Below are 122290 nucleotides of genomic sequence, written 5' to 3'. Positions count from 1 at the left end.
TAAATTTTCTTGATGTTATGATTTTTAGAAATGTATTAATATTGCTAGATTTTTATTTCATTTAGTATTATAAAATAATGCTTACCGCTTTCCTTTGGGTTAAATTTGCATACCATTTACGAATATTATGTTTAACAAAAAGAATGCACTTTCAATTCACATCAAATTCATTTATTCTTAAAAAGGACCGTAATATGACAAAGTTCAGTAATATAAAGGACAAATTTTATTTTTTTGACTTCTAGATATCAATTGTAGTGTGAATCCGCAATCTTCGACGAAGCGAGTAACAACTCAACTCCGGATTGAAACAACAACAACTTGGAAAAACTTGAAAAACGGAATAGCGTTGTGATCAGTAGCTGAAAAGATACTGAACTGTTTACTTTCGGAAATGCAGTCATTTAAACTTAATATGTATATAGAATAGCTTGTCTTGTCGTAGAAATAAATATTATAGTTATTTTTTCAAGGAGAGTAGTTTTTTTCAATCACAGTAAAAGAACCCGTGTACCATAGGCGAGTACACGACATCAATAGTGGCTAAGAAAATGTAAATGGTATCAGGAGAATGATATAACTTTTTCATCTCATCATCATATTTGACCATATAAAATTACAAGAACGCGATAACTTTTTGTCTCCATAGCATTTTTTGACTGACATTGGGAGGTTTTAAACTACTTGCCCTTGATTTCAATACCATTGAAGGGAGAGATGCAACTAGATAATCCATTAAATTTAAATAGTTACTTGATTTAATCGTTTCTTTTCAATTAACAATAAATGTTATTAAATTCATTTAATATTTTTGCCTTAAAGTTTTTTTTTTTTTTTTTTTTTTGCTCCTTTTTTGGATATTGTAGGAATATTTTCAGATTATTGTGCGATATTAATATTCAAAATCATCTTTTGTTGATAGAATATTATTTATTTACTTCAATCTTGTATAAATTATGCAAAAAATGTGTAGCTTCTATTCCAATCTCTTTTTTTAAATCAAAAATAGCATAAACTGAAGAGTTTCATACGGAATTCGTTAATAGAAAATCCACTATTGTATACAGTTTTCTATTTTACTCACTTTTCCTTTAGAAATTTTTAGAAATAAGCTGATTCTAGAGTACTTTTTAAATACACATGTGCTGTAATAGATCAGAAGCTAGAGTAAATTTTGTATAAATACTACTTTGTATTTTTCCTTCATTTTTTATGTTTCGTCATTTAAATGGAAGTATGAATTTTCAAGAGATTAAAAATATATTTAATTATTCAGTAGTTTTTTATTGCTGAGAAGAAATTATTTTGAATAGCTAGGAATAAATATTTCTGAACATTTAGAAAGTTTTAAAACGCAACTAAAAAATTCCCTCATATAAAATAATGATTATTTATGTTCTTTTTCAATTCTTATCAAATGGCCATTCACTAAAAAACACAATTTTTATTTTTATTTTTACTTGGCCTGATACTTTTTTCTGTAAATTTTTTTAAACTTTTTTTTTTTTTGTAGTTCATGAATTTAATTTCTTTTTTCTTTTCGCCAAAGCCTCTTAGTTTAAAGGGAATTGTTCCTTTTAGATTTGTTTATTTCTTTATTTCTCTTTTATTAAGCTTTTTATATCTCATTCTAATAAAACATTAAAAAAATTAATGCTATTTCAAAAATAGCTGAAGAAGTTGTGAAATATCCTCATTGAATCAGCGGAATACCAGAAATTATAATACCCAAAATACAAAATTAATTAGTAAATGTGATTTTTTTTATGTTTATAATTTTAAAAAGAAATAAATGAATGTAAAGAAAATTCCATCTCCTATCGAAATAATGAAAGAGTAACGATTCATTGGAACTGCAAGCGTCATCCAAGGAAGGATTATTAAATGGGCAATAGAGGCAAATGCCTAGAAGCTTCGAACCTTGAAAATATTTTTTTGCATCCTTTTGAAAGTTTTTAATCTTGTGTCTGTATATAATAACACAGAACATGCAATTGAATGTCATCGAATTTAAATTCGGTATTGTTTAAATTAATTTTGGAATAATATTCTAACAATATTCCTAATTAATTACCATATTTACAAGTTGCTTATTATGTTATTTTATATTTCTAAAAAAATGTGATACTTTATGATTTTAAAAGATACCTGATCCTATAATTAAACATTACTTAGATTGTGTTAGGAAAAGTTTAATGGTTTTTTTATTTTGTTTAAAATTACTTTTAAATTTATGTATTTTTATATAACATACACAAATGACCAAAAATTGAATGTTTTGCCATTTCATTTTGTCAAAATTTGCTTTTTAAAATTATTTATTATATATGTATTACATTAAATCCACGAAGAGAAAATATTTTATTCTAAAAGTTTTGAAAAGAAAAGGGGATCCGAAATTTGCATTGCCTAATCCGGATCTAGCGTAAATCTGATATACAGGATTTAGCAGCTGTACTGAAAACATATCTATTAGTTCAATACCGAATACAGATTTAAGTGAAGATTCTTTGAGGTTACAGAAACTTTTTTTTCTTTAATTGTCGTTCATAAATAGGTCAGATTTTTAAGATGCATATAATATTCATTTCGAGGACAGGCAGAAAACGAAGATGAAAGAAGGGATATGACGGTTAGAAGAGATATTTCTAAAGAATTAAACTCGCCAATCTTCTATTTTCGCATATCACCTAATATATATGTTGGAATTTTATCTTTTGAAGGCATTTTAATTAATTTGAAATTCTACTAAGAAATATCATATTATGATACTATTTTTAACTTGGTTCGTCTGCCTTTATTTTATTCTTAAAATTTGCTCTTGATTATATTGTGACGTGCATACAGAAATATATTTGATATCTGAGACGTATGCATATGCATTAAAGCAATTATTAAAACAGTGTTATTACACAACAAAATATTGATGTAAATCATGCTGAAAAATATTTGGAAATATTTATTAGAATGAAAGAAACATAAAATTAATATCCATGAGAAGCTTTTTATTGTATTTTAAAGCAGTGTAAAAATTATTTTATGTGAAATAATATTAACAACTTTGAAGAATAAAACAACTATTAAGAAATTTTTTTAAAGAAATATTATATTAAGAAAAATATTTCGATTCATCCTTAGTTAAAAACTTTAAAAACCATTTTGTAGAATACACAATATTGACATCAAAGACTGTATTTTAAATTTGAAACTCTAGTTTTAATAGTTTGCTTTGTAGAGCGTTTGAACGTTGTTTTCACCATGCACATAGCATGACGTAGTTTGCATATAGTACGTCAACTTATAAATTTTATCTTGATAATTTTCATTGCAAACAAACAGTGAAGTGCTCTGTTTTAATACAGGTATACACAGAGCCTGATTAAGCCAGGGGCATACGGGGCAGTTGCCCTGGGTCCCCACATCAGAGAGGGCCCCAAAATCGAATCGAAAGTTTATTTTATGTTTTCTTCTTCTTCAGTAATGAATCGGTTCTTCACTACTGCAGTAGTGAAGCAGAGGGGAGCCCCAAAGAAGTTTTTGCCCTTGGTCCCAATTAGGCTAAGTCGGGCCCTGTGTATACAATTATGCTATACATATTGTATACTAGTTGCCTTTGTCAGTGAGCTGTCCGTGGGTATATCGGTTGCATTTCATTTGAATCAAATCGTTTAGATATATTTTCTTGTCCATAGTTCTACCAAATTGCTAGGAATTAAACCCGTACTGTTTTAAATGTCTTACATATGTTCATTCTGCACGTGAATCGAATGGAGATCAGTCCCATAACATCAGAGCACTGTTAAAAGCTTAAATGGGCTATTTATCTATCTTTTAGCTATCGTGATATAGTAATATCATTTTTATATGCCTCTTAAAATACAGATATTAAAAAGAAATTTTGTTGTTTAACTTTCAATAGTGGAAAAATAGCAAGCAGTCAGATAGTTGATAAAACAAAGAAAACGGTCGAACGCACCAGCCTAAGACCCTCCATGTGTGGTGGTGGCTTTGCGCACGTATAAATCTGTCATGGTCACAAAGTCCTCCATGTCGATCACGCAACTTTTTAGAAGTTCAAGTCCAGTTTTTCTCCTACCATCGCCTCATCAGGAACTATTACAGTTCATGCCATAATACCCAAAAGTTATGTCCAATCAGACATTTTTCGTCATTAAGGGGATAGTCCTGTTCCAAGGACGGGTGCCTCGATAAGCTTATCGTGAAGCTGAAGCTGAAATCCTCCATGTCGAGAATAATACCACTGGGGATACTGGATCAGAGGTGATCGTTCTCTGTTTCAAGTCTAAATTACGGCCTGTGGTTGAATGAATGAAGTTCGCCCCGTAAAAAGAGTTGTGATGCGTGTGACTAAATCGTTCTCTTGGTCCTAGATGGCGCTACTGAAAAACAAGAGACGCAAAAATTTCGGCTTAATTCGCTAACTTAGTCAGCGGGCTTGTCTTTGACAAGTGCCATCAGAAACAACAGCAACAATGAAAACGATTTGAACGTCAGGATAACATTGTAATCTATTACTGAATATCATGTAAAAAAAAATTCGCAATAAATTATTAAATAGCAAAATTTAATAGTCGTGTCAAAAAGTAAAATAGTAAAATTTAAAATTCAGATTAATTTTAATTAATTAACATTTCAAAAAAAAACTCGCTTCGAGGTGCGCATTCTCACTTTCCAAGTTATGCATGTGCCAAATTTGGTAGCCGTAGATCAAACGGTCTGGTTTGTAGAGCACCAGATATATACATACACGCTGGCATACACAAACACACATTCTCTTTATTAGTAGTAGAGAAGATAAAAAATAATGTTGAGTCAGAAAATACGAAGTATCAAAAGTTATCTGAAATTTATTATAATTGTATTAGATACAAGTCTTTTTTTTTTTTTTTTCTACCTCTAATCCCTCCCTGCATTTAAAATGTATTGTGATAAGTGTAGATTGTTAGAATCCATTTTTCTCTTCGAGTGGCATGAACAAAAGAAAAGAAAAGAAAGAAAAACGCGATATTTTTTGCAGACTAAAGTAAAAAAAAAAAAAAAAAAAGACCGAGAAAGTTACTTGATTTGCAAGTCCTACCACCTACACGAAGGTCGCAACTGATTCTCATGAATTTGAACAACTGGAAATACTGTAGAGTGAAAAGTATTGTTTTTTTCCAGACTTGGTATTTCTTGTCTAGCCTTTCTTTAGTTTTAGGACTTTCTATTTATTGGTGTTCGCTTGTACTGAATCATTTGGGAACTATTTTTTAAGAAAAATGCACAGTATATGATAAAAGTAAATAAGATATAAAAATTCTGAATGTTTGATTTAAAAAAAATCAAACAATCAAAGCTTACAAATATATAAAATTTTATGTACAACTTTTTCAAATTTATATATTTGAATTAAGCCAGACACTTAACACTTAAAACTGAATCAGTTCCAAACTTCCCACCTCTTTACTTTACTTCTAATTTTCTTTTCTCACTCTTATTATTAAATAAAAAAAGAACGAAAAAGAAACAAGGGAAGTATTCTTCCCTCAATTCTTTCAAACGAAATGGGGCGTTCTGTTCTTTTTTCTTAGAAAAGTTTATTTTCCTCCTCCTTCTAATGAACAGTGAGGAAGAAACAAAGCCCGCAAGTTTCTACAATATGATGATATAATAGGTGCGTAACTCATGCTAACAGTATATGATTGGTTTTACATTCCGAAAGAAAACTTTCTTTAAATATATTTCATAAAAGTCTACAAATTAGGTATTAATACCAAATTTCATTCGTTGAGATCAAAGCGTTTTTGAATATTTGCATACAGACTGACAGAACGACAGATAGCCAGACATAATTCTATAAGTGTGTTTCAAATTCAGGAGGGTCTGAAACACAAAGATTAATAGAGCAGGCATTCTTCAGGTGGTAAACTCTTCGAATAGCTTGCTATTGATTATTTCTTAACAGCAGAAATCTAAATTAAAAAAATTTACAACGTTTTTTCCAAACAACTGAAGTTCTTAAAACAAACATCTGTTTTTTTTTTTTTTTTTTTTTTTTTTTTTTTGTCGCGTGACTATTTTAAGCCAAATTTTGCGCAGTTGTTTCTGGGGGTAAAGACCCCTGAGCACCCGAGGGTAGAAGTCTGACTTCTAGCTCAAACACACACACACTCGCTTGCACAACCCCTTTTTATAGGGGGGGGGGTCATTCGCGCACCTCACAGAGAGAACAACCATGCCCGAACTAGGACTCGAAGCCGGAGCGCCTAAGTCGCTGGGAAGACGCGATAGCCCTAGGCCAGGACGCCGACGTAAACGTCTGGTCAGTGTAGTATTAGTAAATGGAATGTCCATATCTAGTTTAGTTTAATTAGATTAACACCCCTTTTGAAGCTGCTCGAGAACTTTTGGGAACGAACCTCATGTTCTGATGACGGGAGGATGATATGTAAGCTTGCACTCTACTCCTCATAATTCGAAAGCAAGTCAAAATGGAAGCTATTCACCCATTATAACATATTTAGTGTGCATCAAGTACGAATAAATGATAGATATCTAGTTTAATCGTGTCTCAATACTATAATCCTTTGATATCGTACCACCAAGTACTCTGTAGCGGATTGTTATGAACGAGGATAGAACCTGGGACCTTGTGGTTCGCAGTCCAGTAACATGACCACAATACAGAAGCAATTGCTCGGGTAGAGTGGTTGTTAACTGGCTTATATGCTCTTCACTACAACTCGTGATGTTCGACCTCCGTGGAAAATCTAATGTCTTCTAGTATGAGAGTGTCGCTTTTGACTTCATCCATTAATGGGCGCTGGTATTCAAAAACATTTTTTTTTTTCACTATTTCGAGATAATTTGCATTTATTTTCCCAAGGTTTAATAGAATACTGTTTAAATAGAATAAATTATAATAATTCTGCATAAATAAAATAAGGTTGGGTGAATGTATTGTTTTCAGATTGTATCACAAACATTTACCTAAATTGGAATATTATTTTAAATCAAAAGAATCGTCTTTAGCAATCCTCATAAACTGAAAATAGAATAAACCAAACCGAAGCAACAGCAACAACAAAAAAGACATTAAAGGTATACAATATTTATATGTTATGTGTTGGAATAGATTTCAGAATTTAAAAAGTTTTTTTTTTTTTTTTTTTTTTGCTCAAAATGTGCTTAACAAATTGATAGTCCAATCCGGGAAAATAATTTCCTTTATTATACAGATGACTCAATGTTTTATGCTTTTTTTCTAATTTAAAGCATATTTCTGTAAAAATTAGTTTCATTAATTTAAAAATAAATAATACAAAAAAATTCTACAACATTTCATTTTATTAAAATCACTTCTCATTGTATATTTAAAAATAATGTTCAAACTGACTAAATTCAGCAACCCTTCTCAACGAAATAAAATATTAACTTTAAATGAAATCTTCATGCCCTTCAAAAATGTGAAGCTACAAAGTTATAGAGAAGTGAACCACGCCGGCTGTCTGATAGTTACACGTTTCTTGGTCAATACCGTTTCTATTTTTATTAGTCTCTTAAAATATTTTTGTATAATAGAAAAAATGTAAACAATCTCATTTTAGAATTCCATTTTTAATATTTTTCCGTCAGATCTCTCCATATGATGCAGGTGCTCAAACAAATATTAACCAAAATAATTTTCGAGTAATAAATCATACGTCTTGTTCCTCTTCCAGGTCTATACAAATAAGGGATGCTAAGAGCTATCCGATACACAACATACATCGTGCTATCTTCAGATGTTTGAATACTTAAAAGAAAAACGAAACATTGATGCCCTTTTCGGGCAATAATGCAATATGATTAACCAAAACAACATATAATATTTATTGAACCAGTTGCTGGTAAGGTGATCTACTCTGGAGATTAAAATGATATGTTTGATCAGGAGACATTAAATAATATTTATTGGGGTTTAGGATAGTTTTATTGGAGTATTTTCGAGTTTGTTCAAAAGCGCGTTTCACTATTTAGAAACGATTCGAAAAGACATTCTTCGAATTTGGATCTTTTATGATAAAAAGAGATGGAAATTTTTTCCATAATAAATGGATTTATTGTATATAAACTTCAAGATGTTTCTTGTTTCAATCTATTTTATACACTTTTATTTAATTCGACTTGTTTCGTATTTGCGAAGAACAAATTTTGAAAAAGAACTTTTCAGTTACTTTCTAAAGTGGTAGAGTCTTAAAATTCTGTGCGTTCTCGATGGCAATTTTATGTTCGATGTTGCTTATCTACCTATTTTGACTCATTTATCAAAAAACAGATTACACGAAATTAAATAAATTAATGTATCAAGGAAAATATTTATTGAAAATTTATATGAAAACATTTGAGAGGTTATTTTAATTCATATGAAAACATTTTTTATTTATAAAATCCATTTTTGAAATAATTTATGTTTTTTTCCCTTCTTTTTTTTTTTTTGTATTTTGTACAACTGCTTCAATATCGTTTTTTAAAACAAACTTCTAGTGTCATTCAGTTATATCAACGAAATGATAAATTTCATATGCACTGAATTAAATAAATTGGCAATAGTCAACATAAAAACTTACACATAGGTTTTTTTTTTTTTTTTTTTAAATTACAAGAAATTTTTTCATGTAAGCCCGAAGCATGTGTACAAGTACAATGCAAACACAATGCGCATAAATAAAATGTTATCTCTACTGATAATAAAGATGAAAGTGTGTGTATGTGTGAGTGTTGACTCTCTACAGACCAGACCGCTTGACCTATATCTACCAAACTTGGTATATACATATTATGAAGGACGTGAATGTGCATACAGGTGTGATTTATTTAAAATTATGATTAGAATTTTAATTAACTGAAAATTAAGCGAAATTTTGGCATTTTTTCCTATATCTTTCAAAAATTGCATATAAAAGGAATTTTACACCATATCTTTTAAAAGTTACTTATTTAACTACTTGAACTGCAATTTATTTTCGGCCAGCACTGCTCGGGCAGACAATTTAATTTTATTAAAGTTTAGTTTTAAAACTTTGATGTTTCTATGAAAGCAAACTTCAATATTGCAGAAATAAAAGTATGTTACATTACATCTTGAGATTGAAGATTTTGTCTTTGCAATTTTTATCTGTACTTACTTCACATGTGAAAATATTATTGCGAAGTCGATCATGAATTCTGGATAATGTTCGTTTCCGTATGCTGAGACGACCACTTTTCGACGATTCTATCTCACTGAGGGGTGAAACGCGGAAAGATGAGCGCATTTCAGGTATTCTTTGACCTTGATTTTCGCCCTATTAGATACTTTTTCGTTCAATTTTTTTTTCACGTGTATGCGAGTATCTTAGTGTTTCTAATCGTATTATTTTTATTTTAATTCAGTCCACGAATAATACGAGTTTATTTTATTGTTCAATGTAAACATCGCCTCTTTTCCTCTTTCATCTCACCCCTAATTTGACGAATTAAACCCATCCCAACACATGCGCAAAACCGTGGAGGGTTTTCGAATCAGTTGGCAAACAATAGTTTTAAGCACTTTCTAATTCAAGAATGAAATGAGTCATTCCTGAATGAAATTTTCTTATAAAAATATTTATAATTGAACAATCGATTGTTTACTTGGAAAGCTAGAAATTTCGAATCTCTTAAATTTTAGTAATTTTAATTATCTAAAAATGAAATTTCTTTCTCTTGAAGATTAAATTTCTTTTATCCTTTCATTCAACACTGATATGTTTTTTTAATCAAATATTATTATGAGCTGGGTTTTTTCCCGCGTCTAATTATGCATAAGTAAATATAATTAACTTTTAACGCAATCGAATTTTCCTCTTGGTAAAAATAACAAAAAGTGATCATTTTTTAAAAATAATTTGCAATAATTACTCAATAATTGTATGTGTTTTTTTTAGTTGAATATTAAATTCATGTGGTCAATTTTTTTTCTGAGTCGCAAAAAATATCGAAACTGTTATATAAGACTTATTATGAAACATTACCTTAAGAAAAGAAAGGCTACGGATGAAGATAATTATATGTTTGAACTTTTTAAAAATATCTATGAAGGCATATGTCGACCTTTGACATTTTTGACAAGAAAATTCCTTTAAGAAGTGGTTGTTACAAACAGTCACACATTGTATTTAAAAGATAAAAATTATTTTATATTAATTTACAATGAAATATTTTATGATTTATTAAAAAATTGCTATGAATTATTTATCTGTCTATCTATACTTATAATAAAGCTCAATGTGTGTGTATGTGTGTGTGTGTTGGCGCTCTACAGGCCAGATCGTTCGACCTACAGCTACCAAATTTGGCACATGCATACCTTGGAGGTCTAAAATGTGCACCTGGGGTCCCTTTTTTTTGAATTTTTAATAAAAATTTTAATTATTAATTAAAAACTAACTTTCCCGCCAAAAAATCTTTTCATTTTCCTCACCGCCAAAAGAGTAAGGCTTCAATTTTTTTTCCCACGTTAACGAGGATAGGCTTAACATATTTTCGGCCGATAATTTCAAACAATTCTGTTTATTTTCTTAATGTTTGATGTATTTAAAATTAAACATTGTTAATTAATAGATCTTTCAGATTCATTCTGAAGTACTTTTGAATTAAAATAAAACAGAATAAAGGAAATTAAAAATTTCTAATCTGTATAGCGTTACCCCAACTGGCGTAAAAAAATTCATGCATTTGCGTTACCATAACCGACGTTGAAAATTTCCGCATGCGTATCGTGTTCTGATTGTTGACAACTATTTTCAACGGATGCGGACTTGATTTTTAGGTTAATTGTGTGCTTTTGAAATTAAATTGTATTTATGTTAGTTATATATTTTTGTATATGCTTATGCTTTTGTATATGCTTTGTATACCTTTAAATACATTAAAAATAATACAGTGAAATACTGACTGTACTTTTTTTCATAACAAGAATTATACATTTAAAATTATAAGTGCGTAGGGAAACCAAAAAATTAGCTGCATTCTTTTGGAAAAATTTTCAGTGAAAGGCTATTTTGATGAAATTTCGTGTCAACACTTAATCTGTATCGTGTAGCTTTGCGGTTTTCACGAGATTATTCTCATTACTCGTAAATATGTCTTGGCAGCTACAAATGGCATCCAAATTGGAAACGAGAGCAGCTATTTCTTTTTTTAGTGAGCGAAAAGATGTAACTGCAGTGAAATGTTTCGGCAATTGTATGAAATGTATGGCGAGAAAGTGACTCAAATTTTTGCGAAATGGTGCAACATGTGTGAGAATGGATATACAAAATTGAGACTCTGAGCATGAGGGAACATCCACTGCGACAAATTCTGCGATCGCTGTTCGCATGAGTGACGTTAGGCAGAATTTCTTTACATAAAAAATTGTGCCAGCCTTTGATTAATGTTTAAATAACGATAGAATCGGAATAAATTTTTCGTGGAACTTTCTTTAGAATACAAATAAAGTTATTTTAAAATTTCGATCCAGTTTTGTTTTTTAAACAATGCAATTTTTTTGACTCACCCTCGTATGTATGTAATCTTAAACTATATTGCATTGTGAAAAATTTTCTTTTTGGAAGCGGAATAACCTCACCACAGAGCATTAATTGCACTATGTCTTACTTTCGTTTAGCATAAAAATGAATTAAACATTTTGTGTGTGGTAGACTTCACATAATTCTTTACACATTTTAGGACAGAAAACGATATTTTCTGCCCTAAAGAGTAACTATTCTATCATATAATCTGATCCTTACATAAATAGTATCATGAATTTGTTTTCAGCATCCTGAGACGACCACTTTTCAACGATTCTGTCTCACTAAGGGGTGAGACGCGGAAGAATGTGCGCATTTCCGGAATTAACTTTATTGCTAAATGTAAAAACCTCCTCATTTCATCCTTTCTCTTACCATTCACTATTTTGTCGAAATAAACCTATCCTAACGTATGCGCAAAAGTGCGGAGGGTTTTAGAATTCGTTTGCAAACAAGAGATGTCCACAAAGCCTTTTCTAAAAAGCTATATCTTCATTGATGCCGATATAAAATTTGTAAATGTACTGAAAGTTAGGTCAAATATTCTGCAAAACAGAAGAATGAAGACAAAATAAAAACAACGCACACAAAACCGAATCATCAAATTGGTAACCAAAGGGAATAGTCTCCCCAGTCGTGAGTGCTCAGATTTTTATTTCAAATCCTGCACATGAGAATTGTGTGCTTCATAGGCTAACAGGGAAACACCGCAGCTTGTGCATTAACCATATGCCATTGACTGACAATAGTAACCATATACAGATAATTGTGTGAATCTAGCTGCGATGTTTGCAGATTAATTGCTGGCATGCGATTGATATACAAATATCGAGGAATCAAATATGTATTTTGGAAGCCTTTATTTTTAACGAGTGAAATCAAAATTTGGCCTAGAGATACAAATGTTGTTATAAGATTACATAATAATTTTAATTTATTTAAGCCAATGTGTTTTTGAATTAGTGCGTTTACATGTATGCGATCGATATTCAATCAACATCTTAACATATTTGGTTGCAAATTTGATATGTATCTATACTTTAGATGCTAAACTTATGTACCAAATTTTATTTATCTAGTTCTTTATGTTTTATAATTATGTTCATTTGCAGTCGGGCAGCCGAACAGACTGACTTCTTCTGAATGCATTTCGTTCAAATTTAATAGAAATTTACAAATTTACTGCAAAGCCCAATATTTCAAATTTCACCCGTTTAACTCTAAGCGTTTTAGAGCTATTGTGTTCAAAGATCGAAAGACTTATTCCAAAAAGGTGTTTTTCGGTCTTATATAGGTCCGAAGCATGGAGATTCTTCAAATTTCGAGTTACAATCACAGTTTTTTCTTTTTGTATACTCTGTATTGGAGAAAATAAAAACATACTAGACTTAATCATTTCATTTGGAAAAAATGGGTAAAATTTTCTTTCCCCAGCTGTTCTGTGTTTCCAACGTGTTTTATTTCGTCACCTAATCGGTCGAGGTCCACTTCGAGTTATGGACTCTAGATAGCTACGTAGATTAAAATTCTTCATTGGATTAGATGTGATGTTGAACTATCTAGATAAATGATAATAGATAATGATACAGAATAGATAAATGATAATAAAATCGGAATTTTTAAAGAAAATTTTCGGTTTTGAAATCGTAAAAATCTAAGTTATGTAGGATTTTCCTTTTAAGGTTAACTATATTTTGACAATTATTTTATCTATTATTGGTTATTAATCTGCTTTACCCAACCATTACTCATTAAAAAATATAGATTTTTTTTAACTTCATTTTAAATAAAATAGTTCTTTTTTGCAGATACTCTTTTCTTATACTTAATTCACTGAGAGCTCCTGTAGCGTGCCTCCCCCCCTTTTCTTTTTAACTCCTTGTTTTGATTAAAAAATGAACTGTTTCTGAGTGCTAGATCCAGCCTTGAAATTTGTTAATTACAACCTTTCGTGACTCTCTGTATGTAGTTTGAGCTAGCATTCTCACAGCAGAAGTAGAATTTCAGACGAATTAGCGCTTTTAAAGGCGTTGTCATCTAAATAAGTTGTAACAGATTTACAATTCATCATCATGAATTTCTTCTGTGACGTCTCTTTGAAGTGCAAATTTTCTCACCGTGTATTTCTCAACAAACAATTTTTATTTTCCTGTTTAAGAATACCATCAAATATTGAAACAATATCAATGTTTAAGAAAATATCGTTAAATACTACGACTGTTTCAAATCAAATCCATATAAATATTTCGTTGAAAAAATAATAAACAATCAATCTTCGGTTCACCAATTTAAATTCTTATTATGTAGAGAACCTTTAAAAGGATTAGTTAAATCAAAGCTCATGTAAATTGTTGATTTTTGAAATTAAGATTAAAGCAACAATAAGTATATTCTAGTTTAATATTTAATTTAGATTAACATATCTGCACAGATGAGCGGCGTTTGCTATTCTAAGGATAGAGATTTTATTCTTTTTATTATCGCTATTCCACTTCCGCACGAATTTCACGGATGAAAGAAGTACTGATGTTTTTTGTATATGTTTCGTTTCTTTCCCTTTTCTTTCTTTCTTTATTTTTTTACTTTTTAAATACAAAGTATAACAAAGAGAAAATGTTGTAATGGTCAAAAAATTAAAACCGAAATTTTAAAAAATCGTTACGCTACTACGCTTGAAAAAAAAACACTTTTGAATTGAATCTGTGGACACAATAATTTAAAAATGGAATAAGATAGAGAGATAAGATTTTGTATCTGATCTTATAACAAAATTTCATATCTGTACCAAATTATGAAAAAAAAATGTCCATGTATATAACAACATGATACCTTGTAAACAGTTAGTTATATACTGTATAAAATTGGTTTAAAGATTAATCTCTAAATTTAACATCTGTTTTCGGATTTTGAAGCAAACTCACAGAAGGGCTAAATAACTATTTATCATTACTAATAATAAAGAGAAATGTGTGTGTGTGTGTGTGTGTGTGTTGATATTCTACTTGCCAGGCCGTTCACCTATAATTATCTAATGTGGTGTGGAATTTCGGAAAGTAAGAATATACACCAGGGAGCGATTTTTTTTGAAATTCTAATTAGAATTTTAATTAATTAAAAATTATGCGAAATTGTAATGTTTTTTACATTACAACTACCGAAAATATTACAGCCCAAAAGTAATTTTTACACCGTTTTAAAATTATCTTTTTAATGATACCAATTTAATAGTTGTAGAAATTTTTTCTTAATATTAGCAAATTTAAAAAAAATATTTTTTGCCTAATTTTCAGCAAATTATATTATTGCTCTAAAATCAAAACTATTTTGATTGTTTCATCAAATATTGAATCATGTAATTTTCCTCCATTGTTAAAAACTAAAGAAGAATCCTGTTTAATATTTGCATATGTTTACAAAACTAATGAAAAATTGACGATACAATATCACGAAAGTTAAAAGATAAATGAACAGTACATTTTCATTTTTAATAACATTACGATGCTATCAGACTGATCGCTATAAAAAAGGTTCATTTATATAATAAATAGAATTTAAGTAAGATAATTATAATAATATTGTTTTACATTTGACAATTTGGCGGAATTATAGATATAAAATTATATCTAAGTGATTTATTTGAAATTGAATATAACCAATATTCCCTATGAACCATCTGATCGCTAGAGGCGACTGGTGTGTAATTTGTGAATGTGCAAGAATGCAGCAAGTTATAAAATTATGAATTTCTGAATGTGATTTTTATTTTGAATCGGTAATGGTTAAACAGTCTAATCAAATTCCATATCAAATCTAATCAAATTCCATACTATAGAAATATGAGAAAAAAAAAAGGTCATTCAATTGATTTTAGTAAATAAAATACTTTAAGAATATTGATCAGTTGAATTTTAATAATTAAATAAATATTTTTCCAGGAATGAAATTAAAATTTCGAATAACAAAATGGAAGAATTTTTTCTTAAATCTCTTTTTCATTTTTTATGTTTTTGGAAAAAAGCAATTATTAATATTACATTTAATCTATCATTTCCTCAGAAAAGATGAGTTTTCTGGAAATTATGATAAAATAATTTCGAAATGCTTCTGATTCTTCTTATTTATTTATCTGAAGCCATTTATTTATTCAACCTACTGTGATAGATTTTATTTACTTATGACTACGAAGTGAGACACTTGAAAGAGAAAACTGAATTTTCCTTTAAAAACAACAGTGTAAGCTGATTAAAATAATCTTGGGAAGAATTAACATTTTCCCCTCTACTTTAAAAAGAAAGTTATTTATTGAATTTTGACCTCCATCTTTGTTGTAAATACAGTCTTTTTTTTATAATTTTCAATAACTCCAGAGAATTTATAACAATTTTTATAATTTTTTAACTAGACTAAATTTTTAAATTATTCCAATTATATTATATACCAAACATGGACAAATTAAAAACTGATTAAAAAGCACAGAAACAAAAGCATTTAAAAGAAACATTGCATCTGTAATTACGATTTCAGAACTGGTTCATGATCGCTGTATTTTTGATTATATTTTATTAAAAATAGAATCATTTACGCATTGCCTTATTTAAGATAAACATTTTCGGATATTTTTATCTTTTCGCCGATAGAGGGCGTTGTTATACATTATTTGACGTCGGCATTTAACCCTTATTCGGAATTTCTGAAGCGGTAAAAAAATGATTTTCAATTCAATTCTTGTTTCTTTTCGTTGGTATTCTCGCTGTTAATAATGGATTCTGTTTTAACGTGGTTTAATTTGGGTAAGTAACCTTTTGCTTTTTAGGATAATTTCAACTGCAATTAAAAAACAATAATTTCTAAGAAAATAATTATTTCTTGAAAACTATTGAACTATTTTATTTAAAATTTTAGTTTGCAATTTTTATTTTTAATTATTATTATTATTTGTCGTTACAAGCAATGAAAATATTAATAATTCAGCTTTTAATTAAGCATTTTTGTGTTCTATCTCATAAAGAAATTAATTAATTTAAAATAATTAATCATCTTTAAATGCAAGGATAAATCGCTACATATGGAATTAATACTAAATTAATTTTAAAAGTAGTTAAAGAAAAAAAAATGTGGATATAAATTTTTGCTTAACACTCCTCAATATATTTTCGGCAGTTGTGCAAAAAATTTCAGGTCTCCAAAAGAGAGAAAAAATTTTTTAATTAAAGAAAAAAAAAATTGCAATCGTTTTTTGAGAATTCTTTTAAAGTCAAATCTATTTTCAATGAAAAAAAATGGAAGAATTTTAATTAGTTTTATTGTTATAAGGTTCTATATATTTATGCAAGTCTTATTTTTTAATATAAATAAAAAATTAATTAGTTCAATTTTATTTAGTTCTTGTAATTCAACCATCAGTTTTTAGTTAATTTCGTTTAAGTGTAGGATTATAGCAGGAAACGTATGGTGTTAAAAAGTATTTCTTTTAAAATTAAATCGTATAATTAAGAAGAAAAAAAAAGTCGGGGGGGGGGGGAGAATTCTAAAATTTGAAAAACAATATTTTTTTTTAATTGATTGGTCATTCTAGTTAAGAAATATATACAAGAAGAAAGGCTTGACCTGTTATAATTCTTTATAATTAAGGTCAAGCAAATTGCAGTTACAATTTTAAAACCTAAATTTTTGAAAGTTAAAATCTGTCCTTGAAAATATTTCTGTATGGACTTTTAGAGAAATACAGAGAAACTATATTGTTCTCTTTCATCATAATCATAAGCTAAATTATTTTCCATATGTCACTGACTTCTATTACATGGTAAGGAAAATAAAGCCATAATTTCGTTTATTTGTTTATACGCGCATATTGTTATCACTTGAAAGACTTACGCCGAAACGTTTGAAATATTTTGAATTGTATGGAAAATTTTGTTATGAAATTATACGACTTTCAAAGGTTTAACGTGATTCAAATCCTTTGTTTGTTCGGCTAGATACAGATGGTTTTGAAAGGACATTTTATTTCTTCTTTTCCAAACTTCGCAAAAGTAAACATGCCGAATATAAACGCAGTTAATTATTTGTTTTCTCTATTGAAAATCTCATTTCATGGAAGAAACGTGTTCAAAATTGCAAAATGAATTCTGAAATGATTTCTGAGAATAATAACTTATAATGGATTTATTTCTATTCCTCTTGCAATGGAATATCATAATATAAATCCGTAAGAATGTTTGCTATTTACATACTTTTATCCCGAATGCCAAACGATATTTTATTTTCATCATTCATTATTTCGAATATGGAGAGATATATACTTTATTGAAGAAAGAGAACGGATTATTTTATGGATCAACTATTTCAGGAATATAAGATGTGCTTCTTGAATCCCGAAAAAATTCAATTTTCCTGCCTTATATGTTAAAATTCTGATGAAAAAATGTAATTTTCAGGAATTTAATTAATTTTTAAGGAAAAAGCATCAAGTCGAATTGAAACACTTTTTTTTTTTTTTTTACTGTTATAGAATTATTGCTCTACCATGCTCAATGTAAATTCTTCATTTCTTTAAGATTGTGATTTACATTGAATTAATAATGATGAGAAAATAGGTGGCCGGCAATTAATAAAATAAGTCGTAACCTCATATTTACAAATATTTTTATTAATCAGTTTATCATTTGATAATGAAATAAATAAATCCTTTTTAAAAATAAGATAAATGATAAATATTAAGGCATTGAAATAATTATAATTTTTTAAAAATGTATCTTAAAATATTTTTTCATTTTAAATTTATTCAGATAACGTTTTATATTTTAATATTTTAACAATTTTTTCTAGCAAAAAAATTATAGTCAATTTATTTGTCGTTATTAGAATGAATCTAAGGTTATGTTGAAACCATTATAATTTTAAACGATAAATTAAGCATTTTGTTAAGTTTACTTGAATGACTGTGGCTTCACTATCAGTAAAAAATAAATAAATAAAAAAAATTCGAAAGAAAGGCAAAAAAAAAAAAAAAAATAGATTCGACGTATAATGTTCTATAAGTGATATTTCAATTTTTTTGGATGACATGAAAGAATGATATTCTTTCTTGATATGTTTTATGGAACATTTTTTTTGTTTTTTCATAATTAAAATATCTATAAACTAACAACATTTAAATAAATAATTTTCACTTAAAGCACTTCCTTAAAATTGTTTGTATAATTGAAATTTAATTATTATTTTGAATTTAATAAATTAATTAATTTTTATGATTTTCTTCTTTATTTTCCACTTTTCAGATAGTTGCCAAATTTCTCCAACGAAATTTTTGTAATTAAGTAAGGTGATATGTTTTCAGTTTCAAACTGTACTATTCTTTCACCGGCCAATAAATTTTTCATGTATAAAATACGAAAAAAAATTAATAAAAAAAACATAAAGTAAAATTAAGTTTTTTTTTATTATTATTATTATTTGATGTGACTTAAAAAAGGCTGCAAGTGCACTAGAGCCTTATTTTTGTTTATTTGATATTATTTATTGGTTACTAGTCTTATCTAATCTTTTCTTTGAAAAATCATGATGAATTACTTCCAAAATAATCAATCATTCTTGGCTATCGTGGAATCTTACGCTTCAATTTTTAACTTTGTCCTTTAATCTGTGGCTGAACTGGTTTTTCTATCTTATTCTGAAAAGATAAATTCATTGCAAGTGTTAATGCCATTAACAGCAACTGGCTTGTTTTTTTAAACACTGAATAAAGCTTAGAAACTGCTGACAAACAATGTCAGAAAGCTAAAAAGCAGAGATTTTTATCAATAATTTCTGACATTGTAATGGATTATTCCTTTCAATTAAAAATATTTATAAACCTTTTGGTTGAATTTTTTAAAAAGAATTTCTGAGAAAAAATGCTTTTATTAATAGATTCAGACTATGTGACGTCACATCATATGACAAAAATAACTGCAATGTAATTAATTTGAACATAATATAATGTAAGAAAAAATATTGTAATAGAATGTGCATTGATTTAAATTTAAAGACTTTATAAAAATTAGAGAACAATTTTATAGAAATGAAAGTTACTTTTGTGAGGATATATTTTCAGGAAAATTTGAGTGAAAATCAACACAAATTTGTATTGTTTTTATTTAATTAATTATTAAATAATTATAACTTTTGGACTGAAAAGTTGATAATGATCTTTATGTTTCCTTTGAGAGTACGTTTGCTGCATTTCATAGAACAAAATTTGTACATATCTATAAAAGACATTTAAACAAATTTTCGTCTTTATATATGGATAGACATTTCTTTATCAATAACAAAGCCTTAAAAACTTTGCCTTAAAAATTCGCAAAAATAAGTCGGGAAATCTCTTCTGCGACACGTGTAAGTATCTTATAAGCACAAAACAGAATAAACATTATTGCGATTGCGATGAAAATCAGTGAAGTAATCGAAAACGTGCTCATCGTTATATGATATTCTATTTTTATTTCATTTTAAACGATAAAAGTATTTTCCCTATATCAGAAATAAAATCGTTTTCAATGAATACGAATTTGCTGATGTTAGTAACTTAAAAATTTACTTTTTAACCAAAATTATTCATATAAAATACACACTTAGACATATTAAACTTGGACTTAATTTTTCTTTTAAAAAACTTTGCATTTACATTAAAGAGCAAAAGCAGATTTTTAAAAGAACTGTTTTAAAATAATTACAAAATTTCAGTTTATATTATTTTATCCGTATACTGCTAAGTTAACTAAAACTGACAGATAAAAAAACATATTTGCATTTTCGATTTTTGTAGAAAAAAGGGCGAAATTAGCAATAGAACTGTGTTGCCCATTTATTAAAATTACCGAGTATTTTTTCCTATATTAATATCAAAAAAAATTATTTTGCTGTTCAAATGGCCTCTTGCAAACATCTATTTAAATATACTATCAGAGATGAGGAAATAATTTTCTTTCTTTTTCTATTTTTTTCTCTTTATTAATTGCGTTGAATAAAGCAGCTTATTTATTTTCCAGAGTTTGGCAAACACACAATACCAGAAAGTTACACCTGTCTTTCGCATGAATTTAAAGTTTATTCGTGAGCCATAAACATTATTATCCAAATAAAGAAATTTTTAGTAATATAATCCTAGACAATAATATCAACTATATTCAATAAAATACCCTTTATGCAATTCTCATTTAGATGCCATCATAGTCCAATATATTCGTAATCTTTGCAATTACCAATTATTTCGTTTATACGATGCAAAATCGGTTATACATCTCTTTCACCTATCGTTTCGAAATCACTCTCAAGGAATAACCACAAAAGGCTGCTCTGAATTGAAACGGCATTTGAAATAATCTGAATAACCGGAACACCACTACATCATTAGCAGGAATTATGATTGAGTCCTAAGGACCATCACTGGCCACGGTACAACCTATCCTGTAGGAGACACATCCCATCATCGGTAGAGGGGGTAGCCATCCCCGTACCGTTTCTGTATTCACCAGGGAGGCGAGAGTCAACCACCATGCCGGATGATTCTCATTTTTGAAGTGCCCTCCGGAGGGATTACTTTCGAGGAGTAAGTAAACTTTACTACCAAAACTGAGAATTCAGAATTATTCACCGTTGATAAATTAGTAAAAGGCTTTAAAACCTTAAAATTAAAACTTAATAAATTATTTGGTCCTAATTTAAATAATAATGAAAGAAATGTTAATCTATCTTACCTTACTTTACAGATTCAATCGGCTCCGTTGAGAAACTTTGAACATAGTTTGTTCGCCAAATTAATAATGAAAAAAAAAATATTCAATGAATTTAATTTGATGTAAAATGCTGTAATCAATATTCACAGACAGTTAGTATATCAAAAGACGATTAACATTTTTTTTTTTTTTTTTGTTAAATGTCAACCTGCATGCACATAAATTCATTGTATAAAATGAGAAATATGTAATAGGTAAGAAAGACTTTTCTTCCACTTTTTGTTAAATATCTAATTTAATTTTTTTTTATTGTTTTCAATACTATATGATATTATAGTAGTATACTTTAACAAGTAATTTTAAAAACTTTACTTCCAAATAAATTTTTAATAGTATCACAAAATTCGTAGTAATCAAAGTTGTTTATAAAAATTTCAATTCATCGCCTTTTCATGCATATGTCATTTTAGTTTAATCTTTTGAATGTATTAAAGGATTAAGGAATTATTTACGGATGCGTAAACGGATTATTAAATAAGAAAAGCCACCCCCCCCCAAAAAAAAATCATATTACTGTTAAATAGTGTGAGAGATCGATTCGTATTTTCTGAAAATGTAACTTTAAGTCTAATTTCTAATTTGCAATTTTTGTGTAATTTTTGCTGTAATTGCCTACCGTAATAGCAGCATCAGATATAATTTGTTCTTATATTTTCCCACATTTTTTTCTAATATTATCTGGCAGAGTACAATCCAAATTTTTCCTTGGAACTATTGAGCAAATATCACCACAGTTTCAAATAATTAAAAACATTAATAAAAAAAGCATGGATTAACATTTTTATTTTCTCTTATACGCAGTATAACAAAAAGTTAGATGTTGTAATTGTCAAAAAATTCGACCTCAAACTTTTGATGAATTTCCATGTTTTATTCATCCTGGATCTGAAAAATACGTTTTTATAATTATGCTTGTTTATAGGCGCGATAACTCAAAAATAATTTGAGCTATACGGATGAAAGTTGATACATAATTACATTAAATTTATAGATTTCTATAAAATTTTGAACATAAACCATTCACAGGAAATTTATCTGTCCGAGTACAATTTAAGAGCGATAGCTTCAAAACTGAAAATAAAACTAGATGTATAAAATATTGGATAAATAGTTTTAGCTTCTAAGGTGTAGATACGTGAGGTGCAGCTTTATAAGCCTGATAACAGCTACTGGACAGGAGTGATCACTTTTGTCTAGTGGTCAGGTTACTCGGCTTCGAATCCAAACGTTGCGAGTTGGGCCTTCGCTATTACGAAATCGCTATATACGTATCAGAATTCATATCAAATCCGTCTATGATGGACCGTGTGTCGATTTGTACATTTGCACCCATAGAAATGCAATGACTTAGACAAATACAATTTGATTCACATTTCCGAATTTTTCAAAGCCGTGGGGGGATTAATGAGAGGGGGAATATAACAGTCTCTGTCCTGCAAGATTTCCTGACAACAGTTTTTAAATGTATTTTTCTCTTTTTTGGGAAAAAAAAAAATACAGCGATTGTCAAATGACACCAAGTGAAAAGGCGAAAAATAAATGTTATGTCCCAAGCTCCCTTTATCCAAGTTAAGCTACTGTTCTTAAAATCTTTTTTAAAAAATGGAATTTCATTTGTTTGCTTACTTGTAGTGCTTTTACAAATTTTGGTTGAAATTCCTGATCTGTCTCTTCTAGCCGGTTTATATAAATACAGTAACTTAAGCAGTTAGCTATACTGATGAAATGGGGCTTTTTAGTTTGTAAATAAAAATGAAATATCGGATTAAATCCTTACGCTGATTAACTGTTCTGTCAGTTTGCCTATTTCATGTGTATGGGAATGTGATAATTCAGAAATGAATGGAGCTAGATAAATGAAATTTGATAAGTGATTTTAACAAAAGAAATCGATACTCTGCGTCGCTCTAAATTATTTCGACACTACTATGAAGCTAATCATAAAATATTTCATATTGTGGAAGAATAAAAGTAAATCAATCATCGAACATTCCTTTAATTCCTCCTGCCAGTCACGTAAAGGATTTAAAAAATAAAATGGCACGGTGCGCTGGTCTTGTGTCACTTGATCAAGAGTTGACTCAGTAACTATTACATGTTGTATACACATGCACAATGAGTATGTAACATCATTTACTTTTATTGATTTAATAAAATATAAAAGTGCTGATTTGAGGGAGGGTTAACTTAGTTATTAAACTCGAAGTTCTTCTCCGGACGTTCAGTTGGATGGAATAATAGCATGTCGATAAAAATTTTCAGCAACTGAACCTTTCAACTGGCTACGCGTAAAAATTTTCGTGTGTTTAGTTAATTATGAAATTTACTTTGGTGAAAGAGGGGGGGAGGCGAGAGAAAGAAGGAGAGAATGAGGTTCTATAAGTTTTATCGAGAAAATTCGAATCAGAGAAAAATTGGTATGGTAAAACTGTTGAAGATACTTTATAAAAGAAAACTCTGGAAAGAAAAGAAAATTCTGGAGTTCTTCGGAAGCTTAGGGTGTTTAAATTCTATCAACTTGGTAATGGTGCTTTTTGTCTAATTTTTCAAAGAAGAACCTGGCTAACTATTTGTTTGAAAGTTATTAAATTTTCAAAGATCAAAGTGGGTTTTTTTTTCCGTATGTTATTGTTTCGGACAAATAACGGCATGTTATTGATTTGCCGAACCGTCACGTTTTGTAATCTTTCCAATGCTCTAATGAAACATCTCTTTATACAATAAAAATGATGAATCACATTTTTTTCAGCAAATAGTAGAATTATTTAAAATTGAAATTTTAACTTATTTAAGTTGCTTATACATTTATTAATTATGCATTATTTATTAAGTTCTTAAATATTACAAATAAATCTTTGCTTTCATTTTTGGGTTAAAAATAATCATTCACTTTAGTTTTTAAAACTGAACAATAAAACTTTAAAAAGTCAGGGAGAGAATAATTTCTGTATATCACATTAAACTAGACTCTTTATTTCATCACAAATATGATAATTCATTCACAAAGATAATTTAATTTAAAATAAAATTTAAGTTTAAAAATTGTAATTACACCTCAAATATATGCTACTCAAATTAATATTTTACAGCCCGTAATTATTGAAATCCGTAGCAACAAACGCTTTTTAAATTAATTTCAATGTGCGCCAGTTTTAAATTCTTATTTTATACTAGCCGCCTTTGGCGACCAGCCAGTTCGCCAATCTTAATGTTCGTTAAAATTTTAATAATTAAATATTTTATGCAATTCCAACTTTAATAGATTCTTCAGCAAAATATTTTAAAACTTCAAATTTTGATAGTCATATAATTCGCTCATAATATTATAAAGGCCTTCAGTCATAACGTGATATGTATCTCTCTCATTTTCTGTTACCCCTCGTAGAATTTATGCTTTAAATTAAAGTGTAAAGGATTAATCTGCAATTAATATAATAATATTTTTTACTGAAACAAAGCATTTTTTTAATAATCTGATTACTGATAATAGAGTCACTGAGCGTTTAAACTTCATGGGCACTAAAGAATATCTTTCTTAATTTATATAATATCTCAAGAATTTGCCAACAAAATTTTCTCAGATTCATCATAAACGGATCGATTCATTAACAATGTTTCATTTTAAATGCATCAAACTCTAAGAAAATAAAATGAATCGTTTAAAATAATCGGTCGAAAACAGGTTTAAAAAAACTACTTAAAAAACGATGTACTTAAAACTATAAGCATATATCAAAAAATATATAACTAACATAAATACAATTTAATTACAAAAGCATGCAATTAGCCTAAAAATAATTTAAATCATTGAAAACAGGTTTAAAAAAAACTATTTAAAAAACGATGTACTTAAAACTATAAGCATATACAAAAAAATATATAACTAACATAAATACAATTTACTTACAAAAGCATACAACTAACCTAAAAGTAATTTAAATCGTCCGTTGTTCATGGTTGCCATGCCAACAATCAGAACACAGTGCGCATGCGTGAATTTTCTTCGTCTTTTACGGTAACGCAAATGCGTGAATTTTTCTACGCCAGTTGGGGTAACGCTATGCAGATTATACATTTTTAATTTCCTTTATTCTGTGTTATTTTAATTCAAAAGTACTTCAGAATGAATCTGAAACATGGATTAATTAACAATGTTTCATTTTAAATGCATAAAACATTAAGAAAATAAACAGAATCGTTTGAAATAATCCGTCGAAAAATCTTAACCCTAGCCTCATTACTGTTGGGAGAAAAAAAGAACTAAAGCCTAAATCATTTGGCGTTGGGTAAAATGGAAGATTATTTTGGCGGAAAAGTTGGCGGTGGGGAAAATGGAATATTTTTTTGGCGGGAAAGTTAGTTTTTAATTAATAATTAAAATTCTAATTAAAATTTCAAAAAAAGGGACCCCAGGTGCACATTCCCGACCTCTAAGGTATACATGTACCAAATTTGGTAGCTGTATGTCAAATGACCTGGCCTGTAGAGCGCCAACACACACACACACACACATTGAGCTTTATTATAAGTATAGATTATAAAAATTAGCAGTATACCAAAAATGCATAAAATTAATAGTTTCATTTTTTTTCTTTATTTTTCTTTTCTTTCTCTTTTTCTTTGAATCGAGAGTATTTACTATGATTCGAAATCTTGGTTTTATAATTTTATCCTTATTTTTATATTTTATTAAGAATATTTTTAGAAAACCATAGAAAATACTTCAAAAATGGCAGAAATTATTTTATGCTCAAGGTCATTTATATTTCGCAAAGCGCTGTCTTATTTGTGCAAAAGTAAATAGAATGCTGTATAATATACATCCAATTATCTGATTCTCAGGAATCTCCATTTAATTGCTATTTGAATCGAAGCTGTCGGTATCAGAATAGAAATTTTATTTATATAAAAATGTGAATTAAGGAAAACCAGTTTTAAAATGAATGATTATTTTTAACTTAAAAATGATAGCAAAGATTATTTTTTTAATATTTAAGTGCTTAATAAATAATTCACAATTAATAAATTTATAATCAATTTAAATAATTTAAATATTAATGATTATCATTCAAAAATTTAGGATTTCAAAAGTTATAATTTCAATAATTACTTAAATAGTTTCAATAAACAAACAATAAGAAACCTTTTAAAATACAATGCTACAACGAAACAAACTGCACTTAATCTAACATATTCAAAGGGGGGAAAAAGAAAAATTCGATTAAATGACTTTTTTACTTCGAATTTATCAATGCACTTTTGAAAAGCAAACGATATTTTAACATTATGCTAATAGGAAATTCAACTGACCGGAAATAAACATTCCCCAATAAAATTCATTAAAATATTCGAATTAGCTAAGTTCAACTGCATCATATATAGTGAAATTTCTTTACCGCGTCGTTCTAGGACTACAGGACCATTTCAAAATGACGTACTAAATAGAACTGCATATTATTGATTTTTAATGCAAAATGCAATTAACTACTAAACTCCAGTCTTGCAATATAGCTATATATAAGGCTGTAAAATCTTTTTAGAATATTATTATACTTAGAACTTCAGACAACATATGTATAATTTAAAATACTTCCAAATTTTTTTTAATTATTTAAAATTTTTCTTTGGAATAACTTAATTAAATGAGATGATTATTAGAGCATTCACTTTGATTGTAATAATCTTTTTGATGAATTTTCATCACATAACATACAATAACAACAATAATGCAAATATTCCTACAATTTTGATTCAATATATTTCGATATTTTAAATCATTTTCTTTCAATAAATCGAAATTAAAACGATTTTTTTTATTGCTATTCTTTTTTTTTTTGGAAGGTTTTTTTTTTTTTGAAAAAAAAACTTTTTTAAATTTAAAATTTTAATTTTTTTTTTCAAAAATAAAAACAAACGATTATTTTCGACTATGATAACTGTTACATTTTTTTATGGATTTTATAGTTAAATCACAGTAAATTAAGCATATACTCGGCAAATTTTTTTCTCCTATGTCGGTAAACACCGCATTATCGAATACCTGGGATTTTGTAAAGATTGCCATTTTTTTTTTAAACACTGAGAAAATGAATACACAACGATTTACTAAAAAAAGACATACAAAAATAGTCTTATTTGCATTGTAAGATTATGTCGATTCTTCGAAAATATTAGGAAAAATTTAATTGTGAATTTCTTTAATAAAAGTTCTTGAAGTTTATTTAATTCAAAAATAGCTCTTAAATAACATTTAGCAAGATTTTCTTTTTACCTTTTGCTTTTATTTAATTGTCTACATGATATTTTATTTATCAACACGCATGAGTCAGCCTTGTTGAACATCTTTGTTGGCTGTTAAAACACTTTAACTCGAATTTATCAATAATTCAAATTTCCTTTTCGTTCTTTGAATTTCCTAAAAGTATAATATTAAAATATTGTCTGCGATTCGAATCTATTTTGGTTAATTCGATGACAAAATTAAAAGCAGACAATTTTTTTTTAATTTCTGACTTTTCTAACTAATTAAGTAATTCTTTCCTTGTACCTTCGGAGATAAAATGTAAATAAATTTTTATGCTTTTAATTCTTTGAATTTCATAATTAATATCTAAAAAATATGGTTATTTTATTTGTCTAGTTTAATATTCCTTCTTTTTTTTAAAGAGAGATTAAATTTCTCACTTTTTACAAAACTTTCACGCGTTAATTAATTATTATATAGTAGTCGTATTCAAAATACTCGTGTTTTTAAGAATTTCAACTGGGACAAGTTACGCAATCAGTATTGAAGTCAAAACATATTTTTAGATATAGTTGGTTTCGCAAAATATCACTAAAAAGTATCTCTAATATTGCGTTTTCAAAAAAAAAAAAAAAAAAAAAAACATCGGAACGTTTTATGTCGACAATTTTGCATCCATATTAGAGTTGGTTTAATTATTAGTCTTGAGTTAGTCCATTTCGGTTTGCTTTTATGGAGTTTGTAAATGTGGTAGAATTTGGCCGTTTAAACATTTTTAATTCGAATTTATCAATAATTCGAATTTTCTTCTGGTTCTTTGAATTTCCTAAACACATGCTAATAAAATGTTGTCTATTTTAGTTAATTCGTTATTTATTTTAGTTAATTTTTTTTATTTAATTCGACAACGAAATTAAAAACAGGCGATTTTTTAAAATTTCTTACTTTTCTAGTTAATTGAATATATTTTTACCTTGTATCATAAGAGATAGTATGTAAATAAATGTTTTAGGCCTTTAATTCTTTGAATTTCATTATTAATATCTAAAAAAATATTACTATTTTATTCGGCAAATCTAATATTCACTTTCTTTTTTTTTCTAAAAGGAAATATTAAATTTCACACTTTTTACAAAACATTTATCCGTAAATTTTCAATGGTATTTTTATTTTTTAATTTTTGTTGTATACTCGTTGTATCTATTTTTTTTATTGTTGTTTGTTTATCATTTATTTATTTATTTATTGAAATTGTTAGCTTTAAAATTATAATTACCGCCACATTTTTTGAAATTAATTATATCTTTAAATATTAATTAAAGTAATTATTACTAATTACTTTATTTTTAATATTAGCAGAATTTTTCATTAACTGTACAAAATAATACAACATTAAACTCATTTAAAAACATATTTACTGAACAATATTAATTTAAGATAATTGCTTTTTTCTTTTCATATTCTCATTTTGTTTATACATTCCGAATTTTTGAGTTAATGAAATTCTTATTGTGCTTTTTATAGCTTCAAAGCTTTTAAGCTTTTTTTAGCTTTTCTTAGCGTTTAATCCAGTTTCGCTGAAGTGAATATATAACAGAATTCAAATAACATTATATTATTAGCAATTTCATATTTCCAGATGTCTTGTAAATTAACAAGGTAGCTTAAATTCAATCTAACAAATCGAATTACTCAGTCCCTCATTAAACGCAGATTTGATTCTGAAAATTTGCATTATTATAATTATTGTTTTTGTTCATTCAGAAATTTGCCATAAGCTTGTGTAAGTTAAGTTTGTAAAATCTTTTTGGGGAAAAAAGCACGTTCTACGAGGTCACGTGTTATAATTGTTTTCAAACTCTTCATATGCATAAAAAGAAATGTGCAGATTAGCTTTATCGGAGGGATTTGAAAGAGTGAAAATGAATGTATCTTTTTAACACTAAAACTGATAACATTTTTAACCATCCTCTTTACGTTACTTGAGGCAAACAAGGTTAGATAATATCTTCTATCAACTGTTCTTCAATATAATGAACAAAAACTCGTAGTACCCGTTAAATTTATCAGATGAAGAACAATCCGTAGTAAAATCACGCTGCTCAGCTTGATTGATCGAAACCAATTTTGATAAAAAGTGATTGATGATGCGGCAGTTCTAAATTCCAGCTGATCCGAGTGTCACCACTGCAGTTGGACTCCGACTTTTGCTTCTTGTTCGCAGCATTTTGATGAATAGATCACTTAAACCAACGTTAGATTTTTTAAAAAATTAATAGTGTGAATGGATGAACGTTTTTATCACTTTTATGGAAAACAACTTTTTTCACGCGTGACAGGCATACACGTGGCACATTAGGCCACGTGACGTGTCGTCTATTTTAGTGCGCTTTTTAATGGAATCATTTAGCCTAATTAACAGTACAGTATCATACAATAGATTATAATTATCTGATATTGATTCTGAATTATTCAAAAAGCATTAATTGGGAAATGCACTTTGTATTGTTACATAAGTGTTTATCTTGCTGTTTGTTGCTCAAAAGGACGCAGAGGCGGATTTCCGACATTTGCCTAGGGCCGTTGGTTGAGAATGTAATTTTAAATTTTTTCTTTCTGATCAAATAATCAAATTTGAAAGAAATACAAATTCAATTAATTATAAAATAATAGGATAATACGAATACTTTATCAAATCTAATGGATTATGCTCTTATATATTTCATTCTATTTATTTTATTACTAGAATATTTATAAATAACAAACGTTTACTTCAGTTGTATTCTGTACAAACATGAACTCCAAACAATTTGGAATCATAACATACAAATAAAAAAAAAATCTTCGCAAAATTGATAAAATAAAAAAAGATTTATCTAAAGCAAAGCATCAACATGTTAAAAATATGTTGAAATAAGAAACTAAAATGCCTACTTTATTAAAAAAATAGTAATATCCAGGCAGCCATTAATATTAATGGAAAATTTAAGCCGATTAGTTCTTTGATTAGTCCCTATCTATATTTTGAGCTAGCAAAGTTTCATTTCTTAAAGTCCAAATACTAATAAAAATATCAGTTATTAAAAAATTTAGTAATTTTGACGAATTTTTTGTAAAAATTCCGAAAATATTATCTAAAAAAGGACTTAAAATACCATCTTGAAGTTTTAAAATTTGTTTTACAATTACAGCAATTTTATTTCCATGTAATCTTTTCCCTAATTAAAAATTTTTTACATCGTAATTTATACACAATTTGTCACGATATTTTTATTCTTCTGATAATTCAAACGATTTTTGAATTTCATCTAAAAATTCAATTGCATGCTTTTCTCATTGTTTATGTTATAACAGAAGGAAAAATTGCTTCCTTTGGATTCTCAGAATTTTTACTTCCTTTGTTATTTTGCAATTTGTGCCACTTTTCAATATCCAAAAGCAGTAGTTTACTTTTTTAATCCTACGTTTTAAAAATAATTTATTTTGTTATTTGTTTAAACAATTTACTTCATATTTCGGTGTTTTTAAATTCGATTGTTTGTATTTGGTGTATCATAAATCTTCGTATATTTTAGCTCGAACTCACTGAATAAAACTTCATTATATTTGATAAAATAAATTTCTTAACTGCATTTTTCTCAAAATCATTCTATTTAAAACGAATACTTGTTTTTAGTTTTGTATTCCAATTACGAATTCTAGTCTGGTTTTATTTCAAAATAGCTAATATTCAGAGGGGTTTTTTTTCTTATGGATAATTACAAGGAGATATTGTGATATCATTTTTATACTTCTGTAATGTATTTAATAACATTTTTTCGACTGTTTTTAAAAGCTTGGGATTAATATTTTGCATATTTTCATCTTTGATGAGGTTATAATCTTGAACTTCCACCAAATCAATGCTGAATATTATTACTCCCGCATGTTTTTGAATAAGTAAAAATTAAATTCGATTCACTGACTAATTCATCACAACTCTGAGGTCAAGGAATTTCCAAATGGTAAGTAGTTAATGCTTGGATATATCAATCTTATGTATATATATTTCGCAACTTTTTTTGTCAGTTAATTTTTTTATGTTAAATTTAATCATTTAGTTTTCATGTATTGTTAAAATGTCTTATTTTGAAAACAAACTTAGAAAAAGTTAAATCTTTTTCCCACAAATCTTTAATTTTTCAGTCTTATGAAACAAGAAAAGTGAAATTTTATATAAATTCATTCTATATCAATAGATTAACAACCAGGAAAACCCATATTCTTGGCGAACAAATTGATCGCCAAAGACTACTTCTAAATAAATATGCATTATTTTACTATTCTTTTAGGTAATTTTTTTTAAAAAGTTAATTTGGTTGAGCTCTAATGGCAGGCGTTTTGGTTCGAAATCCAATATCATCAAAGAATAACTGTAAATGTAGTCTTGGAGAACAGAAAACACTTTCCGAAACAGGCTTCATATTCATAACATTTATTTATAGAGATGCAAATTATTTTATAAAAACATACAAATTATTGTATGTTTACAAATTATTAAATACAAATTATTTTATAAAAACGATAAATATTTACAAATAAGTTGTTGATGAATTCCTTCCAAAAAATGAGCGCAATAAACCCCAAATATGTGAAGATTTCTCATTGTTTGAAATCATATTTATTCCTGATTTTTCTACAAAGGAAATTCTTGCATTTTTTGCTAAAATCGGCTTAACGAAATCGAAAGCTGTTCATTTAGTAAAAAATACTTTCTTAAAATAGATTGTGCTTATCTTTTAAAAGAAATTGCTTTTAAAATTGAAATAAGTTTTTTTTTTATGTCTGTTGCACTTTCTGTCTGAAATACCAGATTATGTAGCAAAAATAATCAAGATTTGTTGAAAGTCTTTTCATCGCAAACCTAAATCCCTTAATCACGATATAGTTTCCATAAAAGTTTGATTATGTAAGAATTGCGAAATACGTGTATATTCTTTTCTGTATACTTGCGAAAGTTATGGAAAATAATTCTGCTTTCATGGATGATCACAAAAATACAATGCATATTTTTAAATACATTTATAGATTTATTCTTGTATTCTTTCTTATTTTTTTTAATAATCAGAAAGTACGATTTGTATAAATCTTCTATTCAAGCTTAAAACGATATTTATTGGACATTAAAACTCAATATTTGAAACTTATCACAAGTTTACATTTTTACGTTTTTGACTGAAAACCGAAATCTCAGACTTTTCACTAATTCAAGAACGTAAACATTGTAAATTTGTGAGATGCTGCCAAACGACAATTGACAAATTTGACAAGATTTTACTTGTACATAAGAGTTTTTATTCATTTTTATTGGCAACGGCCAAATCGTTCATGGAAAAGAAGCTTTCTTCCTTCATTGTTTGGATCACTGAAAAAAAAATATTTCAACTCATTTGGAAAATAATTAATTAAAAATCAATTGAGAAAGGTATTTTGATCATTCTTATATTGAATTAGAAATAAATGCTCACATAAACAACCTTGAGAAATTTGGAAAAGATAATAGAATTGCAAAGTTAAATACAGAAATTTTAATTTCAAATGTTAAGAGTTTTCGGAAAAAAAATGCTAATTTTTAAAAATTTCTTAAAATTCAGTACATTAAATCAAGCCCCCCCCCTCAAAATTTTTTTTTTAATTACGGTTGTTTTCCTTTTTTGATGGTTTAAAGATTTTTTCTTCTAAAATCTATAGAAACCTTATTACTGGTGAATAAGTGTGAAAAATCATTCAAGGAACACAAATCATTAAATATTTTTTTCATATCAAATTTTTGAATTTTGTGTTTCTAAGTGAATTGAATCATATTACGACTATCTGTATGCCATATTTCATGCCTGTAACTTCGATGGATTTGTTTCGCATCGCAGACACACAAACAGACAGATACAAATACAAAACATACTTTTTTTTTTTATCTGTATAGATAATTCGACCTCATTTTTCATTTTTTTAAAGTAAACATTTTTGTTAAATTATTAAATTAACACGATAATTAAATATTTTAAAGTTACATAGTTTCTTCAATTCTGTTTAGTAAAAGTTAATAAGCAAAGTAAAGTTCAAATTTTTTAAATATAATTTCCTTTTTTCTTTCCAACTCTTATTAACTTATTAATGCCTTGTTACCATGTAACAACACAATTTAATGGTTTTGCATCTTAACCTTTAGTGTAGAAATTAGTTTGTAACATATTTTTTACTATTTTTAAAATTTTATTTTAAAACGACACATGAAGGGAGGCTGAGAATAAAGATATCGCATTTAAACTAAGCAATTCTTAGAATTCAGTAATTACCAATAAGAATTTTTTCAAAGTTCTAAAATATAACCATGCTAAAATAAACTTTTTCTTCGAAACAGAAACTTATAAACTGATATCAGTAATTGATAGAATTCATACTTTGCATGAGTATCAGGTTGTTGTTGTTTTTTTAAAATATACTGAACACACAAACAAACATGTATGTTCAGTACTTATAATGCTGAATAGTTTTTGTTCCATAGTTTTGTAATAAACAATATTCTCATATATACTTGTAGAGTTTGCAAGATCCGCACGCGTATCTTGACTTTCTGGTAATATCTTTAAATTGCCCACAGCCATTTTATTAAAAAAAAAAAAACTGTTGACAGCTACAGTCATTAAAGTGTCTAGACAGTAATTTTAAGTGCATTGACAGCCACAATCATAAAAGCACCAAGGACAGAAAAGGATTAAACTAAGACAGCACTTTTATGGTTGCAGCTGTCGGCGTTCAAAAATTAAGGAGAAAGAATTTATCTGGCATCTTATACATAAATTGGGATTCATTCTGTTAAGCAAATGCATGGTAGTAAATTTTAATTATTTCGTTAATCATTCTAGCATCAAATAAATAATATCTTAGCAACCATTGTTATGCAAACAAATATGACATAAAAAGATTAGGAACTTTCCTGATAGATAGAAAAAAAAGAAGAGGGCTGTAAATTGAAATCAAAAGAAAATCAATTACATAAAAGCTCTTGCGGCATTTTCGAGTGACGACACATTATTGCTTCAAAGCTCTCTCTGTCCACACAATTACCAGCTGGAAGGTAAAATAATAAACCAAGAATGCGATAAAATTTTATATCAAATACGGATGTGTATTATCATCGTTTGGCAATCCATCGTCAACTTTTTCCCAAATCACACCCTTTTTATCTATACTTCTTTATTGATTTCATCGTCTTCGTGGCAAAGAATGACGTAAGATTCGTGCTTAAGATCAAGCCGTTAAAAAGATATTATTTTCATAAAATGAATGATCCTTTCATTAAAAATAGACTATAGTTAATGTATTCAAGAAATAGAATTACATCATTATTCCAATTTTTTAAAAAAAATATTCTTTTACAATTTTATTTCTTTATTTTGTAAGCGAAGATATTTTTTTTGTTGTTGCTGCTGAAGAATCTTCTATGGATATCGGTAAAATATAAAGTATTTTCACTTATTTTCTTCACAAAATTATTCTAAGTGTAATAAATTAGTGAATAAAAAAAGTATGTCTTATTGAAAACTTTAGAAGAGTGATTTCCTGCTAATTAAAATAGCTGGTGTACTATTGCATTAAAAAAAGTTTCAAAACTCATTTTATTGAGGAAGAATAAGAACAGGACCTGTTTACTGGGTGTTTCTTTCGATGTAAAAATTCATCATATTTCTATATTATTGCTATTGTTTATAAAAGAGGTTAATGCGAATTAGAAACTTCCTTTTTGCCATTATCTTCATTGCCATCATCACTGCACTTTTTCGGAACTTGAGAATCGTTACCCCTTAAACAAATCTTTTAATAGAGGTAAAAGTCCCATGAGACGATATCAAGGTAATAAATTAGTTACGGGAGCCTCAGAATGTGATGTATTGTCAGATATTTGACACTAAAAGAGATTTATAAGCCAGCGCCTAGTTGTGATGGAGTTTGTCCATGGCCTATACTACAATGGTATATTTTGATTGCCTCTAGCGACTTACGCGCATGTGTTGTATATATATTTGATATAGATGAAACCAGATCTAACTCGATAGATACATGATATTCATCGCCTATTTTCTGTGGCACTAAATAATTAATCAATTTATATTTGAATCATATTTAAGAAGATCAGGAACTTTTTGAAAGCAATAATATGAAAATTGCCTGGTATCAAGGGTCTAGTTCCATCTTATGTCTTTCGTTTGCATTCGAAATCAAGTTTACTAGTTAAAAACAGGAGTATAAAATAGCGTTCAAACTAGGCTAACTATTGCACACAATAAAAGAGCACGCCTATCTCACATAGATCACATGACCTCAATAGGACAATGGAAAATAATTTTCTTACCGGGGCAACTATTTGACGTTGCCCCATTTTAGTCACGTGATCTTCCTGAGGTAGGCGTGGCTTTCTACTACGTGTAGTAGCTGGCCGTGTGTGAATACTACTTTAGGTCAATTAACTGCCAAATTTTGGTAAGTTAAAGTTATTAGAAAAAAACTTATATTAATTTTCTATTTAATTATAATAAATATAAAAAATTTAATACTAATAAGAAAAGGGCTAAGAGTTTAAAAGATTTAATTTAATTAGTGAAAAGAAAACGGATTCCGAAATTGCAATAGATGCCTAAGAGTTTCAAAAGGATAATAAAAATTTCAAGCACGTGCAATTCTTTGTTCCAATGCAGTTTATATCGTTTCCAAATAGAATACATTGCGTTGTTCTAAATATTATCTTTGGTCGTTTTTCTCTATCAATACTCATTTTTTAAATAAAGATTCCATTCTATTTTTATTACAATTAGCATTGAAACGATCGTTATCAGTTTCTCGAAAAGCGTTTCATTCAATTAAAAAAATAAAGAAATTCTTTCTTTTTTATTAGTGATTAAAAATTATATATAATCGTTTTCTTCTTCAGAAATAAGCACGACATTGTATTATAGACCGGCATTTTATCCCTAAATTGCGACAAGTGTGATGCGATTCCCTGCTGAAAAAATCCTTTAAAAGTTCTTACATACCAATTCGTTGAATTTAGAGCTACCAAATTTTGCAGCAACCTCAGTTACTTCTTAAATAGTAGATGTTCTCTGAAAAAAAGAAGTTTCTGAAATTTTTATTAGATTTTTAATCAAAAATTTGTAAAAAATGTGATGTTTATCTGTAATAACTATGGAGCATATTGTTGCTCGAAAACCTTATTAGCAACATTTTAAGATTCAAAAAGTTTATCTTTGATAACAAATGTATTTCCATACCATTTTTTCTTTAATTTTAATAAATTTTTAAATATATTGTAAGTATAACTTATAAAACTACTTTTTATTATTTTAATTACTGATACATGTTGCTACAGTATTTAGATGCATTTGTTGTGTGCGCGTGTTGTAATTGCTGCATAATAAATAATAAATTTTAAAAATTAAATAAAAATAAACGAATTAAGCCTGTAATATTATCATGCCACAATGTTTCGAATTGAAGATTAGAATCCTTAAGTTTTTAGATTTAAGTTGGGGTTTTTTTAAGAGAAGGCTTTGATATTCCACTTTTTTATGCTGTCAGTAACTATTCGTTGATAAATTCAGTCTTCAAGAAATTTAAAATAATAAAGAAAGTAGCCTTTTCCATGTTCCTTTAAATTTTTCTAACATAACTGTTTATGGTAGAAATATTCTGGTTATTATGGTTTGAAGAAAGGAAATAGAGGCTTTGTTTTTAAGAAGAATTTTGTTTCTTTAAAATTTTGTTCTTTTTCAAAGAAAAAGCTAAATGCGAAAAAACAAAATATTTCAAGAGTATAAAATCAAAAATTTATCAAAAAACAGTAGAATTGATTGTAAAAGAAATAAAAAAATAAAGCAAGGGAAGGTCAAAATTCTTTTAGAAGCCAAATAAAGATTTCTAAGGCCAAGCTCTTTGGAAAAAAAGAAGACAAATTTCCTGACTTTCCACATTATGGCAATCTTGTTAAAACTAAAAAGTATGGTAACTAAAATAATTAAAGGACATTCTCCTAAATTCGTTTCTGTCTTTCATACCAAAAACATCTGTTAAGTTTAAATTTCTTTTTTTTTTTTTTTTCTTTTTTTTTTTTTCAAACCTCAAACAGCTGTTAATTGTTTTTGAAATCAGTATCAGTCAAGGAAATAGAGCGATACGACATATTTTTTATGCGTTTCTTTTCGAAACTGAAAAAGCAGATGTTAATTATTTTTCAGACGACTACAATCCAGTACAGAGACTTATACATTTTTTCTGGACATGTTTATTTTTAACTAATTTTTTAAATCTATCACTACCTCTAAAAGAAAAATGCAATAAAATTATATTTTATATTGATTGGTTTAGACTTTTTATAAGTACAATGTATATTATACTTAATGTATAATATAATAAATGTTGAATTTGAATTCAAAGTATCGTTTGTAGTTGTTGACTGAAAGTTGATAGTAAATAATTTATATATATCATTATATTTTGCCGTTTTAGGAACCTGTATCTAGTACTTTAGAATGGGTAATTCGCAGTGATTAATAAGGCTTTCTTTTTTTTTTTCCTTCGAATTTCTTTATTAGAAATGTTTTGCTTTCGGTTATTCTCTTTTTATTTAAACCGTGCTGTTTTCTTTTCATTTGAAACAAATGCTATGGTTATCTATACATTACTTAATAAAAAATTAACACTTTCCCCACATCTTCCATCTCACATCTATTTTGGTTATATCAAAGTTGACTGGCGCATGCGCAAAAGCGTCGAGAATTCCTGTATATAAAAATAAATTGTACAGAAGAATTTTTTTGACAATTTCAGAATAATAGAAATCGGGGAATTAAACGAGAAATTTACGTCTATGAAATAAATAAAAAAAAAATGTAATGGATTTGTGAAGAGGGTTCAGAATGAGTGTTCGATAATTCTGCTCATGACAAGAATGTGATCGAATATGCATTAGAAAAGGAGAAGTATAACAAAGAGAAGGAGGGGATATAAATATAGAGACGATTTGTAGATCAAGAGATTACATTAAAGGAATAAACGGCGAATTGCAAACTTCCATAACGTTTATAGACCGATACACTTCTACATCTTACTATGAATTAAAGTTATAGCGAATATGTATTTATTTTTGCTTTACATTTCTTCCTAAACAACTGGACCATATTCAACTAAACTTAGCCCACTTAATATTTAAAACAAGAAGATATACATTATTAACATTTCTTAATTTACGGATATCAATTTCTCATTTTTCAACATTGTCTCTAACTACAGATTTTAGTTTGAGAAAAGAATGGCTATATTACCTTCAGGAATCTTATATCAAGAGAGTATGAATTGATTCTATCAATTAGGGTTCATATAAAATAAATACAAAAATAATTGTCGATAGTTTATTAAATCAAAAAATAATCATGCTAACAACGCATATGGCTAATTTTTTTTATCTCGAATTAAATGCGCATACCATTTATTTGAATTCTATTTCCATATATCACTTGAAATGTATGATATTTTCCTCGGTCGTTTGAGATAAACACTCTTCAGATAAAAGATTTTAGATACAAAGTTTCAAATTGTTCCAAGAAAAACACGACTTTAAATCTAAAAATGGATTTTGCTTTCACGTGATCGATAACATTCCCTGAATAACTCTACCTACTGACACACAAATCTCGACAATTGTTTCTTCGTAACAAAGATATTACCCACAATACACCACTATCAATTGCTGCCATGAATCATTCCAATGCTTATGCTGCTAGGTCAAGTGCACGTCGCAGTCAGATAGGGTTATCCCTATCTGTAAAAAAGCTCAAAACATTTTTTTCAAGCATTAGGCTTATCTCCACAACCAAAATTTTTGATGAAATGGTAAAGTAGATAACTATTTCACCTATTATCTAGTAAACAGGATGTCAATGAAATATTTTAAACCGGTTTGTCGAAACCACGGATTCAGGCTGAGATATCTTCAGCTCCAGCTTTCACCAGCGACTACCCGAAATCATGTCGTTTCCTTTTTATTTCCTCCTTGCTTATATACCATTAAAATGAAGTCAACGGCAAAATATGAACACTAATTTACTTTCTCGTATATGTAATACACAGGGAGAAAGCATCGCAATCATAAAAAAAATTCGATCTCAAAATTTCAACGAATCTCCACTCTTCATATAATTCGACAAACAAATTTTAGTAATTAAGTCCGTCTGTGGCTTTGTCTATCTGTGAAAACGATAACTGAAAAATGCATTGAATTGAAGAAGTTTGGTTTGTGTGGGTTATTGGCACACGAACCATATTTGGCCACACTGCGCCAATCCAATGGTAAAAGTATAAAATATATTAAAAAATGCCCATTTATTTAATTAACACAGATATATAAAGAAAAAAATTCAAAAAGAAAAGGATGTGAAAATGATTGTAACATTTTAAAATTTAAAACTATGATTTATGAGAATTTGAAACAATGATGAAATGTACAAGTACTAGAAAAAGGAATGTTCAAGGCAAACAGAATAATTAAAAAGTCTATATATAAGTAAAAACGCTAATAGCTCTTAAGAATTTAAAAATATTTGGGCGGTATATTTCACCCACCAAGTCCTGTAATGTTGAATACAAGGTAAAAAAACGAGCACGGTATGAATTAAAGATAGGACATTCAATTAAGATATGCCTAACAGTAAAATTGATTTGACAGCTGTTGCGCATAGGTAAATTTTCCTCAAATATGAGATGTTTGTGGGTAAAGCGCGTATGTCCTATACGGAGACAAGTCAATTTAACATCCATCTCACGTATAGGATTAACAGGCCAAGGAACAATGTCCACTTTAATAAAATGTAATTTATTTTCAATCTACAGATCCCATGATTTTTCCCAGATAGAAGAGAAATGATGAGCAATGGACCTTTTAACATCATTAAAGGGAAGGCACATGCTCAAAGAAGTCGATGCAGATTTTGCAGCCAAGTCTGCCTTCTCATTTCCCAAGATGCCGACATGATTCGGAACCCGACAGAAAAATGAATTGAAGAGAAGAAACATTTTTGGTTGCCCTCACGACAAATTTGTAGATTTTTAACAAATTTTAGACGTTCATATTAGGAAAGTATACTATAATTCGAAAAAAACTACATAATTCGAAACTACTATAATTAAAACTACTGTAATTCAAAGCAATGAATACTATAATTCGAAATAAACATAAAGCTATAAGGCGAAATTTACATACAGATGTACCTGAAATTGACCTGAATGACTTTATAAGAAATTTACATACAGATGTACCTGAAATTGACCTGAATGACTTTATAAGAAGAGTAGAATATTCGGACCATCGACACTTTCAAATTTCTACTAGAATAGCTGCCATTTTTTCCCTCAAAATTATACCAGAACCGGATTAAGACCGATTGGAACATGTAGACTATGCAAGTTTTAAGCACAGCCTAAGCACCGCCCTTTCTTCCATATTAATTTCTAAAATTATACGTTTTTCACACATTTTAATATAATTTTTGTATAAGCCGTTTTAAGTATTACTTTGCTACTTATGACTAAATGTAAAGATAAGATATTTCATTGTGTTTCCTCTTCCATAGAGCTGACTGCAATATTTCTCGTGAAAAGAATTCTAATTTAAATTTAAAAATAGTGTGTTCTTTTTAAACAAAAATTACAAGTTTATAAACGAAATTACAAATTTTTAATATGATCTACAGAATCTAATACAAATTTCGTAATTGACTTATAAGTCAATCTACCATTATAGTCTATACATTATAAAACAAATTTATCTACATTAATCAAGAAGCAAATTTAATCAGCGGGACAGATCTCTCCAAGACTTTCTCGAATACTCTCTATTAAAAATGTTATCCTAGTCTCCTCCTAGCATGACTTTGGCGAACAATGGTTATGAAATATTAACCTTTGGCGGGAATTCAGCATTTTTACTAAATCTATAGTGCGATTCTTGGCGAGTGATTTGGCGATTAATCCCTAGCATGCGTTAATAGTGTCCGAAAATTGAATTTGTGTTTTAGGCATGTCTTTCTTAAACATTTGCCACAAAACTGCGCTTATAGTCACAAAATCCCATTCCTAATTTGATATATTCAAGCCTTTGAGTTTTTGAATGATCGCGTTTACATGTTTCTGAAAGTTCAGAACGACAAATAGTCAATCCATTGTTGGTTTGGGTTTAAAATTTGGCAGATGTCTACATTGGATGTTAAATCTGTGTACCGAATATTATTGATGTAGCTCTTTTGTTTTTGTAATTATCATGTTAACTTATATTCGAACAACCGGACAGACGAACTTCCTTTAAAAAGATTTTACTTAAAATTTTCTTATATTTTTTTTAATTTGGTGTAAAGACCGTATATCAAATTTTATTTTTCTAGCTCAAAGCATTTTTGAGTTATCTTTGTCACAGACAGACATTTTCCAAAAAATATGTTTTTCGAACTCAGGGTGTTCTAAAATGTGATGTAATTTCTAACGCTTTTCTCATGAAAGATATGTGTGTTATAAAATATATATCACCAGTTACCGAACCAATAACTTGAAACTGACTCTAAAATGTTACGTTCTAATGTAATTACTATTAAGCGAGTTAAATTGCTCTGACCTTTCCTTCGAGCTAAATTCCACAAATGAAATATCAATGCATCCTGGCTTTAGACTAAATTTACAATAAAGTGCGTTATTCAAATTCATTTTTCTCAAACTATGTAAATCAAAATAGAAAAAAAAAATCGTTATCCCAGGCTTTCCGTGAAGTCAAATCCGCATACAGTCAAAACTTACAAGCTGTTGCCAAATACCGATTAATAAATTCGGGAAAGATTTTGCGTCCATATAAGTGTTTTTTAAAACAAATTTTCTTGAATCCTGGTTTCCTAATTTGGCAAAATGCCAAATCAATGAAGAAGCAAAACTTAAGCAGGGGAAGATTTTGTTCTTCACTGTCTGGATCAATGAAAAAAATAATTTACCTGGAGAACAAGTAATTAAGAATCAATCAATAAAGGTATTTTGATCTTCTTACTTTAAATTAGCGAGAATTATTCAAATAATCACCTAGAAAAATATGAAAAAGTTAATGGAAATAGAATATCGGATGTAGCAATTTTAGTTCCAATTTTGAAATTGCTTTGGGAAACGTGACTAATTTTTAAAGATTTCTTATAATTCAATGAAATATATCAGAGATCCAAAATAATATTTTAAAATGAATTATTGCTCTGTTTGTAGATGTAATGATTTTTTTCCCTGTGATCATTAGAAGCCATAACATAAGGAAATGCTTGCGGAAAATCTTTCAAAGCAACACTATTAAATAAAAATAAAAAATTCTATACTGAATTTTAAAATTCTGGCTTTGAGATGTATTGAGGTCACGATTACGGTTACCCGCATACGAAATTTCAAGGCTTAAATGAGATAGATTTATCTGGGCACCGTTGACACATAAACACTTCCTTTTATAATTAAAGATGTTAATTTTTATTTTAAAATTGAATTATTGTTTACTATGTAGTAAATAACGCTATTTAAAAAAAAAACTTTAAAATTATATTTTTAAATATTTTGCACTAAAAAAATCAATTTTTAACACTAATGACTTTTTTATTAGAACATCTATTATGTACTTTGTGACTACACATTGTTTGTGTCACTCTTTGAAAGACTAGTAGACGATACTTTAATGTGCTTAAATTTTGATTGCAGAGTCGAGTCCTAGTTTTTTAAAGAATTAATTTTGTTTGTATTTTTACATGGCTTATTTTATTGCAACACAAAGGAACTTAATGCATAACATTTCTATGAAAATTATAAAAAGATTTTGGAATACACGTGGCGATTTTTAGAAATTTAATTATACCTTTACGAAGTAAAATAATTGCTAATAATAATACTAACTGAATAAAAATAATAATACCCCTTCAATAAAACGTAATTAATCTTGTTTAACATATAAATATTCTTTCTTTTTTTAAAAAAATGAGCATAAATTAAATTTTAACAAACCTGTTGCGATGCCAAAAACAGAATTTATTGAATAAAAAAAAGAGAATACCACTATTTTTAAGATTTTTTTTTTTTCTTGACAACCTTGCCCAACTGAATCATTTCTTCTTATTTTATAATTTAAATATCCACTTCCGTATGTTTAATTTCCGGAATGTAAACTGGGTTTGCATCGTAATTATTAAAATAATTTCAAGTTTGCAGCTTAATTAGTTTATTATTAGCATTCTTTGTGGTTTCACTTCCTTGTCTGTTGCTTGTTCTTTTATCCTTGGACCGAAATGTTGTATTTTTCTACATAAATCTGCCTACACATGGATTTTGTCATGAATGACTGAAAGCATGATTAAAAATATTGACAGAGGGTAGAAAAAATTCTTTTTCCGAGATTTGATTCTGTTTGCAAGGCAAAAAAGTGCCACTAAAAGCCAGTAATTACCTGATTTTTTTAAAGGGAAAGTTGGTGGACAAGACCAACCTTTGAAATACTCGAGATGACTTGAATTGTGAGTTTGTAAGGGTTGACAAAAATAGACACACGAAACACATATCTTCTAAAAAACAACTCTAATAGACAAAAACACTTCAAATATATGGCATTAGTCATTCCTAAGTCTTTGGATAGCAATAAAAGTTTTTTTTATTTGCATCAGGTCTAGATACATGAAAAATAGAAGCACAGCGAAGATAAGATGTAGAAACATACATCTATATATGTGTGTGTGTGTAATGATATTTTAAAATCTAATTAATTTCCAAATTTTTATCTTAATTTAATCCATATTAACTTCATTCTAAATTCTCCTATTTCCATACCCATTCCCACTTTTTATTTAATTAATTCTACACATGCTCTAGAAAGTTAATGATCTCATCATTTTCTCACGCTCCGAATGAAGGGATAAAAATCTCTAATGCGTACAACATTCTTTTAAAGATACCGAAGATTCCCTTTCCTAAATCGACATGTGTCAAAGGAATCCCTATCCAAATCTCATAGTAAAATCACTGAAGGGAAAAATTTCGATTTCTTTTGATCTTGTGTAGCGATGTAGACTGAGGTCTCTTACCCTTTTTTATTTGTAAAAATTATGCCTTCCGGGATGAAATCGAATTAAAAGTCCAAAAGTTCCATCTTTTCGGTCAAGCACTGTTAAAATATGTTTACACACACACACACAGACAGACACGTTACAGTTCAAGAACTAAATGGCGTAATGTGGGGTTACAATTATTTTAATAAGAGATTTAGATGTAATGACGATAATGGGCGATATTACATGCAATGTCATTATACGAATAAAGTGAGCTGTTTAATATTCTTAAGAATAATTTAATAGCTATTAATACAATAACTTTAAAAAGTAATGGCAAATTGCATTTCTCAGTAATAATTTCAATTTATCCACATTCTAAAATTAATTATTTTTCAACAACTCGAAATCAAGCTTCATTTTAGTTTTTGGGCTCTTATTTTTCCACTCTGTGGTAACTAGGGATTGCAATACCGGACCAAAATTTCAATACCGGTATTCGGTATATTTTAGATCTTAATACCGGGATACCGGTTTTAATACCGGTATTAGAAATTTTTGAAAAAGAAAGAAAAGACAGGTGTTTCTTTGTTTTATTTGCCAGTTTTATTAGAAAGGGTAAATATCACACAAAATAATTTGCAATTTATAAATTATAACAGTATATAAAGAATCACAAAAAAGTAAAGAAACATCTTATTTATTTAAATCACAAAAAAAATGCAAATATCACTATTCAGTCTGTGATACTGATACAAATTTTTGAAATGTGATCTTAGAAAACATAATTCATCAATTGTACTGTCATTAAGCCTGAAAAGTAATTTTGTGCAAAAATTACTAGCTGTCGAAAACGCTCTTTCGTCATCTACGATAGTTAGTGGTATTGTTAGCAATACGCGATATACTTTTTCCAAATATTTGCCTCTAAATCCCTCATCTTCAAATAAATCGATTTCTCGTCGGATGGTTTTGGATATAACTGATTTCTGTATTGTATTTTGGTTCGTTGACATTTTCTTATTTATCGCTAATTCTAATTTTTATTATCAAGAGACAATTCCTTTTCATTAGTGTCATGATGACACTATCGACATTAGTCATAATCTTCGATAAATGAACCGAATTCTTTTGAATGTAGATAGGTTTGTGAGTAAAAAATTTTAAGAAAATTTGCTATAAACTTAATCAGACTTGAATTGGTTATTTTCTTTTCTTCTTTTTCATTTTCATTTTTAAAATCATTATAATTATGTAAATACCGTAAGACATTTTCTATTTCGGTATGCCTTTCTTCTGTGCGATTTTTCAATGTAATATATAATCTTCAGATAGTGATGTGTGCTGTTCTAGTGTGATGTGTGCTGTTAGGAGTAAACGGTTCCAACGTGTTTTAAAATCTAACATTAACATATATTCTGTTTTATTTTCAGTTAGTATGTATTTTAGTAATATGTCATCTTTTATAGGGGAACGTTTAAATATCTTAACAATTTTACGAACTTTATAAATTATAGGAAGCAATTCTTGATGGGTTAATATTTCATCCTCATTAGCAATATCGTCTTCAACAATTACATTGTCATTATCTTCATTTTCAATATCACTCTCACTCTTACTCTCTTCAATGTCGGAATCCGAAGTTTCTATATCCACAGTATTTGGATTCTTCCGTTCTTTATTTTTTTGGTATAATAGATCCATTACTCCTAATTGAATTCCATGTATATAGCACAACTGCTGATTTGCACCAATCCACTTTCCGACTTTTTTCATAACTGTTGCTCCATCAGTCATTATGGATACAATTTCTTCTTTCAGTGAAAATTCATGTTTCGCTAATTTAGATTTAAGCAATTAATTAAGCCATTAATTAGTTAATTAATTTCGCCCGTTAGGGAGACATAAAAACAAAAACGTATACTATTTTGCTATGTTGGCGATCTCTGAACATATAGTGGAGACAATTTTAAAAATTTCTAGTAAATACCGAAAAACCGGTATTTAAACTTGTGAACACCGGTATTGCAAAATTGTACAAATGGCTCACAATACCGGTATTCGGTATCCCGGTATACCGGTATTGCAATCTCTAGTGGTAACACGCCGAAATCAAAATGCTGTTGCAGTTAAAATCCCGTCTGAAGATATACAAGTTCTGAATGCTTTCTCAATGGTCTCGTTTCCTGCTTCCAGCCATTCCATTTAGACTGCGATGCTGCTTTTTCATAATTATAAGAAAGAAATCTTAATAATGGCTGAGAATTGAACGCTTTCCGTAATCATGACGGAATAAAATATATCATTTTAAATAACTCCACGCCTTCTCGCTCTTTTAAAAAAATAATCATTTTTTACATTTATATACATATAGGGAACAATTAATCCAGTCTATATTAAATAAGATCAAATTTTCAAATCCAGAAGTCCCTTTCAGAAAGCTCATAAGCCAACAACTTGAAACACGTTGAGATAAAGCTACAAATTTATACAATTATTACTAATATTATTTTATAACTTAACAAATCTAACAAATTTTACAACAGCTGCATAATATGCTTTTGCCTGTTCTGTAATTAAAGTAATGAGATTTTCAGAACTTCATCATTATAAACTTCTGATATTAGAGAGATTGTAAGAAATGAAGGAGCAAATAATCAAAGCTTAAAACCTCGTCAATTTACAATATTATTGAATATTACGTAACAATTTGGAATTAATTACAATTTTGAACTACCTTGATTTATTACTAGAAAGTCAACAACATTCTGTGTATAGAAAAGTTAGAAAAAAGAATATTTTAGGATTTTTTTTTTAATTGAGCAGATTTAATTTTTTTTAAAAAACGGTAAACGGAAATTACTTAGATATTTTTTTTAAAAAACGAAACAATCTGGGATAATTTATTTAAAACTGGAAAAAAGTACACGATTGTTTCCAACTGGGGAAAATATAACAGTATCTAGAATGTCCGGTAACTTCAAATTTCCTGACGCTACCTTTCAATTTAAAATATGCATTCATTATGCTAAGTTATTTTTGAAGTCAAACGTCATTTTCAGCAATAAATATATAAAATATATTGTCTTATAATATATTTACATTAAATAAACCATTACATAATTTCTCAGTTTTTCGATTATCTTAATTTTATATTCTTTTTTTTTTCCATTGTCTTAATTTCGTATATTTCACGCTTGCAGGGATGAAATTTTGTAATCGATTTTTCATTCATTTTTTTCATATATTAGTATTGAAAAATTTATATAGCTATTGGTACCAGATGACAATAGAACGTATTAATAATTTTCGAAGTTTTAATTGTCAATTAATATTTTAATTTATCTAAAAATTTATTTTAAAAAATTGTCCCACCAAGAAATTTAATTTTAATCTGAGGAATACAAACTTTAAAATTCTTTATAAATTCTAACTGTGAATAATGGTATATAATAAAAATTATAAAAGCAAAATTAATAAAAATAAAAAGTTTTTAAACACGTGTATTAGTGCGGCAAATTTAGTGGTATTAAAAGAATTAGAAATATCATAAGAAACAAGGACTAAAAAAATAAATATATGTAATTTGAAGAAAGAAAAATATTTAAGGAAATTCTGGAGGTCAAAACAAAAATGGTGAAGGCGATAGGCACATAAAATAATTAGAGAAGGCTTATAGGTCACAATGAATATCTTAAGAAAAAAAAATCTTAAATTAGCATCATATAAAAGTTGGAAATATTTTATTTATAATTAAAATTTTAAATTAATTAGAATATTTCCGTCTGTAACTTAATGTGTCTGTGTACCTCTATCTGCGCTTTTGCAATTTTTATTTTGACTTCCAGATTTTTAATTAAAAAATAATAAATTTTCTTTTATAATATATCAGCCGCAGAAGAAATAATTTTGGAAATATCGTTTGAAATTTGAAATAGCTATCTTATTTAATTAGGAATGACAGAAAGAGTTATATTTATTTTCTTGTCGACAATGAATACATTCTTTGAAATTGAATGATATATAAAGAAGAAGTATAAATAATATTTATTCTATTCTTTTTAACTTTAGATATAATAATTGTATTATGCCTATAATCTTCTAGTAATATGTTGTCAAAGTTTTATCGCAATCAGATGAACTGTATGGAAGTCCATAAAATACGAACAAACATTCATTTTTATATATTAGATACATGAAACAGTTTTTTTTAAAGACTATTTAAAAATATTTATTATTCTTGAAAACTTTCTTCTCTTTACAAAGAACAATCTGACCATCAAAATGAATAATACAATTCATCTTCCGATTATGAAGTAACTGTTGTAAATGCTTTTTCATGTATGTGTATTTCGAAACCAAGGGATTCGAATGCATGAATGTTTAATCATATTAAACACCTGCTTTCGATATCGTGAAAAGAGTTTATCCTTTTGTCAGACATGATATCTAAAAATTCGCACGCAGGTGTTGTTCCTTTGATTAAACTTATTGCACCCAGCCTGAATAAATTTACAAGTTTTCAGTCACTATGGTTTTTGTCTTTTCATACCTTTTAAGTCCTGAGATAGATGAAGTATTTCTTTATAAATACATTTCATGAAAAATGTTGGTATTTTAATGTTATTAAATTATTGCTTATTTGTCTTTATTTTTCGATATCATCAGAATAATTTCCATAATTTTCTTCTCCTTTTTTTTCTGTGGTGGAATTAGGCAGTTTTCAGTCCTGTACAATACACATTATAATAATTTGGACAATTTAATTCCTCACTTTAATATATTTTTAACTTAATAAACATGTTAATGATTTATTTCTAGCTATTTTTTTTTTATTTTAGCTCCTTCCTGAAAGTGTACAGTTTATTATTCATTATGAATCATGATTACGCATATTTGTATTTTCAATTTAGTTTCTTATTTTAATATATTTTTAACTAGGGTTTGACGGCTTTCAAACCCAGTTTTAAAAAAACGGTTTTTTAAAGTAAATTTGTCTCATTCGAAAACCGGTTTTTAAATTAAGAAAACCGGTTTTAAGAATTCTATTATTATGTAAAAATTAATTTTGAACTTATTTGCTATTCATTTTATGCAACGGGCAGCACATTTTTTCAACGTTGCAAGTTGTAAAATAAACGTCAAAAATATTTATTCAATAACTTTAATTTCATATTTAGATAAAGATGAGTAAGTCGGAAGTTTGGGATAGTTTCAAAAAGTTCGGGATAGACAAGGCAATCTGAAATCATTGTAATAAAATGTTGAGCTGCAAAGGAGCAATCTACATAATCATTTGAAAGCAGTTCATAAAATAACTGTCGGAAATAATATAATTTAGTTTCTTGAAGACCCTGAAGAAAAACTTACAAATCCAAAGACACTAAAAGCTGAATTTTCATTATTTGAACAAACGAATGAAAGAACAAAAAACTTAGATTTGTAATTTGATGCCAAACTCAGTAACTAGTGAACGAGTATTTTCAATTTCAGGCAATATTGTTTCCAAAATAAGAACGAGACTTAGCCACCGTTCAGTGGATATTTTATGTTTTTTGAAGTCCTATTTTCTTAGGAGAAATTAAAATTAGTGAAAATAATATAAATATTATTTGAAATTTTTGTTTGAGTTTTCATTATTTTGTGTAAGTAATATGTATATGTAATCTTGTTTTTCATATTTTGACTTTGATATTGATTTCGTTTTTTGTTATTTTATATAAATTAAAATAAAATTTAAAAAAATAGAATAGGGAATAAAAAAAAAATAGAATAGAATAGAATAAAAAAAAATAGAATAGAAAAATAGAATATTTTTTTTTTGGACAAAAATTCAAAAACCGGCTAAAACCGGTTTTTTTTGGAAATATTGAATTTGAAAACCGGTTTTTCAAAAAGTCGGTTTTTGTATAAACCCTATTTTTAACCTAACAAACATGTTAATGATTTATTTTTAACTATTTTTTTATTTTAGTTCTTTTATGAAAATGTATATCTTATTATTTATAATTATGAATCATGATTTCGCAGCACGCACGTTTGTACTTTCAGTTCTCAGATACAGAAATATTTCATGTTTCTGCGCATGTGCCAGAATCCCAGAAATGCGTTTATCTTACTGCACATGATTCCTTTGAGGATCCAAATCGTCCAAAAGTACTAATCTCGGAATCCTGGAAAGAACAATATATAATGTTATTCAAGCAGAATTTTGGTGTTTATAAATGCAGTAAGAATTAGCGAGAGTGGTCTCTCCCAAACTTTCTCGCACACTCTCTAATAAACTTGTCATGTCAAAGAACTAACTCCTTACATGGCATTATTATATTCTCGCATTCAATAGTTACGAAATATTAATCTTTGACGTGAATTTTGCATTTTTACAAGTTCAGTTTTGTGTCACATTTTTGTTTCAGTTGGTTGTGAAAAAAGTTTCTAAATTCGGTTTTTGAATACTATTAACCGCATGCCAGATAATCACCAAATAACTCGCCAAAGGTGATACGATAGATTACATAAAAGTGCTAAATTTACGTCAAAAGTTGATATTTCGTAACTATTGTATGTCAATGCCATGTAAGGAGCTCTTTGACATGACAAGTTTATTAAAGAGTATGCGAGAAAGTTTTGGGAAGATAACAGCTGGTTTAAACTGTACAGCAAGTCAGGAAAAAATTGATTCTGAATGAATAGAAATACATGTGCAAAATTCTGCTTCTTTTCCAAAAGTAAAATATTGCGGAAAATTGTTTTTCAAGATTAGCATTTTCATTTGAAAAATATTGAATTATAAACAATGATTTTGACGACAAATTATTTTCTAATTCATTCTCTGTTCCGAAATAAAGATTAATTTACTTTAAATTATTTGTTTAAATAGCTTTAACCTGAAACATCTAATAAATAATAAAATAATATTTATCTTTAACTATCTGCAAATGTTCAAATTCCAAACTATTCCAACCAAAACGAATTAGGTGACCAATGGAGATGAATAACATGAAATACAGGTTTGCTGAAATTCAAATTCATCAATTCAAGAGTTGTAGAGGGAGTTCTATGACTTTAAATGATATAAAATTTGAACTAAAGGTATTTCAGATGATGCAGTCTCTGTTTATTAAATAAAAAACTAATACAAAATTTCGAAAAAATATTTTTTTTAAATATATACAATAAAAAATAATGCAGTATTGTGCATAAACGAGTCACATTATTTGAGAGATAAAAAAGATGAGAAGCTCTGAAGAAGCTCTAAAAAAGGCTTAATTTTTTGAAGAGATATATTCTACAGGGATTCATATATATTTCATTACTGGAAAGTGCCATTATGATTTGCTGCCAACCTTTGAAATCCCAGTATTTCAATAAGGACATATATTTATACAAAAGAATGCATTTTTCCGCGTAACTCGAGCTGTTTGATACTTTTTACATCAAACTTTCGCAAATAAACGAACAATCAGTTGTTTATTTCGTCAAAGCTTAGCCTCCTTCCTCACTCACCTGATCCCCCACCATACGATTCCTTAAATAACCAGGTTTATCAGATTTGATAAAAACTCTATGCATCCTTTTTTTATTTACTTTCTTTCCCCAGAATTTTTATGTTATTACTAGCCGCCTTTGGCGACCAGCTGGTTCGCCACTCTTAATGCTCTTTAAAATTTTAATAATTAAATATTTTATGTTAATAGCTTCGTCATCAAAATATTTTAAAGCTTCAAATTTTGATATTCATATAATTCACTCATAATATTATACAGGTCTTCAGCCATACGTAATATGTATCCCTCTAATTTTCTGTTATCTCCCGTAGAATTTATGCTTTAAATTAAAATGAAATGATTAATCTGCAATTAATATAAGAACATTTTTTACTGAAACGAAGCATTTTTTTTAAATATGAGTACTGAAAACAGAGTCGCTGAGTATTTAAACCTTATGGACACTAAAGAATATCTTTCTTAATTTATGCAATAGCTCAAGCAATTTTCAACAAAATTTTCTCAGATTCATCATGAACAAATCGATTAATTAACAGTCTTTAGTTTTAAATGCATCAAACACTAAGAAAATAAACAGAATCGTTTGAAATAATCGGCCGAAAATATATTAAGCCTAACCTCGTTAGCATGGGGGAAAAACCTGAAGCCTTACTCATTTGACGGTGGGGAAATGAAAAGAATTTTTTGCTAAGAAAGTTAGTTTTTAATTAATAATTAAAATTCTAATTAAAAATTCAAAAAAGGGACCCCGGGTGCACATTCTTGACCTCCAAGGTATGCATGTGCCAAATTTGGTAGATGTAGGTCGAACGGTCTAGCCTGTAGAGCGCCAACACACACACACACTGGGCTTTATTATAAACTAGCCGCCTTTGGCGACCAGCCGGTTCGCGAATCTTAATGTTCGTTTAAATTTTAATAATTAAATAGGTTGAACCGGAGTTTAATCCCCTTCTTTGCCAAGTTGCGATAACGCGCCAAAGCTGGCAATATTTATTAAGCACTATAATTGAACATCTGCTCAAGGCCGTTGTTGGTGATTTTTAAAAATTGCGCAAGCAGGGGGTTAAACTCCGGTCGTACCATTAAACATTTTACGCAATTCCAACTTTAATAGATTCTTCAGCAAAATATTATAAAACTTCAAATTTTGATAGTCATATAATTCACTCATAATATTATAAAGGCCTTCAGTTATAAGGCCTTTATAATATTATGAGTGAATTATATGACTATCAAAATTTGAAGTTTTAATAATTATATCGTAGAATTTATGCTTTAAATTAATGTGTAAATGATTAATCTGCAATTAATATAATAATATTTTTTACTGAAACAAAGCATTTTTTTAATAATATGATTACTGATAATAGAGTCACTGAGCGTTTAAACTTTATGGGCACTAAAGAATATCTTTCTTAATTTATGTAATATCTCTAGAATTTGTCAACAAAATTTTCTCAGATTCATCATGAACAGATCGATTCATTAACAATGTTTAATTTTAAATGCATCAAACACTAAGAAAATAAAATGAATCGTTTAAAATAATCGGTCGAAAACAGGTTTAAAAAAACTACTTAAAAAACGATGTACTTAAAACTATAAGCATATACAAAAAAATATATAACTAACATAAATACAATTTAATTACAAAAGCATGCAACTAACCTAAAAATAATTTAAATCATTGAAAACAGGTTAAAAAAAACTACATGGAAACAATCAGAACACAAGACGCATGCGTGAATTTTCTTCGCCAGTTACGCTAACGCAAATGCGTGAATTTTTCTACGCCAGTTGGGGTAACACTATGCAGATTAGACATTTTTAATTTCCTTTATTCTCTGTTATTTTAATTCAAAAGTACTTCAGAATGAATCTGAAACATGGATTAATTAACAATGTTTCATTTTAAATGCATAAAACATTAAGAAAATAAACAGAATCGTTTGAAATAATCCGCCGAAAAATGTTAACCCTAGCCTCATTACTGTTGGGGAAAAAAAACTGAAGCCTTACTGATTTGGCGGTGGGGAAAATGGAAGATTTTTTTGGCGGGAAAGTTAGTTTTTAATTAATAATTAAAATTCTAATTAAAAATTCAAAAAAATGGACCCCAGGTGCACATTCCCGACCTCTAAGTTATACATGTACCAAATTTGGTAGCTGTATGTCAAATGACCTGGCCTGTAGAGAGCCAACACACACACACACACACATTGAGCTTTATTATAAGTATAGATATAGATATAGATATAGATATAGATATAGATATAGATATAGATATAGATATAGATATAGATATAGATTATTATTCATTTACTTTCAAACTTATTATCTAAAATATTTGTGATTTTAATTTCGTATCATTTACATTAAGAGTGATTTCCTTCATGTTCTCCGATTTGGTGAATTATCTTATATATACAGGATATTATTTCTTAAGAAATATGCGTTTTTATTAATATCAAAATAATCTATCTGTCGTACAGAATCTTTCAACATATAACCAGAAAACCTGCACTTTCAAACGATATGGGCACGAGTTTATCTTTATTACTATACATACGAAATTAAGTGCTTCAAGTTACTCAGCTGTTATTATAAGGAGACTGAAAATAAAATTTGATCCTCTTTGAAGGACCCATTTTTCCTGATGCTATCATCCACATTAAAATTAATAATGGTTTTGTCGTGATTTAGGGATGAAATTGGATGCTGATTTTTAAAAGCCATGAGGTGGAATGCTGTTATAAATTTTATGTGGTTTAGATGGCCACTCTTTTCTCTTTAGTTTATGTATAAAAAATTCAGTAGCACAGAAGGATTTATTTTACGGAAGTGAAAAGAAGATTTCCAAAGGTATGCAGACATTTCTTTATTTTCATATTTTATTCGATGCTAGATGATAATTCAGCATTGCTCGAGATTTAAATACTTTCATTTATAAAATAATAAATTTAAAATCTTATTTTGCATAAAAATTATAATGCTTGAATTTCTTTTATTACGTGAAACACTTAGAAAACAATTAATATCACTTGATCCAGAAGAATTTTTTAAATCGTCAATGACTAATTTTTTTTTCTATAAATTATTAACATTTGTTATGGAAATACTTCAAATTTTGTTCGCAAATAAGAAAAAAAAATTTTAATTTAAAAAAATTAAATCAATAACTGTTCTAGAAACGAATAGTTAACTGGCTGCTTGCAAACTTGTTTTTCTTTTAGTGTTCTTTCAGAATTCTATAAAAATTCTTTTAAAAAACGCTGTATATATATGAAATTTAGGCAGAGTAGATGAAGTTTTAACTGTTATTAGGCAAAGAAAAACTTATAAATTATTTTAAAATTGTCTACTTCATGTATTCAGTTATTTACTTAAAAAAATTAATAAGAAATTGAAAAAGTGCACGGAAACGAAATTAATCGTTAAAAATGTACAGTCTTGAATTTTATGAAAATATAAAAATACTTCACATGGGATCATTTGTTCTGAAGTTATTGCTGACAAACCGCAAAATATCATTTCTAATTAATTGAATATTTAATTTTGATCTTTAGAAAGTTGACATGATTTTATCTTTCTTAAATAATAAGTATACAAAACTTGGCTGAATTCGGCCTAGCTGTTTAGGAGCAGGTGTGGAACATACAAAGCATCTATAGCTATAATGTCTTTTATTTAAGATTGGCCACTTTTTACTATTTATAACAAATATATTATCAAAAATTTATTCTTTAGATATTTTATTTATCAATTCTCACTTGATTAACATATGTAATCTTGATTCAAAACTATTCTTAAGGTAAAATTCCAAACCGTTTTGTTATCGATAAATTTGATGAAAATATTAAGAAAGATAAGCACTTTTACGTGGGTAAATAAATCATTAATGAAAATATTCATGCATTCTTTTTAAGTGATGCCTTGCTTACTTTTTTCTTTCAATATATTTTCGTAGAAGATTTCGCCTTATAAACTAGACTGTTTTTTCAACTACCTGGTTCGCTGGATTCGATTGCTAAAATTTTCAATTAAATATTTTCCGTAACTTGCTCTTAATAACTTTCTCATTATTTTTAAGCATTAATTTTGTTATTCATATAAGTTATATTATTTTAGAAGACTTGCATCGTTTTATTATATGTATACTATACAGCTCCTTAATATTTTGTCATCTCATTTAAAATTTAAACTTTCATTTGAAATCGAAATCGTTAAATTCCAACTAATACAAAATGTTCTTGCTGAAATTAAACATGATTATTTAAAAAGTAAAGATTGAAAGTGGAATTGTTTAACATTAAAATTTACTTATACAATAGAATATATTTTTGAACTTATATAATACTTCAGAAAATAATTTAACTTATCAATAAAAAAAAAAATTCCATGTGCCGTAGTAAGAAAGCAATTTTCATGCTATAAGAACGATAATATATTTTTATTTATATTTAATTATATTACAGAAAAAAAGCAGCAGTGTTTAATATGTTCTCTGCTACGATTCACGCCTGACATTGAGACCATTTAACTAATTCTGTTTTTTTTTTTTGCTATATCGTAACTATAACAGAGAAGAGTTCATCCTATTAGATAAATGGCTCGTAATAATTAGACAATAGGTGTGAACCATAGGCGAACTATGTTACAGTCAACGTGTTAAAAATGGACACACCTAATAGATGTCTCTCCAGCTCTTTCTAGAATACTCTTTAATAAAGCTGTTATCTCAGACAACGCCTTATATAGCATTGGCATACAATAGTTGCGAAATATTAACTTTTGTCATGAATTTAGTATTTTTACTGAATTTGACGTATTATCCCTGACGAGCTCTTTGGTAATTAATTCCTGGCAAATTGTGTTTTGATGCTTTTTCTCATCTAATTGATATAAAAATGTGACACAAAACTACACTTGTAATCACAAAATCCCTTGTCAAATCTAAGATATTTAAATCATTGAGTTTTTGAGTTGTCGCGTTTATATGCCTTTGAAAGTGCAAAACGGCAGACGGTCAATCCCTTGTTGGATTTGCCTCAAAATTTGAGAGGTGTCTATAGTATAGATGTTAAATCTTATCTATCTAGCATTCTTCGTTTTGTAATTATCGTGCTAACTTATATTCAAACAGCCGGACTGACAGACTTCTTCTGAGCAGGTTTTGCTGAAAATTTGATAGAAATCTACAAACTTGGTGTAAAGACCGTATATGAAATTTGATAGAAATCTACAAATTTGGTGTAAAGACCGTATATGAAATTTGATAGAAAACTACAAATTTGGTGTAAAGACCGTATATGAAATTTGATAGAAATCTACAAACTTGGTGTAAAGACCGTATATGAAATTTGATAGAAATCTACAAACTTGGTGTAAAGACCGTATATGAAATTTGATAGAAATCTACAAATTTGGTGTAAAGACCGTATATGAAATTTGATAGAAATCTACAAACTTGGTGTAAAGACCGTATATGAAATTTGATAGAAATCTACAAACTTGGTGTAAAGACCGTATATGAAATTTGATAGAAATCTACAAATTTGGTGTAAAGACCGTATATGAAATTTGATAGAAATCTACAAATTTGGTGTAAAGACCGTATATGAAATTTGATAGAAATCTACAAATTTGGTGTAAAGACCGTATATGAAATTTGATAGAAATCTACAAACTTGGTGTAAAGACCGTATATGAAATTTGATAGAAATCTACAAACTTGGTGTAAAGACCGTATATGAAATTTGATAGAAATCTACAAACTTGGTGTAAAGACCGTATATGAAATTTGATAGAAATCTACAAATTTGGTGTAAAGACCGTATATGAAATTTGATAGAAAACTACAAATTTGGTGTAAAGACCGTATATGAAATTTGATAGAAATCTACAAACTTGGTGTAAAGACCGTATATGAAATTTGATAGAAATCTACAAATTTGGTGTAAAGACCGTATATGAAATTTGATAGAAATCTACAAATTTGGTGTAAAGACCGTATATGAAATTTGATAGAAATCTACAAACTTGGTGTAAAGACCGTATATGAAATTTGATAGAAATCTACAAACTTGGTGTAAAGACCGTATATGAAATTTGATAGAAATCTACAAACTTGGTGTAAAGACCGTATATGAAATTTGATAGAAATCTACAAATTTGGTGTAAAGACCGTATATGAAATTTGATAGAAATCTACAAATTTGGTGTAAAGACCGTATATGAAATTTGATAGAAATCTACAAACTTGGTGTAAAGACCGTATATGAAATTTGATAGAAATCTACAAATTTGGTGTAAAGACCGTATATGAAATTTGATAGAAATCTACAAATTTGGTGTAAAGACCGTATATGAAATTTGATAGAAATCTACAAATTTGGTGTAAAGACCGTATATGAAATTTGATAGAAATCTACAAACTTGGTGTAAAGACCGTATATGAAATTTGATAGAAATCTACAAACTTGGTGTAAAGACCGTATATGAAATTTGATAGAAATCTACAAACTTGGTGTAAAGACCGTATATGAAATTTGATAGAAATCTACAAACTTGGTGTAAAGACCGTATATGAAATTTGATAGAAATCTACAAACTTGGTGTAAAGACCGTATATGAAATTTGATAGAAATCTACAAATTTGGTGTAAAGACCGTATATGAAATTTGATAGAAATCTACAAATTTGGTGTAAAGACCGTATATGAAATTTGATAGAAATCTACAAACTTGGTGTAAAGACCGTATATGAAATTTGATAGAAATCTACAAATTTGGTGTAAAGACCGTATATGAAATTTGATAGAAATCTACAAATTTGGTGTAAAGACCGTATATGAAATTTGATAGAAATCTACAAATTTGGTGTAAAGACCGTATATGAAATTTGATAGAAATCTACAAACTTGGTGTAAAGACCGTATATGAAATTTGATAGAAATCTACAAATTTGGTGTAAAGACCGTATATGAAATTTGATAGAAATCTACAAACTTGGTGTAAAGACCGTATATGAAATTTGATAGAAATCTACAAACTTGGTGTAAAGACCGTATATGAAATTTGATAGAAATCTACAAATTTGGTGTAAAGACCGTATATCAAATTTCGTCCGATCAGATTGATAGATATTTTCCAAAAATCTGTTTTTGGAACTTGAGGTCTAGAACATGGATATTCGTCAAAATTTCGAACTAAAATTTTTTACGATTACAATACCGTATCTATACTACGTATACGAGAAAGTAAAAATGGTTCGTTCTTGCTCACTTGTAAAGTTAAACCTTTACTGCAAACATTACAAAATTTCAAACATTTTATTGAAAGCATAATTTAAACTAGAACCTTTTCAAGAATAAATTGCATCTTCAAGCAATGGAGAATCATTATCATCAATAAAAAAAAAGAATCCAGAATGAATTTATATTATTAATTATTTATAATAACAACGAAAGCAATTTGAGATTCATTACAACAAAGAGATGTAATATTTTAAAATAAGGTTTAAAATATTTTTAAAAATTAATTAAAAAAGAAATTTAAAAAACGGTATGGCATCATTAAATCATTTGCATCATTGATTTTTTTTTAATTTTAAAATTATGCGGAATTTTTTTTGTGCCATAATATTTTTGGCAATTATAATAGAAAACATTAAAATTTCTACGTCAGATTCAATAGCTCAGGTCTTCAGTCCTATAGAGCGCGAACACACACAGGCACTTTTACGTAACTGCCATTAGTATTATTAAATATGAAGCAGCAATTTTAAGAGGGGAATGAATCCAAATTTGTTTTGTCATCGATAAAAAAATGATTTTATTTTTCGTACTGTTTGTTTTTCTGCTTTTTGTTATTATTATTTTTTTCTATTGTATTACGAATATTTTATATTTACAAGAATTGTTTACTCAGTGATTTCCGTTCGTTTCTTACCACCAAGAATGAACTTCTGTATGATAAAACACGTTTCATGCACGCTTCGATTTTTTTCTGCTTGTTCTTTTCTTTAAACTGCTGATTCGTATACTTATGTCAGCAATTTTTATACATAAATATCACTGACATGAATATATGAATCAGCAAATGATGAAAACTTTCAAGTAATACAGAACTTTAAAATCTTGAAGTTTTTAAGTCAAGAAGTCATTTAAAAGCTATGGAAAGCAAGATAGTAATATATGTTCGGAGATTCGTAATTTATATATAACCAGTCACCTTTGTTGTCTAGCTAATTAGCCGGAAATATTGATTATGTTTAACTTTAATTATATCTCAAACTTTTGATGTACACGATTCTTTCTACAAAATATTTGTAAGCTTCAAATTGTAATAAACATTAGAAAACCGCCTATTTTAATAAATACACTTGCTCTATTTATTGTGGGAATGAATTTTAATAATAGAATCGAATTCTATGATATTATAGTATAATTTAAAATCTATAATTATCTAAGTGAACTGTCTTCTAATTGCTAGTTGTCTACCTAGAAAATGTCATTCTCCTTCTTATTCTTTGCAAAAATCAAAAATAAAAATTAGAATAAACTCTCTTATTATCCTTTTTCCTCACGCAAGTTACGCGGTTAATGAACCGGAACTTTCTTCCCTAGCTTTCATTGAAGGAAAAAAAATAATCACACAATTAAATATTTGATGAAACATAAAAAACAGCTTGAATTTCATTGCATGAATAAAATTAAGAATTACACTGAAAAAACATTTAAAAACATTTTTAAAAGGAAAAATTACACTACAACTGAATCACCGTAGTTAAAAAGAACTGCTTTTTAAAATTTTAAAATCATGTAATAATTATTTTTCTACAATAATATTTTTGGAAGTCATTATGGAAAAACGCCAAATTTGGCTTAATTATTTTTAAAGCGAATGGAAATGCAAGTTGCCATTTTTCAAAGTATATTCTCCAGGCCAAACTTTTGGATTGTACAGCGTCAGCGTACACACTGCACATAGGCAGACACTTACACACATTCCTTATTATTGTTTTATTATTATTATAGTTTATTTCTTAACGATTTATCGTTGTTATGTTGAAATATTGGTTGGCCTCAGTAATTTACATAGCTATTTTATAAGAAAATTTTTTAAAAGATTATTAATGAAAATATCCAATTTTAATAGAGAAAATAATTTATGTCAAAATGCCGCTGAAGCGATTAGCATCGTGATGTATTACACAATGATAATAGTTGGGGACTGTACAAGTATATGGGTCTTTTTCGATGCTGAAAAAATAAACAGAAACTCATTTTTCTCAACATCCCTCCCATCGAAGAAACTAAAACAGAACCGAAGTTGCATTTTTGGATATGGGTAGTCAATTTACGATATCCAGCTGCTATCAAAATACCAAAGGGCATGAAGTTTCTCTCATATTTTCTCGCTAATGACATGGCCCGGTGTGGGTTTTTGGTACAAGGTCCAATTTAGAACAAGCTGCGTCATTCACAGGGACAATTTCAGTATAAAAAGTGTAAATAAAATAAGAATATATTATAAAATTGTAAAACTTAAAAAGTTAAGAAAATCTATGATTTCTTAATCCCCTTCCCCTCGATCACGATTTGGCACAAGGATAACAATAAATTTTAAATACTATGAAAAAAAAACCAATGACTCAAAAGTTAATGACTTGGAATCCGGAACAGGGAAATTTTTTTATTTAGATGGGAAGAATCCAGCTCGATATTAAAGAAAGGCTTCATTTTAGAACCCTTTTTCAAATCAGGATCTCTAGTCCTCACCTACTCTTTAATCCGTGTCTACTCATTAACTTTTTTTTTTTTTTTGAAAAAAGACATTTTTTTTTTGTTTACAAGATTATAATATGTGTCTACATGAAGTATAAATCCTTTTATTAAATTATGAATAACTTAATTTAGAGTTGTTATTTATCTTTTACTTCGTATTTCTTATATTTTTAAAATTGTTTTGCTTCGGATCTATTTTACAAAAAAAAAAAAAAAAAAAAAAAGAGGTATCCTTCGAGCGAAACTCTTACATTCTAAGTGCACCTTGCTTCCTTTCTACTTTATCTCACTATAAACTTATCTGTGAGGGCAATGTTGCATTGTTCCTCCATGTTTAAAGAATCTTCCTAGCGATATCGTTTAAACTAATTTACTCGAATTTCATATCAACAGAGTTAAGAAAATTAGGGACATAACCACGGTATTCCTGTGTTAAACAAAGTATTGTACAATGTTCTTCAACAATAGTAGGCGATGTATTATTCATTGCTATCAAGAATTATTCAGTGCCTTTGGGTAAAATATAGTTTCGTATCAAACTGCTCACTCAGTTATAATCAGAGAAGTGTTCTATCTGAGGCATATTTTTTATATATAAAATTGCAAGTTTTTTCAAGAGGAAAATTGTATTGAATGGAAATAAGTTATTTATAAAAACCCGGTTTCAGCAGTTTTCATTCTGCTAAATTAGATGACATAATCTATTTTCATATTACTAGATTCAAATCAATGATGTAGTAACGATAAATATGGTTCACGACCATAATAATTTTTTTGATTCCTTGATATCTTTGCAGCATCTTCAGTTCAGAAACATCTTTTGCACACTATGCCACTTGCTCCACACCTCTAAGTTGAAAACATTCTCTTTTGGGAAGGCTGCACGCATCATTCTAACAAATGATCAAACACTGATTTGATATTATGCATTTAGTAACCATACTAAATTATGTAACTTTCCCAACTTCCATGTTATACATAAAGGAAAAACAAACTTTAAGAAAAAAAAAATCCTTCAGCATAGGTAAAACCAGGAAAAAAAAAATGTCCACTTTTTTATGAGTAATTATTCAAAATCAATGCATAAAAATCTTTAGATTAAGCTTCCCAATAATATGTATTAAGTGTTTTAGTTCCTTTAATGTCACTATAACACCAAATATTCATTGCAACATCTTTTTACTTTCTCTTATATGAAGAAAGTGTATTGTAAGCACTCAAATATATCAACAAGAATTTGAGATTTTGTCGAAACCCCATATTTCAGACTTCTGAAAATCATATTTTTAAAATCAAATATATTTTTTTAATCTCTATATCTGTTTTTTAACACAGACTCAAAAATACTTTGGATTAAATTTATAGATATGAATGGAATTTCACATGTGATCTTTGAGTTAAACTTATAGATATGTGGTGAATAGCATATAAGCCAGTTAACAACTACCTGCATGGGCAATTGCTTTTGTATTATGGTTATGTTACTGGACTGCGAACCACAAGGTCCCAGGTCCTATTCTCGCGCAGGGTCGGTGGTAAGGTCTCGGCTTCGGAACCGAAGGGTTTCAGGTTCGTGTCTCTAGACCGTCGTGTAAGGGGGTCTGTTGCACGTTAAATTCGTCATGACCAAACGTCCTCCCGCTGGTGTGACGTGGTGTGAAAAGGGGAGTGCCAGCTCAGATGTCGTCCTCGTCATCTGATCGAGGTTCAAAATTACGAGGTCCGTCCCAAAATAGCCCTAGTGTTGCTTTAAACGAGACTTTAATATATAACTAAACTAAACTAAATCTATTCTCGCTCATCTCAATCCGCTACATTGGTGACCTCGGACGATGAAATTTCAACCTTCGTACGGCTGTTGTGGCGCCATCTACCCTCAACCAAAGTCGTCAGATTCACTTGACGCAGCAACACAAAACGGTCGCAGCAACCGAAAGTCGTCAAACTTACTTGACGCAGCAACCACTCACTCACACAAGCTACTCAACTGGGTACAGGCACATTAGACAACAGCTAAAAATACATCACCACTCAACAGCCATATCGTTCGTCTCACCTCCGCCTCACTGGAGGGAGAGTGTGGTGAATAGCATATTAGCCAGTTAACAACTACGCTGCATGGGCAAATACTTTTACATAATGGTTATGTTATTGGACTGCGAACCACACGGTCCCAGGTTCTATCCTCGCCCATACCAAATCGCTACAGATATCTATCAAATTTTGAATAAAATCCATTCATGGGCAGTTTGCTTGTCTGTCGACTGGAGCGCAAATGAACATAATAACTAAAAAACTAAATGGATATAATTCAATACACAGTTTTAGCATCTAAGGTGTAGATTTGTATCAAATGTTGAACCAAATCCGCGAACAAGTTGAATGTCTGTCGGCATACATAAATTTGCATTTAAACGCGATAACTCAAAAACGCACTTATCTAGATACATGAAATATAGTATGCGATCTTGTTATAATTCTGTATTAATTTTTGAATTCAATAGTCCAATATGCATACTCGATTTGGGTGAACCGGAGTTTAACTCCCTTCTTCACCAAGTTGTGATAACGCGCCAAAGCTGGCAATCTTTATTATGCACTATGATTGGACATCTGCTCCCTTGCTTCTGAACATTTCACTAGACCGTTGTTGGCGATTTTTGAAAATTGAACCAAGCAGGGGGTTAAACTCCGGTCGTACCCACAATTTTTTCTATACTACGATATACGAAACGCTTATGAACGGAGCTCTGAAATGACACGTCTGGGCAATCATAATATCCAAGGCCTTTTCCAAGTTGCCAAATGTTAATGCAGGAGAGTGAGAGGATAACACCTTTTTTGAGTGTATGCGAAAAAACTTCAGGGAAACCACTCCTTCCGATTTTGAATTTAATTTCATCTATTTTGAATATTTTTGAGATTTGAACTCCTTTAATCTGATTTTGAATAGATAAGACCAAATCAATTTTTGACAGGAAACAAAAATCATTATTGCAGTTACAGTTAGAATAAACGAATCAGTAAAAAGAAGACTATGCAAAAAGAAAAATTGAATACAACTTTATCATGCTTTCAACTGAAAGTTCTTTATTTTGGAAATAAAATAAATGAATTGCTAAAACAAGCAAAGACGAATTACGATGTTCGAGAGAAGACAATATATTTTGTTGGAATAATCTCATTGGATGTTACGCAAACTTGCAGTTTACGTTTGCGGCTGACTTCTTTTTTTATCCTTCCATCACAACACGTGACCACCTGACGACGCAATTGTTTCCCTTCCACATCATTTCGGAATGTTTTGACTTACTTGCCAAGGTAAACTGCGCTTATGGTAAGCGTATTTGTATCTCATTTTTCTTATCTGGTTTCGTTAGAATCATTTTTCAAAATTACTACTTGTTAATTAAATTTTATATTAATTAAATAAATTGAATCTCTCGTCCCGCAAAAATGCTGTCTACAACTTGTCATTGAAAACGATCAATGAATGATTAATTTATTTTAAAAAGAAATTTCTGATTTTACTTCAGTCGGTTAAAAGTTTTTTTTTGTATCTTCCGTGGATAAACTTTGCACTTCGATAAATCCCTGATCTGTCTTGCAACGATCCAAGAAAATACGTAACCAAGATAAGATTTTAGAGATAATTTTGATCAACATATGACCTCGAATATTTTCTTTGCAGTAATCCTTCTTTTCTGACTTGAACTCTACCGTAATATTGCGTATAATATATTAGCATTTGAATCTGTGTAAGTTTAGTACATATTCATGCTTAGTAATTTTATTTTATTATGATTGGTGTGATCTGTGACTGTGACTTCTTTTTTTGAAAGCATTTATTTGTAAATGTAGCTGAGTTGGTATATTTCGGTTTTGAGTGATAGATTCTTGTAATTTTCAAGTAAAAGTATAGTAACAAACATAAAATTATAAATATTCCAAAACAACAATACTATTTAATTCTTTTTTTTCCCCTGCATTACTTTAAATTCTGTATTGTAGATGGTTATGAAGCTTTAAAGCTGTGTCAAACAACATAAACTTTGCATTTTGATATTTCAATTAGTAAAGTTCAGATTTTTTTTGTACTGAATTCTTTGTACCTTTACACAGTTCCTTACTATTTATATTAAGAAACTGCTGTATATTATAACTGATCTAAATTGTCTGGCTTCCTTGTTCATAAGTTAACAAATTTTCATATTATGCCAAAATAAAATATGACTATGCTATTAAATAAACAGTATAATTAGTATTAAAATAATACTAAATGAAGTACTTTTGTTCTGAAATCCTTATAATGTCTAACAAATAAGATCATGTTCTTGTTTCAATTAATTTGTACATTACCATTTGAATTTATAAAATTCTATTAAATATATTGATTAAAATCATTCACACATATTTAAAATGATTAAATTTAAATTATATGTAAAAAATTGTAGCAATCTTGTTTAATTTAAAATTAATATTAGGTTTTAGTTGAAATAGTTATTTTACCATCATATTATTGCATTTTTTAATTGGATTAATTTGTTTTGCAAATTTGTTTAAAAAGTTTAAAACTTTTTTCATTTTATAAAAATGATTGAAAATTTAAAATTTTATATCTGATAAGATTTAAATTAAAAGTTACAAAACATATTCCATTACTTATAATTTAAGTAAAAGTTGAAGATTAAATTTATTATATTTTAATGATAAGGGAACTGTTTTAATCACTTGCAATCACTTTTCAATCTACTTGCATTTTCCAATCACTGAATATATCAGTTATCTGATATACATTGATAATCTTTTATTATAAAGTTATTTTTATCATTTCATTTTTTTTTACTTGTAATTAATTCATTCAACTTTCCACATTTTTGATTATGATATTCATTTATTTTCCTATATAGTTGTTTTTGAAATGTAAAATGTTATGTGTAGATAAATATAATTATTAAATTTTTAATTAAGTTATGGTCTTTGTTGTGGGCTTACTAAAGATCCTAGATGTTCATCTTAAATGTAGTTGTTTTTTTATTTGTAGTCTATTTGGAAATGTTGGAAATTATTTGTAAGTATTTAAATGCAATTAATTTAAGCATGACATTTGTGGAATAGATTTTATAGATTTTCTAATAAATAAGTTTTCCAGAAACATGGAATAAGGAAGTTTTAAAAAAGTAATTTAAACAGAATGAAAACATTTCAATGTTTAAATATTTTGTAAGCTTTTCATGTTTTTATGAGAATTGTATACAATTTATTTTATATTCAACATCAATAGTTTTCATTTTTTTTTTATATCTAATTCATTGAAATTTCATCTAAGTTTTATCAATTGTAATATTTATACTTAAACATTTTTAAAGGTTTAAAATTATTATTATTAATTAATACTCTGTTAAAATGAAATTATTGTACTTTTATACCTTTGTAGTTGAAACTATATTTAATTTTTTTTATATTGCTTATAAATTAATATTCAGATAATAAAAGGAGAATACTTAATTTTAAATGCTTACTGAACTTTCTTTTTGGAATGATTAAAATATGTTTTGTAAAAATAAATATTAGCACATTTCATTATTGAAGAAGAATCAAGAATTAATTCCATTAAGAATTTTATTTTAATTCAATTTTAATGCTTATTCAAAATCTTTTTGCCTTTTTTGCATTATTTTAAATTATAATCTTTTTTCCCTTAGATTACTGGTTGAAAGCCCATATGAATCATACAAAAATGGATGAACAATTAAGTCTTAGCTCTGCTGATATAAAACACTTGTAAGTGGGTTTTTTTAATTAATTTTTTGTGATTTTTAATTTTATGTATAAAAGAATTTCTACATTACATATTTTTATTTTGCAAAATTATATGAAAAAAAATTCATTATTTCTTAAATATTTTATTTTTTAGAACAAATGGTATTAATAAACAATGCAGAAGTCGAAAAAGAACAAGAAATGAAGCTAGTTTAGAAATTCGTACTTGCTCAGAAAATCGTACTAGTTCAGAAAATTATTCTAGTTCATATGAAGAGCAAAAAAGCATGTATGCTGACCGACCCACTACATCTGTAAGTATGCTATGTACATTTATATATATATATATATATATTTGTATAATAAACGAGAAAAGTTATACTTCAACAAATATTGTAGGCTTTATACCGACCTGCACCTTTTAATGATGAGCCTGAAGCAGTGGAAGCTAGAAATAAATGTGATTATTCAATTAGAATTACCAAAGAAATGGCTGAAAGTGGAAAAGGTAATTTATTTATTTTTTTAATGAAATGACTAAATGAAGTCTGAAAAATTGTACTTACATTTTTTTTTATTTATTTGTATGGATTGTAATGTTGCTTTTATCTGTAAAACTTTTATCAGCAATTTTTTTTCGTAATTAGATTTTTTTAATGACTAAATTTTTTAGGAATCTTTTCAATTTATTGACTTTTTAAAGTTAATTTAGACATATTTTAATATACATTCTTTATTATATATGTTACTGTTAATTAAAACCTTTTGTTATGTAAAATAGTTAGTTATAACATAAATAATGAGTAAAATCAATTATGAAGTAAAAAATACTTATGCATTTTGGTTTAACGAAGATTTGGTTTATTTCATACAATAGAAACTAATGAATTATTAAAATTAAAATAATGATGCAACAGATTAATTCTTTAAATTCAGTGAAATTTCTTACCTGCATTTTTCCAGATATGACACATATTTGGTGAAATGTGGATTCAATGTTTTTTGTATCAAATTTCATAATTCTTGAAATTAATTTATTCTCTTTTATGTAATAATCCTACAGTATTTTTAATATCTCAGGTACTTTTCGTATAAGTTTATTCATTTTTTTTTTTTTTTGTTCAAGTAAATTTATTTTAATTTTCAATATTCATGTTTAGCACAATTTATTATTTATAAAATTCTTTTTTTTTTTTTTTTTTTTTTCATTCCAAGCTTGTGTCATGTATAGATTGGAGTGGAAAATATTTAAATTTTAAATTAACTGTCATGATAATTTTTTTTAATGAAAAAAGATACATAAATTGATTATATGTCATAAAATTTGAAATCTTTTCTAAATAAATATGAAAAAGTACTATTCCTTGCTTATCTATAAAAATAATTGTTTATTTATTTGACAGTTTATCATTAATTAATTTATTGAAAAATTAGCCAAAATGAAGTTACTAATTTATTATTATTTTAAAGGATTTCATCTATTATCCTGGCTATTTATAAATTAATAAATTTATGATAACATTTGAAAATAAATATTAAAATAATAACATATGTATAGGAAAATTGTGAATTATACAGATATAAATGATATCACAAATTATTTATAGTAATACAGATTTATCCTTTATGCCATATATATCAGTTGAATTGTGAAGAAATATTTGTTTTATTATTATTTTTGAATTATTTTACACATTTCCCATTTAAGTTTTGTATATAATTAAAATATATTTATTTAGAATGTTGAGAAAGTACGTTCATTTAATTATTCTACTAATTTTTAATTGTATTAGAATTATAAAAGTTATTTTTATTGCACTGTTGATTGCTATGGGCCTTATATTTGCTTCACTATTTTTTGTTCCAATTAAATTTGTGTAAATTCAGTTTATTTCCTTACATTTTGTTATTTATTTAAATATTTTGTATATGCAATATGTAAAAACATTGAATTTTATTGTTTATAATTTTTAAAAAATTGGCCCTAAAATTATTAGTAAATATATGTCAGCATGCATTTGCTTCTCTGTTATTCAGTGCATTTTAACTTGTGTAAAAATAATTTTTCCAGATTTTTATAAACAACAATGTTTTGTGATTATTGCTTAAACATCTATAATTTTTTAATGATTATATCATGTTTTTATAGCTCCACGACCAATCCGAGTATACGCTGATGGAATTTATGATTTGTTTCATCAGGGACATGCTCGACAGCTTATGCAAGCCAAAAATTCTTTCCCTGATGTATATCTTATTGTTGGAGGTAAGAATAATTATAGTTTTCTATTTAGAATGCAATTTTTTATTAGTAAAACAAGTAATGTGCATTATTAAAAATAATAATTAATTATAAATTAAATTTTTTATAAAATTGTGATGTTTTATAAATAGTTTCAGGGTTTTTTTAAAAAAAAATTATTATTATTGAATAAATTTTTTGCTTTTCATTTTGACTAATGTTTTCACATTGTGGTTAATCAGAATTGTAAATTAGTATTTTATACTAATGTTTTCCTAATTACTAATTATTGCATACTCATTACTTACTTATTAATTTTAGGATTTATTGCCTTTGATGAACATCTGTTTGCTAGTCATCTATATTTTTAAAATGATTGGAAAAGCAAATAACCTTTCCCTGGGCCACAAATACTGAAGTGATTTCACTCATGTAATTTCATGTAAAATTGATGTAACTTATAGTAATGTTAATTATATATCAAATCAGTGATATTCTTTTCTCAATTACTATTCATTTCCCTGAGATATTACAAAAGTATTACTTCATTGTGCATTCTCTGTGGGGAGCTTTGGCAGAATTGGCCAGTCAATACCACTAAATAAAATATCTAATGTACTGATTTTGTCAATTCTGATTATGTATGAAAACTCACAACCCCAAGATGCATCATGCAGATATATCTACCTTTTCCTCCTCCAATTCTGAGAAATAATACAAATAAAATTTCAATAGAGGCCCCTAACTTCAAAAACCGGATTGATTTCATCAACTTTTGTTCTAGTTAGTTTAGTTTTTTGTTTACTAGTTTTACTTTGTTTTGTTTACTTTGTTTTGTTTACTTTGTTTTGTTTATTACATATCCAATCAGAATGATCTATCATTATTATGCAATCAAATTTGAAATAGTACTTTTTATTGTTTTTATAAGATGCATTTCATCAAAATTTGTTGACATTATTAACGTCATTGATAAGGTCACTGAAGATGACTAATAATAATAACATTATTTCATTCTTGTCAGTTAGAATTTATTAGCCTCATCTTATCACAACAAAAACATAATAAATATTTTCTAAAATAACATGAATTTGTAAAATAATGATGAAGCATTCTAATTGTTTAACTGTTCTTCAAAAAATAAGAAGTTGATGAAGAAAAATTGAGGAAATCATTCCAGTTGTTGAGGTTGAGGGTTATGTGAAAATTTCAGTTTGAATATATCTCAAAATGAGGTGGTTGAAGATAAACAATCATTGATAATATATCAAGAGATAATAACCTTGAAACAAAATTTTTGGGAATTATCTGGGAACTCAAGTTGGGTTTTTCTTCATAGAGAGTGTAAAAAAAATGAGTAAATTTTGAGAAATATGGGATTTGTTATAATATTTCTAAAAGTCGTGACTTTTATATGAAATAATTTTTGAAATCAGTCCAGTTGTTGTGTTTGGTAAACTCTGTTGCAGGATTTCACCATACAGAATATATAATTAAGTATTGTTTTTCTAAATTTATATAAAAAATGGAGTATATATGGAGTACAAAAATATTTTCTAAATTTATATCAAAAAAGGATATATATATTTATATCAAATATATAGACCCTTGATGACATTCCTAGAGATTTTGAGCTTTCATATGAAACCAAAATTATTGAAATCACTTCCATGATTTTAGCTGGTGAATTCTATTGCAAGATTTCTTCATAGGAAATATGTATTATAAAATGCTTTTTCAGTTGCTCTTAAAAAAGAATAATGAAGCTGGGGAGGCAACTTTCTATTACAATTCTAGAGGTTATGGGCAGGCATCTTTTTCTTAATAATAAATGACATAGATTTTTATATTTCCTCTTAATTTTATGAAGTTGGTAGTGACATTGAATTTTACTATAGTAGCTTTTATTTAAAATTTTTAATTTTTTAAGAACATTTAAAAAATGGAGTAACTTACTCTTCTTCCAAACCTTTTTCTTCATTTTTAAGACAATTTTTTTTTATCCGTATTCAAGTGAATTCTTTGGTGCAGAATGGACTGATCTAGCTTTTGCCCCATTAAAACAAATCACACTTACTTCCCAGTGTTACATTTTTTTTTCTGTATATAGCAGTAATTTATTGACAATATATAGAATGTGATAAAAATATACACATTTTCAATAATTTCTACATAAATACTGAATAGCAATCTGGCTCTATATCTTATTCTAATTAATATATTATATATTTGCAGTTAATCTATTATTTTGGGGTTTGAATTAATATAAGTTTATTTTGATAACACAGTGATGGAGACGAAGAGAAAAAAAGATCTCACAATCATTAGATCACCTTTAATAAATTTTGATTAATAGATACATTATTCATAATGTGTGTAACTCAAGAGCTCATATATGCTTATAGATATGAATTATCTGGAATGCTTGGCAATGCTAGCTTACTATAAATAATATGAATTGAGATTTACGTTTATGAATTTGAATTATGAAACTTTGATATGTTTTATTAATTTTTCATGAATTGGTCGACAACTGTTTATTCTTTTTTTGGAACACTTTGTATATGAGTAATTACTAAAATTTCACTTCATTATTTACTTTTCAGTAAACAGTGATTTTCTTACTCATCAACATAAGGGAAAGACTGTAATGACAGATTTTGAACGTTATGAAGCAGTAAGACATTGCCGATATGTAGATGAAGTTGTGAGAGATGCGCCTTGGGTACTTGATGACAAATTTTTAGAAGAAAACAAAGTATGAAAAATAATCTGTTCTATAATCCTAACATTTTGTGTATCTTTTATTTGAGCATGATGCAAACATTTTTAATTAGGAAGTTCTTTGCTGTTCTTGATAGTGTTTTTAATACTCTGAGGTGACATATGTCTTGGGATACCTCCTAATTATGTGTTGGACTTCTTTTTACCTGGCAAAGTGCAGCAAGTTGATGTGGCATGAACTCAATAAATTTTTTAAAGTCCCCTGCAGAAATATTGAGATATACTGGCTCTATAGACTTTATATATGTGAAATGTTGTTATTGCAAGATTTTGTGTACAATCTGATTTCTCTATTACTCTCTATAAATGTTTAATGGGATTCATGTCAGTCAATTTAGATAGCCAAATCATTCGCTGGAATTGTTTATCATGTTCTTCAGACCATTTGCAAACAGTTGTAACCAGTGATTTGCTACATTATCATCCATAAAAATTCCTTCATTGTTTGGGTATGTAAAGTCCATGAATGACTGTAAGTGGTTTTTCAAGTAGTTGAACATAACCATTCCAGTCAATGATCAGTTCATAGGACCAGAGAACCCAGTCCATTCCATGTAAAAACAGCTTACACAGTGCCTTGTTGACAGTTTGGACCCATGACTTTTGGGGTTCTCTGTTTCGATCAAACCCTGCCATCAATTCTTACCTGTTGAAATCATGACTCAACTGACTAAGCGATGGGTTTCCAGTTGTGTAGGGTCCAACCGATAAAAAGCACTCTAATCAGTCTTCTGCTGTCATAGCCCAATGAAGCCAAATTTCACAATCTGCTGCATTTCTCGCATTGATTCCTGCAGTTATTACACATTGTATTGCTTGTCTGCTAATACTAATAATTCTTCACGCATGTTACTGGTCTCAGTCATTAAGTTCAGGGATTGGCCTCTTTGTTGTCCATGGTGGGAAGTTATGCCTGAAATTAGGTATTCTTAACTCACTCTTAATATTGTGGATCTCAGAATGTTGAATTTCGTAACAATTTCTGAAATGGAATGTCCTATGCATTCTAGCTCCAACTACTACTCCACATTCAAAGCCTGTTATTTCCCTTTATGTTGCAACAATTATGTCTGAAACCTTTTCACGTGAATCACTTGAATAGAAATGAGAGTCTTGTCGATACTCTATCCATTCATGCATTTTGTACGAGATATCCCATGATTTTTTCATCTCAGTATAATTACAAAACCAAAAGTTTGTAGAAAGTCATTTGTTAATTTCTTAAAGTTAGTTGATCTCTTACTAATATTTTATATTTAGTGTCTTATGTTCAGAATTTTTTTTTTAATGTATGAAGTAAGATGATATACAATGTTTAGAATTGTAAACATAGATATGAATTTCAGCATATATATATTGCATTATTATCAACTGTGTTCCATGATGTTCAGTTAGTGAATTATACCCTTTCCTGATTTAATCTATTTTGGATTTGATTTGTATACTATCTAGCTTGTTTAGCTTCATTTCTAATTAATCTCCTTTGAATCATTTTGTTAAAAGTTTCATTCACTTGCTGTTCTCTTCCTTGTATATTGTAAGAAAAATTGTACACTCTTTGAAATTGTTTTTTTCTTATTGCAAGAAAAAATTGTTTTATATCAGAATGAATATAGAAGCATTAAGCTATACCTAACTGGAAGATGTTAATTGTTTAATATTGAAAACATCATCTTCGTAAATGCATTGTCACATCAGCAAAAGATAAATTAATTTTTTATATCATTTCTTTACTTTAGCAACACACACATGTATATAATTTAATGATATATCTTAATGTAATTTAAATCCTAATTAGTTCCTTTTTTTTATAAAAAAAATAATCCAGATTACTTTATCTTAAAACTTTTTCTTATTTCCTAATCCAAATCCTACATTTTTTATTGAATTATTTCCAATGCACACTGTAAAAAGTTGGTGACAATGCAGTTCTCACACTGGATAAAAATCCCCAATGCCACAACATTCTTTCTGAAGAAACCTATGGTTCTCATGCTGAAATTGAAATGTGTCAAAGAAATCCCTATAAAATTCTCTTAGTGAAATCCTGAGGGAAAAACTTTTCGTACTTTCTCACTTTTGTCCCAGTGTGAAAGAACTCATTTTTCACTGTCTTTCCATTATATAAATCATGCTCTCTTGTGGAAAGTAAATTAAAATTAATTCCAAATTTGCCTTCTGGTCAATCTGACATCTGCCAAAATATTTTACACTCATATGTAATATAGATAGATTAGTTAAATTTGGCAATAGTTATTTCTTTCAAACCTGAAGTATTAAATTGAATCTCTAAATTTTGCACCTAAAACTTTTTGGATTGAGAAAGTTCAAATCTTTTTCAATTAGTTCATTTAAAAAAAAAATTCAAATATCACTTTTTAAAATTTTATAGATAGACTTCGTAGCTCATGATGATATTCCTTATACAATGGGTGACGATAATGATGTTTATAAACATATCAAAGAAAAAGGAATGTTTGTTACCACTGAACGCACAGAAGGTGTTTCAACATCTGATTTGGTAGCCAGGATTGTCAAAGATTACGACATGTATGTGCGTCGGAATTTAGATAGAGGTTATACGGCGAAAGATATGAATGTTTCATTTCTTAATGTGAGTTGTTTTCTTTTATCTAGTTAATATTTTTATTACTAATAGAAGAGATTTAATAATATTCTAACAGTTTCATATCTAATTTCCTCCAGGAAAAGAAATTTTTATTACAAAATAAAATGGACAAAATAAAAGGAAAATTTGAAGACAAAAGGCATGAAATTATACACAAATGGGAAGAAAAGTCTAGGGAATTCATTAACAATTTCTTGGACTTATTTGGAAAAGATGGTAGAATAGTAAGTGTTTTTCTGTATGAAATTTCAGTTTGTTTATTTGATTATTACTATTTGCAGCTATCAATTCTAAAATTAATTTGCAAAAAATTGTCATTTATTTTATCTTTTGACTATTAATAACTGTCTCATCTACCTTGCAGTGCAATTTTTCATAAAAGTTTTTTTATATAGTTTGCTCACAAAAATTTAATAATTATAAAATTTTAATGCTCGGTTTTAAAAAAAATGTTGATTCTGTTTTGCTATCAGTATAATTGATGTGTATTTTTTAAATGAAATATTGAGACAAATATTTTTTTTGTGTAATTCCTTCAAATTTTATTATTTAGTTGTAGGATTATTCAACATTTGTAGAAATTGATGAATCGCATAATTTGACTTTCTAGATTTGAACAAAGGAATGCAATTAATTTTAGCCTTCTTTTTGATGAGTCAAGCATGAATATCAGCCATAGTATTTAAATATTATCAAAGTATGTTGGAGACATATCAAATTGAAACCATGACATTGTGTTCTTGTATTCCTGTAAGAAATTCCATTCAATTTCATTTCCTTCTCAAATAAATTTATTTCAACCATTTTGCAATCAGTGTATAAATCTGAAAAATAACTAATGATTTTTGAAGTTATTATACTTAATTTTTTTATACTATATTGCAATAATAATTAGAGCATTTATTGTTTTTTAGAATACTTTTTGGAAAGAGAGTAAAGGAAGAATTAGACAAGCACTATCACCTGCAAGCACACCACCAAGTAGTCCTAGTCGCAGAAGAGCTCGCTCTGCATCACCACCTGCAAAATTTCGTCGTATGGAAAATAGGCCAAGTAGGACCCTATCTTCTGAAGAAGACCTGTCAGATGATGAATTTGATTGGTTGAGGGCCAATACAAAAGCTTAACACAACCTTCTTACTGGCAACTTTCTTGTTCATTTTATTTGTCATCTGCTTCTTTAGTTGTATAGTTTCTTTTTCAAGTTGTTCTCTCTGTCTCTTTTTTTTCGAAAAGACAATGTGTTGAATACCAAAACCTTGTGGGAGAAGGTGTGAATCGAAAATGCAATATTCTTATTTATTATTCAAGACTTTTGAAGCATTAGAATTGTATGTCATAAGTAAAAATCATCTTTTTTTTATTGCACTTTTAAATCAATACTGTATTTAAAATTGACTTTTCAATTCTACTATGCACTTACATAATTATTAATAAAAATACTTTTAAAAATATCTGTAATTCTATTTTTTTTAACTGTGTTAGTAAAAGTACAGCTAATTTTTTTTTTTTTTTTTTACTGTGTAAGTACAAAGATTAATTTATTTATAGTTCATATTTCAAACTATTTTTAAAAATTATGCAATGTTTTCTAAAAATATTTTTAATTTTGCCTTTCAACTGGATTGAAATTGCATTGTTCCAAATAGTTTTAGAAATTAAAAATTTGTACCAATATTTATGTTTGTAATGAAACGATAATTTTAAAAGAAATCACTGTATTTATTAGATTCTTTTTGTTAACCTATCTGGATCCCTGGTATTTTAAATTAAGATAATATTTGTAACACATAGGTGAAAAGAGCTGCATTAAAAAAAGTGCTTACACACTGTATCTACCAATGTTTTGTAAGTTTTTAATTAATTTCAAATAATTGATTGTTTGCAATTTTTTTTTCAATTTAAATTATATAGTAAAGGAAGGGTATCCCCCCCCCCCTAAAAAAAATTATCTCTCTTAATAAATCTGCTGGACAGATGCATGTTGAATAAAATCTTAGCACCTTTTTATTCCTTCTTCATGTTGACTCATGAAAATGGACTGGTAAATGGAACATATACGTTTTAGTATAAGATTATTATGTAGTAATTTGTGTCTTTATCTTTATTGATCTTGAATGCAATTTGAGGTTTATCATCAGTAGTTCTAGTCTCGCAGTATGATTTTTGTTCCTTTTTAAAAAAATAATTTTATATTTGCACAGTAAAAAGATACTTTTGAAAAAATGTTTGTATATTGATTGATGGGGAAAATATGCAACTTATATTATAATGAGAAATCTAAGTTTTTATTGTGATATTCAAAGTAAAATGCACTTTTTCTGAAATTTTTAAGCAAAACTATTTTTAAAGCTGAAGAAAAGTAATACTAGGTTGCTGTTACTGAAATTGTTTGAATTTTCTATGTCTCTTTGAAAGAGCAGTTTTTGATGATTTCTGATATTGAATCATTTTGATTGATTGATATTTTATTAAAGATGTATTGTAAATATTAATTTAATTGTAGGCTTGTATTTAGTACTTTGCAATATACAGCTTTATCACTACCTATGTATATAAAAAGAATATTGTTCACTTTAATATAACCTTTATGCAGCTATTTCTTTTTTTGTGTAAAGATGTATTTCTGTAATTTTTTTAGGACCCATGTCTTGAACACAACAATTTCTTCCTTTTTAAAAAATATCAGTAGTGACTGAATAATTTTTTAAAAATATGTAGACATATAAATGTTTAGTTTGTCAATGTAATGGGTTCAGATACTAATATAATATTTTGAAAAATAATTTGTTATTGAATATAATTTTTTTCCTTCTTTTTGCTGGCTATTTAATTTATTAATTATCCTCACGGCAACAAAGAATTTTCGGTAAAATGCTTGCTTTTTGTACTTAAAAACCACTCTTTTCCTTCGATATTTTAAAAATTATATTTACATCTACTTAATGTTAAAATATATCAGATTCTTTTAAAGAAAGTAATACAAAACTTATGAATATTTCTATTTCTTTGTAAAATTGTAATTTATGTCTGTGAAAGGGATGTTTTAGCTGTTTGGAGTTGCAGCTCAACAATTCCATTTTAAATGAAATATTTAAAATCTTTTTTTTCTTTCTTCTTTTGGTTTAGTTCCTTTGCAATGTTTATTTATTCACTAGCATGAAAGCTAGAAAAGTATGTTTTGTGAAATTAGATAAAAATTCATTCATTTTAAATTAATAATAACATTTTGTCTAATGTAAATTATTTTTAGGTTACATTACATATTAAGTTGGAATGAAATTGTTTAAAGGCAAAAACTTTTTTTCATTCCAAGGATTGTTTTCATGTAATATGTACTTTTTTGTATTTTATCATTCCTGATTGTTTTCTCAGCTTTACTATTAGATTGAAAGTGATAACTAATTTCTCTCTGATTTGCATTTAGTATTTCATGTGCAACACATTTCTTATTCTACATGTTTATTCAAAACATTATTTAGTTGTTAAATATTTATTTAATTTAAATATTTTTCAAAACAGATTGAAATAAATACTTGTTTTCATTTGTTCCAGTTTTACTAGTCATAACTGTCAAATTTTGAAACAGTTATCGTAAATATATTTGATTTATATTTTATGATATTATTTATTGTTGTAAGTTTTGAATGAAGAAAGATATAGAAATATTTTAGAAGCTTTATATATATGTGTGTGTATGTGATTGTAAAATGTGGCCTATTTTGTATAATATACATATATAAATATATATATAAAGAGTTGTACATGAATCACAAGAGAAAACAGTCAATCTTTGTTACAAGTTGAATTATTTGTATAATGGTCATTGTAATTTCTTTGATATTCAAAATTTGCTTCCAAAAATATTAGAACAAAAAAAGAAGTAAAATATGTATATAAATCATCTCTACATAATTTTCTTGTCACTTTATACAAGATGAACCTCTTGCCAAGTTTCTGGATAGGTGTGTTAATACAAAATTTCATTAAGGAATGTTTCATCATAAAGAGTGATTGGGGAAAAAAATTTGACTTGTTTTTAGTGATTTACAGAAATTTTAGTTTTCTAGTGATGTATTTTTATTAAGATTTGCTTCCTTAATCTTTCAGTTCACAAATATATTTTTTAGTTTAATTGAAGAAAAAAATTATCTTTTAGATTTTTCTCTTATGTCAATTAGATATCTAAATAATTCAGTATGTGATCCATTATTGTAAAAACAGATTCAAATGTTGCTGCGTCAGAATATGTTATGAAAGATATTCTTTTTATAAAATAAAAAAGAATTTAAACTCCATTGTATGTATTGATTTTGTTCATATTTCAATAAGTTCATATATTATATCTTGCACGTATCTTTTTCTTTTCCTTGCATTACAGCAAGGTATTTGGAGTTTTACTACTACCTTTTGAAACTTTCATGCATATTAGTGATGAAAAATAAGTATTTCCAAGACAGAATAGCTTGTTATTCTATAGCAATAGAAAAACATATATTACATTGCTATACATAACACATACAGTGGGTAAAAAAAGTTTCCGTACACAGCTATGACTGTTAATAAAAGTTTTAATTTTGGCACAAAATATTTTGTTATGAAAGTGAAAATTTTAAAATTGGTTTAACACAATTTCATTTATTATTTATGAATATTATAAAGGAAAAACTATGAAGAAAATTAAATACTTAAATTAAAAGAATAAAAAAAATGCCACTAATAAGGAACAAAAATAGTTTCTGTACAGTATTTATATAGTACATGAAAGGACTTTTTCATGTTGACCAACTTGCATTTAATGATCGGTAGGCCTTCCTTTGGCCTTTATCACTTCTCTCAAATAGTGTGGCATAACTCCCATCAGTTTTTTTTTTTTTTTTTTTTTTTGTTGTTGTTTCTGGAGAAATACTACTCCAAATGTCTTGAATAACCCTTTTGAGTTCAACCTTGTTCTTTATGTCACATTTTTTTAGTTCACGATCGATTTCTTCCAATAAATATCCTATTAGGATTAAATCGGGAGACTGGGGAGGACAATGAAGCTGTTTTTTAACATTATAGAGACATTACTCTTGACAAATCTTGGAGATGTGCTTAAAATCGTTGTCCTGCTGAAAAGTAAAGTCCATTCCAAGGGACAGTTTATCTGAACGTTTTGTTTTAGAATATCAAAATGTATGTACCTATCCATATTTCCATTTATAAAACATAAATATCTGACACCAGCAGCACTTAAACACCCCCAACCATATTCCAACCATCACCATGCTTCATAGTTCCAGATAAGTAACAAATGCTGTTTTGATTCCCTCCAGATCATAACTCGATCATCTGACCCACGGATATTAAATTTTGATTCATTACTAAAAAGGACCGATTCCCAAAAAGATAGAGGCTTGCTTATATGCTTCTTTGTTAACTCGAGACGTTTTTTCTGTAGCAGAGACTTATAACAGGCTTCTTACGGGTCCCACATCCATTATAACCTTTTTTTAAAATGACATTTCTCACTATTTAAGATGCGAATTTAATGTTGTAATTAACCATTAAATCAGTTGCAAGTTGAGGTGCACCAATCCGAGGGATTATCTTGCAACTTATACATGATATTTCTTTTATGCAAGCTATTTAACTTCGGAGTTCTTCCGGGTCGATCTCTATCCTCAAATGTTTACACATCACGGTATCTTTCAATAATATACTGCACTGTAGACTTTGGTTTGTAAGTCATTTCACTGATTTTTTTTTTCATAAATAATCCATTTTTTCGCAACCGAATCGCTAACTCTCGAATGGATTTCTGAACTTCCATTTTAAGACGTTCAACGAAACATTGGAATTAAACAGTTGTTATGTTGTATTCTTCACTCTGACAAACCCTCAAACTTCGAATATTTACTGTAAATTAGTTGTAGAGCACGTCAGCAGGAATTTGCATATTGCGTACAGAAACTTTTTTTTGCATGATACTTCGTCACTTATCTTAAAAATTGCAAAATGACTTGCTAAGTTTTGTAAAAAAGAGAAATTTATTATGAAATTCCCTTTTGAAGACTCATATTAACAATATAGTTTATAAAGATAAAAAGCAGATTAGAAATTATACTACTAGTTTATTTTTATTTTAGTCTTCCGTATGGAAACTTTTTTTACCCACTGTATATAGCAATAGAAAAACATAACTAGAATTGCATGAAGCTTGTTAATTGTAGTAGTTTGAATTTGCAAATAATATTTTTATCTTCTCTCTTAATTATCAAATAAAAAAAAAATTTCAGAAAATGGCAATTCAAAATTTTTATCATTCAACCAATCATGAAAAATTATAAAAATCTATATCTATACTTATAATAAAGCTCAATGTGTGTGTGTGTGTAGGCGCTCTACAGGCCAGACCTACAGCTACCATGTATACCTTGGAAGTCGCAAATGTGCACCTGAGGTCCCTTTTTTTGAATTTTTAATTAGAATTTTAATTATTAATTAAAAACTAACTTTCCCGCCAAAAAATTCTTCATTTCCCCACCGCCAAATGAGTAAGGCTTCAGTTTTTTCCCCACGCTAATGAGGTTTGGTTTAACATTTTTCGACCGATTATTTCAAACGATTCTGTTTATTTTTTTAGTGTCTGATGCTTTTAAAATTAAACATTGTTAATTAATCGATCTTTCAGATTTTTTCTGAAGTACTTTTGAATTAAAATAAAACAGAATAAAGAAAATTAAAAATTTCTAATCTGCATAGCGTTACCCTAACTGATGTAGAAAATTCACACATGTGCATTGTGTTTTGATTGTTGACAACTATTTTCAACGAATGCGGACTTGATTTAAATTATTTTTAAGTTAGTTGTATGCTTTTGTAATTAAATGGTATTTATGTTAGTTATATATATTTTTGTATATGCTTATAGTTTTAAGTACATCGTTGTTTAAGTTTTTTTAAACCAGTTTTCGACCAATTATTTCAAACGATTCTGTTTATTTTCTTAGTGTTTGATGCATTTAAAATCAAACACTGTTAATGAATCAATCTGCTCAGGATGATCTGAGAAAATTTTGTTTACAAATTCTTGAGATATTACATGTTAAGCATTAAGAAAGATATTACATGTTAACCTTATGAGTATTAAGAAAGATATTCTTTAGTGTCCATAAGGTTTAAATGCTCAGTGACTCTGTTTTCAGTAATCATATTATTAAAAAAATGCTTTATTTCAGTAAAAAATGTTACTATATTAATTGCAGATTAATCATTTCCACTTTAATTTAAAGCATAAATTCTACGAGAGCTAACAGAAAATTAGAGATACATATTATGTTATGACTTTTATAATATTATGAGTGAATTATATGACTATCAAAATCTGAAGTTTTAAAATATTTTGATGAAGAAGCTATTAAAGTAGGAATTGCATAAAATATTTAATTATTAAAATTTTAACGAGCATTAAGATTGGCGAACCGGCTGGTCGCCAGAGGCGGCTAGTGATGCAATAAAATTACTATTCTTGAATTAATAGAACTTTATCAGTTATGGATTGATTGTTTATTGAAGTAAAAACCGTATGTAACCAGATTAAGTCACATATTTATCATTTGAAAGAACAAAGCAAAAGAAATTAAAGCTTGATTAAAAATTCACACACACATTCTTTTTGTGGATAGTGGATTTTTTAAAAATCTGTAATAAGGTATAATGTTTCCAATTTTAATTCTGCGATTTTATTTTTTTTAAAAATGTAATTAGTTTTAAAATTACCAACCAAAAGTATAATGAGAAAATGTAAATGAAACAAAATCTTTTATTTAAAAAATATTAATTTTCTAAAATATTTATTAATACAGTACATTAGATAGTACTTTAGTACTTTTCATTCATTAAAAAATGAAATATAAAAAATCGCACATACACATATATATATATAATCAGTTATGACAATTGAGAATGTAATTCAAGTATAAATATCATTCTCTTCAAATAACTATCAACTATTTCTCTATCTATGTTAGGTTCATACTTCCAGTATGCTTCAAAAAAAGTTAGTTGAGATTCTTTTGTTAAAATGCAAATTTCTTTTGCTATATTTGATTTCATTTTAAATTCTTTTGTATACATTTGTTCTATTTCTGTTGATGTTTCACCTACAAGGGAAAAAAAAAATGGAAGAATATAATGTTAAAGAAATGCCTTCGAGTGGAAAAAAACATAATAATATCCTTTAGGTCAGAACGTTTTTTTTTTTTTTTTTAAATTTATCTACTTATATGCCAATTTCAGTACTTTTTATAGAATCTTACAAATATGTATAAAATAATACATAATGAAGAAATTCATTTTAAATTATTATTTAGAAAATTTAACATTTTAAGCTATTTGTACTTAAAATTGTTGAAAATCTAATGGAAAATAAATACACTGTGACATTTTTCATCCTCCTGTAATATAACCTTAAGAAATGTGACAACAGTCAAATTGATTTTCTTTTCAACATAAAGATTTGTAATCTACAGATAAATACTTTTTCTTAAATATTTTCCTTACACATGTAATTACTTTCACATTTATGATATGTGTCCAAAAAAATCATACATAACTTAAATCCCTCATAGAGAATCTACAATTTCAGTAGTATTGGTCACTTTTTAAATGACAATATTACTTTTTTTTTCATTCTTTCATTCTTTTCATTCATTCTTTTTTTATTTTGCATATTTGAAAATAATAAATGTTAATAAATATACCTAAGGAGAAATAGCATTTTTATAAACAAAGAATTTCATATACCTGCAATACTAACAGTTCTTTATAACTCAAAAATGCTTTTGTAATTTACTTAACAAACAGTAATAGAGAAAGAATCAGAATTTTACAAATATTGATAAAATACAATATAAAGTCAGTGAAGAACAAATGAATCTAATTTCTAACAAATTTTGTCATTATATTTTAATATTTACAACATTTTAGAATTAAATGTTATTTTTAAATAAGATAGTATTCATTATAAATGAAATAAATTTTATATTCCTCATTATTTTGATTTTTACTTAGAGAAAAAAAAATTATTAGAAAATGCAAAATAATAATAATAATAAATAAATAAATAATAATAATCAAAAGCATTATTCATTTGGAAATTCTTATTTTTGTTGAAACTTTTAAGTATAGCTCATTTTTAAAATTTACCTACATCCATTCAAAATTATTATTTTTATAGATTAATAATTGAATTATTTACAATTAAGTAGAAAAGACACAATTTATTCATTGTATATTATAGGAAAGATTACAATACCTCTAAAGCTTCAACACATGAGCCATCAATTCTCACATATAATAGAATTAACAACAAATGAAATATATATATAGCAGAATTTATGGAATTATATCATTTTAAAAAAATTCAATGCAACATAAATAAATAATCTACTAAAAAGGAAAATAAAATTTCCAAATTTTGCAAAATATTGCTGATAAAATACTTTATGTATGTATAGTTTTATATATGTTATCTAAATCCACCTACAGTGTCTTTAAGATTCTGAAAATTGGTAAGCTAATAAGAAATATATAAATATCTTAATCCCCCCGCCCCACTTATTTTCATAAAATTATAACCAAAAAAAAAAATGCAAATTTTTTAAAACTGTATCACATTTTAAACTAGTACTTCTTTAATAAAAATATTAGAAAAAAATTTTAGCATAAGAATTTAGAATAATAAAGCAAGATGCTCTTGAAATAATAAAAATATTTTAAATATGTCATTTTGAAATGAAATAAAGGCATATATTACTTACAAATTATGGACAATTTAGATAACTCTAGATCAAAATTTTCATCTGTTGATTGTTGCAAATCAGATAATTCTCTAACAGATTTGAGTTTTCGTGGAATCTGCCTTATTTTTTCTGCTACAGCCTCCTAGAAAACAAGATTAATTCAGTTTATTATTTTTATCTTAATAACTAGTTCATTCATCCTATTTACAATCAAAGCAATATAATTACATTAAAGAGCAGTGTAATAAACTTTTTATACAAGGCAATATGGATTTTTATTGATCATAATTTTAAAATGAAATATGCAAGATTCAGATTTAAAATGTATACACTAACACAGGGTTCTCAAACTAAGGTCATGAATCAATCATGGGTGATGGATTGTAGTAAGATCTTGAATTATATTTACTATTCTATAAAAGTCAAAAATATGATATAGGCTTATCTTCATGAAGCTATACATTAGAAATATTCTATATAAAGTTATTTTTAATAATAAATGTTTATTTCTTCAAAAAATCTTTTTTACTCATAAAACTTATTTCAGAAAGAACATACACAGTTCATCTCCAAAAAAAAAATTCTATATGCTAAGAATGAACTAGGTTACTAGGGATTTGTTTTTTAAAAAGTGGTTTCTTTTTAAAAGTTTTGGAACTACTACTGGAGAAACTAAAATAACTCTAAACAAAATGAATAAAACAAGAAAGCTCACCAATTTCTTCAATTTTTGTAATAATTCACAACTTAAGTTTTCAAGCTCGGAAAAACTAGAAATAGGCTCTTCAGCTTCATTTTGATCTTCATCATGTCTAAATAATAATATAGAACAGTATTATAAATTTATTATAATGCACTCTAACAAGTAAAAAAGATTAAAAAATATGTCATAAATAAATTTATCTCATATAAATTTATCCACTTTGTTTTAAAGAAAATATTAGAAAAGTTGTGCAAAGAAATCTCTAAATCATATTTCACAACAAAAATACTTGAATGAACACTCAAGAATATTATATTTAACTCAACGTTATAATTAAATAACATTACATTTTTTTTTTTCAATACAAAAAAGTGTTAAAAAATTTCTAATTTTGATTTTATATTTTATTTGAGAATATAATTATAATTGTATTTAACAGTATTGCTATCATAGGGCATAATGCTAAGAAGGATACAAAATGACTTTAATCAGTCATTAAAATTATATAAAATATAAATAAACATTGGAGAAAACTTATGATTTGTTTAGTTATAAATAAACATTTAAATTAATGTAAAGTATTTTGAAACGAACTAAATTTTTATTCAGAATGGTAAATTATTTATATATTGTAAAGTCTTCCAGCAAAAATGCAGTAATTTAAACAGACATCACTCAATGTAATGTTAATGTAAATCATTGTACAGCAATTTTTCAATATTTGAAATATTGTTTGATAATTCTGTTTATAAAATAAAAAAATTATTAAATAAGTAAATTAATAGTAATTTTTATTAGTAAATTTTAATAAAAAGACACTGTTTACATTCTGAAAAAATATAAGCAGTAAGATGATTCATATTAATGTAAAAATTAAAAGTAAAACACATAGTACAAAGGAAATTTAACAAAAATTTTGTTGATATCCAAAAAAATTCATAAAAAAAAACAATAGTGAACTCTTTAATTATCATAATATAAGCAAAGCTGTTCAAATAATAGATATTCAATAGGAATAATTTTGAAGGCCCATTTCATTGATAAATGTTCTTACTCTTTGTTTATTAAGAAATGTCTACCTTTCTCAAGAGACGTGATTATAATGCCCTATAGAGCTTAGAAATTTTATGTTGCTCTGCAGAAAAAAATCTAAAAAGCTGCATTTGCATTGATTATACTTTTATTCTTGAAATTACGTAAAATAAATAAATTATCACTAAGTACAAAAACACTGCATTATTAGATATTAAACTGAGATGGCCATGATTAAAAATATATGAGGGAAAATATGAGAAAATGTCAATGTTATATTGACATAAAGAAAAAAAATAATCATAAATCAACTAACAGAGAATTCTGTTTTATCAAGCAAATACTTTTAACAGTAGAATAACAATCAGACGTAAGAAATTTCCATTTTTGTATACAGTTGTACAAATCTACGACAGAATCGTGGATAATGCGTTTATTTCCGGTTAACTTTTTTGAACTCATTTACAACCTGTTACTTTTTCTGAGAAAGAAAGCAACAATAATTTAAAACATAAACAAAGAACACGTGTTTTTCTGTATTTGACATGAACTGAAACCGCATCTATTGACAACACAAATGTCTAGGGTTGCTAGATGACACTGGCAAAATACTGCAAACCTATTTTTTTTTTTTTTTTTTTTTAAAGAAAAGACCTCACGTAGTTGTTTTATTAAAATTCTTTCTTATAAGTGTCATTTCATTGTGAGTAGTTAAAAAAAATTTCTGCAAAATAATTTTTTTATTAAATTCAATAATTTTTAAATACAAAACTTCATAAGAGAGGATTCAGTACAAGTAGTGTCAGACGCAGATATCTAGGCAGGCTCGCAAAACATTATTTCCCTAGTTTTTAAATGAATAAATTTGTAAAAAATAATATCCTATAAATTATAAAATATTAAAATAATTTTATACCAAGTGTACCAACAGATTTCTTCATTTTCATTAAGTTCAATTAGTTATTAGAATTCATACACTCTGAATTTCTGCCTCAATAATATTATATATAAGCGTTGATGTAGAGCTGTCTTGAGTTACGATAGATAAATAAAAACTAATTCATTTTTTCAAAGTTCATAAAATAAAAAAATATTAACCTAAAATACATCATTTACATATATAAAATATATTGAAAAATAAAACTAAATTGCCTATTTAATTAAAAGAGGGACCTTATGATGCGCACGGCATCGGGCTGCAAAATACCTAAATTATCCATTGAATATAACGTTCTAATGGACGTATAACTTGGAAAATTAACTTAATAATTGAGATTAATTTGAACACTCAATAATGATTTGATTTTGGAATCTGTTACAAAACAAAATTTCTAACGCCAAATGCTCTGAAAACAAGCCAAAATGGCAACTCTGCCGAATAACTTATAACTGAAACTATGCAAATGACAGATACTTATCACTGATTGGTGTACCTTTCATTGCTGTGCGGTGTACTTGTGCGTAGCATAACGCTTCTGCCCGCATACTTTCTGAAGATGCAGCAATTATATTAGGTGTTTGATTGAATTTGAGTTCTATCTATATTAATAAGTGGAATATTTTCAGTGCTTGAGTTTTTGATTTAGGTAAGAGAGGATTTAATTATCTGACTAATTGTTTTTAATTATTATAATTTTATTACATTTATAAAATTAAAAATTCATCTTTTGAATGTATCCACACACAAAATAAACATATCATCTTTATTAATGTGTTTTTGGTATTTGATGCTGGAAAGGATTAATAATATTTAGAAGAAATCTTTATTAAAGTAACTAGATGTTTTTTAACCCATGATGTACTTATAAAAAAAGGTAACTAATGATGCACTTATATAAATGGGTAATTACACTGATTCTTTATATTTAAAATGATTTTATAATTATAGTATCTAATGGCGGAGAAAAATATGGCCCTTCCACCTGAAATGGAATCTGAAATCGAAGCTCTAAAAGGCTTATTATTGGATATACAAGTATGCAGTTTTATTCTTTTAATATATTTTTAACGTATTTCACAATTGTTTTATTAACTAAACATTTTTTTTTTTTAAATCATTCTTCGTCTTGTTACTTTTGTAATAATATGAGTTTTATTTATTGGTTTTACTAAATAAATTACATTTTCTGCACATATGAAGCTAATATGTGATGCATATTATTTAGTATAAAAGTTTCTAAAACTATATAAAAGAAAAAATGTCTTTATAGTAGATTATGCCTTTTAGAGAGTCATTCCAAATCATATCAAGACAATTTTTTTAAATGCACTTATAAAACCAGGTATTTATAAAAGTTAACAATGAATAAGAAAAAATATCTAATATATGCAAATGAAAGTGAATACACACAGCACCACCTGTTTCATAGACATTGTAAATTGTAACAAATAGCTTGGTTCATGCTTTACAGAAAAATTAAGACTTGGTGTAGTAAAAAGTATTTTTCTCCATCCATTTGGGCCATATACATCATTTTTATATCCAAGAAATAATGTTTGTCATTGTCAAAAGTGGATATTCTAATAAAAGTTAATCCTACAGCTCCCACTGAAAAAAATTACTTAATGCTTGAAAGTGATATTTAACTAATTAGCATGGACTTTTAAAACTTTAGATGATAAAAATTTTACTTTAAACTTATTATTATAATCATTCTTCAAGTTTATGTTCATATTTATTTTCACAGGCATGTAAAAATTAGCATTCTGGTGTTACTTAACTAAATACATGGTATTAATGAAAAATCAAGCTTTTTTTTGATAACAAATAGCCCATTCCAAATTAATATGGTGATTAATGACATTACTAACTATTAATGGATTAAGTTTGAAAATTTTCAAATATGCACTTTTTGAAAAAAATTTGAATTTTTATTTTTATTTTATCAAAGTTTTTTTTCGTATATTAGTTTGTATATATCACAAGAAAGAGCAAGAAAAATTACTCCTTTCCTTGCAGAGAGGGGTGATTTGGAGAGATGCTGGAGCAATTTTAATAAAATCCATATACCATTTTTATGCAAATTTGTGGAAGTTTATATAATAACTATTCAAAAAGGAGTAAACATACCAGTATGAACTTTAGTATGCCTGTATGAAATAATTAGTATTTCCCCATGTCAATATGAAAATTCATCTGTGCTAAGTTTTATGAAAATCTGAATTGGTGAGTATTTGTATTTGAAATTTGGTAAGTATAACATGGAATGACCTTAGAAGTGACTTTATTATTAATTTTTATGATACAAAAAAAAAGAAATTTATAACGTTTTTTAAATCAATTACAATATTATAAACCTAATATTTTTTATGCTTATGCTATTTTTTAATTAAAGTAAAAAATATAATACAATTATCAAATTATTATTTGTAAAGGTAATAAATTACCAAATATGATAACCTAATTGTAATCTCGGTTAATATTTGGCATTTTTTTTTTATTGTTTGGTCTGATTGATAAAAAAAATCTGTTCTGTGTTCTTTTATTTTTACCTATTTTTTTCTATAACTGTTCTACATATTTCTAAAATATATCTAGAGTTAACTGTATCTATCATTGCATGTGTAAAAGGTTACAGTCACCATTTTTTTATTGTGCATGTTATGTAGATATTCTATTGTAATAATGTATTTTTCGTAAATCTTTTTATTATTTGTACCATAGTATTTATTATACTTTTTAATAGGAATCTAAAACGGATCCAGAGGAACTGGCTGCTATCAGTAAGAATGAGGCTGACCTGAATGCAGCTGGAAAGAAGCCAAAGCAATCTATTGTAAAAAGTCAATTGACATTATATAAAAAAGAGTTACAAAATACAACGCAAGAAATTGAAAGAATACACAAAGCATTGGAACATATTGCAGAAATGCGCAAAAACTACTTTTCCAGTCTTTCAACTGCATTAAAAGGTTTGATATCAACTTGAATATGACATTAACTTAATTAAAAAAATTATATAAATATTATAGGTTTTTCTATTGACTAATAACTTCTGGTTGCATAAGTTCTTATTATGCAATATTAGTATTACTCCTACTAGCACAATATATTTTGTGATATCTCCATGATGTTTATTGATATTCTGAATGTTGGTCAATATTGTGAGGATATTGAAGCAATATTGTTGATCATTTCATGCTAATAGATACATGATTAAATATTTTTTAATTCTAAAATTACTATAATTCTTCTTGTCTATTACTTGTAAAGAATCAATTTTAGTATATATAAATTGGCATTTTTCTTTCATATTCTTAATTGTTTATTTTTTTATGTGAGTGTGCGAGGGGGCGGGATGAAATTGACATTTTTCCAGTATGAACTACATAATACCTATACTGATTATTTAATCTATATGGGGATTTTTAACTATTGTTAATATCTATTTATAATTGAATTTTTCTAATGGCATTTTCATTTTTACAAATAGTATTTTTATTTTTACTGTTAGAAATCATATGTAAAATTTAGAAATAGAATCAGTTTGGGTATTTGAGAATGAATTTCACAGATATTGTCCCTTTTTTTCAATTTAAATGATTGTACAAGATGGAAAACATATATAATTTATATGAATGCATTATCATGTTCTACAAGGCTCATTAAATAGTGCCTCTTTTTCCAAATTTTTTTTTAATTAACTAGCTTTTGCTATTGGTTCTTCATAATTATTCCTGTGCATGCTGTTTTTAAGCCTTATACAATTATGTTTGTTCTGTTGCGACCTTCACTAATTTTCTGTCATTTCACTCAAAACTTAAAGTTTAATTTTAAACAACCAGTAATTAAACTTTAAATAATCAAATGATATGCTTACTGAATTGAAACACATCTGAAAAAAAATTAAAAGAATAGAAAGAAGAATGATTTAGATTTGAAATTTCGCATATAATACAGAATATATTTCATCATTCATAAAAAGATTATTCATTGAAAAATTTTCTGATTTAATAAAAAAATTATTTTAACTTATTTCAATAAGAAAATAGAATGTCGAGTTAAAACATAAATAGTATAAAAGTATTTAAAATTGGTTAAACTTTTTTAAAAAATTTATAATTACTTACTTTTAAAGTTAAGCATTATTTGTTATTGTCACAGTAAACAAAAGTTTTATTTAAACCAAACTTTAAACTAAAAAACTCTTCAATGTGGAAAATAAATCGAGTATTCATATTATCTAAACTATGAACTATGAAAGAATGAAAAGGTAAAATAAAATGTAAGTAAAAATATGGCTAAAACATATTAAAATGATAATTCATTCTAGACAAAAGTTACAGTAATTAAATTAGTACTATTGAAAAGATAATTTCTTTAAATTTTAGGATTGTATAAAATTTATTTTAACCATAATATTTATGGAAGTTATCATGTAAAAACTGCGTTACACTGAAACCTACTCAACATGAAAAATAATAGGTGCAATCTTCATATCTTGATTAAGAACAATGAATAAAGGAAAAGAAGAAAAAAATGGGATGAAATATTAATTTTAACAATGTAAATGACTTAAGTTTCAAATCAAATATATTATAAAATGCGTTTGAATTTTTTTTTTAAAGAAAAAAAATTGTTTAAATCAAAATAATTTATTTTAATTTAAAGATGATGTAAAACTTATTTTTGTGCTATAATATTTATGGATGCAAAACAAAGTCAAACAGTTGCCATTAGCAATGAGTTCTTTTTAAGTATTTTTATGCATAAAATATTAAGAATTTCTAATTTCTTTCAAAAGTTCTTTCTTTTATCTTTGTTTATTTTTATTGATATTGATAATTTAAATTTTTCTCTGAAATCTTTATACATTTAAATGTATATTTCTGCCAATTATGTACTAATAGTTTTTTTCTTGCTTTTATTATTTTATTAAACAAAATAAGTTAAAAATTTATAAAATTACCTTTTTTTTTTTTTTTTTTTTTTTTGTCTATCGTTTCTTTTTTCCCACAGCTTTTCATGGTTTGCACATTTTATTATATTTTATCACCATATTTTAGATAAATTTTCTGTTTGTTAAATACACTTAAAATCAATTGTGAATGTAATTTTGGAATGGAGTAAAATTTGAAGTTTTAAATTATAATTATAAAAAATTAGTGTATATTTTATAAAATAATATTCTTCTCTATTGTATTTACTATTCCGATTCTTCAAATAAAATTACTTTCTTCTAAATGAAATGTAATAATATACAGTTGTGGCAAAAATTGTTGACATTTTAATAAATTTTTATGGTTTTTTTTTTAACTTTGTATGCATATAGAAATGTAATGTTTCACAAAATGCAACCTCTTGCATATCATTTTAAAGAGAATTTAATGCTGATTTCAGTGAGAAAAGGAAAATTCAAATATTTGCAATACAAAAAAGTTGAGTGGCAATAATTATCAAGATGATTAGATGCTGATGACTACAGTGAGTTATGCTTAGTAGAATAGCCTTTATTTTTTTACAGCTTCACATCGATGGTTCATTGAGCTGATGAGAGTTTTAAGTTCTTCCTTCATTGTTGCATGATGCCAGGAAATAGTTATAGCCTCAATTAATTCTTTTTTATTTGATGAATGCTTCATATGTACAAGAGTTTTCAAACAGTGCCATAAGTTCTCAATAGTTTTGAGGTCAGGACTGTTTCCTGGCCATGTAACAATTCAATGCTCTTTGTGCTAAACTACTCTTGATATTTTTATTGTGTGGCAAAAGAGCTGAATCTTTCTGAAAAATAAATGATGCGTTTTTGGGAAAGAGATCACTCATGGAAGGTGTAAATTTTTGCTCTAGAATAGTGTCAATGTATTTTCTTGCATTTAATATCCCATCAATGACATGGAGACCACTACTGTCAACTGACATGCATGACCAAATCATAACACTGAGCTCTTCATAGCTGCTTGAATACAGTCAGGATATAGCTTTTCGCCTCTTCTATGTTTTACATATTTCCACCATTACTACTGAATAACAATATCTTTGTTTCATTATTCCATATAACTTGTGATCACTAATCATCTGTCCCTTTAATGCGTTCCTTTGCCTACCGTAGCCATTTTATATGCTGCTATAAATTGAGATAAGGATTTTTTTCATTGAAGTCTACCTCTTAGTCCAACGTCTAATAATCTTCTCATGATTGTTCTTGAACTGATATAAATGCCAACATCATTCAATTGATTTCTAATGGCTACTGATGACATTCTTCTATCTTGGAGACATAGTCTTTTTATTCTTCTGTCATCAATAGATGTGGTGTGCCTTTTTCAGCCATTTCCTACTTTGTTTCTTATTGAATTTGTCTCCTGATATCATAAACAAAACTTTCAGGCTCCAGATGTAGTCACTGAACCACCCACCTGTTTTGCAATTTCAGCACAGGAAAGACCACATTCATGTAACACAATAATCTTAGTTCTATTTCTAGATGCCCAAACTGTTCTTTTATATGATGTCATTTCTTCTTGACTACATATTAGGAATATTTACAAAAGTTTTTACTAAATATTAAAAAGTGTAACAAAATTTCTTACATAAAAAACAGTCTTCCTTCTACAGAAAAAGGCACAATAATGACTTACTTCAACTTTGAACAGGATGTTAGCTTCTGCTAGCAGTTATTAACCTTTAATTGATTCCCAGGTAAGAAAAATTGAAGGATTTGAAAAAAAGTTAGAAATTACAATCCACTTCATCACTGTCTTTGTTATTCAAATTAAAGTAAGAATAACTTTTTTTGTATTGCATATATTTGAATATGCTTTTTGTATTGAAATCAGCATTAAATTCTCTTTAAAGTGATATGTAAGAGTTTGTATTTTGTGGAACGTTACATTTTCTTTAAGCATACAAAGTTAGAAAATATAAAAATTTTCAAAATATAACAATCTTGGCTACCTCTGTATGTGTATATTATTGGTAATATTTTGTACCAGAATTTCGATGTTAGTTCTTTATTCTAGAAATATTGTCATTTTTTTAAAAATAAAAACTGTAAATGAAATGTAAATTTAAGAGTTATTAAAGTTATATTTCTCTTTATGTTATAGAAAAAAATTATAAATATTATTTCATTGCTCCAATTAGGAAGTGCAGAAACTAACAAATTAAACAAATATGCTTAATCTTAGACATTTTAATACTTTTTTTAAAGCAAAAAACTTGTTTTATTAAGGTGGCCCACTATCTATTATTTGCATTTTAAATTTAAAATTTGTCTTGCTGTGTAAAACTCCTTTATTAAAGAAAGTAAGTTAAGCTGAAAATCTCTAAAATATGAATTGTTTGCAAAAAATAAAAATTTTTAACAAAATTAATATTTTTATAAAAAGTAAAAAATATTGATAAAGCAAGCAGTTTTAAAATTATATTTTACATTACTATTTAAGTTTCATTTTATACAATTAAAAGTATTTATATTTTGACAAATTTTTATAAATTATTTAAAGCGTCTTTGAAAAATTACGAAAAAAAAATTTCATTCATAGTGAATTTAAAATTTTATTTTTACTTTAAATGATTTCAGACATGATAGATAAGCAATGCATTTCCTGAGATAAAAATTTTTTAAGGAGATTCAAACCTCGTGTTTGATATACTGTAGATGATAAAGTTTTATGTTTGATTTGTTTATTCCTATTATATTTTTTAAAATTTGCTCCTTAATATATAGCAATATAAGGTGCACACATATAAAAAAATGTTCTTAAAATCTTGGAAATATTACTGATGATAAATTTATCAACTAGCAACAAATTTTAAAAAATCGTTTCCTGAAATCGGAAATGACAATCGCAGGATATCCTATTAGTGTAAAAAAACTAGATGGATATTTCGGTTATAGCTTAACAGATGTCTCCCTCTTGTTATTACTCTGAAAGAAAGGAAAATTTTCTATTTTCATAGCTGAAAAATTTCTCTGGGTTTTGAGGCACTAAAATCTTTACATTAGCCAGGCTGATAGAGTTAATTAATTACACTGTCAAAAATCTCTCAGAGGTGCTAATTCTCACCCTCTCAAATATATATGTGCTAAAATTAATATCTGTAGATCAAAAAGTTCAGCCAGATGAATGCCAACATACACACATTTTCCTTTATTATTAATAGCGATAATACTATTTTTTTAATAGGTTGTCCCAAGGAAATATCTGCAGAGTTGGCAGCATTAAAAGAAACTGCTGAGACTTTACCATTATGGGTTGGTGAAAATGATGAAGAAATACCTCCATTGTGTGGAGCAGTTCAGACAGATGCTGGATATGTTGCCAAAGTAAGTAATACTGTTCTCATCAAATGAACATGTATAACTTGACAATTATTCAATTGATTATTTTCTAATTTATTATATTGATTTATAAGTTATAATTAAATTACATTAGAATTCACATCATTATCCTTTATTTAAATTCAAAAGTTGATGTTTCTAAATAACTGAGATGTAATTTTTCATATAACTTAGAATTATAGCCATTGCAATTTTATTGAAAAAAAATTGATCTTCATATGAGAAATTAATAATTTTTGACGGATTTTTAATAAAATGGAGAATTTTGAAATGTTTTAAATAAAGATTTGGAAATTATTCCCATTAGTTTCTAAATTAATTCTTTAATTCAAAAATCTATCAATTTATTAGTCTAAGATAAAGATGTATAAAAAAAAAGTATAATTCAGTGTAAACCAATGTCTACTAGAGCATTTTAAATCAAGATAGAATGTATGATTGTATGTTCATATAATATATATACACATTAAAAAAATAAATTCTGTGATGTTTTGAGGTTGTTGAAAAGTTCTTTGAGCTTTTATTTATTGACAAACATAATTAGTCGTAACCATATATGGGAAGTTGTTATTAATTATGTGATTAGTGTAAGAAATGTTTTTGTACTTCTTAAAACTATAAAAAGAGTTTGGTTAAAATAAAGCTTTTTAAATACACAGAGTATCAACTGTAATTATGACCCTATAACTAATTTCTAAATCATTAGAAGTAGGCATATGATTTCAGTTGGGAAGGGATTAAATTGACAATTATGTGTGAATATATATATATATATATATATATATATATATATATATATATATATATATATATATATAATGTAAGCATTATTTTACATGAAGCAGAATGCAAGTGCAACAAGCAGTGAAGAGACCTTCAGTTTTTAAGTTTGTTTTATTCTCCCCCGGAAGGAAGGCATAATTTATTTACATGAAGGCGCGGACAAGGCATATCTGCCACAGAACGGCGGAAAAGCAGAAGTGTGGAAGAAGCGAGAAATAGATTATCCCTCATCTTATATAACATGAGATATTTTTAGGGAAAATATTTCTTCACAGTGCTAATATATTATTAAGATTCTGATAGGGATTTCTGACGCATGTCAGTCACAAGTAAGGGAAACACAGGGATCTTTTAAAAGAATGTGCTTACTGGACATTTTTCTATCCCTTCACGTGGAGCATGTGAATTGCCGACCTAAGCATTTAACAAAACTTCTCTTGAATTAATTAAACAGAAAAAGTGGAATACGAACAGGAAATAAGAGAATATTTTAGAATGAAGCTACTATGGGCTAACTTAAGATAAATAATTATCTTTGGGAATAAATTAGAGTTTAAAATATCATTATATATATATATATAGTGATTTTGCAGATGTGTGGCTGAAAAAAAAAAAAAGACAAATTTTGAAGTACACATGGAAGAATTGATGATAGAAAGATGTGTCTGTTTACATCATTACACAAGAGCAAAAACAATAAAGTTTTCTCTGAAAATCTCTGTTTTTCTTTTCTGAAAAGTGATTTTACAAAGAGATTCTGATAATGATTTCTTTGACACAAATTGACATAGAAAAGGAGATATTTGAAAGAATGCTTTTTTTTTTTTAATCTCTTTACTTGGAGCATGAGATTTTCCAACTCAGCTAATTTTTGGAACACATATTAGAAATAATTAAATTAAAAAGTCGGATTTGAATCAGGAAATATGAGAACATTTTAGAATAAGTAACGTGGACTAATTTAAGATAAAAATTAGAAAATTAATTTGGATTTAAATTAAGAAACGTCATTACATATATATATTATTTGAAACAATAAATGGACTGCTGAAAAATTTAAGTGCTTTTGTACAGCTGCAAGGTTTTGAGTGCCATATGCAGTTAAAAATTTTCTTCACAACTAGGATTTTTTTAAAAAAGAATTTTTTTCTTTTCTGACTAATTTGTGAAGCTTTGAATATCACTATTTGTGATGACTTTAAACTACTTCAATTGCTCTTTGTAGAAGATCCCCCCAACCAACACGAACTTTCCTCAAGGCTGTCATTGATTAAGCTGAAATTTAAAACTCTTGTGTTGCAGAACAATATTTAAAATTTTGTTAATTTCTATATTATAAGTTAAAGGATTGTATAAAGATTTAAAATCTGTAATTTCTCAATGTTATATACATATTAACTCAAACAATATTGAATACAATTTTTTTAATCTTTTAAGGCATTTTTCCAATAGGAAGTTTATATTTATCTTTAGCTGCTTAAGAATTAAGTATTGATCCATGTTTAAAGGGATTATACCTTAAGAGCTTATTTCATAAGATATTGATTTTTGTTGTCAAAATCAAATTATGTTCAAATATAAGGATTAAATATAAATACATTGGGATAACTATTAATAATATTTTAATCTTTATATTTCATCCAGTTTTGTATAAATTGATTTTTAGTATTTGAAGTTGTCACATGTTATGTATTTCATAAGTCATTTTATAGTATTAAATAAAGACATTTTGAGATTTTTTTTATAAATTAGAGATTATTGTGTCCTTAAAAAGAATTAATTTTAGTATAATTTAAACATTTATTACATTTCAGCCCTCTGATATGGTTGCAGCTTTTGTGACAGTTAAACATCGATTGCATGAATGGATTTTAGCTGAAGTAATAAATTATGATTTCACAACTGAAGAATACAAAATTCAGGATATTGATGAGAAACAAAAATCAACGTATGTTTTAAAAAAAGAGAAAGTCATTCCACTACCTAACATGAGAGCAAATCCAGTTGAGAATCCAAATGCTATATTTCCTAAAGGAACAACAGTTCTGGCCCTTTATGAAAACACTACATGTTTTTACAAAGGTGTGGTTCATGAGCCTCCTGGTACTGCTTTTGAACCTTATCAAATTTCATTCGAAGATAATGACTGTGAGGGTGGATATTCTCCTCCTATTAATGTTCCTCAGAGATATGTATTAGCTTTTAGAAGTTTTGAAACTGAATAATATGCAATATCTTTTTTTGTATTAATCACAGTTGAATTTTATTAAATTTCATGAACTGATCAAAAATTAGTTTTTCTGTCTTATCTTTTGAAATAAATAATAAAAATAGAATCAGTGAGTTTTTTGATGCTGATGTACACATTCTGCATTTATGATTAGTGTAAAAAAGCATTTTTGAATTTGAATATTATTAGATCAATAAAATATAATTTTAGGTTAGAATTTTTACATTGCAAATATATCTGATGTAAATGTGCATTTTCTATAAATAAAATATTTTTATTCTTATCATTTAATTCATTATATTCTATTACTGAGTTAGTAAAATTCAACTGCAGATTAAAATTCATGTATTGCAAATATGTCTGATGTAAATATGCATATTCTGTAAATAAAATATTTTTATAGTTATCATTTCATTTACTTCATTAAATAAAATCAGACCATTGATGCAGTTTGTACAATTCCTTTACTGATTCCTTACATTCTTTTCACCTCTGGACATAAATTTCTTTGCTCGGAGGTTGATAGTTTCATTCTGTCTCTGTATATGATGTTAAGAATTTAGTTAACCACATGGTCTTCTTGGGCGAAGCCAGCTGTCAATCATGTAAATACCAGGTGGTCTCACTGTTAATGCTAGAATATTTTTTTTTTCTTTTTATATCAGAAGTGAACTTGAATATCATGGACTATGTTGGTTGTGATCTTGGCTCTCTGCCAAATATTATGTTATATGTAGCTCACTAGGCCTGCTACACATTATAATATTTTCTTGGATACGATGTACCTATTAATATTGAATTGTCCTTGAAGGCATAATCATGTGCCTTTTGTTTATCAAGAAATTTTAGTCTAAATTTGTCGATGTTATGTTTTTGTTACCAATAAACCACAAAAAGACAAACTTGTATCTTCAAGTTATTTAAAAAGTAGGCATCAAATTAATTATTACGAATAAAGAAAGCAATAATTTTCATGATGAACCATAGATGAAGCATAAGCTAATTACATATAATTTTCTAAATACAGTACACTCCCGATTATCCGCGGTGCCGCAATTTAGCCAATTATGGCTCTTGCGTCAAAAAATTCCCAAACTACCATACCACAGGGGTGTTTGTGGGACGCCAAAAAATCCCCGGAAACTTTTACGGACTTACTACCGACATTTTGAAGTTTCGAGAGGGGGGGGGAGAGAAATGAAAAATTACGATTATGAAGTATTGAATGACTTAATTATAAAAGTTCAATGAATTACTTTTTTTGCAAAATTAATAACCATTAATTTTGCAATTAATTATGGTTATTAATTACAAAAACTGGGTTACAAAATTAATAACCCAGGTCACGTGATCGCACATCTGGTCGAACGAAGTCTCTCCCTTTTTTTTCTGCCGCGCCTACTTGCCGAAAAGAATCCAGAAGAGAATGTCCGAGAACCGGGGGAATGAGTCATAACTCGCAATAAGGAAAGAACAAAAAAGAAGTTTTTCCCCCCTTTTCACGCATTATCACTGCCTTTGGAGAAAGAAAGGAAAAGTTTTCACCACACACACTGACCTTGCGTTTTCTGCTTTCAAAGCAAACAAAATTACCCAGATCAAAATAAATAATTCATTATTATTCCTACTTCCTTTTGAACGACGATCCCCGGAATTTCCGGGTATCGAAGTTCAAAATCGCCGGAATTCCGGGGTTTCCCCGGAGCACAAACACCCCTGATACCATACCATACCCGATTATCCGCGGAATTGGGTGGCGCGGCCGCCGCGGATAACAAAAATCGCGGATAATCCGAAAAAAGCTAAAAACGGGTATAGCAAAAGAGAAAACAGTCATTCCAACTTTGAAAAATCGTTTTAGGTACAATAAAACGTAAAATAAACAGCAGGAAATGTTTAACTAACGCTTACTATTTTAGTATATCACTCAAAACTAACCTAAAATGCATTTTGTTAATGAAAACGGAAAAGTGCTTTCTACTTACGAGAGGCGTCAAGGATACACAGAAAAATTAATACATGTGTACTGTTTTAATACTGTAATGTATTATGCAATTACAAATCATAACTGTAAAACTGCACCTTTTTTGAAGAAATCAGTAAAAAAAAAAAAAAAAAAACTTTGTGAAGCAGGTGCGGATAATCGGGTGTCTACTGTAATTCAGAAATTTTGGCACAGTTTTAAAGATTTCAAAATTTAAAAGAATATTTAAAACGAAAAGAACCCTATGCAAAATAATGTGTTATGATACTAACCATCACAAGATTTTCATTTCCTAGTTGTTTTATAAATGCTTCACTTAAATAATGCTTCCTGTTTTTATAGTATACTTTGACAAATTATATTAATATATATTGTATTGGAAACCACAAAGTAAGATTATTACATTAAATTTTTTTTCAATTGATTAAATTTCATCCCATTACTCTTGTATTTTGAGGCTACTCAAAATCTATTGTAAAATAAATTTTAAAGCATAATCAGTGATGTAATGCCTTTAACATGGATGTTAAAAATTCTACTCTTTGAACTTTCTTTAAAAGACCTAACAGAGCAGATTTAATGTATACCAAATCCAAATAAAATAGATTTTGGTTGGAATTTAATTTGAATCTTTGATTCATTGATCCCAAAACAGACTATGCCATCAAAATCTTTTTTTTAAAAAACTAAAATAATATGTTGTAATTAATAAATTAAAAGACTTAATTACATTTGTTTTACAAGATAAAAAAATTTATAAAATATTTTAAATATATTTTTGGAAGTTGTGTCTTAAAATAAAAAGTACAATTTATGTCTTAAATAAAAAGATATTCTCCAAGCAAAATATGACTAACAAAATCATATTTTCAATATTCCTCCCTTTTAAACTGAAATTTCAACATTTTATTTAATACATTTTGAAAATGTCTCAAAAGATTTCATTGAAATTAATCTTATGTAGAAATATTCAGCAATACTTTTATAAAATAAACCCAGCAGCTTTTTAAAAAATCAGCTGTATTACAGCCCTCGAATATGAAATTGTATTATATATCAAATATTTGTTTCTTCATTATAAGGAATTTTCATTAACAAATAATAAAATATTAATCAATACATGCCCTATTTGATGTTAAAAATGCTCACATCAATGTTATATGCATTATAGAAATCATTAAAAATATTGAGGTTTTTTTTTCCCGTAGTATTTTCTGTTTTGTATTCTTTTATAGAAAAAAGTTGTCATTTTAAAGTGATATGATATTAATTTTCCAACTCTGCTCTTGATTTTTAACATTTTTTTAATGAATTTGGGGATGCATCAATCTCCAGATTAACTTTGATCCATACACCGAGTTATTAAAGATTCAGATTTGGAGAAGAAAAAAATGTTTAATCATGCATGTTGGTAAAATTAACTACTACACCAGATCAGGAAATTCCTAGATTTACATAATTGTGTAGAGTTATTTAACATTCTAACTCAAACAAAAAATAATTTGTATTAAATATGTGCTACAATGTACAATAAAAGTTTGCAGGCATATTACTTTTTTTAATAGGTAAAACTGCAATAGTTAATTTTTCTCTATTTCCTTGGTCATTGATTTTTTTTTTTCTTTTCTTTCTTTTGGAGAAGGGACTTGTGTCACTTTTGATTAGGTGGCCACACTAATAGACTAATTATTATTATTATTATTTTTTTTTTTTTTTTACTTTTTGTAAATAAAAGCATTTATCTATCTGCTAAGTGTTTTTGTTATGATTAAAAACACTTTCTTTTTGTGCTCTCAGTATATACAATCATTCATTGCTCTCTGTAATTCTCGGCAGAGTTAAAAATAACTCTACCCTTTAAGTTTATATTATTATCAGATGTAAGATTCCAGTTTCTGTTTTGGCAGCTAGCAGGGCGTTTTTATTATTTTTAAATTTACTAGTTTAAGTATGTAAACAAAGATAAATATGAATAAAAATTAGTTATTCATTATATTTTGCCTTTACAGACCAAATTGAAGATTATTCCTAATATTTATTTATTTTTTTGTATTTAGCATTGCAATTTTTTTTTCTGTTAATGGATCACTATTTTTTTTTTTTTTTCCAATTCAGTTTTAGTGATAGATTTGAGTATTCATAATATTATTATAGATAGTGAATTTAATGCTAGGATGTAAAACATTTAATGTTATAGTTATATCTGCAAATAATAATTATTTCTTTAGGAATCTATCAAAGTGCATGATATTTTTTATTACAACATTCATTAGCTAATTTGTGACAGTATGATGAATTTTTTTTAAAAACCTATCTAATAAGCATATCATCTAGTGTACTCACACGAATATTCATAATAAAATTTATTTCCTTCCTATATATATGAGATTAATTTTATTAAAGTTCCTTTATTGCAAACGTACAACTAATTGCCAAAGGTAACTGTAACAGATAAATTATTATTCATCCAGATATTTGAAAAAATTCTCATACTTGAGATCACTAGGTGGAGAATTGCCAAAGGTATGTTAAAAACTTCCATTTTATTAAAAATCAATTTCTTACATTTCAATAATGATTGCTTAAATAATGTAAATAAAGTTTTCCTAGTCAAATTATTAAATTTTATCCATTTGTATTCAAAACAGCAATAATTTTTAAAATGTAAACAGTATATTATGTCTGCAATATTATAAATAATCACATAATTAAGTTAGAAGTTGTGCCTCATTTCATCTAGTTAAATCAACTTTTTTTTTTTAATACTTTATATTATATAAATGTACTTTGAAAGAGAGCTTTCAAAATACATTAAGAGAACCAAGTTCATTTTCCATATACCATGCAGAATAATCTTTAATTGTCTGTTTATGAAATCTCTACTAATAATAAAAATGAATGTGTGTGACATTCTACTGGATATCCCTTTTCACCTACAGCTACCACATTTGGCATGTGATAGCTGTAGGTAGGAGTGAAACTGTGCATCTCTGAGCTAATTTTTTAAAAATTTGCTTTTTCATGATACTAATTTAATAGGTATGTGAGTTTTTGTTGCATTTTGGCAATTTTTAAAATATATATATATATATATATATATATTTTATAAATTACCCATCAGATCACACTTTTGCCTTGACATCCTAACCCATTTCATTGTTTCATCAATTATCTGATCATATAATTTTCTTCCATTGTTGAAAGTTAAAGAAGGATTATGTTTAATATCTATCTATTCATCAGATGATTAAAAAAAAGGTACAATACCGCAAAATTTATAAGATAGATGAAACCATACATTTTTTAATAGTGCCATGGGAGCTTGACTCCATTAAAAAATTTTATATATACTATGAGTGGAGCATATGTAAGACAGTCTTTAGTAACATGTCTTAAATGCCTGGCAGTTTAACAGTATCATGGATATGAAGTTATATCTAAACAATTTAATTGAAATTAAAGGTAACCAATATACCTATGAACCAGCTGGTCGCCTAAAGGATATTGATAAAATTTTAAGGAACTACAACAATATTGCAATAACTACATTATTCACTATCAATTTTAGATTACAAAAAATTCAATTAAAAAAAAACTACAAAAATACTAGTTGCAGATAATCATGGTAATACAAAAACCAAATTGTGTAATTTGTTTATAGCTTATTATTATTTATATTATCAATAATATTAATTTATAAAAATAATTATAGCTATTATATTTAATAAGTTTAGATTAAAATCAAGACTATTTTAAAAGAAAATACCAAACTGGTGTAGACTGACAAATCTAATTGGTTATTTTATTCATGTTGTTGAAGAATCAAATGAATTCTTCGTTATAATATACTAAAACTGTTGATTGTTTAATATTCTGTTAGCAATATTAATTAATTAATTATAAAATATTTTTAATTTGTTTTACTAAATTTCCATTAAAATTTCAAATTATACTAACAAATTTATGGATAGATTTTAATCATCCACTGCCTTTTAATCAAAATACTATTTTAAATAATATCTATATTTCTAAATAAACAATAAAGATATCTGGAATAAAAATATTGTGTAAAAATTTCATGCAGATGACTCAGATTCAAGTAGAAATTATATGGAATTTGTGCAACCATTACCAGTAATTTCATCCATAATGACTGTTTCAACATAAAACACTTCCATCTAGAAACAATTCATTCCAGTAGAAAGTATGATTAAATTTGCAAAGACTTCAGAAGTGTTCAGAAATAAATATTTAGGAATTGTAGGAATGTAATATGAATTATTTTCTTTCTATATCGGTTTATAAACTAAAATCTTATATATTTCTAAAAATTATGCAAATTCTTCTTAATAATCATTCATAATAATAATTTTTTTTAAAAAAAAACCTAAAAACTTTTAAAAGAAAAAAATAATAATAATAACACTCCATTTTATTTTTCTGTAAACACTAACAATAAAATAAACAATTTCATTATTTCACGGAATACATATATTTCTAAATCTACTATGAAGATAAGTGAAATATTGTAAACATGTATATTTAGCATCACAAAAATATAGTATGGAATGATAGAGAATGAATTTAAAGAAGTTTGAACATCTTATGTCCAATTATGAAGTTACTGGAAGACAAAAACCACAATTTCACACATAAAAATATATTTAGAATATACAGAATTACCCAAATTTCATTTTTCACACAAAACAATTCATATAAATTTGGGATAAAGGTTAGACATGCAACTAAAAAAAATTTTAAAGAAAAATTTCAATTAAAAAGATTGCAACTTTTAATCTTCAAAGTTAAAGGTTTTTTAATTGCAATTTTAAGATAGTTAATTTAATTTTATTCTCTCATTTATAAATAGGAATGATTGCTTTTATTTTAAAATGATCATTTAAAAATATATAATTGAGCTTAAAAAAATGAAGAATTAAAGTGATAATTAAGATATTAAGACAGTGTGCATGCATTTCTCCAATAATTTTGATAAATTATTAATTTTAAGGATGAGTAATACATCTTTTTTCAATACACATATATAGTTATCTTTAACTATAGTTGCAATATATATATACAACTACAATTATTTGTAAAAAATACAATAAAAAAAATTCCCTTCAATATTCATTTCCCCCTTCTTTTTATAATAATTAATTTTATTTCTTCAGTTGAATTTATTTAAACTGTAGAAATTACTATTAAAAATGTGAAAGAAAAAAAAATGAAGAGGTTTATGAAGAAGGAGTTTAGAAAGACCGTGATAAAAAAAATGAAAATTTTTCAAATGATCTTACTTTAACAGGATTTTTAAAAAACCTGTTTCTCAATTATTAAGCATACACACAGACTGAAACACAAATACAAAAAAAATTAAGACAATGTAACAACAAAATATTAAGAGAATGTAAATATTCAACCATTGTATATAATATACATTTCATTTAATAAAATTTTAATAATAAAGATTCTATATTCAGTAATAAAGATAACTGGTTAAAATTAACAATTCATAAAAAATATTTATTTTATAATCTCATGCACAGACTTATATAAGTAGTGATGTTAAATTTTTAAATGTCCATATTTTAAATGTTCTTTACAGAAGTTCATTCACATTTTTCCTTAATTCGTGAATCAAATATTCTGGGATCAGTATTTTTTATACTTTAATATAACAAAAGATGAAGAAAGAGCAACATTGTTTTTTACTCCTTTTTCTTTCCTTATATCAGCACAATCGAATTGCTGAATATCTGCTATGTGTTGGCATTTTCAGCAGAGGATGCTGAGTTTGGAAAAAAATCATCAGTTTTAAATATTTCAGGTGATTCATATTTTAAGTGCTTTTTTTGGTCACCAGTTTTTTTCTGAAATAAAAATAAATATTTATCAGATAGCTATTTTTCCAAATATATATATAGTTATTACAACATTTTATACACACAACAAAGATTTTACAAGAAAAATTTCAACACATATACCATCAATTTCACAAAAGAATTCTTTATATATAAATTGAATCAAACTGATATCATGCATATATTTAAATAAGGAAATCAATAATCACATCTATACTGTTGTATATGCTAATTTAAATCTTGATTTAAAATTTTAAAATAATATTGTCACATTTTAAATCAGATATGTAAATGTATTTTCAGCCTCTCAAATTTTAAAGTTGGTAATCACTGTTTATTAATAGAAAGCATCTTTTAGTGATATGCTAATCAGCAGAACAGCTAGAATAGAAGTTGAAAAAACACTCAAAATTCATTTATAAGAAAAAAGCATTTGAGTACTTAATTAATGTAGTGGCTGTTAAATCTACAGATTTTTTTTTAGGTGTGTTGAATAAAAATATAGTCAACTTTTTAGTCTTGTTAAATAAAAATACAGTCAGAATTATATCTTCAATCTTCTTTTAAATGACTAGTTTCATGATAAAATGCCATTAGTTGGAAGGCTATTAGTTCATTATATATTTCTATTTCAAAACTAAATCAAAATACAAGCGAATATTTAATCTTTTAGTTCATCTAATATAATTAAAAATATGTGAGCAGATAAAATTTTTAATTCACAATTCAACTGTACAAAAGAGAGCATATCTTCTTTTCTTAAATATAACTCTTTATAATTGTAAGAATTTACTTTTTTACAATTATAAAAACATTTTTACATTTCACTTACTGTTTAACTACTAATAATTACTGTTTAAAGTTACTAATAATTTCACTGTTACTGATAATATATTAGTATCATTACATTCAAATATAATGAAGAAAAAGATACTCACAGAAAACAGAGGTTTCTGGAATGAATTAAACAATTTTTTCACAGAGCTGCTGTCAAGGTGTTCTTCAGCTTCATTTACTTTTTCTTCCATTACTTCTAAATTTTGTTTTATCACTTTTATCATGTCCTGGAAATTAAATATAAGTCTATTTAAATAATATACCACCATATATTTCAAAACTATTAATAATCTCAGCATTAAAGTTGAATTAATAATATGAATGTAGTATTTTTTTTAATTTTTAATGTCCTAATTCTTTAAACAGGCAACATTTTATTATTTGTTGAAAAATTCAAATAGTTGTACCCTTAGGTTTGGATTAATAGTTATTAGAACTAATAACGAATTCAGTTCACCTAGTTAGGTTGAAAAAGAAATTTGCTTGAAGATAATATTTTCAAATTTAATTAATTAAAATAAAATAGTGCCAAGATTTTTTAAAATTCAATTAGAACAAATACTGAAATCAGCTCATCTAAGTAGCTTGTCAGAATCTTTGGTGTAATAAGAATAAACTCTTTAAGTTCCACATGCATTTAATTTCTTTTTCATGAGAAAAGAATTCAAGGTCTTATATGATTTACATTTCATCTTATGTGACTGATAGAGTGAAAAAGTGTTCAATACAAAGAATCACACCTGATTTCAATTTTACATCAAAAGATATATTTAGAATAACATACAACTATTATTCTAACTATTCAACATTCATGAACTCTTATTTGCAGTCCATATACAAACTATCATCATCTTTTAAGTATGCACTAAACAAATGTAGCTATGAATACTGGTACATAAATTACAATTACTCTAATTATATAATAATACAATGGAGTTTTCTCTAAATTAATCTAATTCCTTAAAAAAGTAGTATTTAATATAACAAGGGTCTGATCATATAAAATTTTGTGGTCAAATTTAAGAGGGTTAAATCATCTTTTGTAAATCTATCTATAATAACAAAAGAATAAGAGGATATTTTTATCATATTTAGTCTGAACAGCATCAAATTTATAGGAAGAATCCAGAAGTGAATTCATGATTATAAAAGAGATTATTCTTCCAATTAGTTATAACAGACCTTATCTTACATGAAATGATTCTAAATTGTTTTAGGAAACACTTCTGCAATAGTTTTCTTGTTAATATTTAGACTGAATCATACATACTCAAACTTGACAGGCAAGACCATTTATTATAAAACTAGTGGAATGGTTCTCAATTTACAGCACTATATAATTTTAACATACCATAACTGGCATATAATCAACTAACAATATCAAAATAATGACATTTTTAAAACTATAAATTTGTATCTGAAATCTTAAGACTATGGGGGAGGAGAATTATACAATAGTGAAAAAGCTGTAGTTTTGAATGAATGTAAGCAGTTCTGTTCCCATAATACTCTTTTGATGATGAAATAATTGGTCATGTATTGGAAAACAGAAGATAGATGATTAGGATGGGGGAAAAAAACAGATGACACACAGATAAGAAAATTACATCAGAAAAAAGACTGCAAATTTTAATAAAATTTGCCATGTAATATTTATATACGTTGAAACATGTTTTATGAAGTTTCACTGCATAAACAGTGAATTTTAAAACTCAGTGAGAGTGTAATAAATAAGCAGATAGTCAAAATTACATACAATCACACTAAGAAATACATAAATTCACTGATAAATTAATGATATGTATGGTCATTAATGATCAGTTTATTTTTCATAAATACACAATTGCATGGACGCATATTAAAGAATCAGAATAATTTAATAATTTTCAATCTTTTTTTTTATTTCATTGTAATAGTCAGAGCACGAGTAATTAATAAGGCATGCTACACCTCTATAGATGGAATTACCAATAAAGGACAAGTAAATTCTAGAAATAGATATTGAATTACTTGGAAAACTACTTTTTTGATAATGATGAATCATCCTGTTGATTGTTAAAGGGAATTCTATTGTTTTTTTAATCATTCTTAATATATTAAAAATGCACTTCAATTCAAGTTTTAAAAGCATTATTTCATTTTAAGCATATAACAGGCTTTTACAGAACTTCTCCTTCTCTAAAGACAATAAAACTAATCTCCTAATTTAGGTAATTATCTGAAATTTCTGCAAGCTCTAAAATCTTTTAGTTTTCTTTTTGACATCTGTAAAAAATCTTCTTTGGAGACACTTTCCAAAAGTAGAACAAAATGACAGTGCTCATGTCATTTATATTCATTACAACATATAAAACATTATCTAAGGAATTCAGCAACATTATTCATTGTTCATCATTATATTTTACAGACCGAATTCTTATTGGAAACCCACTGGTTGTATTAAATGAAACCAGCGATAAAGGATGTAATTTCTTGGTACTTCTTCTTTTCTTTTTTTTATTCTTCTGAGTGATGAATGATGTCTTATAACTAAATAAAATAATTCTTTTTTTTTTTTTAAAGTAAGAGAAATATTCTTTTATTAGATTGGACAGTAAGATAATTACAATGAATTTCATTCAGTTTGCTTTCGTAATGGTTTTGATCATTAATATTAAATCAACAGTAGAATAAATTGTATATTGTGATGGGATAATACATACAGTCCCCCCCCCCTTCAGATAAATGTAGACTAGACAACTAGACAGAAGTGAAAGCTGTCAGTTCATAAACAGTAGATAAATAGGTATGAATTTCACAATTAACTAGCAAAAAATGTACTAGTGTAACAAAGGTAATTCTCAGGTTTGTTACAAATTTTTTTAGTTGAAAAATTATCTGTTTATTACAAACTTTTATATTAACTTAAAAGCAACAAATTCTTGATAGTTTTTGCTTTAGGAATAGAAGTTAAAAAATCTGATTTCATAAAAACTTCACTGAGCATATGGACCTTGCATATGTTAATTCGATATCAAGTGTCAAATATCCTACTGCTGATATGGCATGGAAGTTTGGAGAAGTAAGTGTCAGCTTGGGTATTACACTCATTGTCTGCTTATGGAGTTCATCCCAAAGCAGTACTAGATGGGATGTTAATAAATATATTTTCATGAATAGCTTCACATTTCAATCAAACTATAATTAAGATAATATGATGATTAAGAAATTCTGATACATGATTTAGTGCATAAATATATGTTATCTCTTAGTTAACATATTGATTAATTTATAAAGTATTATCATAAACTTGTAGAGGTTCCCAACAATTTAATGATCAAGAAAAAGATTGATTCACTGGAACATAAACAAGCACTAAATTATGCTAACTTACCTCTAACCGATCTATCTGTACAAATACTTTTTCCATTTCTGCAAATTTTTCATGAATTCCAGGAAGTTTTTGATTTAAACACACTGTATTATCACTTCTCACCTAGTAATACAAATATTTTTTATTAATATTAATTTGCATTTAATTTTTGAAGATACAAGCAGTGTCTGAATTCAGGTGCTTACTTATCAATTCTTGTAATGAAATTCCAATTGGTATAATCGGTTCTTAATTTGAACTAATCACTTTCAATAACCAATTGCTCTGCCTTTCACTGTTAAGAGTTTTAATTTAATTACATCAACCAACTATAAGATTAGAAACTCATTTTATTTTTGGTAAACTGAAAGCTCAATTACAAAAGACCAAGAAAACAATAACGGAATAAATTTATAAGTAAATTAAATTTTAACATATAATGAAAATGTACCAAACGCTTTGTATCAAATAGTAGTTAATAATTTAAGCTAATTTAAGCTTAACATTCCAATGTTTAAAAAAGTGATTTTATAAAAAAATAAAATCAACATATGAAAAACATAGAATTTAATGTTGAAAATCTCTTATTTAGATCATGTACAGTCCTAATTTAAATTGAAATACTACATACTAATTTATTAATCATAAAGTATAAATTTAAACTTATAATAATAATACATATAAACGAATAAAATCTTTAGATTATTTTGCAATAAATGAATAGATACATTTAAATGTAACTAAAAAGTGAATTTATCAAAACTAAAAGGAAAGTAAATTTTCTGAAAACTCTTTTTCAATCAATGTAAAAAAAAAAAAAAAAAAAAAAAACTATTCTACAAAATTTTTATTTTAATTTCAAATAATAGAAGAAAAAAAGAAAAACCATATACTTTCAAGTCATGCATATTTTATAATTAGCAGAAAAGGAATATGATATTATAGTAAGCACAGAATAGAGGCCAATAAATTCAATCTAAGTAACATTAAACTTTGCTCTAACAAACATGTTCAAACAAAAAAATGAATGAGAATGCCCTTAATCCACAGTTTGCACAATGCATAAAAGATTGTATTATTCTGTTTTCGAATATAACGTCCTTACACAAAAATGGACCAATTTTTGTGCAGATAATTATGGAAACTGAAGTATATAGAGACATATTCAGTATTTTTTTCAAAATTAATAACATGATTAGAATAAAACACTGCCTCTTCCAAAAAGATGAAGTCATAACCTGTAAATTAAAATATATAGAGATATATTCAGTAATTTTTCAAAATTAATAACATGATTAGAATGAAACACCACCTCTTCCAAAAAGATGAAGTCATAACCTCAGAATAGCTAATATTGAACATATTATTCACAATTGACTAATTTTTGAACGATTGGCCCAACAGCGGTAAATTTCTACTTATGGAGATTTCCAAAATATAGAAATTATATATATATATTAATTTGATTACTCACATGAAGTGTGTGTGTGTTCAAACATGGATTGTGAATTTAGAAACTTTCAGATCATGATATCTATGTTGCAAAAAAAAAAAAAATTTAGTCTGAAACATGAATAATTTTGTTCCATATTCTTCCAATCTCGTCTGAACAGAAGTGCCCTTCATGAAGCTATTCAAACAGCACAAAGTTATTGTGATTCCAATCTTAAAACCTGACAAAGAATCATCCAACTTTCTAAATTACAGACCAACTGCTCTTATGAGCTGTATTTGTAAAACTTTGAATGTATGATCAATCCTTGTGAAATTCATGAATTGGAGAAACAAAGATATATCACCCTATTGCGGAATGATTTTATTGAGGTAAGTCTACTTTTGATAACTAAGAAACTCAGATTCACAAGGGATTTATTAGAAAAAAAAAACCTACACTGTCCTAATATTCTTTGATATATAAAAAAAAGCTTATAACTGTGTTTGGTATTGTGGAATACTTTCAATATAGGAAACCTATTTCAGGGGAAACCAGCTCATATTTTTATAGAACTTTTTTTTATCACATTGAATATTTCAAATTCTTATAGACAATTTTTATTCTAATTTTATTTAGAATGAAGGAATTTCATGAAGAAGTCTTCTTGATCACCCTTTTTATCATCTAATACAGCCAAACACTTGATCAGTTGCCCTCATTAGCATATGCTATTCTTTACATTGACAATCTGAAGATCTCATGTTATTCTTTACATTGACAATCTGAAGATCTCATGTTATTCTTTACATTGACAATCTGAAGATCTCATGTTATTCTTTACATTGACAATCTGAAGATCTCATGTTATTCTTTACATTGACAATCTGAAGATCTCATGTTATTCTTTACATTTACAATCTGAAGATCTCAAGTCTCATCTCATACACAGTCAGGTACAAATTGCTGTGAACAAATTGTTAGTTTGGTACGATAAAAATGGACACACTATTTCTCCGCAGAAGAATATATGTGTGTACTTCCGACAGAAAAGAAAGCTTCCCTTCAATCCGAGAATTTATACTTGGAACATTTCAATTCCTATAGTGAATGAAATTGGTTTTTGAGAATGAATTTCAGTTGAAAGCTCAGCTTTTTTCCACATATTTTACCTGAGGAAGAAGTGTGAAGTACTCTAAAAAAAAATCTTGGAGTGCTGTTTAAACTTCTCAACTCTACATTTATGAAGAATTAATCCTTTCCCTCATCGATTACAAGTATATAGTACATGGTTATACCAGTTTTTCTGTTTTGTGGTTACTGGACACTGTCCAACATTCTGCTTAAGGATTTGTTCAGGAGTGTTGTGCACTTCACTAGTGGAGGGCTTATATTTTATTTGTCATCAACTACCCCTTTAATTAAGGCAGCATAAAACATCTGCCCTATATCATTTCTGAACAAAATCTATATCCAAACACTCTATATGCCAAATGACATTACCCATTAGTCTTTCCAGACTTATGATGTCTATCCCTCTCATATTCTCTCTTTCAATCAGAGAGTGAAAATGCTCCTACATGATACAGACTTTGATGATGTTCTTTTAAATCTGTTGATATTTACTTACAGCTTTAGAATACACAATTTTATTTTTCCCAGGATATAACTTCTCCATATGACAGCTTTTTCTATATCTATATTATTGATATACTTCTTTAGTTTTAATTTTCATGAATGGTCCAAAATAAGAGGACCATATTGATTGCGGCATAATTCTTGCATTTGATACTTTGAGCTCTTATCTCAGTATTTATTGTTGAGTTGGTATCTATTATATTTTGTTCCCAACAGAAAAATTTGCCTTCTGCTTTGAGGAAATTTAAAATTTATACTGAGAGCATGAATGCATAGAAACCTTTTCCCACTGCAATAATTGGAGGCATCCAATTGTTATCTGAACTCTGTGTGTGTCATCTATATGACAAATTAAGAAGTCTTCTCAAACTGCATATGCATGACAAAATACACAGGATCAACAAATCCATTAGAAATTAATACTACAAAGCTTAACATGTATGTGTCCAACTCATAAAGTATACGTTGTTTATGAGAGGTTGAATTTAATTGACTCCCTCAATATAGAACACACTACTTTAATGCATACATATTTTATTTTTGGAGAAAAGGCACCAGTGTGCCTAATGCTTCACGTTGATTTTATTGAATTGTCTTCTTTTACTTCATTTTTTTTTTCAATCACAATGATTACTTTTAGAGGACCAGGAGAGTAAGAAATACTGCACAATCATTTTTAATTTCCAAAATGATATTAGGAGTTTTGTATGTAATTAATACATTTTATATTACTGTTCTCATTGTATCATTAGCTTACTTTTTTTATCTATTTGGTAACTGATTTCTTTTAATCTAATGAGAGTTCAAAGCATATTATTGTGTAATAAAGCTAAAGATGGCTCTAGAATCAGTAAGTCTAACAAACTAACCAATCCATATTTTGATTAATGCTAAAATTATGAAATCCAAAGCTGGACTAGAGTAAGACACCCAGCATATAAAAACAGGAGAGAGAATCAATATTCCTAAATTTTGTATGCTTAAAAAAAAGCATAGCTTATTTATAAATTACATAAATAGAAATATTAAAAATTTAATATTTCAGTGAAGAGGAAATTTTTTCCATAATAAAAATTAACTGTAAATGCAAATTTAAATCAAATAGATCTTAAAATTAAAACAAATTCACATGTAAATATTTAATAAAATGTTTACTTAAAAAAGTATCAAAACTTTAAAAAAATTGCTAATTTTTATCATTAATTATTTTGTATTAGGATAATTAAATGAATATTAAAATGTATTCTTATACTACTTACCATATCTACAAGTGAAGTAAATTCATCCAAACGTGTTAGAACGTCTTCCACTTCATCCTCCAATATAGTTTTCTAGAAATAAAGCAAATATTTTTTTATAGAAAATTGTAATAAAGTGTCATTTATAAGTTGTGCTAAAGACACATCCTCTTTAAATTTTAAAGCAGACATATTTATCAAAAATATCATAATACATGGCATTTGCAATAAACTTTTAATCCAAAGATTAACAAATTAGCAGAATACTATTTTAAAGTACAACTGTAAATCAAGTATATAAATATTAGAGCATTATCAATTAAAATAAAAAAAGCTAAATAATTTTACAGAAAGGAGCATTTGTTTATTAGTCATCACATTAATTAAGATTCAAACTTAATCTGAGAGTATCGATAAAAAAATATAAAAAAAACTTTAAAGATGAAGGATGAAAGGAATTGTAGCTTTTATTGCCAAAAAAAATGACAAAGTTATTAGAGTAACAAAAAAATTTATTAAAAAAAAGACATTAGACATAAGGCACTAAAATCTTTATTATGCCTTATTACACAGTGGCACTGATAACAAGTAACTGTAACAAAGAACAATAACTAACTAACAATTCTATAAATAAATTTCTAAATGTCTTACATTAGATACATCTTTGCATATCTTACTATATTAATAAAAAGTTTTGTCCTATGATACCCAGTATTAACTCAATTTTACACTTTCAACAGATCAGAATTATAGTGATATAAACTGGTTAAAATATGAATTACAGAAAATTATTCACATAAATTAACATTTAAACTCAAACTAAGAGAATCAATAATTACTGTTAAAAATTGAAAAACATTATAGACAGGAAAGAAGAGAATAACAACTTTGTTGCAAAAAAAAAAAAAAAAAAAAAAAAAAAATCATTTTTATTACATCACAAGGATGTATAAAGAAATATTAAAGTAAAATTTTTAATACATAAATTTCTTTTTGATCTAAAATCCTTAAAAGGAATGAGACAAATTTTTCATCACAATTTAAAATACATAAACAGAATCAATAGTATTTTGAATTTTAAAATCTATTATTCACTTTATATTTTATAAAGGCTCAAAAAGCTAAGAATAGATAACTAAATTAAGGCTCAGGAAGCTGAGAATAGATAACTAAATTAAGACGGGTAAATGCTATTAAAAACAATAATTAAAAATTACTGCACTATTGAAATTATTGGAAAATTGACAAAGATTAGTTACAAAAGAGCTTATTAGCTCTCTAATTAATTAGCATATTCCTTTTTACATACATGGAATTTACCAATTTATTAAGAAGAGCTGCAGAGCCATTTTCAAACTTCTTCTGCTACAACTCAGGATAGCTAAGATAGAAGTAATGCATTAAAAAATTCATTTTCTTTATAAGAAGACAACTGTACTTATTAATCAATAAATATATATTTAAAATTCCAAGTTCAAATATTATATAGAATCATATTATGGTTCTACAGAAAATGTCATTAAGATAAATTTAAGTCCTAGTGGATGAAAGATCATGCAAAAGAAATATTCTAAAAGATTTTGTTCATTCCAATGTTTGCTTGTTTTTTTTCCCCAACTTAATGGTCTATAATTTTTTTTTACAGTCAGAAGAATATTTTTATCTTTTCAACACAATTTTTTTTATTGGAATTTGCGGTAAATCTAAAAAAACAATTAGGATATGCAATTTAAATGAAGGTGAGAGAATAAAAAGAAATCAGCAGATAGATCGGTTTCATATAAATTAAAAAAATATTTTGTTGTTGTAATATAAAGAATGCAAGATTTAACAATTCTTTATCACAAACAAAATATGGAAATACCTCTGCAGACACATCGACTTTCAGATATTTAGAATATTCTTGAGCTAAATCCGTTACCAAAGCATCAAGTTTAACTCTATCAGTCAATTTTTCATCAAAAGAATTATTCCCTGACGCCTCAGGTGATACCACTTCTTCTGCCATATTTTTGTTTCGGTTTGAATGTGAATATTTAGGTTGCCATTTTCTAAAAAGTAAATGTTTGGAAAACAATTTTTTAGGTAATACCTGCAAGCATTTTTAATAACATTTTAACATAAATAAATTCTATTCCAGAGGGTTTAAAAATGTTTTTATAATAGTTTACTTAATTAAAATAAAATAAGTTTTATAATTCAATTTTCAATCCTATGAAGAATTTTCGCTGCTCTATTTCTAGAGATTATCTGTGTGACCTTCGATATATATATGCATAGATATGGCAATATAGAAGTGAATTATGCGTGTACGGAACTGGAACAGAAACTTGAGTATTAGCGGACAACTACGAATAGTTTAAAATATTTGAAAGATGCATTTTGTCAGCTGATCCACGTTTCCACCGCACTTGTCTATATTTTTATTATTTAGAATTTAATCAAATGAACTTCTTAGATAAGTGTGCGATATTATTTACCTGTTGAATTAAATTACTTTTGTTTTAATAAATAACTTATGTTAAACATAGCTTTTTTTTCTTCTATCGGTTTGCAAAATATAATTATTTTACTGATGCTTAAGAAATATTGATATATTTTTGTTATCTCAGATTTTATTTTATGTTTTAAATTTGACAATCAGTTATAAGTTTTAAATGTGTATGGACTCAAATATAGAAATCACATTTGAAGATTTGTTTTATCACTTCAGGTTTTTCTTCATATTATTCATTTAATTCATAGCGATTGTATGGAATCTAATTGTGATGTAATCCTATGAATTTTATAAAATTTAGATGTTTTATTTTAGATTAATATTCCTCTTTGTTTTGCTTCAAATAAATAGACATCTTTATAAGAATTATCTAATATATATTTGTGTTACATTCATATTAAAATATAAAATTTTCATTCTCTGACTTATATTAAATAGTAGATATTAGTTTTTGTTATTGGATTTATTTATCAAGTTGTTGTTATTGGATTTATTATCAATTTATATTATCAGCTCATTTTATAATGAATTATGTACTGTTCTTTTATTAGATACAACATATTTAACATGTCTAATAAGAGATCTTAGTAGTATATTGATAATAAATAGTATACATAAAAACTAAATAGCATTTAAAAAAATTAAAAAACTTTGAGCAGTTAAAAAAATGTTTTTTTAAAATCTGTTGAAACTGAATATCCTATATTTCTCAAAAAATGATCCCTGCAGTGTATAAAAAGCATTAAGTTACAAAAATATATTTTGAATAATATAAATAAACTTATTAGAACTTTAATACTATACTTATTGAAATGGTACCTAACTTCTTTTATTATTGAGGGAATAATTTTTCATTTACTGTGAAGGAATCATTTTTCATTTACATATTTATCAAATCTAAATTTAAATACAAAATGCCTCTTTTTGTTTGTGTAGTAGTGTAAATTGACAAACATAAGTGCTTTATCCTGCACAGTATGCAGAATAGAGACTTACGTTTATCTGCAACTCAGCTCATATGGTTATTGTATCTGGTACTTTTGACTGAAGTAGAGCTGGCAGGAAAGTGCCAAATTTTGTGCTGTGAATGTTATTTTAAAGATTCAATAAAAGAAGATTATTATAAATGTTCATGCATAATATTTCATTTATTCTCCTTGTAAATTATCTTTTTTCATTTTCCAGATGTTTGTTTATTTGATGTAATTATATCAAGTTTTGAGGTATAAGCTTTCAAGGTGAATAAATCTAATTCTTTTTAAATGTGTTGAAGTTCTATAATCCATATTGCATTTAAGTCCTATTATCTCATAACAATTTTGGATTTAAAATGGCATGTCAAAATTTTTCTTATTTATTTCATGACTAATTAAAAGATTTAATAATTCAATACTCAAAAGCTCAGTATGTTGCCAAAACTATTTTTGAAATTGTATTTTTGATAAATTCTGTAATAGTATAAAGTATATATTTGATTCTTGTAATAAATTGTTATCAATGATATTTAAAATTTTCATATTATTAAAACATGTAATATTACCTTTTTTACTTTAAATTAATAACTCATGTAATGATTTTTTTCCCCAATTCTAAGTTGTTAATATTTAAAACTTCTATTCATTTTTCTATTAATAATATGTAATTGAATGAAATAATTGCTGAATATTCCAAATTCTTTTTTGCTTTTATGTGCATTTTTCTAATGAATTATATGTCTACAGATTTAAAAAATGGTTTTTTTCAAATAATTACATTGCATTTTAAAATAAATTTTGTCTTAAAAAGATTATTAACTGTTTGTGGAAGAATGCTGTTTTTTATGTGTATTATATAGACATCTGATTTTGTTTTTTTCTTTGTTTTTAACAGTGCATGTGCATATGGAGTTATTTTCTATTCTATCCAGTTATTTTGGTGAACTATTTGTAATAAATTATTACAATTTTACTATTTATTAATGTACTGTACATTGTTTTATTTTGATTCTGTTTATATTTAAGTTCAGTTATTATTATTTCTTAACTTTTAGACTAATTAATTTAGTTATATTTCTTTTTAATGTAGGTCTAATAACTTATTTTAAGTTTTATTTTGATATAATTTTATTGTTTGTTTTATTATTTTCTACTTTTAAAAAAAATAAGTATCCGAATTTTTCTATTTACAAAATATACTGTATTTCTAATTATTCATTCTTTATTTGCATGATATTAGGCAATTTCCAAAATAAATCTTTTTTTTTTATCTCTTTTCAGATGTGTTAGTGACAAGACATTTTACATATTCATCTCCAAAAATCTTAAAGACTCACGAATTACCTGCAGCTTTAAAATTAATCCAAAACAATGATATCGTCTGTCATACTTCAAATGAATCAAGCCAAAACTACTTAGAAAAACATGTGATTTGTCCAATATGTGGTAGATTATGCAGCTCTAAAAGTAGCTTATTAACTCATATCAGAGTACATACTGGTGAAAAACCTTTTAGTTGTGATTTATGTGGGAAAAAATTTACGCAGAAGGCAACATTACAAAGGCATCGGCATTTGCATACCGGGGAGAAACATTTTAAATGTGATCATTGCTCTAAACGCTTCTATCGTAAAGATAAATTATATGAGCATTTGAATGTTCATAGATATAACGCAAATTAATTTATTACTGAACTATTTAAAATATAACTTATATCTAAGATGAAGCAGGTTTTCCTATTATAGTCTAATTGGCTTTTAAAGAATTAAGTAAAGGGGCATAGGCAATAAGAATATAGTCATTATTTGTAAAATTAAAAAGATTGTGCAATTGAATTTGAATTCAAAATACAACTTTTGGAAAAATTGTTAATAATTTTTAATTATGTGAAAAATATAAAATTGAGTGTTGGGAAGCATATTCATTTGGGTATTGTGTAAAGAGAATTTCAAATATTCAATTTTTAAAAATATTTATTGCATGTATTGTTCATATGGAAAATAAACTCTAATGAAAGAAGCATATAAATTAATTGCTTCTTTATTATATCTTTGGGAAAGAAAAAAAAAAGATTTTTGCATTTCTTGTTTTTAATGAATTTTGTAATTTTTTTTAAATCTTTTTTATTTCAGTACAACAAAAGTACTCTTTCAAGTAAAATGTGAACAAGAAATTGGAGTTCAAAATGTTGAGCAATTTCCAAAAGCATTTTGGTTAATGTTCTTTCTATATCCATTTTCTTTCTTTTTCTGGTGAATGAAATGAATTTAATATTCTGATTGTTGTATTAAAATTATTATTTGATAAATGTTATATGCAAAAAAGCAAGATGTGATAAATATACATGAAGTAAAAATATTTCTTTATTAAATAATAGGAAATTGGATTTCTTCACTATTAATTTAATTTCTCTATACAAAAAAAAAAGAACATAAATGGAATTACCAAATGTCAGTGATATAGCAAGTGCTGGTGTCATATTGTGTACAATAATTTATTAATGTATTATTTGTGTATTTATTTTAAGTTGTTTAGTTTTTATAGGAAATATTTAAACATAGAAACTTATTTTTTTTTCTCTTTTAAAATTTTATTTCAGATAAATCTAATTTTATTATTTATTGCATATATATAGAAGAGAAAGAGTGAGATTTTACAAAAAAAAAAAAAAAAAAAAAAAAAATTCATACATCTATATATAATTTTGGAAATACCATTTTGAAAGTCATCTTATTTTAATGAATTAAATATTGTTAATTTTCTGAAGAACAACAAATATATACATTATATATTAATGTCTTGTGTCTGTTAATGTATAAGCAAACTGTAATGGATATAACAATTTCAAAATTAATTTCATTTTATTAAATGTTCCATGCACTAAATATCTCCAAACATAGAAATCATGAAAACTTTTTAACTGTATTAGGTATTATGACCCTTGTTAATAAAACATTTTAAAATATTTAAATTTAAAAGTTTTATTTTAAGATTTGATATTTCTCGAATTTCATTTTATTTAGAACACATCTCTACAGTGCATTTCAAACCTTTATAATTAAGATGTAAAGGAATAGTAATTTAAATAAATGTTTTTGTATTTTCAGATTAATTACAATTAATTTCTCACCTTTTGTAATTTACTTTAATATTCAACTGCATTTCTAATCCTGAATCTCATTTCAGTTTTTTCTTATGGTCTAATTT

The 122290-nt window shown here is 27.0% G+C and overlaps 4 protein-coding genes across 9 annotated transcripts; 2 read left to right on the top strand and 2 right to left on the bottom strand.

Moving 5' to 3' along the window:
• The first annotated feature begins 16320 nt into the window (after positions 1–16320).
• Positions 16321–79739, top strand: LOC129968683 (choline-phosphate cytidylyltransferase A-like). Of its 6 annotated transcripts, none has more exons than XM_056082821.1 (9): positions 16321–16366; positions 67735–67813; positions 67947–68106; positions 68192–68300; positions 69942–70058; positions 72641–72792; positions 75211–75432; positions 75525–75671; positions 76362–79739. In XM_056082821.1, the coding sequence occupies exons 1-9, from the start codon at positions 16336–16338 to the stop codon at positions 76572–76574; spliced, it is 1230 nt and encodes a 409-aa protein (XP_055938796.1). In that variant the 5' UTR covers positions 16321–16335; the 3' UTR covers positions 76575–79739. The 6 variants fall into 6 exon arrangements, with proteins under 6 accessions (XP_055938796.1, XP_055938799.1, XP_055938797.1 ...); XM_056082824.1 differs by lacking the exon at positions 16321–16366 and adding an exon at positions 41732–41743 and having other exon boundaries at positions 67733–67813; XM_056082822.1 differs by lacking the exon at positions 16321–16366 and adding an exon at positions 65248–65366.
• Positions 79740–83354: 3615 nt separating this feature from the next.
• On the bottom strand, positions 83355–87529 carry LOC129969336 (cyclin-dependent kinase 2-interacting protein-like). The gene is made up of 4 exons (XM_056083863.1): positions 87284–87529; positions 85948–86044; positions 85251–85374; positions 83355–83591 (listed from the first exon to the last, which is right to left on the bottom strand). Exons 1-4 carry the CDS (start codon positions 87427–87429, stop codon positions 83380–83382), a joined length of 579 nt encoding a protein of 192 aa, XP_055939838.1. The 5' UTR covers positions 87430–87529; the 3' UTR covers positions 83355–83379.
• Positions 87530–88396: 867 nt separating this feature from the next.
• Positions 88397–99479, top strand: LOC129968920 (SAGA-associated factor 29-like). Its single transcript, XM_056083266.1, has 5 exons — positions 88397–88553; positions 88856–88942; positions 90654–90879; positions 96100–96239; positions 98852–99479. Exons 2-5 carry the CDS (start codon positions 88862–88864, stop codon positions 99260–99262), a joined length of 858 nt encoding a protein of 285 aa, XP_055939241.1. The 5' UTR covers positions 88397–88553; positions 88856–88861; the 3' UTR covers positions 99263–99479.
• A 6189-nt stretch (positions 99480–105668) lies between these two features.
• LOC129969104 (biogenesis of lysosome-related organelles complex 1 subunit 4-like) lies at positions 105669–117658 on the bottom strand. The gene is made up of 5 exons (XM_056083513.1): positions 117477–117658; positions 115634–115705; positions 111326–111427; positions 108054–108179; positions 105669–107124 (listed from the first exon to the last, which is right to left on the bottom strand). The coding sequence occupies exons 1-5, from the start codon at positions 117618–117620 to the stop codon at positions 107014–107016; spliced, it is 555 nt and encodes a 184-aa protein (XP_055939488.1). The 5' UTR covers positions 117621–117658; the 3' UTR covers positions 105669–107013.
• Between the last annotated feature and the right edge of the window lie 4632 nt (positions 117659–122290).

This window comes from Argiope bruennichi, chromosome 5 (assembly GCF_947563725.1).
Source record: "Argiope bruennichi chromosome 5, qqArgBrue1.1, whole genome shotgun sequence".
NCBI classification, from domain to species: Eukaryota; Metazoa; Arthropoda; class Arachnida; order Araneae; family Araneidae; genus Argiope; species Argiope bruennichi.
This window is presented reverse-complemented; position numbering and strand designations above follow the sequence as displayed.

Bases quoted from the DNA above. Each gene is read 5' to 3' on its own strand.
- LOC129969104 (XM_056083513.1), bottom strand. From the start codon at position 117,620: ATGGCAGAAGAAGTGGTATCACCTGAGGCGTCAGGGAATAATTCTTTT. The intron at 108,180-111,325 runs GTAAGTTAGCAT...TTTAATTTCCAG, and splicing joins TACAGATAGATCGGTTAGAG to GACATGATAAAAGTGATAAA. The intron at 107,125-108,053 runs GTGAGTATCTTT...TTTTTATTTCAG, and splicing joins TCCAGAAACCTCTGTTTTCT to AAAAAAACTGGTGACCAAAA.
- LOC129968920 (XM_056083266.1), top strand. From the start codon at position 88,862: ATGGCGGAGAAAAATATGGCCCTTCCACCTGAAATGGAATCTGAAATC. The intron at 88,943-90,653 runs GTATGCAGTTTT...ACTTTTTAATAG, and splicing joins GCTTATTATTGGATATACAA to GAATCTAAAACGGATCCAGA. The intron at 90,880-96,099 runs GTTTGATATCAA...TTTTTTTAATAG, and splicing joins TCTTTCAACTGCATTAAAAG to GTTGTCCCAAGGAAATATCT.
- LOC129968683 (XM_056082821.1), top strand. From the start codon at position 16,336: ATGGATTCTGTTTTAACGTGGTTTAATTTGG. The intron at 68,301-69,941 runs GTAATTTATTTA...ATGTTTTTATAG, and splicing joins AATGGCTGAAAGTGGAAAAG to CTCCACGACCAATCCGAGTA. The intron at 75,672-76,361 runs GTAAGTGTTTTT...ATTGTTTTTTAG, and splicing joins TTGGAAAAGATGGTAGAATA to AATACTTTTTGGAAAGAGAG.
- LOC129969336 (XM_056083863.1), bottom strand. From the start codon at position 87,429: ATGAGTTCAAAAAAGTTAACCGGAAATAAACGCATTATCCACGATTCT. The intron at 86,045-87,283 runs GTTAGTTGATTT...ATTATTATTTAG, and splicing joins TTGATAAAACAGAATTCTCT to ACATGATGAAGATCAAAATG. The intron at 85,375-85,947 runs GTGAGCTTTCTT...CTTGTTTTCTAG, and splicing joins TACAAAAATTGAAGAAATTG to GAGGCTGTAGCAGAAAAAAT.